We start from the raw sequence: 105,643 nt of genomic DNA, 5'->3' as shown, positions 1-105,643 counted from the left end.
TAGCACTACATTATACCTTATAGTGGCTGAGTAGTTTCATCCATATGAGTGATGAAAGGAAGATTCTGATAAGTTTGTATCTTGTGTTGTATTCTCCCTCCTTACAGACGTCATAGAGAAAGTTAAAGATCAACATAAAGCCCAGCTGAAGGAGAAGACTGAATTTGCGTTTGAAGGTATGTCAGTGGATTAAATGAGATTTACACAGAGCAATACATCACCCCGGGAGAGAGTGAAGGGGTTAATAAAGAACATGAGATTCTGCAAATTGAGGATACATACAGAAGAAAAACATCATCAGACACTTCACTCAACTGCAAAGACATCTTGAAACTCAAACCTGTTCAAAGACAAGAGAATGAGAAACGCACCAGAGCTGTAATGACGAAGGGCATTGCTGGCATCAGAAAAAACAGTATATATTCAGAAGTTCATCCTTGACTGCGTAAAAGGTCAAGCCAATCAGGAAGTTGATTTCATCTTTGTGCTCGCTTTCAGAGAGCTGAATTTGATTAAAGATGACCAGTAGTCTTCATGACTATAACATAATGTTAATCTTTGATGGTCTGGATAAAAGCAGACTTCCTTTACATTTTCATCAGAACAAGAAGTTGAGTGATTTAACTGAGAAATCTTCAGTGGATGTGTTGCTAACAAACCTCCTCAAGGGGAATCCGCTTCCCAAAACTCTCATCTGGATAACCTCACGGCCAGCAGCAGCCAGTCAGAGTTCACTGACAAACACAAAGAAGAATACTTCAGGAAAAGAACCTCCACATCATGTGTCACATGCCAGTCTTATTTATGCCATGGCTCTAGAGCAAATTTTGGACATGAGAGTGGAGAGATTACAACTCTGACTGAGATGTACAATCACCTCCTGCTCATTCAGACAAACCTGAAAAGCAAGAAGTAAATTATCTAGACATAATCATAGAACCAAACAAATAAATAACTGTTAAACTGGCCCAGCTGGTGTTTGATTGGCTGGTCAAGGGCAATATCCTGTTCTATAAGAAAGACCTGGAAGAATGTGGCATGATGTCAGTGATGCTTCAGTGTATTCTGGGTTTTGCACAGAGTAGTATTTAAAGAATACTTTTTGTTTCATCAGAGGAAGGTGTATTGCTATGTTCATCTAAGCTTTCAGGAGCGCATTGCATCTCTGTATGTGTCCCCCTGCTGTGGGAGCAAGAACACTAAAGTGCTTGAGTTTTTCCTGGAAAATGTGTCCATACAGCTCCGTTTGTTCATGAGTTGCTGAAGATGATAGTAGATATAACCTTGAAAAGTGAGTATGGATATCTGGACCTGTTCCTCCGCTTCCTTCTTGGCATCTCACTGGAATCCAACCACAAACGGTTGCAGTGGCGTGTATTATTGAATTCCAAGGGAAGCCAGGCTTCCCCAAAACATTTACCAAGAAAAGAATATGTATCTTTATATCTTTTAGCTCTTTCAGCTCTCTGTGTTATATAATTTTCCAACAATTCACAAGAGGCTGAATGTATATCACGGGAGAAAGCATCAGAGCGAGTGACATAGCACACCTTTGTCTCTGTATGTGTAGGCATTCTATCTGATGCTGTCTGGTCAGAAAGAGTATGACATTGTTTCCGCCCGTAGCATTTTCCGCCAGCGAGCACTTGGCCTCCCTTGATGAAAAATTAATGAATAAAATGTTAGCCAATCATTGTTGAGCTAAACTGTTAATGGTCCTGGAGCACCAAAAAAAGTGTCAAGGGAAGCCAGTTTGGATTTGGCTTCAGACCAATCACATCACATTGAGAGAAATACATCATTGACAGAAACAACTTGAAATGTAGCATTTCATTGTGTTGTTGTCCTCCGGTGGCTCGCTAGCTAGCTAAATTTGGTCCTTTCTAAATTAGCAATGGATAGAGATAGGGATTTGGACTTGTGGTTTTACTGGCCAATTATTGTAACTGTGATTCTGATCCAACCATTAATTCATATATTGTGCCCCTGGACTTAGAGTATGGAAGACCAATATGTAGCTAGATGTAGAAGGCTAAAGTTAACTTGCTAACGTTGCCCATGAAAGGTAGTTAGGCTAGTGAGCAAGCATTTTAGCCAGGTAGCCTAAGACAACAAAAAATCACAAACAAGAAAGGAGCTTTCAGATACACACTGCTCAGCACTGCCCAATGCTGTGGCGATGTCAAAGGGCATGCTGGATGAGTTTGACATGAGAAAATATAACATATCTGGTTGGGGGAGTGAGAGACTGATTCCTGGAGTGAGGAAACATAGAAAGGCAATGTAAGTACAATAATAACAAAATGGCAAACTCACACATACCACATAACTATAAATAATTATACAATTTTAGACCTTGGGGGCTTGGTGTGTTATTTTTTAAATTCACTTTGACACTTCAATACGGTGCAAGACACAACAGCATTGGGGACAAACATATGACACTCTGTGTGAATTATATTTTCTTTGCTTCTATAGATTGTTTAGACATAGTCTTTCAGTTGAGAGCTGTGAATCACTGGCCTTCATACTCCAATCAGCAGACTCACTAAAAAGAGCTGGACCTGAGGAGAGTTATGGTGAGGGCAGACTGTGTTTTCTTAGTGGGACTGAAGCAATCACACAGTAAACTAGGGACATTGAGGTCAGTACTTTTGGAATTTGGAGTGGTCTCGCAATTATGACTCAGTGGCCTTGTGGTTAGAGCATCCGCCCTCAGATTGGAAGGTTGTGAGTTTGATGCCTGGCTGAGTCATACAAAAGACTGTAAAAATGGGACCTGATGTGTCTCTGGCATTAATGAGATAGATTAATGGTAAGGCCCTGCGATAGACTAGTGTCCTGTCCAGGGGGTGTGCTTCTACATAAAGCTGCCTCACGTTATAGAAACAGGAGATAGGCTCTTGCCATATGAGCTGGTCTGGCTCGCATAAGGCTACTTACTTCACATTATGATAGCCTTTAGATCTCTTTATTGCTGGAGAGTTTGTTGGGGTCAAAATGTCTCCTGTTTTGTTCTAATCATTATTTTAATTGGTACTCACACACCTACAGTCACATGCATACAATGAGTGTATAAAGCATTAGGAACACTTGCTCTTTCCATGACATAGACTGACCAGGTGAATCCAGGAAATGTATGATCCCTTATTGATGTTGCTTGTTAAATCCACTTCAATCAGTGTAGATGAAGGGGAGGAGACAGGTTAAAGAAGGAATTTTAACCCTCTATTGTTGCCTGGTCTTATGGACGTCAAGCTGCCCCATGGCAACGACAAACAAGTCCTAGACAAAGAAACTCCTGCAGCATGGAAAGACAGAGAGATTACAAAGTGCCTGGAAATATGTCACACATGCTGGTTAGTTTGACCTTTTCAATTGCCTTACAGAAACATGACTGTTTTGTCAGCCTTCCTAAGAGAGAGAAAGGTTAGGTTATTGTTCAGTCACACTGTTCATATAAAGGGAGATGGACATGTAAGCACAAAAACTTTAAACAGTTTTGAATATTTCATCTCTGAAAATTCTGAAATTATATTATACCGAAATGATGTTCTTTATATAGACTTCAATGTTTACATGGGTGTATAATTTTGGTCTATTTTCAGTATTCATTTCAGTTTCATTAGGAGCAATCTGTAACATGACCAGTAAAATGTGGTGTATCAGGGGAGGAAGAAAATATCCATCTATCTTGTCCTCCAGAGTGGTTATTGGAGTCTTGGTCAGAGCAGGAAGGCTCTTCTACTCATTATGTTATACAGTACATTTGCTCTTAAGGTAGGGCCAGGGTGATACCAGAACATGACTTTATGCTGTGTACTGTAGTATTGTGTTTTGTGTTCCGTTTTAGAGGCTAAGTTAGCCTGATTCACCAGCCTGACCGCTGCGCTGAACTTTCCTTTCTCTTCATGTACGTTTGCGAGGTCAGGATGGCCGCGCGAGGCTAACCCTACTACTGTAAGTAGCCACTAAACATTGTTGTGACACTGTCATATGAATGACTATATACCTGACAGTACATGAAATGACAAGCAATGACACTGAAGTGATTACCTCTGAAGCATCATGGCAGTTTCTTAAGGAACACTAGGAACCCGCTGAATTGCATCCGCAAAGAGGGACCTTTTGACTTGCACTTTAGGAATCCATTAGTACAGCAACCACAGTTGTAGCTATAGCAATGTGCCCTTAACTGACCCTTTAGAGTGGTTGTTTTATTACTGGGATATATATTTAATCCTGGCTATATCACTGATCCTAAAGCATGATAAAAAGATGATCAACACAACATGACCGTGTTAGATTTGAAGGAGAGTGTATTTCCACTGTAAACTCTGAGACTGGTAACTAGATTGAGGGACGTAGAAAGCAATTCTCATTCTAGAGCAGTATGAGCATTAATCATGAGCACTGCGTGTGGTGCTGATCAGGCAGAATCCCTAATCACTTCTCTCGCTACCCTCATTTCCGCTCATCCAGCCCACTCCCCCCTATACATGCGTAAGCAGAGAAAGAGAGGGTGTGGGAGTATGCTGTGGTGATTAAGAGCACTTGGAGGAAATCAATATATTACACAGGACAATACATATAAAACAATTTTAAAAAATTGTAATATTTACTTTTTTTAAATGTTTTACTTTTTTAAACGAACAACAACACAAACATTGACTACATCTCATCTGCCCACACCCCTATCCCTAGTGCTTGCATTATTGTTTGCCACTTGGCCTTAGATTGTACCAACCTGTTTTTCTCAGTCGTTACATATTGTATCAAGCAAGATGTTTATTAAGGTTGTTCAAGTATTCGCAATGACCTGTGTTTAGTTCCAATAGGTTAAGAGGGATTTGTTTTGACCTCACCCTCTGAACCTACCGGAATTAAAATGCTCCACGTTCTGACCTTCATGCCGAACCAGATGAAGCCTCTAGGATCTTTGACAGATGTTTGTCTGCAGCTTTCAGGATGTTACAAAATAACGGACTACTCGAGACTTAAATACCTCTCATCAATTACATTTTAAATGACGCCAGTCTTCCAATCAGATAAAATTGTATTTGTCACATACTTTGTAAAAAACAGTTGTAGACTAACAGTGAAATGCTTACTTGAAGTTTCTTCCCAACAATGCAGAGAGAAAGAAAACAGCTAGGTAATAGAAATGCAATAACACGTAATAGTAAAATTAATAACAAATACACAATGAGTAGATAACTTGTCTATGTACACAAGGTACCATTACGGAGTCGATCTGCAGGGGTAAGTGCATTGGCTATGATGTCATTATGGTACAAAGTCCATGATCAGCTCTTTCATTTGGAAACGAGGCTCGGATTTGGATTACGACATTGGATGATGTTTTATCCCGTTTGCCATTATAGAAGATCCCAATGGCAATATGCAATACCATCTGTTTGCTATTACAGTATTGTTGCACATTAATACTGTGGGTGGATTTAGTATTTCATTTGATTTATTTAGTGGATTTAGTATCTACTGTTGGTTGACACAAGGACAGACGTGGTATATAACAGTTCACTAAAGCCAGATACAGACATAAGAGTAACTCTAAAGAAAATCCACAGTGCCAGAAATCCATGCATATGTTAAAATATTTTTGCTATTTATATACATGGTACACCACAAGTGATAAACAAATAAAACATTTGATATTAAAGTTGTGGCTTGTGAGACTCCCTGAGAATTTTGTATGGTACATGAAATGACTTTAAGCTTGTCCTTTAACTTGATTTGTGACTGAAATGTCCTGCCTTTGTGACTCCCATTTTGGAGGAGAGACAGATGAGAGACGGAAGAGTCACTGACTTACTCTATTCACACAAACAAGATAGCGTGCGTAAGTCAAACATTATTTTAATCAACAATTCTGTATAGGATAGCTTGCTTTGTACGATAGTTTCAAGATCGTTCTCTGTGTGTGTGTGTGTTTTTGTGATGTGTGTGTGTGTGTGTGGTGTGTGTGTGTAAATCACTGTGCTCGGGAAAGAGCTGGACTGAAAAGGAGGGATGTGGGGAGGACACACTGATTCATAGTATAATCGATAAGAACTCCTCTCTCTCTCTCTCTCTCAAACCCCCGCTGCAATTTTCTCCCAAAAAGTTTCAATCTGTGGTCAAGCCCGTCGGGAAGAAACGGTAACCTCAACAAGATGATATGGTGTTTAAAAACACTTTCAAACCCCCTCTCAAAAAGGTTCTCGACAAAGAACAAAAACGTTTGCAGGCTTAGCGGTTGCCATGGCACGGCCTCACAGTGTTTGTTACATCATAGAGGGTGTTACTACATTCCATACATTCTCAAGAGATCAGAGGGATATTTTGGCATGTAATATGGGCTCCACCTCATGAAGCTGATATATGGAACCACTCTCCACAATGCTGGGGATGAGTGCTACATAGTACAGGTCTCAATGGCTTCATTATCTTCCAGAGTCCTTCTCTGCGTGAACGTACTTCAGTGGATGATAATCCCTCTATTCCAGAACACCACTAACAATGAGATGCAGTGTGGGGGATTAGGAAAAGAGACAAGACACTGCAAATGGACTCTGCATGCCTTGGCTTTAAATCGCTGGTTGCCTTTCAAAAGATCCCAAAAATACAATTTCTATTATGTCTGAGAGTTGAATAACAACTACAAAGCAGGGGTGGGAAAAGTACTGTCAAACTGTCATACTTCAGTAAAAGTAAACATACCTTAATAGAAAATGACCCAGTAAAATACTACTTGAGTAAGTCTAAAAGTATTTGGTTTTAAATATGCTTAAAGTATCAAAAGTGTAATTGCGATAATATACTTAAGTATCAAAAGTAAAAGTAGAAATCATTTCTAATTCCTTATATTAAGCAAACTTGACAGCCCAATTTTCTTGTTTTTTTTAAATGTATTTACAGATAGCCAGGGGCACACTCCAACACTCAGATATAATTTACAAACAAAGCATGTGTGTTTAGTGAGTCTGACAGATCAGAGGCAGTAAGGATGACCAGGGTTGTTCTCTTGAGAAGTGCGTGAATTGGACAATTTTTCGGTCCTGCTAAGCATTCAAAATGTATCAAGTACTTTTGGGTGTCAGGGGAAATGTATGGAGTAAAAACTACATTATTTTATTTTGGAATGTAGTGCAGTAAAAGTAAAAGTTATAAAAAACATAAATAGTAAAGTACAGATACCCACAAAAACGATTTACTTAAAAAAAAATGTACTTAAGTATTTTACACCACTGCTACAAAGACAGTGCTCCACCCAAGCAAACTAGATAGTTGATTGAAAACATCTGGCGCTTATTTAATGTAGACATCTTGAGGGAGTGTCAGATATGTGGTTGACCTTAGAGATGTGAAGTAATGCCTCAACATAATGGTTGTGTTTACATCACTTCTCGCATAGTCAAGTCAAGCACACGTTCATGGAATGCTTTCAGTCATGTAATGAAAAAAGTATCAATAGGCTACTGCACAACATTTGCTAGCCAAACACTGTAAACAAAGACTGCTCTTCATGTTCCAAAAGTTCTTAGAACATCCATATTGGAGCCTCAAATGAACACGTTCATTGTGGTATCAGTAACAAAACAAAAGGCTTAACATACAAATGAGAGTTGACTTTAAAGTATAACTTGAGCATGATATCAAAGGTTTGGTGTTATAGGTATGTAGCTACTAGGAAAGAGCCTACAAGAGCATTTTATTTATTTTTACCTTACTAGGCAAGTCCTTTAAGAACAAATTCTTATTTTCAATGACGACTTAGGAACAGTGGGTTTACTGCCTTGTTCAGGGGCAGAACAACATATTTTTACCTTGTCAGCTCGGGGATTCGATCTTGCAACCTTTCGGTTACTAGTCCAACATTTTAACCACTAGGCTACCTGCCACCCCAATGGGGATGTGACTGAATAAACTTAAAGGTCCTGAGTGTGCTCATGCAGTTGGTGAGGTAACGTTGTCGGCTAATTGTATTAGATTACATCAGGCGATACAGATCAATCCATTTAGAGCTCTGTGGAATGATTACAGGGGTTAGACATTAACCTCCAGGAAAAGATGTCTGTAGCCTCAGTAATGTATCACTTTCTGAGGAATGAGAAAACAAAAACACCTTATTTGATTGGAAGAATGATAGGTGGTGATAAAGTATATAGCCCTCCCTAAAGTTTACCAAAATGAGTTGTGTTGTTTTGCTTTGTAAAACGGTTCAAGGCACAGATGCTGATGTTAAGTGGCAGTGTTGATTATTGTTGCAACATTGCCCTCTGCAGGAAATATTTAGGAATGCCTGATATTTAGGAATGCCTGACTAGAAAAATATCATTGTGTCAGGTCGGCATGTTACATTTCTCTGTCCAGATTTCCAAACTAAAAGGAAGTTTCATAATATTTTTAAAGGAATACTGTATTAGCTGTATGATTGTTTCTGTTGATGGTCCAGCTTGGTCTTTTGAAGTGACATTTTAACCAATAAATCAAGCGAAGCCCGTTCAGAAAGGAAACCCGAGTGTGGTGGAACCAAATCAAACTTTGTCACATGCGCCGAATATAACAAGTGTAGACCTTACCGTGAAATGCTTACTTACAAGCCCCTAATCAACAGTGTAGTTCAAGAAGAGTTTGGAAAATATTTACCAAATAAACTAAAGTAAAAAAGAAAAAAGAATAAGAAGTAACACAATAATATAACAATAACGAGGCTATATACAGGGGGTACCGGTACTGAGTCAGTGTGCGGGGGTACAGGTTAGTTGAGGTAATTGGTACGTAGGGGTGAAGTGACTATGCATAGATAATAAACAGCGAGTAGCAGCAGTGTAGAAAACAAATGGTGGCCATTTGATTAATTGCTCAGCAGTTTTATGGCTTGAGGGTAGAAGCTGTTAAGGAGCCTTTTGGTCCTAGACTTGGCGCTCCGGTACCACTTGCCATGCGGTAGCTGAGAAAACAGTCTATGACTTGGGTGACTGGAGTCTCTGACAATTTAATGGGCTTTCCTCTGACACCGCCTATTACAGTTGAAGTCGGAAGTGTACATACACTTAGGTTGGAGTCAGTAAAACTCGTTTTTCAACCACTCCACAAATTTCTTGTTGGCAAGTCGGTTAGGACATCTACTTTGAACATGACGCAAGTAATTTTTCCAACAATTGTTTACAGACAGATTATTTTACTTATAATTCACTGTATCACAATTCCAGTGCGTCAGAAGTTTACATACACTAAGTTGACTGTGCCTTTAAACAGCTTGGAAAATTCCAGAAAACAATGTCATGGCTTTAGAAGCTTCTGATAGGCTAATTGATATCATTTGATTCAATTGGAGGTGTATCTGTGGATGTATTTCAAGGCCTACCTTCAAACTCATTGCCTCATTTGCAACTGCACATGGGGACAAAGATCGTACATTTTGGAGAAATGTCCTCTGGTCTGATGAAACAAATAGAACTGTTTGGCCATAATGACCATTGTTATGTTTGGAGAAAAAAGGGGGAGGCTTGCAAGCTGAAGAACACCATCCCAACCGTGAAGCACGGGGTGGCAGCATTATGTTGTGGGGGTGCTTTGCTGCACTCTGGCAGTGAGCTACCCCGAAGGAGCAGAGCCCAATGCATTGTACTTTTTACAAATATATAATTAAATGGTTAAACGGACACATGGTGTTTCCTTTCTGAATTAGGCCTTACTGACACACATTAAATCAAGTTGACATACAGTATTTGAGAGAAGTGTTCGTCTTATCAAGATTTTTTTTTTTTAACTGTACCAGACCTATTTCAGTATATAGATGGAATATAATCTCTTCCACACAGGCAATGTGGAAGGTGCCCTGGGATACCCATGGGACTTCAGCATTGGTCCCCAGGTAGGAAAGACTGGCCCCATAACATATAAAGATGTATGTGTATTTGTATGCCTGTACAAAGTTTCAAGTTTTGGTCCATCCCCAAAGACAGGCCCATGCGAAGAGACCTGCTGCAGACATCTACTCCAGAAAACCGCATCAGGGAGCAGATAGCAGGATGTATTTTTACATTTGAATATAGGTATAGAGAAGTAGACTAAAACATTCAGACAAGTCAAGCACTGTCATATTATAACAAACTAATGGTTTAGTTTCTATACATTGTTCTTCTGCTTTCAATACCTTAACCGAGTGTGTGTGAAAGACGTGAAAACTAGCGTAAACTGGGGTGGTGTCTGTATACCTACCGGAGACAGTTGATCACCAGTAACAGCACGATCACACCAACCGTGTTTTTGCGCAAAATGGCACGCAGCATCATCTGGATATGTGTGCAACAAAAGTTCAACATTCACCTTCTGCTGCCATTTATGCCAAGCCTTCTACACATACAGTTTGACACATATGTTCGATAAATCCAACTATGCACCACACAGAACGCACTGCAACTGCCTCTGCAACGCAATGCTGCAAGGCAAACGCAGCGTTCCATTGGAAATGAATGTACTTCTGGTGTACTAAAATGCATTTCACTGTCGGTGTGATCGAGGCGTAATATTAGTTCGGGATGTGTCCAATCGGGACTCTGTTAGATGGACAACCCATGCCGATTTGGGGATGTTCAATTGTGGAAAAAGAGTGAGGGTCTACAAAAATGAAACAAAAAAAATCCAAACTCTCCTCTTCTTCACCAGGTGAAAGCCAGCCTAATAATGAGTTTCCACCATATTATTTTTTACCCATTAAGTATTTTCCAATGAACTTCAAATGCCTTTGCAGGTAGGGACAAAATGGCTGCTCGTGCCAGGCGTTCTGTGTCGACTGAGGCCAGTCGAGCCTGACATCTGGCACTCCCTGACTAAGGACGTGGTGGAGGAGAGTATTCCCTGGAGGACACAGGAAAGGATGAGGCCGTCCACAGCCAGGCAACACAGGCATGAATACTCCAGATATGACCCTTGAACACAATCAGTTTGGGAGTAGGAAAGTGTCAAGTCATGTCAAGGTGACTGTGGTGCTGGCTTACTGTGATGATGATGATTAAGATGGTGATGGAGATGATGATAATGATGGAGATGATGATGGTGATGAGGATGGAGGTGATGATGATGATGGAAACGATAGTGATGATGACTGCAGTGCTGTGCCATAGTGCCTCAGGCAGTGTGGGGATCACAGATGTCCAGCTGCAGGGTCTGTTAGTGCGGCTGGGGAACTCCTCCCAGAGAGAGCAGGACATCGGGGGGTTCCGTCTCCAGCAGAACGTAGCAGGACGCCCCATCGCAGAGTTCCTCTTCCCTCCCAGAACACTCCTCCAGCCAGCTAGCTCTGTTACGGTAGGCCTGTGATGAAAACACAGACATTAATCCTTTGGTGAACATTGGTATAGGTTGTCATAGTGTGTCATCTTTTGTTTACAAAAAAAGCCTAATTTAATTTTCAGTTGAACAACTTAATCAATCATTCTAGGAGGTGGCTTATGCTTTGACAGAGGGTTTGTGAAGTCGACTCAGTTTTGAACTGTACTGTAAGGTTTGGTCTGAAGCCTCTGGAAGAAAGACACCGAGCCCAGGGGACTTGGGTTGGGTTGGAGTGCATCATGTTGGGACCAGAGTGCGCCACAGTCCTATGCAAAGACAATGGCCAAGTGACAACACTGAGGGGTGAAAGATGATTGAGAGACTGATAGTATATAATTGATCCAGGACTACATTATTTGCCCTTTATCACATAATTAATCGAAACAATACATTTCCTACAAGTCTCTCTATATGTTAGTACTTGTATGTTAGCATTGAATGTGCTGTATACATAACATATGATGATCTGCATACTCTGGTGGGTGGCTAGGCCATAGCATGGTACACACCTGCACGCTGTACTAGGGTAAAGCCAAACATCATGAAAAGTGGAGAGCTGCAGAGAGGACACTTTGTCCTGTGAAGAGGCAAGCATCCCTGCTACAGAGATCAAATGCCCTGACAAAACACCCTTTCTTCTGATTAAAATGTAATGTGTGTATTCAAATGAAACATTCAAGTCATGCTCTGTTGAGGTACTATTAGAACAAGAATTGATTGAAGCATCACATAAAGTGATACTATTTATTTAATGCTAGTGCTTTGATTTTCCTACAGGAAGAAGCATGTGTTTAGGGTGTGCCACAGTCCATGGACCCAGAACCCTTCATCCATAACCCATCCTTCCTGCACCCCCTATGCTCTGCTAGACTTCCGGGCCCAGCCCCAGAGCAACTCTGCAAGGCCATACACCGTTACAGACCTCCATAGTTAAAGTCAGAACTCTACTCCGTCATTGAATGTAATTCATTTTTACTTCCTGAATCCTTAATTGAATTTAGAATGTGTGACACATTGAACTTGAGAGATAAGTGTATCATAGTATTGTTCTCAAAGTCAAACTGTGTGTGTACCATCACATCCAGCCCATGTCCAGGCCAGAAGACATGCCATCCTACGTTCCCAGCGGACTGGAGCAGGGGGAGGGCCTGTTCAATCAGCAGGGGTATGTAGATATTACACATGCTAAACATTTTTGTAACCGGTAATTTTGTGGATAGAGAAACTATATGATTCAGTAGGGGACAATTCAAAGTCAGTGTTAGTAACATCCCACTGGGCACAGATATAAATTCAATGTTTATTTAACTGAAATGAAGTGGAAACAATGTTTATTTAACCAGTGTGTGCCGAGTGGGATGACCATTACCCAGAGTACAGTAAACATATGGTTTCTGTGTGTGTTGTGTGTCCGCCCTCTGTAGGAGGAATGATGTTCCTTGGCCCTCAGCCCCCCCTGCACCTCCCCCCTCCAGCAGTACCGCACTGCAGCTACACTCCACACCACAACAGGGTTATCACTGCTTAGATGCATGAAAGTCAAGAGGTGCACAGGCACTGCTGCACAGGCACATGACTGTCCAGGGACTACGGACATGAGACTGAAACCACCTTGGGCAAGCAGCAGAAACAGAGCCCCACTCTACTCTTCATCTATCCTCCTACAGTTTTATTAGATCTATTTTACAGAAGACCCACTGTACTGTCAGCTTTGGCATCTATTGGTTGCCTGTTTAAATACATTGTACATGGTTAAATGGTCACAAATGTTAACATTACTCAATTGGATAAAAAAAATATATATATATATATGTTTTAAATAGGCAGGTTGCAAGTTGGGATGTATTTTATTTTCCTCCAGGTCAAAGAGGTTTAAGAAATTAAAATGTATTATTCTCAGTAAAAAGTCTAACTAAATCCTGTCCTTTATCGAAAAGCATTCCATGTCATTTAAAAAGAGAGTCAATTGACAAGATCAAAGTGCTTCTGCATCTGCATTGCTTGCTGTTTGGGGTTTTAGGCTGGGTTTCTGTACAGCACTTTGTGACATCTGCTGATGTAAAAAGGCCTTTATAAATACATTTGATGAATTGATTGAACCAAACCAAGACAAAAACACAGGGGATGGAACATGGGAAGCACTACAACAGTGTAAGTGGATCTAGAGCTGTTCCCCACCACATCAATCACCCACTACAACAGTGTAAGTGGATCTAGAGCTGTTCCCCACCACATCAATCACCCACTACAACAGTGTAAGTGGATCTAGAACTGTTCCCCACCACATCAATCACCCAAATTCCATCTCCTGGTTTTTCTCACGTAACAAAACAACAACTCCCCAATACTAACTCTAACCCCCCCTCTCAGGAACTTAGTTTTGTTCTTTATTTTATCAAGTTAGAAATGATACTACAAACAAAAATGATTTATTTAATTTATTATTGTAATCTTTAAAACAATGGCCCCACCCCTCCCCCATTAGTAAAACTGGAATCAAACATTGTAGATAAAGAGCGGCTTCGCAGCAGGACTCCTAAATGAAGTGTCAACTCCCTTCATCCAGGTCACGATTTTAAGCAAATCAACTTTCTCCAACTTTCCCAAGTGATCGGTCTTATATTTCCTTCCCATTTGTCACTGGGGCCGAGCTCCCTTCCATCCAGGACCTCTATACCAGGCGGTGTCAGAGGAAGGCCCTAAACATTTTTCAAAGACTCCAGCCACCCATGTCATAGACTGTTCTCTCTGCTACCACACAACAAGAGGTACAGGAGTGCCAAGTCTGAGACCAAAGGGCACCTGAACAGCTTCTACCCCGAAGCCATAAGACCGCTGAACAATTTAATCAAATGTCTACCCGGACTATTTTCATTGACCCCCTTGTGCATAGAGCACTGGCTCTATACACTCACTGGCCTCTACCCACACATACTACACTGACACTCCAACACATAGACACACTTTCACACTCTTCGCATACACTGCTGCTACTCTGTTTATTATCCATCCTGATTGCCTAGTCACTTTTACCCTTACCTACATATACATATTACCTCGTACCCCTGCACATTGAGTCAGTACAGGTACTCCTTGTATATAGCCTCGTCATTTTGTGTTACTGTTTCCTTAATTTTTCCCCTATTTTTTCCTACTTTTTAACTCTGCATTGTTGGGAAAGGGCTCGTAAGTAAGCACAGTAAAGCCTACACCTGTTGTATTCGGCGCATTTGAGAAATACAATTTGATTTGAAATACACTTGATTCTATGACGTTCAGTCAACACAGAGCCACAGATGATCCACAACCAGGACCAACCCAAAACCCAGCACAGAGGTCCTCAGTGAATGTGGTCTGGACTCTGTGGAGGAGGGTCATTGTATCCGAGACGCTGTAGAAGGCCAGAGTCCCTGCCCTGCTGTCCAGATACACTCCTACTCTGGTGGAGCAGGGGACAGGGATATCAGTCCTATTCTTATTGTGCCAATAGGAACAACTCGAGTTGCGACACACCAAACTCCAGGACTGATCATTGGAACCAAAGCAACATTCCAATCCGCCCTTCCTGCTGATGCTTCTGTATGTGATGGCTACCTCACACTCCCCCCTCCTATCCACCTCACAGTAGCGGGTTCCAGACAGATCCTCTTTACACAACACCTGGTAGTGGTCTGTGAATCTGTCTGGGTGGTCAGAATAAGATAGAGCCTTGTCACTCCATGACACTTCTCTATTGCACTCAGACAGACGCAGGTGTTGATACGCCGAGTTGGGATCCAACGTGAGATGGCAGTAGTCTAAGAAAGTGAAAAAATTAAATGAAGGTGAAATATGCATTCGTGATAAGGTCTGTGTGTGTGTGCGTGTGTGTGACGGTATTACTTACTCTCCAAGAACTCCACTCTGGTCTTGGGCTCATGATGAAAATGTACTTCAGCAGCAGCCATTACTATATAGAGTAGGGAGATACAGTGAGTAATTAATGTTTAATGAAGAAGCATTCAATACAAATATATACAAAATTAAACAAAGATTAAATATTAACTCATTGTGTGTGTGTGTGTATTACTCACATTCTGGTCTTGGGCTGAGGACATAGACTTCGGAGACAGCCGTTACTATATTGTATATAGGCAGACAAATGGATGTATTCATTTATAATCAAGAAGCATTTAACAGAAAGTTAAAATATGTGGTTATCTTCACTATATCTGTAACACTTACCTTTTCCAGGTATCTGGACCATTTCCTCCTTCAACACATCCTCCAGTCGCTCCATCATTCCAGAGATGGAGCTCTTCACTTCTTCAAAGGAGAAGTGCTGGTTGGCAGTGATATAGGGTAAGAGCTCAGATCCAGGAGCCACACAAAGAGACTGAAAAGTCTACAGCAAGCGAGAGAGAGAGAAAGAGGAAGAATAGACAATAAGAAAATTGCAGAATTCTGGAGCTCAGAGGTTAGATGTTGTGTAGAAGTAAGGAATCCTAGGTCATGTTCAATGGGCACAAACAGGGAACATTTTATCAAACAAAAATAAACATTCCTATTGAACAAGCTCAGGTAGTCGTGCCTAGCTCTGAACACCACCCTGCCACTGTGGATAGAAAGAGTGATGTCACCTTGAGGAAATGAATGTTATCCTCTGTTTGTGCGAGCTGCTCCAGCTCCTTGTCTCTCCTCTTCAGCTCAGCTATCTCCTGCTCCATTCGCAACAGGAGTCCTTCAGCCTGGCTTACTGTCGCCCTCTGGTGGGCGCTGATCAGCTCCTTCACCTCACAGCGCCTTCTCTCAATGGAGCGGATCAGCTCAGCAAAGACCAGCTCACAGTGCTCCACTGCTGCCTGTGCTGAAAGCTGTTAGGAGAGAAGAAGAGAGAAGGAAGGGGGGCCATTTTAACCAGCACATTCACTCTGCACTCACCTAGACCCATAGATAACTCCTCTTTGCATTGTGTCATTATAGCATCTGTGATAGCATGGCCAGCGCAATTGAGGCGGGCTCCATTTTGACTAGTACATTTTCTTCCTCACAATTGGCTGATCCCTCCTGATGATCCGGTTGGACATGACTCCAACAAGGTCACCAGGAGGGATCAGCCAATGAAGTTGGAAGTCCCACCCAGTTGACTAAATTAAAATGGTAGAAGCCCTCTACAGCACTGCCCATGCTAATATGGCCTTTTGGCCACTAGAGGCCTCTATCATTCTCTATGCCTAGACCCCAGACAATCAGTCCCTATAGTGTGTCCCAGTGGTATTAGGCTCCTCCCTGGTTTTAGTTTAGAAATAGTACATAACTTTCTGACAAATAAATGTACATACTCTAAATGGTTAATAAATACTCACTGAAAGGGACATCACCGCCTTTCTTATGTCCTGCATCTCCTTCTCTTTCACACAGATTCTCAGCCCGACCTGCTGCCGTTTCTCCCTCAGCTGCCCCTGAAGAGAATAACATTTTCGAATGATTACCAAAATGGACAACAGTTTTCATAATCGACCAAGTTGTGTTTTTGAGTGGGGAAAATACTGTCATATGGCAAAAACATGATTATGCTAAACAAATCACTTAGACTAAATTAAATGATAAATGAGTGCCTTCAAGACAAAAAGGTTACGATAGTTCAGAGTTCATGCCTCTGCAGTGTATGTAAATGAGTGACCTTTGACTTTTGAAGATTCGGTCTGGATGTTATCTGGCCCATCCTGCTGTTTACGGTAATCTACTCCATCCTTTGTTTGTTTTAAAGTGATTTTGTTGTGACAGCCTATTTTGTCTAACATAATTGGTTTTTGACTATCATCAGTCAATTTGAAAGCAGAATAGAGAATTTACAAATAAGAACCTTAAATTATGTGATACTGAACCCAGAGTGTGTATCACTGGAACAGCTCAACTTTGGAGTTGGCTGGAATTTCCTGCTCTTCCAGTTCCTGGCAAAACAGTCAGCAATAATGAAGCTGATCTCTAAATATAATACATTATAGATGGCAGTATAATGTTCCAGATCCATAGGCCTACCTGTTTCTCAGTCATCTCTGCTGCTGCGGCTGAGTCATCACGATCATACTTCACATCTTCAGGTCCAGAGAAACAAGAAGCAGAGGGAACCGTTTTGAAATCTGTCTTCAATTTCTCTACCAACTCAGCCAGCAGAATGTTTCTGTTCAGAGCAGGTCTTGGGGTGAAGGTCTGTCGGCACTGGGGGCAGCTGTGAATTCCCTTTTGGTCATCAAGACTCCAATATCCCTTGATACAGCCTTTACAGTAGCTGTGTCCACAGGGAATAGTCACTGGATCCTTCAGTAGATCCAGGCAGATCGAACAACTGATCGAGTCCATGGCCTCGAGTATTCTGGTGCACACACCAACCAACTGAGCTAAACAGTATCAGAGTCCCAAGTGGTGAATGCTGAGGATTCGAAGAGAAAGGCTATCACATGCGCTGCTGTTACGTGAGAAGTGTTTACACTTCCTGTTTGGGTTGGGTCGTGGGTAATCTCGGAAATCCCAGACGTGTCCGCTATACCGGAACATTGAGGGGTTCGATTCATCCCGTCCGGGCGCCCGTGTAGGCGTGTTTCGCTTCGGCTGAAAGTTTATTGCATTCGATTTGGAACCGGGCTGCCTCCCGGGCGTGAACCAGGTGCCCCGTTCAAAGGCCAGGGCGAAATCGTCTCAAAACAAAATTGACGTAGGCCTAATTCAGCACGTATAGTAGCTAATAACTAGGATTCTGTGTTTACTCTTGGAAAAAAATATTGCTTTTGATAAAAACGCGTTATGTGCATGCCATGCCAATGAACACCAGTTAGAAAATTCTAACATTTTATGGATAAGATGTTTGTGTTTGTGGACGATGCCTTGTTGCCAAAATGACCGACAGGTGCAGATTACTATTCATTTCAAGAAAGGAGCACCTCCCTCCCCGCTTTCGCCCAATGACGTGACGAGGTTATGCCCGATGCCCCGTGGTTCAGCATAATCGAATCTGCCCATTGGTAACATTGTGGCAGGCAACCCATCTGTCTACAATAGTTCGTTAGTGTCTTTGCCGTTGTCATGTATGTATAGCGCGAAGCCCTGATTTGTCCCTTACATCCTGGAAAACATGATAAGTAGTCAGGCTAAGAGCCAAAAATAGAAATGAGAAGTCATCTATAGGCCTAAATGGATCTGACGTTTGCCGGGGATGACATACAAGCGCAGCCGATCAACGTTCCAGCTAACCAAAGAGATGCAGTTGGGAGGTGGCTGGGTGTGTAAAGTGCTGCGTCTTTGCTGTCAAGACTACCACCACAAAATATTCATTCAACCTTAATGATTAAACCACAATTGTATTTTCTTTTAAGCAAAGTAGTAAAACATTGTAGTAACAAAACGATTAAACACCTACCTAACCATGCAGTTCCCAAGTAATCTCGAGTGCAATGTGTAGGCTAACAAGTATGTATATACAAATATTTACTCAAACTGAAGCACAGCTATCAACTTCAGATTGATAAAATATTTCGTGGCTTTTAGGCATTTTTTTCAGCACTCTGCAACCCTCTAGTTTATAGTGATTATTTACATTATATAGATATCAAACCCGGAGTGCTTTCAGCAGGACGCAACATTGTTACATTCAGAAAGCACATTTCTATGTAGAACAAACTTGCCCTGTGACATGTAGAATAAGAAACCATGTCTTTCTGCGACATTCGTGTGCCACCCCCCCCCCCAAAAAAAAAATCCATGATTGTGGACCTTTTTTATAGACCTTACAGGTAGTAATTTAATATTGTTTACATCCCCAACTATGTTAAGATCAAAACTATATTTTACACCTTCAGTTATGTTATTCATTAGACTAACATACATCATAATGTTATCCTTATATTGTCTCCCACTTCTATGCTGATTCATTTTCTTCCTCAAAATCCTTCCTTCAAATGGAATTTAAGTCATTGCTGATCCTCCATCAGTTTTGTTTTTAATCATTTTTTTCCCCCATTGTAGAGAACTTGGTCTGCTGCCAAGAGCTTGCAGCAATTGTTGTTACTGGAACAGACACACGTAAACTTAACACCTCACACAGTGGAGAAGTCGACACACAAAACAAGTATTTTATAAAGCAGTGAATTGAGTCATTCAAGTCCACACAGAACAGAAACTACACTATTGCCTCAATCAGCACAATGCTTTGTGATCGTCCACTTAGTCCCATATTTAATGTACAGCCTTTGATGTCCTGCTGTTGACGAAGTCTGCTTTTCTATATCCAGCCTAGCAGATGATGAGAGGAAAAGTAACACAGATTAATTCAAAACTATTGTCACCACACAAAATGTTTCTTATCCTTTGGAGGTTATACTGTGTAGGGGCCTCACCTTCCTATAGGCCCTGTGGAGCTCTGAGTGGCTCCACATGCTGTGTAGTAGGATGCAGGCTGCCTGGCCAGCCCTGGTGGGACCAAACCTAAAGGGACACAAGGTTACTGTCATCGGACATAAAAGGAACAGTATAAAGCAAGGGAAGAGGTTTAACAGATTAAAATAAATTCCCTCCAATCCAACTCACAATGTTCAGGAATAATACAGTGCATTTTAAGCCCATCTACAGTCTTTGCATAGCATCAACCAACAGTGCCACATCGACTGTGCAGTCGGGCATCAGATTACTACGTGCAGTATATCATGTGGTTAGTTGACATGTTAAATCCAGGCAATGTAGTCAGCCTGGAACGCAGCCGTGGTCTTCAGAAGCTACCCACTGACCCGTTGTCCTTTGCGCTGATGTTAATGATCTTGGGCAGCGCCCCGTGGTTGACGATGGCCCTGACGTGCTGCGTCTCATCCTGGCTCAGGTTGATGAGGATGTGGCACAGGGACACAGTCACCTCTATAGGCAGGTCTGTGCTCGTGTCCGAGTTGGGTAACATGACCACCAGCTGTGGCAACACCTGTTTGACTACAGAGAGAGTGGAACGCTTTGTGAGAGATTGTTTGATTTTCTACAGTGGTAGGTTTGTATGCTGCTGTGCTTTTAGATACACTTACAAGTCCAAAGACAAATACTTTGTGGGTCTTATGTAGGACTAAAACATTGCGGTTGATGAGTCAATTCACAGCTCACCAATGTGAGCGTGAAGCTCTCTGTAGCGTGAGATGTTACATAGCAGGGACACAGCAGTCTTCTTCACAACCATCCCTCCTTCCTGGAGCATCTTCATGGCCTGGAGTAGACCATTCTCCCGCTGTACTATGGTGTGGGCGATGGCCTGGGATACCTGCCCAAACAGAGCCATGAGCCCAACATCACCAACTGACAGTCAATATAGTAATGCATAATATAGTATTCACATCAATGTAATACTTACTGTACAGTCAAGTCAACATAAGATGGTTGTATTGTAGTTATTCCAATCAAACCCATGGGCAAATCAATTCCACACTCCCAGAAGAGTACATAGCCCATAGATCTGTGATAAAGCCTTACCAGGCCGTTCCCAGCTGTGATGTTCTGCAGGGCTCCGATGGCAGCCTCCTGGGTGTAGGGACAGATGCTGCGGGCCATAATTGACAGGTACATGCGCACAGTGATGGCGCTCCACAGCCACTCTATCCCACAGGGACTACCCTTCTCCTCCAGCAGAGGGCGCTTTGGTTCAAGACGCTATAGGACCAAAACAACCAGAAAACTTTGAATGAAAGGGTCTCCTGTTAACTCCCAGATACCAGGTTTCACATTCATTTTCAATTCATGTGTATAAGGCTTTTTAACAATTACATTTGTCAAAGAAAACCGGGCTTAAAGAGTTAGTTCAAAATGTATGCTTTATCACCTAATTAACAAGGCGGCTTATCTATAACATAGGCATTGCCAATTTAATAACTTATTTAGAACCAGATAAACAGGGCATGTCAAGTACATAAGGGCAACAAAGATGATAACAGCCACAACAGAGGTGATGGGAGCCCACCTGGATGATTTTGGCACTGCGGGAGCCGAAACAGCCGGGGGTCTTGGTCTTTGGAGCCAGGTTGAGTCGAGACTCATGGAGCTCGCTGGCGAACTTCTGTGGAAGCTCCATCTCCATCTGGTAGGAGAGGTTATGTAGGATGCACACACAGTTCTCTGTGGACTGTGAAGGAGAGAAGTGGTTCTGTTCAGGGGACTATGATTTTAAGATCAAACATTCTGCAATGTCTATTGAAAAACAATATTTAAAAAATTGTAAAAAATGTTTAAAAAAAGGAGAACATTTGGTTCATGATGTTCTCAATATTTCAACACTAAATGCGAGATTAAGTTGTTCTAGAGACAAATTGATAAAATATAGGCAAAAACAGTCTTGCTTAATTTCCCTGTGTCAATATTTATTCCACCTACAAATGTTTAGTAACGCTCGTAACGAAAAGAAACAAGTGAACATTTTGCACAAAAGCTTAGTAAATGTTACTTTAGTCCTTCACATGCAGTACCTTGTCATCAGGCTTGTAGTCAGCTATGGTCCCGCGGATGTAGTATACCAGGGAGTCAATAAGGTTCTCACACTGCCGCATGGCTTTTCTCCCTTCTGGACCAGTCGAGCTTATGTTTCTGACAACAACAATGACAGGTTGTCATTATCGCCACTAGGCAACAGCAAAAGCATTCTTTACATTCTAGACATTGTCCAAACTGGCTAAATGTTTGTAGCAGAGAGATATTTGGTGTACTTTGAAAAGCTTTTCTGTTATCTGCAGATAAAACCATTACAATAGGTCACTGTAATATGTCTCTGTGTGTTGAGAGATAGCAACGCGTTTCAAGCACAAAGGAAACGTAAGCAAATGAGTAACATGAGTTAATCTTTCACTTTAATTTCATCCCCTGGTCAATGAGTCAACTGTTCCACTTCCTTTTAGATGAAGTCAAGCAAAAACACATGAGTTGCCTCAATACATGTGACCAAATGGTCATTATTTATTCCTAAACATTCTGCAGCCTTTTTGTTAACGTCAAGTCAAATACAGTAACATTGGTGATGGCCCAAGGTTATGGCTGTGAGTTGGAGTGTTGTGTGTTTTCGTTTTAAAAATCAGGCCAAAGACTGAGGAATTCCTCAGAGTTACACAAGGCAATGGTTGCCAGGGCTTGATAGCACCAGCCAATATGGATTGAGGTTTCAATTCTACTAGAGCCACTAAGAGGAAGAGAGCTCCATTAATAATTTAGTCCCTGCCTGTTTTAAGTTGTATCGGTTGCTAGGCAAAAGCAAAACACTACTTGTTACACCATGTTGTGTTTGTCAGGTGGTATATCTGTGCCAAACCAAATCAATGGCTGTCAGATCAACAGGAACACAAGGTATGCAGGATATTGTTTCCAGTGCATTGCTGCTCCATCGAGGTGATGCTGCCAAGGCAGAAGTCATCATGCCTGTTTTGCCAGGTAGAAAGGAGTAACAGGATGACGATGGCCTTTGAGGAACCTCACAGTTCTCACTCATGGCGAGGAGGCTGTCAGAGATAAATATAATAATCTTGACAAAGCCCTGTGAGATGTAACACTGTGGTGAGAGATGGATTGGACATGAACCGCCTGGGTCACCGTATAATAATCAGTGCCTTCAGAAGTATTCACACCCCTTCACTCTTTACACATTTTGTTGCGTTACAGACCAAATTTAAAATGAATTCAATTGAGATTGTGTCACTGATCTACACACAATACCCAGTAATGTTAAAGTGGAATTATGTTTTTAGCAATGTTAACAAAGGAATTCAAAATGAAAAGCTGAAATGTCACATAATAAAGTCACATAATAAAGTAGCATCGACTCACTGTGTGCAATAATGTTAACATGATTTTTGAATGACACCTTCTCTGTACCCCACACATACAATTATCTGTATGGTCCCGCAGTTGAACAGAGAATTTTAAAGATTGAACAAAAAAAAGACCAGGAAGGTTGTTTTTTGTTGCCAATGCCTCACGAAGAGGCAGATGGGTAAAAAAAAGACATTGAATATCACTTTGAGCATGTTGAAATGATTAATTACACTTTGGATGGTGTGTCAATACACCCAGTCACTACAAAGATAGACACCGTTCCTAACTCAGTTCCCAGAGAGGAAGGAAACCGCTCAGTAAAACTGCAAAAAAACGTGGCAAAGAAATGTACTTTTTGTCCTGAATACAAAGCAAAATCAAACACACAGAGTACCTCTTCATATTTTCAAGCATGGTGGTGGCTGCATCATCTTATGGGTATGATTGTCATTTGCAAGGACTAGGGAGTTTTTTAGGATAAAAACAAACAGAAGAGCTAAGCAAAGGCAAAATCCTAAAGGGAAAACTTGGTTCAGTCAGCTTTCCAACAGACCCAGAGACAAATTCCCCTTTCAGCAGGGCAATTACCTAAAACACAAGGCCACATATACACTGGAGTTGCTAAAAAGACAATATATGTTCTTGAATGGCCTAGTGGCCTAGTTACAGTTTTGACTTAAATCTACGGCGAGACTAGAAAATGCCTGTCTAGTTATCATCAACAACCAATTTGACAGAGCTTGAAGAATTATCTCATTAATAAGTGGGCAAATATTGTACAATCCAGGTGTGCAAAGCTCTTAAGAGACTTACAGAGATACTCACAGCCAAAGGTGATTCTAACATGTATTGACTCAGGGTGTTGAATACTTATCTAGTCAAGATATACAGTTGAAGTCAGAAGTTCACATACACCTCAGCCAAATACATTTATACTCAGTTCAACAATTCCTGACATTTAATCCTAGTAAAAATGTCCTGTCTTAGGTCAGTTAGGATCACCACTTTACTTTAAGAATGTGAAATGTCAGAATAATAGAGAGAATGATTTAATTCAGCTTATTTCTTTCATCACATTCCCAAAGGGGTCAGAAGTTTACATACACCCAATTAGCATTTGGTAACATTGCCATTAAATTGTTTAACTTGGGTCAAACGTTTCGGGTAGCCTTCCGCAAGCTTCCCACAATAAGTTGGGTGAATTTTGGCCCATTCCTCCTGACAGAGCTTGTGTAACTGAGTCAGGTTTGTAGGCCTCCTTGCTCGCACACGCTTTTTCAGGTCTGCCAACAAATTTTGGCAGGTCAGGGCTGTGTGATGGCCACTCCAATACCTTGACTTTGTTGTCCTTAAGCCATTTTGCCACAATTTTGGAAGTATGCTTGGGGTCCAATTGGAAGAACCATTTGCAACCAAGCTTCCTAAGCAACCAAGCTAACTTCCTGACTGATGTCTTGAAATGTTGCTTCAATATATCCACAATTTTCCATCCTCATGATGCCATCTATTTTGTGAAGTGCACCAGTCCCTCCTGCAGCAAAGCACCCCCACAACACGATGCTGCCACGCCCGTGCTTCACGGTTGGGACGGTGCTCTTCGGCTTGCAAGCCTCCCCTTTTTCCTCCATACATAATGATGGTCATTATGGCTAAACGGTTCCATTTTTGTTTCATCAGAACAGAGGACATTTCTCCAAAAAGTATTATCTTTGTCCCCATGTGCAGTTGCAAACCGTAGTCTGGCTTTTTTATGGCAGTTTTGGAGCATTGGCTTCGTCCTTGCTGAGCGGCCTTTCAGGTTATGTCGATATAGGACTTGTTTTACTGTGGATATAGATACTGTTATACCCGTTTCCTCAGCATCTTCACAAGGTCATTTGCTGTTGTTCTGGGATTGATTGCACTTTTCCGCACTAAAGAATGTGTCTTCTTCCTGAGTGGTATGACAGCTGTGTGGTCCCATGGTGTTGATACTTGCATACTATTGTTTGTACAGATGAACGTGGTACCTTCAGGCATTTGGAAATTGCTCCCAAGGATGAACCAGACTTGTGGGTGTCTACAATGTTTTTTCTGAGGTCCTGGCTGATTTATTTTGATTTTCCCATGATGTCAAGCAAAGAGGCAATGAGTTTGAAGGTAGGCCTTGAAATACATCCACAGGTACACCTCTAATTGACTCAGGCTAATTGACATAATTTATCAGAAGCTTCTAAAGCCATGACATCATTTTATGGAATTTTCCAAGCTGTTTAAAGGCCCAGTCAACTTAGTGTATGCAAACTTCTGACCCACTGGAATTGTGATACAGTGAATTATAAGTGAAATAATCTGTCTGTAAACAATTGTTGGAAAAATAACTTGTCATGCACAAAGTAGATGTCCTAACCGACTTGCCAAAACTATAGTTTGTTAACAAGACATTTGTGGAGTGTTTGAAAAACGAGTTAATGACTCCAACTTAAGTGAATGTAAACTTCTGACTTCAAATGTATTAGTGTTTTATAGTGTAATATTATATCTTTCTTTGACAGAATATTTTGTGTAGATTGTTGAATTACATTTTTTTTTTTAAAAGATGTCCATTTTAATCCCACTTTGTAACACAACAAAATGGGGAAAAAGTCAAGAAGTGTGAATACCTTCTGAAAGCACTGTATACCATTTAGCAGAAGCTTTTAACCAATGCGACTTATTCATGGATGCATACATTTTACGTACAGATGGACCTGGGAATCGAACCCACTGTGCTGGCTTTGAAAAACGCCACACTCTACCAACTAAGCTACAGAGGACCATCAATCAATAAATTATTTCATGATCATTCCAAACATAACTACTATACCCCTTTCTGCATCCCACTGCCTAGTGTCTACCCCAGGCTGCCCTAAGATGGATCCCTAAAAATACTTGACCACAGATACTACATAGGTCAGTGTCAAACACACAAATGGCCAATAAATGCCTTTGTCCAGACCAGACGACCTACCGGAGGCAGCCAGTGGCGTTGTAAAAGGTGTCTGGGTCAGCCAGCATGGCGTCTTTGGGGTTCTCCCCCTCAGACAGGCCAGAGCAGGGCACCAGCACAGAAGTGGTCAGGATCTCCAGGGCCTCTTTGGAGAGATGCTCCTTCAGCAGGTCATGGGAGGATAGGTTCCACAACAGCCCTGTGGAACGTTTCATTCTTAGGTTACTGCTGTGTTATTACCATTTTACCATGTAAGTTCATGTAAATCACATATTCACAAAGCTTCTCAGAATAGGAGTGCTGATCTAGGATCAGCCCCCCTCATTCATTATGGTTTAAAAGGATAAACTGATCCTAGATCCACTCTCCTGCTCTGAGGCACTTTGTGAATACGCGCCCTGGTCATTAATAAAGTGCTACGACAATTTCTTTCAGATCTACATGAGCAGGTGTTAAAACTAACCAGTGAGCTGCCGCCGGGTCTCTATGTCGCGACTTCTCCTGAGCAGACACAGTGCAGGGGCCACGCCCTTGTTGTCCTTCACCTCCATCTTGTTCTCGCTGCTCTCGAAGACGACGTTTCGGAGCGCCCCCGCCGCTATGCGCTCCAGCTCCTCGCTGTCGCTCTGCAGCAGTTTGATCAGCCTGGGTATACCGTGGAGGTAGAACACCTGGGGACAGACAGGCATAGATCTTCATCTACCCTTGTTCCTATGAAGAGTGAGCTCAACTTGAATTTTCATGCGAATCGCCCACATAATCTCAATAGAAATTGAAGGGAAAATACCCCTACCAACCCAATTATTGGAAAATGGCACATACACATCAGCTATATTGTAGGCCTACAGCCCGGAAAGCCTTTAACCTTAATTGAGCAGGCAAGTCAACAGTAGTAGAGATGGGCCCCAGCTCACCATCTTCTTAGCATCAGCGCTGTTGAAACATTGGTTTTGAATAAAGCTGGCAGCAGTGATCTGCATCTCCTCATTATCTTGGCCCAGCAGGTTCACTGCCCTCTCCAATGTCAGCTCAGGCACCTTGCTCTCTGGCTTCCTGTGTATGGGAGAGAGCATTGAAGAGGAACTTCCTGTCATTGACAAACACACACACACACACACACACACACTTACTTTATCAATCCAATTTCTCATCCTCACAACACTTTCCATTATATACACCCATTACAAAATCTGGGTAAATCATTGACCTGAAACGACAGATAAGCAACTGAACCACCAATAATTCTCTGGAAGACTCTTTTACAATAGCTTTAGTGCCAGCCGAGATAAGCCACTGAAATCTGGAACCAACAGGATCCTGAACAGCTTCTACCCCAAAGTCATAAAACTGCTAAATAGCTAGTTACAGTTCACCAAATAGCTACCTAGACTGCATTGACCCTTTTTGCTGCTGTTTATTATCTATCCTAGTCACTTTATTCCTAGTTATACAGTATGTACATATCTACCTCAATTAACTTGTACCCTTGCAAATCAATTCGGTACTGGTACCTCGAGCAAGTTACTCATTGTGCATTTATTATTACTTGTTATTACTTTTCTATTATTTCTCTATTTTCTCTCTCTGCATTGTTGGGAAGGGCCCGTAAGTAAGTATTTCACTGTTAGTCTACACCTGTTGTTTACGAAGCATGTGACATAACATTGGATTTGAGATGTTGAGAACTAAATTAATTGCCAGATCTAATCATCTTCAGGTTTGTTTAGAACACATAAGCAGTCTTACACCACAGTGACTTCATTCACGTCTGTCTGCTGGATCTCTGGCTCCGCCGCCAACCTCTTCTGGCCCATGTCTACCTCCATGCTGACCAGTGAGGCTGGGTACGAGGGAGGCCATTTGGCTCCCACATGCCCCTGGCTCTCCTTCCCCACCTGGCCCAGCCAGGACAGGCCCTCTGTTCTCTGGGTAGCATTGAATGACCCGTAGCCTGTTTGTTTCCTCGCCCCCTTTTGAACCTCCATCAGGTAGGGGCTGTTGTCAGTGCGAATCGCAGGGCTGCTGCACAGGAATGAGTGGTCTGCAGAGAGGGGCTGAGGCCCTCGAGTCTGTCTGAGGGACTGGCCCCAGTGGTAGTTGCCGCCGTTAGCTATGGCGTGTGTCCTTGTGCTGCGGGCCATTTCTGAATGGGCATAACGCCGCATCAAGTCTGTCCCATACGACCGCTCCTCTGAAGTCCCCATCATGGGCGGCTGGCTAGGGCCGGGGAGGGTGTAGGTTCCGAAACGGAGTGACCCGTAGGCCAGACGGGAGCGAGGTAACTCGGGGCTGGTGACTGGGGTCAAATCCACCCTCTTAGACGGACTTCTTCTAGTCTCCTTCAAAGACGACAGGCTGCTGAAGTCCCTGCCTCCGACCTGGCCAAAAGATGAGTGTGTCTACATGGAAAGATGAAAAGCAGAAGTTCCCCCATTTCAGAAGGCTCACAAAGAAGGCTCACATAAAGACATTTCTGGTAATAATGCTAAAACATCTGTGTAAAGCTGTTGCATATAATTGGACAGTCTTGATGACTCAAAGCAACACAAAAGGTTTAGGGAAAAAGATCCTACAAAATGCTCTCTCTGATGTCTGAATAACCACTGTTCCGTTTGTATTGTTGCATCATCCTATATTGTGTGTTTTAAAAGCCACACCTTACACGGAACCCAAACCGGCTGCGCGCGTGGCATACATTTATTTTGTACCTCCACACCAAACTTGATCACGACACGCAGTTTAAAATATCAAAACATACTCTGAACCAATTACATTAATTTGGGGACAGGTCAAAAAGCATTAAACATTTATGGCAATTTAGCTAGCTAGCTAATTTGTCCTATTTAGCTAGCTTGCTGTTGCTAGCTAATTTGTCCTGGGATATAAAACATTGAGTTGTTGTTTTACCTGAAATGCACAAGGTCCTCTACTCCGACAATTAATTCACACATAAAACGGTAAACTGAATCGTTTCTAGTCATCCCTCCCCCTTCTAGGCTTTTTCTTCTCTTGAATTTATATTGCGATTGGCAACTTTCATAAATTAGGTGCATTACCGCCACTGACCTCATTCGTCTTTCAGTCACCCACGTGGGTATAACCAATGAGGAGATGGGAAAGGCAGGACTTGCAGCGCGATCTGCGTCAGAAATAGAACTGACTTCTATTTTAGCCCTTGGCAACGCAGACGCTCGTTGGCGCGCGCGAGCAGTGTGGGTGTAATAATTGAATAATATAGATTTCTGAATTTATTTTGCAACACGAGCGGTGTAGTCAGCCTGTAAGGTTTCCTTTAGGAATCTTGAAGATATTATTCAATAAAACTGCAGTTCAATTCAAATAGTCTGAGATGATAGAATTTCAGCGTTTGGTTGAACAGACAAAGGGGCGATAAATATGGCAAGTGTGCCAGGAGGAAAGGCTTTATTTGTCACATTTTTGAGATGGGTATCTAACACTCTGCGCCCTATGGGCTTGGGGCTTATAATAGCTGCACATCCCTGAGACTATCCAATTTGTTTTTATTCAAACCATTTGGGCAGTACATTCAAAACCAATGCAGCCTACAGTTTATTTTAGGGGCAAATAGAAATCTAATTTCCCTGTTGTTTCTTGTGAAGTTTAACACCTCAGTGACACACTAAATATGGAATTCAAGTAAAAAAATAAAAACACTTCACATATCCTCCAGACACATTGCACTTGACTGCCATGCAGGGTGAAGTCCCTTGCTCCGAGTTGAATCACGTAGCTGTTATTTCTAACATTCAGGCTCTCTGATTAACTTTAGGGAGGCTAAAGCACCTGTGACTGTGGATAGTGGGTTGTGTATTATAGGACAGGCCTTACCTTCATGTTAGACCAGGTTCCATCTCTGGAACCAGTGATAATTGATGGCTTTCTGGATAGATGAAGACTACCTGAAAGATATACCACATGTGTTCTGAAGGCCCATGCCATCGCACCAATTCCCTAATTACCATCTGGACACACACCCTCTCCTATTAGAAAGGTAAATGGAGAGGACCACAAATACAGTAGGCTAGAGGAGATTGCAATCATGTTAGAAAACGATTATATTCAAGCATCATGACAAATACAATGTCACTAAGAATTTGACACAAATGACTAGGCCTGCATGTCCATTCGGTTGCATCTGGTTTCGACCCGTCCTGTATTTCCTGGTAGACTATGTCTAAACAGCCCCCCCTCCCCGCACCTTCAAATTCCCTTGTCGATTTCAATAGGTTAATCTTTACAGACCTTGTTTATTCGTGCAGACTCAATGAAAAACACATTGTAAACTACTATTTTACCATTGGACGTTGTCTTTTTGCCCTTACGAGCAAGTGTGAGCTGCACTTGTTGCTGAACACGAAAACTCCGGTCGGTTGAATGAGTCTTTGCATTATCCTCTGGTGGTAATGCCAAACTCGTGTCATCTGCGTCGAGTGTGAATGAGTCTAGCGCAGGTAAAACTGACTTCATAAATGGCGGCGCTTCCATGATTCCGTAGCTCTCCAAAAGTGTAATTCCATAAAATAGCCCGCAGATTCATAAAAAGTGTCACTATCGTCCTTTCTCGATCCGTTCATACACAGTGACTCCGAACAGTGACGTATTCGAGTGAGTCCGTTCCGGTGCAAGCGAGACAGTTGAGTTCATTGCCACTGGGGTGTGGTCTGTATAGTCGACACCTGTAATATCATTTTACAAATAAGGAAGGCGAGGACATGCTGCGAAGAATGCCCAAAATATTATCGTTGATAGGCTACAAGGCCAATTCTCTGGCAAATAGCAACCCTTGTAGATCCGGGATGGGCAACTGGCGCCCTCCACATTATAGCCCCACGGATATGTCTCCCCCAAACCACTTTTTTAAGGAACTGTCAGGGTCTCAATTTACTGTTGATAGTTGGACTAGTATAATTCACAGGTTGCTATTTCGAAATTTGGTTGTGCATCAGCAGTTTTTCTCTTATGTCAGTTACTGACTGTCACTCAGTTAATTAATGTCAGCAAAACTTTTTTAGATTGGTTAGTTAGTCTAGCGCACAGCTATCTAATCATGGTCGAATTATGACACGCCCCAATTGATCATCAGATATCATATAAAGACTTCAAACATGTCTCCTCCACCTTATGGCGAAATGTAAAAACATTGCAGGAAATTGTCTGTAAAACTGTAAATGTTTCTCTCTGCCCAACCTGGTCTCAGAGAATTTTGTATTATTATGTATGTAAATTCGAGACATTCCATTTATTATGAGTTTAGTATGGTATGTATTAACTTGTGGATGTCCATCATCCATTTCGTATATGTTACAAATGACAATTCGTATGAAACTAATTTGCTAAACTTACGGTATGTTACGCATTCCTGGCTGATGGCTCACACTAGCTAGGCTAGGGGTTAGCTAACATGCAAAGTAGTTGAAAAGTTGCTAAAGTTATACGCCCACCCATCCACCCCGACCAACCACCCTCCTTTTGTTCTTATATAATCATACAATACCAAATATAACATATCATACTAATTTGAGTGCCTCAGATATACATTCACAATGTTACATCTAGCCTGAGACCAGGCTGCTCCATTGAAAAAATTAGCAGAATTGCATGAAATTAGTTATACAATTGCAAAATCTTCTCTCTGGCCCAGGGCAAAATGTGTAGAATTGCAGGAAATTAACTCCAACTTTAATTTTCTCTTTGTTGTCAAGGGGCAGGGCTGCTAAAATGTTTTGCTTGGGAGGGGGACAACTTCACTTAAGACCCCCAAAATGCTAGGGCCGGAACTGACTGCACTTGTGGGTTGGCAAACCACTGCGGCGCCAAATTTATTTATTCATTTTTTGGGGGGCCCCCACCAACATTGCCCATCCTTGTTGTAGATAGTTGGTTCCCAACCTTTTTTCGGTTACTGTACCACCAACTGGATTTTGTTGTGCCCATAATACCCTGAAGTACCACCTGGTGCATTTTACCAGCAGGCCTATGGTCTCTGAGTATTCTCAAGTACCCCCTGTGGATAGGACAAGTACCCCCAGAGCTCCTAGTACCCGTGGTTGGGAACCAATTGTGCAGAATTTCTGGATTTTTTATTTTTTTTTGCCATTGTTTCCATGTACTATCCAATCATTTCTGATATACAACACCTGTATCACACCTGTCAATTACTAATACCATTTGAATCTCACAAAGTCACACTTTATGATTTCTATACGACAGTTGGGTAGTTCTGTGTAATAATTGAATGTAATGTTCCCAAGCATGTGATGTGTGTGTTGTGTGTCAAGTTGGGTACTGTGACAAATATCAAGAATATTAGTGCAAATGGATAAAACAAGTATTTTATTAAACTAATATTATTGATGATAACACGTGTTACAGGCAAGACCATTCACCTCACTGTGTAATGGCTCTCTACATTTTAATTAAAGGAGGTGTTCCCATTGCAGTACGGTACTAAGTATGACACAGCACTGCAGATTCTGGTGTGGGAGTTCTTCTCCAGATTGGAGGAGCTGCTGCCGGTGCCCAGCTTTACACAGGTACTGATATGACTGCATCTTCATCCTATCAATTCAAATGTAAAAAATGTTGCGTTTACAGTTATGAATGAATAAACCCCCTTTAATAAACGGACTGAACATCAACATGTTTCCAGTGGGTAGGAGCTAGGGGTTGATTTGGTATTGGACTGCACTCTCCTTTTCCATTTTAACTTTAAGTTTGCCTCTCTCACCCCCAGACAACATCTTGTCTCAGCCTTGCCTTCTCTGACCTGGAGGAGTGTGTTCAGTCTGTCTCTGACCCTGAGCACCTGAAGACACTGCTACAGCATCAAAGACACCTTGGACACCTTAACAGAGGTAGGTAGCCTTCAGGTTATCCATACTGAACAAAAATATAAATGCAACAATTTCAAAGATTTACAGTTCATATCAGGATATCAGTCAATTGAAATAAATTCATTAGGCCCTACATCTATGAATTTCACATGACTGGGAATACAGATATGCATCTGTTGGTCACAGATACCTTCAAAAAAAAGTAGGGCTGTGGATTAGAAAACCAGTCAGTATCTGGTGTGACCACCATTTGCCTCATGCAGTGTGACTCCTTTGCATAGAATTGATCAGGCTGTTGATTGTGGCCTGTGGAACGTTGTCTCACTCCTCTTCAATGGCTGTGCAAAGTTGCTGGGTATTGGCAGAAACTGGAATATGGTGTCATTCATGTTGATCCAGAGCATCCCAAACGTGCTCAATGGCTGACATGTCTGCTGAGTATGCAGGCCATGGAAGAACTGGGCCATTTTCAGCTTCCAGGAATTAAGTACAGTTTATCCCTGCCCATACCCTAATCCAAGGAGGGGCAAAGTACTTCAATCTGGCCCGCGAGACATAAAAACACAACTCAACCAAGCCACACTGGTTTTTGACACAATGCCCGATTAACCTGGAAGCACCAATGTGTCAGAGGAAACACCGTACACCTGGCGACCGTGTCAGCGTGCATGCGCCCGGCCTGCCACAGGAGTCGCTAGAGCGCAATGGGACAAGGACATCTCGGCCTGCCAAACCCTCTCCTAACCCGGACGATGCTGAGCCAATTGTGTGCCGCCTCATGGGTCTCCCAGTCACGGCCAGCTGTGACACAGCCTGGTATCGAACCCGGGTCTGTAGTAACGCCTTAGACCGCTGCGCCACTCAGGAGACCCCCAAGGGGCACATTAAATTCTCTGGCAACAGCTCTGATGGACATTCCTGCAGTCAGCATGCCAATTGCACGCTCCTTCAAAACTTGAGACATCTATGGCATTGTGTTGTGTGACAAAACTGCACATTTTAGAGTGGCTTTTTATTGTCCCCAGCACAAGGTGATGATCATTCTGTTTAATCAGCTTCTTGATATGCCACACCTGTCAGGTGGATGGATTATCTTGGCAAAGGAGAAATGGTCACTAACAGGGATGTTAGCTTTTTGTGCTTATGGAACATTTCTTGGATATTTTTTCGTTTCATGAAACATGGGACCAACCCCTACGTCGTGGCCAAAAGTTTTGAGAATTACACAAATATTGATTTTCACAAAGTTTGCTGCCCCAGTGTCTTTAGATATTTTTGTCAGATGTTACTATGGAATACTGAAGTATAATTACAAGCATTTCATAAGTGTCAAAGGATTTTATTGACAATTACATGAAGTTGATGCAAAGAGTCAATATTTGCAATGTTTACCCTTCTTGGCAAGGTGCTCCATCATGCTGGAAAAGGCATTGTTCGTCACCAAACTGTTCCTGGATGGTTGGGAGAAGTTGCTCTCAAAGGATGTGTTGGTACCATTATTTATTCATGGCTGTGTTCTTAGGCAAAATTGTGAGTGAGCCCACTCCCTTGGCTGAGAAGCAACCCCACACATGAATGGTCTCAGGATGCTTTACTGTTGGCATGACACAGGACTGATGCTAGCGCTCACCTTGTCTTCTCCGGACAAGCTTATTTCCGGATGCTCCAAACAATCGGAAAGGGGATTCATCAGAGAAAATGACTTTACCCAAGTCCTCAGCAGTCCAATCCCTGTACCTTTTGCAGAATATGTCTGTCCCTGATGTTTTTCCTGGAGAGAAGTGTCTTCTTTGCTGCCCTTCTTGACACCAGGCCATCCTCCAAAAGTCTTTGCCTCACTGTGTGTGCAAATGCACTCACACCTGCCTGCTGCCATTCCTGAGCAAGCTCTGTACTGGTGGTGCCCCGATCCCACAGCTGAACCAACTTTAGGAGACGGTCCTGGCGCTTGCTGGACTTTCTTGGGCGCCCTGGAGCCTTCTTCATAACAGTTGAACCGCTCTCCTTGAAGTTCTTGATGATCCGATAAATGGTTGATTTAGGTGCAATCTTGCTGGCAGCAATATCCTTGCCTGTGAAGCCTTTTTTGTGCAAAGCAATGATGACGGTATATGTTTCCTTGCAGGTAACCATGGTTGATAGAGGAAAAACAATGATTCCAAGCACCCCCCTGCTTTTATTCAAACTCAATCAGCATGACAGAGTGATCTCCAGCCTTGTCCTCGCCAAACCTCACACTTGTGTTAACAAGAGAATCACTAACATGATGTCAGCTAGTCTTTTGTGGCAGGGCTGAAATGCAGTGGAAATGTTTTTTGGGGATTCAATTTATTTGCATGGCAAAGAGGGAGTTTGCAATTAATTGCAATTAATCTGATCACTCTTCATAACAGTATATGCAAATTGCCATCATACAAACTGAGGCAGCAGACTTTGTGAAAATTAATATTTTTGTCATTCTCAACTTTTGGCCACGACTGTACATGTTTTGTTTATATTTTTCCTCAGTGTACATGGTAGTTACATGAGCAGACACCTTACTATACAGCACTTTCTGATGTAAAAAGGGCTTTATAAATACTATTTTATTTTTTCAAACTTCATTTTCAGTTCATTGGGCTGCAGCCTATCATTTTTTCAACAACATTAAGAATATTGAAGGGCCAGTATGTCTCATGCACCCCTCCTAAGTGCCCTGGAGCAGTCATCTTGTGTCCGTTTCCATGCAGCATCCTTGTGGACTTCCTGTTCTATGCTGTCTTTTTATTGGAAAACGAACACAAAGTAACACCTGACCCACCCACTAACACCACCCTCACACAAACATGCAACAACAATGTACCAAAAGACTGGAGAAACACTGAGCAAAATGAGTAGATTCAGTACAGACATTACAGACAGGCTGGAGTCAAGTAATTCCCTTTTAATTCATTATTATTCCAAACAGAATAGTCTTCAATCCACTTTATCCAATTTCACTGTTCATATGATCATAAAGGAAATTCTGTTTGCATTGATAAACTAGTGAGTGCTTCAAGACACCCTAGTGAGAGAGTGCCTGAAACAAAGTTGATCAGCACACATTCACAGCAGTCCCCCACCCATTCATTACTGTTTAGTGTCAGTAATAAGGGACAATGGGGGTAATTCATTCAAAATAAAACTACAGCTGCTGTACATTTGCCACTTTTTTCCCACAATAAATTTAAAAAAGGTCCTCGCAATTCAGAACAAATAGCATTAATGTCCTTACTTTCCTTCCTGAATGTAGTGTACCAGTATGCATCAATCCAATCTCCATAAATTGTTATATCCATAAAGAAATACAACTGGTTAAAGGGGATAGTTTCATGAATAACCATGTCTTTTTTTTAATCCTTAGAACATTACCAAATGTACCAAATATGATCATGTATTAGAAATGGATAGAGTAAGTCGATTTTGACTTTATCATTCTGCCTGGCCAATTATATCAAACATTTGTCATTTGGCACAGGATCGATATGTATTTGTCACATAGACACAATGTATGCAACAAACAACACATGTAGTCTGACCAAGTGGCAGACATTATCCAATGACAGGTTTTATAGAAAGACTGGACCAGCCAGATGACTGTCCAATCAGACAGGCCGGTGAAAGCTTTTCATGCAACAGATTTTAAGAAGGGTCCATATCAAACTCACAATAGATCCCACCTTCATCTGTTTAACCCTTTCTTCTGTTATTTACTGGCCCCTAAACACTCCCTCCCAAAAAACTGCTTTGATAAAGCATGAGCTCAAATTAAAACAAGCATTATCCACAATGGCAGACCTTGGTCAAGTACACATGTAAAATACAGTGCACTTGACTTAGCTTACCTAGTCAAATGGAACCAATGGAATAATCCCAAAGGTACAAACTCCACCCACCCTGCAATACCTCAAGTATTTGAAAGTTGACATACTGGTATGTATTTGACCATGTCTGCCTCAGAGGGGTATTCTTGTGATAAAAAATGAATGCTGGGAGTCTGGGTGAGATAGTGGTTGAGTGATAAGATTAAAAAGTGAAACTACTTATGTTTGTGTAATCTCCAGTAAAGCACTACAATTTACAAGTGTGTTCTCAACTATAATATCTCACATCCATGTCCATCGTAAGAACATTTCCATGTTCAGCCTAACCATCAGTGTCGTCCCACCGTGACTCTAACACGGAAAGCACTCATTTCCATCCATTCCCTTTCTCTTTCAGACAACTTCCCTATTCGTTGTTCCATGTCATCTCATCTCTGATCTCAGGTGGAACTGAAAGGAGGACATTTTTTTACCTTCACTACATGATACAGCATTTTTTTTGTTTGTTACATCATTACAAAAACAATCGCAAATATGGAGAAGAAAAGTTCATATGGTTGCATTTCTGTTAACCAGACACACAACTCTACACTTCTCTGCAGCAAAGTATTTACAGGTCCCCTGTGTGGGGGGGTTCAGTCCTCATTCAGCGGTCAGACAAGATGCTCAACTGTGGATTAAGGTACATTATCTCAGCATTGAGGAGACATCATTTGTGGCAACAGATATTATATTAAAGAGGGCCTGCCTTCAACTAGTAAAGAGACTCTTATGGCCAGGTCATATATGGGGCGGGCATAATAATTAAATTAGTATATCAAATTATTGTTATTCATGATCATGCTAGATGGAGAAAAAAAACTGATGCCAATCAAGGCAACACAATTAAAGGCAATTAAATGTGAAATGCTCCCTATAAGAAATACAAAATGTGTTGTTTTTACAACTAAACTTGAAGTAGGGCACCAATCACTGAGGTGAAGGGGGAGGGACAATAGTGAGCCCTTGTCTTCTGCCCACACAGTATGGTACTACTTGAAGTAGGTAAACAGTCATATTTGTGAGCTGTAGTTTGTTTGTACAGGTTAAACACCAGCCAAAGGGAATCTGACACCGTGTTAAGACATCCTTCCAGTGCTCGTCCACCTGAGGTAGCATCTCTTTGTTGTCAACACTGCTCCAGCTCCCGAGGTCCAATGACACTGCCATTTTCCATCCTATTGTCAGCCAATGACCCATTTTCTGTGGCAGCCATGTTGTGTGATTTACTTAATTATGGATGAAAATAATAATACAATTGACCCCAATAGAACATTCTTAAAGACGTTACTGAAAGGCATTCCTTAACTGAATCATCCAGACACAATTCCAAGTATGGCTTTGGTTTGTCCAAGTATACAGTCATTTACATACATGTGGCGTGAGCCGTGACTCTGAGGATTCGTATATTCATGCAAAATGTCAGTTTTCAGTGTATCTGTACAGGTAGAAGATAGTTCATAGGTGTGGGAAGGGGCCAGTCCTATCTGCGCGAGGGGCCCAGAACAGATCCTGTGGTGGGGGGGCCGTAACGGGGGAAGTTGTCATTAGGGGGCTGGCTGGGGAGCAGGGAGTTCCCATTAGTTGGAGAGCAGCTGAGATGAAGCCGCTTCAAGTACTCAGCGTGGTCCGGCTTGTGGTGTTGCAGGACTTTAATGGCTTCGTCCACTGTGAACCACTCCCGTTTACGACCTGCAGGGGGAGACAGAGACCAAGTGTGAATTACTCCTTCTATTGACCACCAGGGGGGGGGCAAGTAGTAGATGTTATACACCAACCATCTGAAGGCGGCATTGTCATTTTGAAATTGAATATTGTTAAGGGTTTCATAAAAATTATTTGAACCAGAGACCTTTTGGTTACTGGCCCAAAGCGCTTAATACTTGCTAGTCGCCAAAGTTCCAATAACCAATCAGCATTCAGAACTACTGGGGTTTTCCACATGAACTTAGTGTGACATTTGCCCTTTGAGGGGTGGGGATCTTCTCACAAAGATAAGGGATCAGGATCAACCCCATGTGTCACTGTCAATAAAATATTCTGGTATCCCCTTACCAATCTGCAAGCACGCCCAACGTTTGTCATCTAAACATTCAAAATGCCCCTATTCATTTCCGCCTACCAAAAGTCTTGTGAAGGGTGCTAATAGACATTTTGAATACATGTTTCCAGAATAGATGTTATCAGAATACATTGATTATCTCTAACAACAGCTACAGTGTTATTGCGTGAAGATGAGGCCATAGACATGAGCTCATCTAAAGGAAAGGTCAATCACAGTGGCATGCTTTCACAACATTCTTTTTGAGGAACAAGTTGTAGCCCATGTTTGGTAATCCTGTGTGTTAACAGGAATGAGGATTATTAGTGCAAAGTAACAAATATTGGCGCGGTTAAGTCTGTAAACAAAAACGAAAGAAAGAATTGAGACTGATATACTGCCTATTGTAAGATCTATAAGGACTGAAAGCTCCAGCCACTCAGGAAAAAGACTGACGAAGTCTAAAGGATGATTCATGGATTTCAGAGGTCAGGTCACATGGTTCGGTGCAGTCAGTGGTGAGTCACGGTCTGTTTGGGAAGGCCTGGGATAGATGACCTGCAAGTTCATATTTTACTCTACCTTTGACCAGCCATTTTAGTCCACCTCTCCAAAGCCAGCAGGCTGGTGTGATTTAGCAGTTAGCAGCATAAGTTTAGTCTTAATCAGCCACTTTGGAATTGATGTGTTATGACTCCAAACTTTAGATTAGGTGAAGCCGGATATTATTGGAAAAATATTGAACTTGTTTGTTGCTTGTTTTCTGCAATCCCAGGCCTTTTAGTCAGTGAGTGGGATTTCATTATTTAGTCTGTGAGGCCTGTTGATACTGGCAACATCCTTCCTGGAAAAACAGATTATTATACTAGACATTGAAGTCCTGATGTCATGTGACCATAAACTCACCTATGTTGACCGAGTCCTCCCATGCTTCCAATGTCTCCGTCACGGTCAATACGTAAACGTACGTTCGGTGCTTTCGGTCTTGATTCTGCTGTAAAGTTCAAAAGAAAACTACATTTCAAAATTCAGGTTGGAAGAATCTCTACCTGTGGCACCTCAAGAAAAAACAGCTGCTTTCAGAGGGTGCCCATGCTTTAGGGTAGTTTATCAACCCTTGACTACGCATCAACCAAATCCACTCATTTTCTATTCTTGAATTTCATTCATGTGACAATTTACACAAGAGAGCAATGACAGTTTTTCAGGGAGTAAAAATGTAACTGTCTTATAATTACTGTCAGCACAGAGTCACACCTTACCTCAAACACACCTAGGAGACGTCCCAACTTGCCTTTCACTCCTGCCTGGTGGGAGAGAGAAGAGAGGCATTAGGGGGATGTGAGATGACCGTATTGGGCCTATGGCAATTTGAAAAACCAAAACACTTGTGTTAGATTAAAAAGGAAAGTAGAGAAATCCCAATTCTTGACAATACTGTGTGGGGGTTTTAGTATGAAAACCTTCGACTGGAGTTAGGAGTGTGTGTTGAGATGTGAGTGAGTGAGTGAGTGTGTGTGTGTGTGTGTGTGTGTGTGTGTGTGTGTGTGTGTGTGTGTGTGTGTGTGTGTGTGTGTGTGTGTGTGTGTGTGTGTGTGTGTGTGTGTGTGTGTGTGTGTGTGTGTGTGTGTGTGAGTGTGTGAGTGTGTGAGTGAGTGAGTGAGTGAGTGAGTGAGTGAGTGAGTGAGTGAGTGAGTGAGTGAGTGAGTGAGTGAGTGAGAGAGAGAGAGAGAGGTGATTGAATATCACAACACAAACCCACCCAGTCCTGCTGTATATTTATAGGTCTAAATCTGAGAGGTTACTGTTTCCAAAAAGACACATAACCAACCCCCCATTCCCCTTCCTTCCCCTTTATCAAGCTTCACAAAGTATCTGCCCATGTCCACTGGACAGGCTTTAGGACCTGTGAATGTGCTGGTTTCCAGCAGGGAGCCAAGTACGTTAGGTTTCCCACCAGCTGGACCTTTGGAATACCACGAGCTCCTCAGTCACTACCCAAACCAAATCCTTCTGACCCCTTTCTATACAAACCCACCTTGGACCCACCAAAATGTACCTCCCAATTCTGTCATGTCATAAGAGAGTTCCCGTCACCCACAATCCTTGCATACATCAAGTCTCTCAGAGCTGAACCCTTTAGCGGTGAAGCCACTTCGGAGAAAACATGATGTGAAGTGCCATTGAGACATCCCAGGAGATCGACAAGATCAGTCTCATGCCACAAGGAAGGCAGTGGTGAATTATAGAGTGTCTCTCTCTCTCTCTCATAGTGTATATGAGAATATTTCGGGCCTACAGACATTCCTGCACGTTGCCTTTAAATGACCAATCAGGGACCAGAGATTGATACTCATATAGATGACATGATCACTACATGACTTGAAGCCAGAGTTTACAACTAACACATTACAATAGTCTCACCCATCACTAAAAGGCATGTTCTTTACAGACAAATCAATGAATGACCATCAGATCAATGTGTGTTTTGTGCGTGCATATAGCTATTAGTTACACACCCACTTGGTGATTCATTTCAATTTCATCATCACTGATGATTATGGTGATGATTGATTGGATTAAAGTAAAGATCCAATCATTCTGAATGTGATATTGTTTTTGTGCATCTCTGAGCGATGCTCTATCGACTCCCAGGTCATTCTTTAATTTTGATGTGTATCTGAAAAGGTTTTGCATCATATGAAAACATGAAATGACCCCGGGAATTGACAGAACATCACTCAGAGATGCACAAAAACAATATAACATTCGGAATGATTGGATATTTCCTTTATATGATGATGATGATGACAGGTGAACTCACCTCTTCAAACACCTCTCTGACCGCTGCGCCACAGGGCTCCTCCTCCGGCTCCATCCCTCCACCTGGGACGATCCACTGGTCCGGATGCCGACTGCTGCTCACCAGCAACACCTGGAAGAGAAAACACAATAGCTCTGTGAGTCCAGCTCCACCACAGGGCCCTCTGCTCCACCTTGGCTGATCGATTGACCCAGATCAGGTCCTTTTTGGGCGCATCGAAGCAGGTGCCTGAGCTTAAATTACACTGCAGTCTGCCATGTACAACGACCCGTACAGATTCAATGAGCATGTATCTGCATTTTCATGATGCAATACACACACACACACACGTGCACTCATGACCTATGGGGCTCATAGTTGCTCAGTTGTCTCTTTCACCATGCTAAGGAAACATCCAACTCAAGTCAGTCGAATATGACATATGACAGTGATGCAGCGTCAGAAGCAGCTTGTGTGGCTTTCACCTTCCATCTTTTCCCCATCCAGACCCCTCTATATAGGACCAGTCTGTCAGCCTGACAACCATGTAATATCAGCTAGCAGCTTGGCTTTGACACTCCTCTGTGCTGCTCTAATGGGATTGTGGGATTGCTGGAGCAGACTTGTTGTGGTCCGAGCCAGGAGCCAGGAGCCACAAGTCAAGTGGTCAAGAGAGGCCACCCAGTGGATACGGCACGTGTCACCCTTCCACTCTGGGTCACCACGTCATGTTCCCGGACCTTAACTGAGCCGACATCTCATCAGGCTCGTCCCGGGCTAAGAGGGGATGGAGGGTGGACAGGGAGTGGGACGGTTAGCTATATTTACGGGCGCCACATACAGATGAGGGGATCCTACTGAAGCAGCGGGGTAGACCAGACTGTCTGCTTAGTACCCTACATTATAAAGCCATAAACCATGGAGATAGAATGAACCTACTAACCTATTTATAACAGACTGCTAGTGCTTCAGAATGTGAGTGTACTTGTGTGTACACAAGTGTGTGTGTGTGTGTGTTGGGGGGGTACTGTCTGTGTTTATATATGGGGGTGGGGCACCGCTGTGGGCCTTTTGCAAATATGTTTTTGGGGGCAAGGCTTTAAGCAGCTCAGGGATGTCACTGTGTTTGACAGTGTCTACCGTGAAGTTTACAATACAAATCTAGCTAGACTACATGCTGCCAGTGTTATTTTTGCTTCACTTTTAAGTCCTATCTTTTCTATTTCTTGCTCAAAATGTGGTTGGATATGAACTGTTACGAATTTAACTAATTCCAGTAAAGACATAAAGCTTGTCAGCACCTCATACAAATTCATGCAATATACAAAACATTGTTCATGTCATTTATGTCAACAGCTTAGGCTAACAAGGTATGTCCCACAGAAAAATCATGGCACTGAGGAACACTCGGGACAGCGAGGAGCAAAACGCCACACCAACATATTAGATAGGTCAAAGGTCAGGTGCAGATGGAGGGGGGCAAAGGGAATAGAGCAGCGTCTCCCAGCGAGATTCCAGTGTGTTTTGTAAGCCTGCTAAACGGGCCAGGAATCTCAGGGAGGAAATAAACACCTACTTTCTCAGAGGAGCAACACACCTGTGGATGTCAAATAAACCAGTCTCCCACATGCCAGCCTACGGAGGTTTGAAGTTTTAGACGGGAGTATTTCAATGCATTAGGAGAGTGGTTAGTCATAACCAAAATAGACGTATGAAGTTAACATACGGAAGTTTGCTGCCCCTTGTTTTACACCAAATACACCTACTTTCAGCCTAGTCGATATAAGAAAACAAAGCTCAACTATATGCCAATTCCAGACCACACACATTCAATACAGCTTTAACTCCTATCTAGCAATGTACAAGTAGGGCAACATCATTTGCCTAGTAATAGGCTACCCTTTAGTCCATCCAGACCAACAATAAACCGTACTTCAACTTTACCAAGTGTCAACAAACCCTTAGTCTTGTAGTGACACAGTGGACTGAAAACACACAATGTACTGTAATACAGTCTCAGGTAGACACCTATTGCTGTATGAAGGCACCCATAACAGACCGCTCCTACCCTCCGGCATGAACGCTCTTCTAGTCTCTACTGTTGTTGGAGGCAAATGACCCACCCACTGGCCCTGAGGGATGTCATGTTCCTGTTTTCCCTTGATGGACTTTAAACCGTGTCACTGAACACCTGACCCAGGGGGGGTCCTCTTTCTCCTTTTCCATTCCTTAAACAAAGTCTCTGACATCACACAGAGTTCCTATTAACCTACTCAGGCCCTCTCAATGGGGGGTCATGTCTAACATGTCGTGTGTGAGTGTGTGTGTGTGTGGGGGGGGGGGGGGGGCGCAGGAGAAGCTACATTTTTGTTCCATCTCCACAAAGGGGACTGAGATTTGATTGCTGAGATCTGACCAAAGCAGGTTGAGACAAGGTCTTCAGATATAGATAGGCCACAATCCTTCAGGGATTCAACAGAATGGGATTGGCACAAAGAGTTGGCATTGGCATAGACAGTATTGGCCACACAGGAGCCACAGAGGCTTTTCTCCTATTCAGGCTTAACGAGTTCATGCAAGTACGACAGAGTAGCTGGACAGTCCCAGAGCAAACTCTGTAAAGATGTTCCTGGGGATGGGCCCTATACATTACAACAGCTCAGTATAACAGTTGAACAGACACAGGCAAAGCATTTCTTGACCTAACAATACCCTTGACCAGAGACACAGGTGGGTGATTGAAGATGGTCTCCATTTGTTCCACCACAGGTATCTTAAATATTAAAACAAGCTAACATATTACACAAAGGTTTACTTGTTTTATAGTATTACATATGAAATGTCAGCAACAAGATTGTATGTGTAGGTAATTACTAATGTTAATAAACATTTCCCAAGTAAAAATCAAAGGGGAGATTGGGATGCAGCATTCAGACTGAGATTGGGCAGTCTCATTAATATAACTCAGTGAGAAAGCCTTCCAGCTGCTCTACCACAATGCAATGTGCCTATGGCACGGACACACCGACACACAGCAAACTGATATATCTCTATTCCTTGTTCCTGAAAGAACCGGCTATACATGAGGGAGAGATCAAGGCTCCCGCAGTTTAAGGGACAACAGTTTCTCCTTCAGGCCATCTCTCTCTCTCTCTCTCTGTGGTACAAATACTTGAGTGCTCTGATAGAGTTCTTAATGACAGACAGATAAAGTCTGCAGCTTATTTATTGCATAACAGTGGTGCAGGGAAGTCAGAGGCTGTAGTGTCTTGAACTGTCTGATACAGATTTGGATTTCTATCAGACAGTACAAATCCAAATGTAGGAGCTGTTCATAAACAAGGCGTGTGGCTCAGTAAGAAATGAAAAGCATCGCCACTTTTACATTAATGACCAACCTTAGGTCTTCTCGACTTTAGTTCATGCACTGAAAAATGACATCATTTGCTTACTAAGTCTCCTATGACAACAAATCAGATCAATTCAATTGTATTTGTCACATGCGCAGAATACAACTGGTATAGACTTTACCGTGAAATTAAATAGTAACACATGACAATGGAAAAGGTCCATAGATTTTGGTTATGATAAAGTGGGCCTATTTAACTTGTTACGGTAGTAGGTCTAAGTCATATCTGTATAAATTGTGGTTTTAAACAATTAAATAGGCCTAGGCAGAAACAATTGGAGCATGCTATATTGACAGAAATGACACATGCACAACAGTATAGCCTATTTCATGGAAATAATTGCTTCCCATTTAATAAAATGTATTAAAAAAAATGTGTGGAACGAGTCCTATATGTTGTTATAATTTCGGGGAAATTGACTTGGGTAGATTGTCCATTTTGCTAAAACAGACTGTGAACGCTTGCATCATGGTGGTGCGTAGGCTATCACGGTGAAGCCCGTTAAAAAACAGAAACTATTACCAGGCATATGTCTAGGACTACAGCAATTTGTTAAAGATGTTCTCTCAAACCAGAAATATAAAACAAAGCATTGATTGAGACTACTTTTCACTAGGCTACCTTTGGTTTCAGCCAGGGATACTGAAACCATGTCTTACAAAATGGCCACTTCATCAATAACGCATTTTCATTTCATTGTTATGAGGCAGCAGAGATTATAAAGTGTAAAATGATAACGGTGATATTGTTACTAGTATTTAAACTCGTATGCATTAGTACAGTGGCATCGTCATACAATGTAGCAATGGCTGGACTGATGTCCCGCCCGTCAAATGAAACATGCAACAGAGCGCCTCGCCCCCCTCGCTTTGCTCTCAAACTAGCCCAAACTGGATAGCCGCGGGCAGTCACACAACACCACTGAGGATGCATTACTAAAGCTAGGGAACGGAGGCCAATAAAAGGCGTATAAATAGACTATAACACTCCTGGTTTTTTTTTGTTTAACATCAAGCCTACATCTCTAATCATTAGGTTTTAAAAACCCGCTGAAGCATTTATTTCAGACACCGCAAGATAGCCCCCCGCACATCGACATTTTCGGATGAATTAAGTGGTAAAACCACAATGAAAACCTATTTAAGTCTATTACAATAGGCAATTATAGATAAAATATTAACAAGTGTAGGATATAGCCGAGAACCGTGGTTTGGTTTAAAGACAGGACAGCATCGGTCCCCTGAACTGTCAATGAGAAATATAACCATCTAACGTTAACGTTATACCTCTTCTTCACTGTCGTTCTTGAAGCACAAGCATGCCGCTCGTTTCTTGAAGCCCTCGCCATCATAAGTTCTGGTCTGGTTCGGCTTGAACTTCATTATGTAGGTTATAACTCTCCTCACCGGGCAGGCAACGAAATCCAGAAAATGAACGAACGAAGAGTGAGTCACCAAACCAAGGTTCTGGATGGCGATGAGAAAACTGGCATATGTGTATCACTGAGGTCCAATAACGCGATATACCGGCAATCTACCCAACGACGGTGTATTTTCCCATTCACTCCAATTGCGTTTAGTGCGGTTTTGTCAGGGAATTCCCTCCGTGATGTTGGGTTAATGGGTGCAGTTCAGTCCCCCATACCCTTGTAACACCCTCCACTTCTATGTGCAATCTCTTATTTAAGTAGAGTAAGTCGATACTGTACCCTCCTCCGAAGTCCTCCCACCTTAGGTAGTAGACTACAAGGTAAGCTTTGCGCAGTCGCTGACTGTCAATAGACAGAAGGCAACCTAGCGGAGCGCTGTTACGCACATCACCATACGTCTGATGAGGATAGGATAAAAAAAATATTAAAAAATCTAGCTGTGATTGAACATCTATGCAGTGCTCACTCCGTCTGACTTTATGCTTTCTTGAAAAGTAGCCTATCCTGTTTGTTCCATAGGCCCACCCATATGGATAGGTAATCTAGAAAAAATAGTACGGTTACAATTTTGAACCCTTAATTAAGCCTATAATTTCATTAGAGTATTTTCTCAATATAAGATGTAATGTGACATATTGCCCTGAAATGTCAGTAGCCAAGGTCTTTAAAAGACTCCTTATAATAGCCTCCACTATAAACGTCTGTCTTGGGATTGGGGGTAGTGGAAAATAGGGTTTCTGACCTTCCACTTTTTCTGTATTCACATCAGAAAAATAAAAAAAAGAATTTCACAAATTAAGCACTGTCAATTTTATAGCCTACCTTAGCTACTCTGTGATGACTATTCATGCTATTGACTGAAAGCAAGTTGGGGATATAGGCCTAGTCTAGGTTTGTTCTGTTTATAGCCTATAAAGGAAGGTGGGCCTACTTGAAGATGTCTAGTTTTGTGTGTTAATGTATAGTTTTTACGCTATATAAGACAGGTCACACCTACCTTCCCCTCATAGAGAAAGATTCTATATACAACCTTTTGGGGGTTCCATAGATGAAGCAAGCGATATAACCCTTCTTTTTTAAGTGTATACACATACCAAAGACATTTTGTATAGGAGTTCCTCTATCTTAGTGACTGCATTTCACTGTTAGTCTACAGCTGTTGTTTACGACGCATGTGACAAGTATTTGCTGAGGGTGTTGTAAAAGTAGAAAACAGTAGTAGAAAATTCTTAAATATATTTCTTCATGGGGAACGTACATTAAAACGTGGCTTGCTGCTTTTGTGTTTCGTTCTCACGTCCTAATTTTGCATATTTCATTCAATTCCATGTAAACATTGAGCCAATGTTTTAGCAACTGCAAATGCAACTTTGTTTTGTTACTTACTGAAACTAGTATTGCATAGCAGTGGAGAAATTGTACAGACTATACATTCAACAACATCTCTACCAGAACCTGAATATTATATTTGTCATTACTGGTACAGGGATCCTTTAGTTGGTATTAAAATACAAAGTCTCCTGTTTTTTCCTCTGCAGAATCTATTATCAATGTTTCGGTAAGAGACCTTTGTCACGACAAAGTGAGATTCACACAAACATCCACATATATGGTATATATACACACCTCTGAGTTCATTCATTGCAACTGTGCTTTGGTGTTGTAACTCTCTGCACCACAAGCGAGAAAAGCATGTAATTGTAAGTGTTAACCCTTCACCTCTAAAGGATTTGCTCTACCAGTAAGGCCATTGTTGTCGTCTGTCAACCTGTGGTCTCATCAAAATTGGAATTCAATGACTGAATCAAAAGAGCTGTTAACTTGATTTACTTGTCTAACTGGATGCCAGCAGGACAAGCATCCTCACACTCTTCATCAAAGAGATTGTCACTCACAGAGTATCAGAGTTTTGGAACTGACAACCAGTGTATCATGATGTGATTGTTTTTAAGAGAGGATAGACTGAACTTAAAGAGAGAAAAATTGATTAGGTCATGGGGTGAGATAGCCTGCTTTTTCTTAACATAATTGATCGTTACAGTTTGAAATGACTAATCAAAATCTTATCAGGGTCTTACGTCAGATAGAGCAATGATTCCGCCTGCACTGAGCGACGAGGGTTGTGTAGGAGTAACGAAAGGCAATGGGGTAGACTTTGATGTGCAAAAATCTCATATGAGCAGAATTGCAAAGATGTCAGACTGTGTTGTGGAATACCAAAATAACATATGCCTCAATGCTATCTTCCCTGTCTCAATGGATATCTACCATCTACCATCTTTCCATAACTTGAATTGGTCTAAAATCCCTTTTGCCAAAATAATAACTTATTTCTACCTCCTTCTCTTACACAAAGTACTGTATATCGCGGTCATTATCTTAGAATAGACAGGGTCTCAAAAGTTAACACTCGCAAAGAATAGACCTGCAGAAACTTCTATACAAAAAGTCAATATCGTCATCTAACCCAAAAGCAGTCATCTACAGCATCATCTTGCCCAAAGTAGAAAGGATATCAACAGCCCATAATATTAGCTGCAGTCCAAGTGAGAGAGAGAAGGGGGATTTGATTTCACATGCTTTAAGGATGACAGAAAGATGTGTATGAAGTCACCAGATTTGAACCTCTGCCCATTCCTGTAATCATTCTAATGATAGAGCTAACACATCTGTTCTCTGCCATCGCCAAGGCAATCTCAAAACACACACAGAACACACACAGCTAGGCTAATCCGACTGTTCTTCATCTATTCTGTCACTTTCCTCGTTTGCTAATGATCCACTCTCTCAGCACAGCCGGCTCGGATTGCCCTTTGTGCCAATTAGAGTTTGAGATGATCAAGTCACTTGCTGTAAGTCCCTTTAAGACAGTATTAAAGGGGAGGTGCTTTGGTCTTTGAATCTCCCAGAATCATGAGGGCATGGCCCATTGCCAGTTAATTCTAAGAGCAGCAAGCTCTTGAGCAGCAATAGCACAGCCCCCACCACGTCCCATAAACCTTTCCCTAAAATGTCACATTAGGATATTTACATATGGCTTGTTGAGCAGCATGGGTGCAATGTATATGTCACTATTACTGCCTGGATGGGTTAAGCGAAAGCTAATGGTCCTGTAAGCATAATTTATCCTATATCACACATCCACACTCTCTCTCACACACGCAGGCATGCGCACACACACACACACACACACACACACACACACACACACACACACACACACACACACACACACACACGTAAGCACAAAAGCACACACACACAACTGCTGCAACCAGACTCTTATTTACTATTGCTAATACTGCTAAATTTAAACACTTGTCCCCCAATGCTCCCTTCTCTGATAAATGTGTAAATGTTGGACTATAAATTGTGCCTTCCTGCATTATATTTATGCTAAAATGTCTATTCTATTCATCTGAGTCATTTACTTTATGTTCCTATTCTTATCTTCTATTATTTATTATTGTTGTTGATTGTCGAGAAGGGAACTTCAAGTAAGCATTTTATTGGACAGTGTATACCATGTGTATCCTCTACATATAACTAATAAAAACGTCAAACTTGAAATTGAAACTACATATCATGCGTACATCTAGATATTTGAAGTGTGTGTAATGTGAAATACTACCACAATTACTATAAAGAATATTACTAGTAATCAAAATATAATTGTTATATCTGTTCTTTAAAATACTTTTACATGTTTTAATGTTGAGACCAATGTGTTTTTTTCTCTCTAGAGAAATCAAATCAAATCCAATTTTATTTGTTACAAGCGCCAAATACAACAGGTCGTAGACCTTACAGTGAAATGCTTACTTACAAGCCCTTAACCAACAATGCAGTTTAAAAACAAATAAGAAATAAAAGTAACAAATAATTAAAGAGCAGTAGTAAAATAGCAATAGCGGGGCTATTTCTGAGCAATAATAGGTATCCATCCACCTAATGCCAGTTTTTCTTGATGTCATACTCTGACAGTGTGTCCTCATTGAGAGACAAATAACAGATGATGAAGTGAACTCTGACCGTCTGCTTCGACGGCCATGATGGCTCTAATGTTGCTGTTGTCACTATTGAATATAGAACTCCCCTCTATCTGTGTGAAACAGAATCCTCTGCCTCCATATCAGTATTTACCAATGAATGATCAGTGACCCAAAAATAGAACCACAAAGAGCAAAATCATGCAGCGTCATTCTAGGTTACGTTATAAGGCTTTTATAAAGCCTTTATAAGCATTACATGAAACATTTGTACACATGTACTCACAGTAATTGTCATAACTGATCATCAGGAAACCTGGTAGATGTTCTATACCCAACCAAACAAATGGCTGTTGGCTTAATTTGATATCTATTTTATTTCTTCCGTGACCCTAAGGTCAATAGTACATTGCCCTCTGACCCTAACCCTATAAATTGAAGGGTCAAACAAGCAAACAAAATGATAGCATTAGGGAATGTCACAAGGTAAAGGAAACAGAGCAACTATTGTGACAGGGAATGAGGCCATAAGTAAACACAGCTTTCACAATTATTATATCATCACAATAACCTGCTCTTAAAGACATAATACGAACAATGGGTGTTTATCACAGCCAGGTCTCTCTCATGGCCTTTCATTAGGATAGGGAAAACATCACTTAGACACAGACCACCTGACATTATAAGCTACGCTATTATAGGGTTGTGTGTGTGTCTCTCTGTGTGGGTATGTGTGTGCATATGTGTGTGTTTGTGTGCCTCACTGCCTCTCTGTGTGTGTGTGTGTGTGTGTGTGTGTGTGTGTGTGTGTGTGTGTGTGTGTGTGTGTGTGTGTGTGTGTGTGTGTGTGTGTGTGTGTGTGTAATGGTATTATATTACCAACTACAGTTACCTATAGACCTGTTTCACCTCCCCCTGAGGAAAACAACCTAGTCCTCTGTTGTGTTGCACTTACAGTGATAGCACTGTCTCCTTGAGCTGGAACAAACATGGACATGCTGTAATCATAGGCAGAACAGTGTGCTGAGACATAAACAAGGCCAGGGAGCGACAGTGTAATTGCTAGATTGTGGGAAAGTTCTCTGAATCAAAATACACAGCATGGATAGGGGATATTGTGGAGAACAGTCTGACCTCCTCCAGGTATTTTGCAAGGAAGACAAAGGCAGTTCACTTCCTTCTTTGAATGGGCATTGGGTTAATATGTGTTTTATTATACTTAGGGCTTCTGAAGTAGAATGAACTGAAAAAGCAACCTTCATGGTGTGGTGCCTTGAGGAGTAGAAACTTAACAGGTAACTTTAGACATGTAGCCTGAAACGCTCATGCTGGGGGAGTCTACTAAGCTATATGGATTTTTTTTAAAGAAGGCTCCTTTATGGCTCCTTGAAGTATAAAACAATATTTGATAAAAAAAATGTTTAGGCCTTACAGCTATTAGCCCATACAAACGCATTGAATAACAGATTCACTACATGGAACAAAAGATAGTCCCCCCCCCCAAAAAAAAAAAAAATCAAAGGAAGTTTGTTCTGAAGTGTCTGTCCTATATCTGAAAGATACCCCTTATTTTTGGCACGAAACATTCTCCATATATACTTCAATATTTTCAACTGGTACCGGGGTCCCTCAGACAAGTCATGTGAGGCATGTGGGTGTCCTACAGCAAAACAACAGACATGTACAGCACGTGTTCGTGAGATCATAATAGTTTGTACGCCAAATCGTTTGGACTCTTCAGAAGATTTTGTGAGAAGACCAATTTTCGGGATGTCTCATGGTTTGACAAACACCACTCTAGCTCTGTCACCTTTGACCACAGATGCAGAAGTGCGAAATTGGCAGATAGAGATGCATCCAATGCAAAAAAAAAACAGATCTCTCTTAAACTAACAGATTTATGGGAATTTTTTATTATGTTAATTATATTTCTGCGGGGGCTCGGACATCGACTCTAGGGTGTTTTAAGGGTGTGGCTCACAGCTCAATCAGCCACCACACCATGGGTTGCGTCCCCATAATCTCTCCTTCCTCCTCAAGTGTTCACTCATTCACTGTTCTCCACAAGTTTAAAAGCATTGGATTGGTGTAGGCATGGGCTAGAGGAGTTTACATTCAACAGTAATTTCCTTTGAAATCCATGAAAGGAAGTGAATAAGTCCACACTTTGGGAGAAAGGAGATGTTATTGGGACACAACCCATTATCAGTGGCTGCCTCCTTCATTTTGAGCAGTGTATACCAACTCCAGTCCTCCAGTACCACCAACAGCACAGATTTCTGTTGTAGCCACAGACAAACTCACCTTTCAACTCATTGAGGGCTTGATGATTAGTTGACAAGTTGATCAGATTTCTGTGTGCTCTGTGTGCTCACAGAAAATGTGAGCTGTTGAGGGTACTAGAGGACAAGTCGAGAAAAACTGATTTACAGGAGAGGACTGAGAGCACGTAGCTCTGTTTGCACGTTTGTGTTGCTGAACATTTACGTTTTATTCATTATTGATTCTTTAGGTTGTAAACTTCGTAGGCAATAAAGCTATTTTGTTTTGAATGTACCCTGTCTCATGAGCCTCTGTAGTGGAAGCCAAGATCTGGTCAGTGGCAGCACTTCTCTCCCCGTGCTGACACAATGGCTTTAACCTTTAAAAAAATTGAACTAAACAGAAATTAGTTTCAATCTATGACAAATTTTACCATGAATAACACTAAGCAGAATGACACATCAAATGTAACTGCAGAGGGGGTTTAGATGGACAGTGGAATCTTGAGCAGTTTATATTAGAGTGCTCTGTGTACACTGTGGGTAAAAGCCTGAGTGAACAGATGATACACCTGAAGGACAGCATCATCCATCTAAGAGTAATATTTTCCACCATTGTGACTCAATTTGACCTCGGAACGGAATGCTCTCAAGGGGACTGTCTGCAGGCCTGCCTGCCTGATCAGCCACAGAACTCGCAAGATGAAGAGATTACAATATAAGAGGCTCCATGACATAATTGTAGCCCTCCCTCTAGTGTTCAGAGTACCTTGCTACTTATGTAATGCCCCATTCATAAATCAACATCAGCCTGCTGGGAAATGAGTTCTGTTCTGTATTTGGAAGTGTAAAAGGGGTCCTTGCTATCTGGAATCCTTGGGACATCCCTACCCTATTGAAATTGATATTTCAAATGGTTAAGGTAAGGGTAAAGGTTAGGATTAGGGTTCGGCAAGGGTTATGATTAAGGTTAGGGGTTATGGTTTAGGATGGGGACTTCCCAAGGATATCGGATAGCACTAACCGTGTTAAAATGGGCAGTCGGAAAACAGGAATTCACCTTAGTTTGTAAATCTGTCTTGCTCCCAACATATCCTAGCATTGGTTGTGTGTTGCTAGCAATTAGCTAAGAGTCATACTCATTTCTCTCCACTTTTAAAGCAGATTATTCCTCCTCTGTTGACATTGTTGGGCGATGTCACCCATATTAGCAACCTAATCTCTGTCCTCTGACACTTGTGGACTGGGTTTGGGTGTTCCTCAAGCACTGATATACAACATATTCAAGTAGTCATAGAGCTATTATCTAATCATTCACAAAGCTCACCAACTGAGTAATATCATATTCCAATTGATGTCACAACACTTTGACCCTAAATGCCCAACCCATGCAATCAGTAAGTCTAGATGAAATAAAGTAATCAATTCTATTTGAATGTAACAGGAAAGGTAACTCATCACTGCCACAGTTGTTATGATGTACAGTTGAAGTCGGAAGTTTACATACACCTCGGCCAAATACATTTAAACTCAGTTTTTCACAATTCCTGACATTTAATCCTAGTAAAAATTCCCTGTCTTAGGTCAGTTAGGATCCCCAATTTATTTTAAGAATGTGAAATATCACATATCACAATCGCCGTCGTCGTGGAAATGACCGGACCAAGGTGTAGCGTTGTGAGCGTACATTTTTCTTCATTATAAATGTTGCCAACAAAACAAAAACGAATGTGAAGCTTACTAGGGCTATACAGGCCACTAACAAAGACAACTACCCACAAATACAACAGGAAAAAAGGGTGCCTAAGTATGATTCCCAATCAGAGACAATGATAGACAGCTGTCCCTGATTGAGAACCCTACCCAGCCAAAACAAAGAAACAAAGAACATAGAGTTTCCCACCCGAGTCACACCCTGACCAAACAAATATAGAGAATAAAAGGATCTCTACGGTCAGGGCGTGACAATAATAGTAGAGAGAATGATTTAATTCAGCTTTTATTTCTTTCATCACATTCCCAGTAGGTCAGAGGTTTACATACACTCAATTAGTATTTGGTAGCATTGCCATTAAATAGTTTAACTTGGGTCAAACATTTTGGGTATACTTCCACAAGCTTCCCACAATACGTTGGGTGAATTTTGGCCCATTCCTCCTGACAGAGCTGGTGTAACTGAGTCAGGTGTGTAGGCCTCCTTGCTCAGACATGTTTTTTCAGTTCTGCCAACAAATTTTCTATGGGATTGAGGCCAGGGCTTTGTGATGGCCACTCCAATACCTTGACTTTGTTGTCCTTAAGCCATTTTGCCACAACTTTGGAAGTATGCCTGGGGTCATTGTCCATTTGGAAGACCTATTTGCAACCAAGCTTTAACTTCCTGACTGATGTCTTGCGATGTTGCTTCAATATATCCACATAATTTTCCATTCTCATGATGCCATCTATTTTGTGAAGTGCACCAGTCCCTCCTGCAGCAAAGCACCCCCACAACATGATGCTGCCACCCCCGTGCTTCATGGTTGGGATGGTATTCTTCGGCTTGCAAGCCTCCCCCTTTTTCCTCCAAACATAACGATGGTCATTATGGCCAAACAGTTCTATTTTTGTTTCATCAGACCAGAGGACATTTCTCCAAAAAGTATGATCTTTGTCCCCATGTGCAGTTGCAAACCGTAGTCTGGCTTTTTTATGGCGGTTTTGGAGCAGTTGCTTCTTCCTTGCTGAGCGGCCTTTCAGGTTATGTCGATATAGGAGAAATTATACTGTGGATATACTGTGTATCTGTTTACTCCAGCATCGTCACAAGGTCCTTTGCTGTTGTTCTGGTATTGATTTGTACTTCTTCCACAAAAGTACGTTCATCTCTAGGAGACAGAACGCATCTCCTTCCTGAGCGGTATGACGGCTGCGTGGTCCCATGGTGTTTATACTTGCGTACTATTGTTTGTACAGATGAACGGGGTACCTTCAGGCATTTGGAAATTGCTCCCAAGGATGAACCAGACTTGTGGAGGTCTACAATTTTTTCTGAGGTCTTGGCTGATTTATTTTGATTTTCCCATGATGTCAAGCAAAGAGGCACCGAGTTTGAAGGTAGGCCTTGAAATACATCCACAGGTACACCTCCAATTGACTCAAATTATATTAATTAGCCTTTCAGAAGCTTCTAAAGCCAAGACATAATTTTCTGGAATTTTCCAAGTGGTTTAAAAGGCACAATCAACTTAGTGTACAGTGCCTTGCGAAAGTAATTTTTCCGTTTTTGATTTGTTAAAAAAGTTTGAAATATCCAATAAATGTCGTTCCACTTCATGATTGTGTCCCACTTGTTGTTGATTCTTCACAAACAAATACAGTTTTATATCTTTATGTTTGAAGCCTAAAATGTGGCAAAAGGTTGCAAAGTTCAAGAGGGCCGAATACTTTCGCAAGGCACTGTATGTAAACTTCTGACCCACTGGAATTGTGATACAGTGAATTATAAGTGAAATAATCTGTCTGTAAACAATTGTTGGAAAAATTACTTGTGTCATGCACAAAGTAGATGTCCGAACCGACTTACCAAAACTATAGTTTGTTAACAAGGAATTTGCGCAGTGGTTGAAAAACTAGTTTTAATGACTCCAACATAAGGTTATGTAAACTTCCGACTTCAACGGTATATAGTGCTATTTCTATTGTTTTAGTTACCATTTTCATTATTTTATTTCACTAGTCCTGCATTTTGGAGCTCAGAGCCTATACTTGTCACACCTGTACATGTACATTAAAAACTCTAGACAGATTTGAATCTAGACATACAGGTATTTGACTTTGTTTTACCACTGAGCTGTGGCTTGTTTTCTTCCTGATAACACATTCAGTATTTCACAACCTAATTTAAAAATCTACATGAATAGAGGATATTAACAATTGGCATCTTATACAAATGTGTATGTACCTCTTCTGTACCTTTGTTTGTGTCTGCTGTACATTCTGATAATATAATGCAGTGAATCGCTGTTCATACTGCATCACACCCATGTCATCCTCGTATCTTGTCACACCAACACCAAAATAAGACATCTTACACCATTATTCCATACAGCACTCTTGGAGGCCATGCACTACCATCCTTTCCCTGCAGTCTTCACCTTGGTGGCTGGTTATATGTAAAGGTCAGCAAAGGAGAAGCCTGGCACAGCAGTCTGTTATCCCACTGCAGATGAAGTATTCACAGGAAGAGATCCCCCCCACCCACCCCTCCCTGTCTTGTGGAGAGTGGATCTCTAGGCAGTGCAGATATTCATAGTCACAAGTGACTCTCATACTGACTGCAGAATGAGAGGAATCCCATTACAACAAACAAATACTTCATAACGATGTCAGATCAAAAACAGTCATTACCATGCAACCACTAAGACTAGAGAATCACACCACAAATAATGTATTCCTACTAGCGAACAAGCAGAAAGTGTTATATTTCCGTGACACATTGATGATGCGAAATCCAAAACATACTGTCTACTGTGAGTGGCCAGACAGTGTCCTACCCTGTGCAGTAAGCACCTGGTGATGAGTAATGTTCACCTGTCAGGTCAATAAATCAATGCCTGTCACAAATGTTCTGGTTATATTTGGACGTTTCTGAGCTGTCAGCAGTAAGTCACCCTGTAACTACAGATAGTAACAACGCCCTGTAACAATGGATAATTGAATAGCCCAACCCCCACGACTTACTCTGAGGAAAAATGTACTTACTTTGACTGGGATGTGGTTGTCCCACCTAGCCGTCTTAAGATGAGTGCACTAACTGTAAGTCGGTGTGGTTAAGAGTGTCTGCTAATGGACTAAAATGTACAAATAAAAAATAAAGTGATGGACTAATTTCACTGACAAATCTTTATTGCTTTGAGATTAGTTCATGTTTAGTGTCTAAAAGATAATTCAAGGAATAATATCCTGCATTTATATTCTGAGGATTAGTTCCTACACTGAGTGACTCACTGTTGCCATATAAACAAAGACAGGACCATAATACAAGGAATCATTTCCTGCATTTAAATTCCGAGGATTAGCACATGGGTCATTCTATGAAAATTGTGGCTTTCCTTTCCCTGCCTTAACCACCAGGGAAAACACTTAAGTGTCAGATAATGACACAAAATGTTTGTTTAAATTGAAGTGCTGTGTTAATAGACAGTATGTAAAGTGCGTTCGGAAAGTGTTCAGACCCCTTGACTTTTTCCACATTTTGTTACGTTACAGCCTTATTCTAAAATGGATTGATTACATTTTTATTGATGAGGGGAAACAAACTATTTAATACATTTTAGAATAAGGCTGTAACGTAACATAATGTGGAAAAAGTCAAGAGGTCTATGGACTTTCCAAATGCTCTGTATTTACTACAACATGCTTAATACCATGAAATTGGGGTCATGAATGAGTCGTGGTTTAGTTACATATTTTGAGTAAAAATATATATTTCTCTCACACTTTAAAATGTTGTAATATAAAAGTATTTAGTGGAATACTTCAACTAAAATATCAACCAAATAGTATAATTTATAGGGAATAGCTGTCCCTCAATTTCATATCACTTGTGTTACCCCATTATAGATGACCACTTTGAAAGAAATTCAACATCTTTGCCAACTTCTTCCGGGGTCAAAGGTTCATTGGAGGCAGGGCTGTTTTGAAAAGAACATGGTGGGTCTGCACTCTTTATGTTAGCAATTTGAAGATTAATTTGGTAATTTCATGCTAACCTTAAAGACATGCTCCGGAACTTTGGCAACTAGTAAAATTATTTTTTTTTGCCTCCCGCTTTGGCCAATGTGTAGTTCATACATGCATAATATAGGAGCAGAATTCTCACCTTGATTAGCCACAAAATCTCTAGTTTGAAAGCGACTTTTTCTGGAAGCTGTACAACAACATTTTCCCCCATGCAATTCGAGTTTCAGACAATGAGCTTCAGCCCCACACCATTTGAGTGACATCTAGGAAGATGCACACAGCAGAGCGAGAGAGCAATGACACATCGGGGACCGCTTTTGGCTAATGAGTGCTACTTCAGAACTACTACAAAATAAGTACCGGAGTGTTACACAGTTTATAGTAAAAGGAAAGGAAAATTGATTACAATAATTTACAAAACACAGCTGTAGCTCGGCCACCTTCCACTGCAGATGTGGAAGGCCGACATAGGTGGACGCCGTAAATTGAGACGCAGCCCATGCAATAAAACAGATATGTCTTAAATTGACAGATTTTGATGGGGATTTTTTTATTATTACTTGATGCACAGGTGTGTCAATAGACACGGTTACGTGATTTTTTTACAATTTAAGTGTGGTTTGAGCTACTGTGACCGACAGCTATGCCATCTTGCCTGCAAATTTGTCACTGGTGTTGTAAAAAAAAGTATATTGTTTAAAGTAAATTACTAATCAAAACATTTTCTTAATATTATCATTAACCTTGTCTTCAATTATATATGCAAATTAAATAGTCAAATTACATGGAAAGCATGAATTGTCATTCAAATATATGTAACACCAGTGACAAAAAGGGAAGAAGGGATATTTTGGGGAATGTAGTAACAAATGAAAATGCATTAAGCTGTCATTTATGGTGATTTACAATGTTAAGGGATGTTAACTATTATCTAAGTTTTGGTTAAAAAACATTTTTTTTTTTTTTTTAAAATTGCTGGTCAAAAAGCCACGATTTACATAGAATGACCCCCACTGAGTGGCTCACTGTTGCCATATAAAGACAGGACAATAAAACCATTGTGAGATACTGGCCCCTAAAGACAAGCATGGCCCTGACATACAGGTACCCATCTACGCAGACAGAGCAAGTGTGTCAATAAACAAAACAAGTGAGTCACGTCCCCGTAGCCAGATACACAACAGCACACAGACACATTCACAGGAGTCTTACTCAACTTATTTTATTTACAGGAGCCACTAATGCAAAGGTTTATTTTCCCATATCATTTCAGACACCGGTAATACACGATTCTCTTTGCCTTTTTCACATGAAGAGTGGATTAACCAGAGACATGGAAGCCATTCTCAATCTAAAGGCCAGACGCTTAGATGACGAATCATCATTGATTTTTCATTCTAAAGATAAATAAATTAGAACATTCTCTGACTTTCTCCCCGCTTTCAGAATGTTGGTTGAACTAAATGCTGGATACACAGTAGAGAATTGTGGAAAAGACAAGGGTGGGGACAGAGTATGGGAAAAGCAATGAAACACCACCTACCAGAATATGTAGGTACAGTGCTAGCAAGAAAGAGATCAAACAAAATGGCATAACAAAAATATTTTTACTACAACATAACATTTACAGAAAATAAGTACAGAAGCAACAAGTCTGTGTGGATCTCAGCAATGAAGTGACAATGATAGTATTTCATGCCTCGTTGTTTCATGTCAGAATTGGGTGTACATTCCCCCCCCCAATCAACACCCCGAAAGTGGTACTTCTCAGTATCAATACGGATCTAATTTGTTAGAACAGTCATGTTCTGAGCTTGGTTAAGTACATGCTTTTAATGAAGTATCATAGGAGAAAAAAATTATATTAAAATAACATTAAAAGAAAATGAAAAGAACGCCTTTCTCCCCAGAAGGAAGTCATAACCGACACACTCACCTCCCTAATCTGAGCTTCTGCCAAGGGCTTGCAAACACAGGACTTCCGAACCCACAACTTCAACTGTCTGAGGGAAACAAAGGTCACTCTAAATTCAACAAGGGGCTAGGCGGCATAACCTCAAGAGGACATTTTCAAATGGGTGTGTATTTGGTGGCTGTGTCACTAACTCCCTCAGTTTATTGACCTTTGACTAAACTGACCCATTGTATGACTGTATGACCGAGACTTATCGTTCACCCCCCCCCCCCGGACAAACAGAAAACTGTGGTTGAGCATCAGCCTCTGTCCATGCATTCGAGCAGTGAGCCGGGACAAAAACAAAACACATTGCTATGTGCCATAAAATCACCAGAGGACTGCAGTAGTTTTGTTTTCTTTTAAATATATTCTTTACAGTTTTTTTGCTTGCTTTTATCTTGTTTTTTTTTGTCTAAGACTGTCCTTTAAATGCAAATAAAGGAGATCATCTTGGTTGTGTTAACATCCAGTGCCCGTCTGTTTTCTTCTATACCTCAATGCTGTTTCCCGCATAAAGCCTGGTCCATGTCCGAGCTGCAATGTGCACAGAGAGGGGGTTCATTAACTAGAGGTATTAGCATTCTTCTTGAAGGAATGTCTTGCTATCTCTGAATTGATTTGACCTGCAGTGACACTTTAGGAGGCTAAAGTGAAGAGCACTACAAGAGCAGTAAGTAATTGGTTCCTTCTCACACACACTGCCTCTGTTTAAAACCAGGCTTTGTTCACATTCAGCGATATAGGTACTCTTGATCAGAGGATGCAAAATAATTTACGTGCCAAGGGGTGAGAATTTAAACTGGGTTCACTTTAAACATGAACATGACACGTGCGTGCGCTGTCTCACCTGTCTCAATGGCTTGGGCTTCATTTGATTTCCACTGCTCTGCAACATCGTTTGCAAGTGGGTCATCAGGGTTAGGAGCGCTTAATAATGCTTGGATTGATAGCAGCACTGTGCGGATCTGCAAAGCTGGGGACCACTTATCTGTGAGAGACAAAGAAAATGGTGGAGGAAGGAGTCATACTTTAAGTCAGGACATGACTGTGACCAATGATAACTGAATCTGGATAACTCACCTTTCAAGATGTCTAGGCATATCCTACCCAGCTTGTCCACATTGGGGTGGTAGATTTTGGTCATGAATCGCACTTTGGGAGCTGCCATGGGATATTCTTCTGGCAGAAACAGTTCAAGTTTAAAGGTGCCTCCTTCGAAAGGGGAGTCCTGGGGCCCTGAAATCACCACATGGAAGTAGCGTGCATTCGCCTCATCAGGCTCTGCCTTTATTCCAGGAACGGGTTCGGCCAGCAAACGCTGAGTCTCCTGAACACGGACAGAGATACAGATCGAGACATGCAAGTAGATAGACAAACACATGCAAACAGAAACGTGTCATGTTCGAAGTGAACCCAGTTTAAATTGTCTCAAGCAGAATGCGCTACAGATGTAGCGAGACAGATAAGCACCAACAACCAGATGTCAGGTCAGGGTCAATAGTGACCAAGGTTTTGGACAACTATGTTTTGGTGCAAGGACAGCCATCCATACATTCAAGATCAGGTTTGACATTCTGTTTCTGAACTTTTTAGGGCCAATGAACAATCACTCTGTCTTGTCTCTTTCAAGAGCACAAAACACTCACGCAGTGTTTTAGATCCTCAGCTAAGAGCTCATAGGATACATTCTATTGCAGTTAAAAGGTTAAACAAACAAAATATATAATAATAATTACATGCCTGGCATGCCTGGAGGTGGACTAGCTGCAAAGTCTTTTTTTGTGCATTATGTCTGAGGCCTAGTGAGAACCAACATGTAACATCTTCATGGTATGACTGTCATTCTGATGGAAATAAATGTATTATCTATAACTTTCAAATATGATAGGCCCGTGTACACCATAACACCACTGTAAATGTTTGTCTTCTCAGTTTTTTTATTCAACAACTAGGCAAGTCAGTAAGTTAGGCCAGTTGAGTAGGCTGATAAATTGAATGTTTCTGTCAAACATTTGTTTTTGCAGCCACCTAGTATATGTATGACAAACTATTGTCCCATGTCTCTTCATTTCTGACACAGAACTCCTGCAAGACCAACAAGATATCCTGATCCTGCTCATTGGGCCTAGACACAGTTTGAGAGAAATACCTGCACTGCCACCGGCTTCTATACTACAGCCAAGTTAGCTTTGCTACCCAAAGCACTTTCATACACAGTAAAACAAGCAAGTAAATGTGAGTTTATAATACATACTCTGGATTCTAGTAGAATAGCAAGTTTCATCAATATCTAACTAGCTAAATTTGCTAGCTGTATGTACGTTGCTAACGTTAGCTAGAAGTGCCAGTCGAGGGTCATTGCTCAGATCGCTAACTTGAGACCATAGCAAGGTTACTTCAATAGATTTACATTAAGAAAATTATTACTTTCAACACATAGGCAATTAAGTAGACTTGGGCCATACTCAGCAGGAAGGTTAATACATTTGACCAAACATTCATCTGACTTGAGCCTGAGACATACGGTACCTAGCTAACGGAAGTAACATTAGCTAGCAAATACATGGCAATGCACGTGCCTAGTCGTATTTTTCTTCGCAACTCAAAGGGGACCGAACTACGGCTTGTGAACTATTTATTGCATGTGGTTTTTGGAATTACCTTTATAATCCTGCGGGGTAGTCCTGCCATCTTGTTTTACTGTATACAGTATTTTTGTATGTTCACTCCTTCGTCGCCGAAAAAAACACGCCTTCCGGTGAATGATGTTGGCCTCTGACGGGATTGTGAATGCTGGGAAATGTATTTTGGTCAACGACAAGCGTGAACATATTTCAATTAAACGAACTTCATGTTCCAGGAATGGGTGCTTTCAAAATCTTAGAGAAAAGACTAGAAATATGAACGTACTCTTTATTGTAATTTATTTGAATCCCCAAAACTTAAAATACATGGACTGAATTGAAATTATCGTAATAATGGTCAGTCACAATCAATGTAATATTGTTCTGCACAGTAGGAGCCAAAGTTTGAGTCCCAGTTGCAGCTTTTTCTTTCGCCCGCTACTGCAGTGTTCTCCTTCTTCCTCCACAATAACATGCAGATACCCCAAAATTTAATGAAATAAAAGGTATTCAGCAAATAGGGAAAATATATATTTCACTGACAGTTTTGGTAATCTGCTTCAAAACATAAGTGCGTAACTACAGATTTGTTCATTTTATTTTATAGCGCAAATAATTGCACACAAAAACAGTTTGGGATTTGGGGGTTGAACCAAGCTAATAATTCTGTAAGGTATAGATGATTCTGAAGGTAAACTCCTTAACAACTATCTGTCTTTTGGGGGATCTCGTTTTCTGCGTCGTGTATGGTACCTAAGAAAAAAAAGGAACAAAAGTTACAATTTTCAATATACAGTGGATTCGGAAAGTATTCAGACCCTTTGACTTGTTCCACATTTTGTTACAGCCTTATTCTGAAATGAATTAAATTGTAATCTCTCAATCTACACACAATACCCCATAATGACAACGCGAAAACAGGTTTTTAGAAATCTTTGCAAATGTAATTAAAAATAAAAACCAGAACAATCACATTTAGTATTCAGACCCTTTACTCAATACTTTGTTGAAGCACCTTTGGCAGCGATTATAGCCTCGAGTCTACTTAGGTATGACGCTACAAGCTTGGCACACGTATTTGGGGAGTTTCTCCCATTCTTCTCTGCAGATCCTCTCAAGCTCTATCAGGTTGGATTGGGAGCTTCGCTACACAGCGATGTTCAGGTCTCTCCAGAGATGTTTGGTCGGGTTCAAGTCCCGGGGTCTGTCTGGGCCACTCAAGAACATTCAGAGACTTGTCCCGATGCCACTCCTGCATGGTCTTGGCGAGGGGCTTAGAGTCGTTGTCCTGTTGGAAGGTGAACCTTCGTCCCCAGTCTGAGGTCCCGAGTGCTCTGGAGCAGGTTTTCATCAAGGATCTCTCTGTACTTTGCTCCGTTCATCTTTCCCTCAAACCTGACTAGTCTCCCAGTCCCTGCCACTGAAAAACATCAACACAGTATGAACCTGCCACCACCATGCTTCACCGTAGGCCATTTAGGCCAAATAGTTCAATCTTGGTTTCATCAGACCAGAGAATCTTGTTTATCATGGCCTGAGAGTCCTTTAAGTGCCTTTTGGCAAATTCCAAGCGGACTGTCATGTGCCTTTTACTGAGGAGTGGCTTCCGTCTGGCCACTACCATAAAGCCCTGATTGGTGGAGTGCTGCAAAGATAGGAGAACCTTCCAGAAGGACAACTTTCTCCACATAGGAACTCTAGAGCTCTGGCAGAGTGACCATTGGGTTCTTGGTCACCTCCCTGACAAAGGCCGCCTCCCCCGATTGCTCAGTTTGGCCGAGCGGCCAGCTCTAGGAAGAGTCTTGGTGGTTCCAAACTTATTCAATTTAAGAATGATGGAGGCCACTGTGTTCTTGGGGACGTTCAATGCTGCAGAAATGTTTAGGTATCCTTAGCCAGATCTGTGCCTTGACACAATCCTGTCTCGAAGCTCTACGGACAAATCCTTCGACCTCATGGCTTTGATTTTGCTCTGACATGCACTGTCAACTGTGGGACCTTATGTAGACAGGTGTGTTCCTTTCCAAATCATGTCCAATCAATTGAATTTACCCCAGGTGGACTCCAATCAATCAGTAGAAACATCTCAAGGATGATCAAGGGAAACAGAATGCACCGGAGCTCAATTTTGAGTGCCATAGGAAAGGGTCTTATTTACATAAGGTTTATGTTTTTTAATTTTAATACAAATGTAAAAACCTGTTTTCACTTTGTCATTATGGGGTATTGTGTGAATATGGATAACATTTATTTATTTCTCAATTTTAGAATAAGGCTGTAATGTAACAAAATGTGGAAAAAGGGAAGGGGTCTGAATACTTTGCGAATGCACTCTATAGGTGATTTTAAAAAGGACTGAGTGAGGATTTTACCCAGCTTCATGCCAGTTTCTCACTCAATCCATTAGCATTACATGAATTTACAAATGAGCAACTTAAGGTACATTTTGGATACTTAAAAGGCCCAATGCAAACGTTATCTCAATATCAAATCATTTCTGGGTAACAATTATGTACCCCACTGGGATTATTTTCAATCAAAATGGTCAAAAACAAACAAAAATAGTTTCTTAGCAAGAGCAATTTCTCAAGCAAGAATTTTGCTAGAACTGTCGGAGTGGGGAGGGGAAATCCGAAGCCTCGTTATTGGCAGAGACGTTTAGAACTCTTTCATATTGGTCTAGTAACTAATTTACTACCTGGTGATGTCACCAAGCAGGCCAAAACAGGCTGAAATTTCAGACAACCTTTTCAAAACAGCTCTCTTACACTAAAAGAGCATTATCATTTTCACAGCATTCTTCCAACATCAGTATGTAAATATATATATATATAAAACACTCAAGAAATTACATTTTTGACTGCACTGGGCCTTTAATACTAAGGATGTGCCATGTGAGTTCAGTACCAATATTTAATATGGAACAGGTGTGGCATCTATCTATTGCCCTGCTTTGAGCAATCATCAACATAATTTTCTCCTTCTGAGTATCTCTTCATAATTTAAATAGTCAGTACTATCACTAAAGTGATTCAATCATAGAAGGTGTACTTACTGTCCCACAGGGTACCAGCGGTGCTTGGTGGTGTGAAACATTTTGCTCAGCTCCTCGATGGTGGGGGCCTGTTTGTTCTGCAGCACCTCCCTGTCGAGGTGGGCCTTCAGCACTTGGTCATGTGTCTCTGCCGGATTGGTCAGGGGGTCTGGCCGTAGAATGGGCTACAGTGTCACAAATACATACGAAAGCCATAACAATCAAAGACGATTTATGCTGTTTTTCAACCTCGCAGGGCTTATTTTGACGTTTAATAGCCAGCATGTTGAGAAAAGGGGCATATTGCTGGCAGGTAAAACTCAGCCTCCCACAGACATCATGATTTCACAGATCAATCTGCAGGGCGTATTGTGTTTGCAAATGCAGTATTTACAGTATTTAAATGTTTCCTTTTCCTCATCATCTCTGTTAACGTCAGTATCGGCAAATCCAAGTTCTAATTTCTTACCTGGGTAAATTCATAAGGAACATCCTCAGAGGGATGGTAGCACACTATGGTCTTCCCATCAGATGTCACACCAATTTCCACCTTACTGCAATGAAGGTGACAAGAAATGAACAAAGTCATCGCAATACACACAGTTACAAAATGATGATTTACTATTAAAAAAAAGGCTACGTAGCAAGCCATCTAACGTTACTTACCAATCATCATCAATGGAAGGTCCACGGATAGTTGACTTGTGAAGGACAGGCACAACGCCTGTTGTGGATATATTGGTTTACATAAATCAAAAGGTACAGTATGATGTGATTAATAGCTGCCAAGCTACAGTCACAAGATTGCTAGCCAGCTGGGTTCTCTGCCTCAGAAATGCTTGCTAATATATGTGCGCTAACATTAACTAGATAGTTAGCTGACAAAATCCTTTCAGCACGAGATTGTGTTCACAAAACGCGTTCCTTAATCTTGCAAGTTTTACAATAGACAGTACTCACCTGTGCAGTGTTTCAGTTTATTAACAGTTGAAAACCGTGTAAATAAAGAACTCAACCTATTTAAATGACCTGTAGTAGCCATGCTCATCAAAAATGTTGTATTTGTGTTACATGGAAATATTTTCGTGTATGTACTATAAGGAAATAATTCCGTGTTCATACGTGAACCATACACGTTTGTTCCGCTGTACAAACCTTTATGAACAAATCCTTTTTCTTTAGTAAAGCCAAAGTAAAAATACAAAAACAAAAGAACTGGGACAATTTAACTGTCAAATGTACTTGGGGAAAAATTATTTTTCACATTTGTATAAATACATTATGACATCATAAATATAATTTTAGAATTGGAATAGAGTAAACTGAGAAATAATGGGATTTGAACATTTTGCTAATTCATTAACATGAAACTCAAGTTACGGCATTGCTCTTAACCTCCATATAATGGCAACTGAACATCGAAAGGGTTACCGATGTGACCTCATACTGGAACCCTCTCAGTACTCCACAGTTCCACCACCAACGGAGGAGGGGAAGGCAAAGGTATCAGTGAAACTTCAGCCAGAGGTTTTTAACCCATTCATCCTGTCTCCTCTGCCAGAACAGACGATCCGTGATGTTCTTGTTGACTGGGTGAGGAACAAACCACTCCTTTCACCCACTGCAGCCAGAGGAATGGTCATCACTGGCATAACCCATGAGGTTGCATACTGTTACAGACTGGAAACATTTACAGAGCACAGGTCTGTGTGCTTAAGATTTGAACCGCAATGCAAAACTTCCAAAGCACCAGTGTCTCCAAAACCAGCAGGGGAAGTACAGGAGCCACAACCCTGGAAGGTGCCTGTGACCCCGGCCAAGATGTTCCACAACCAGGTGTTAAATTACAGGCTGATTCACACAGACCGAGTGACCGGGTGCTCTTACTGCCAGGAGCATAAGTGGGTTATGTGCAAGGCCTGCTGTGCCTCTACTAGAGTGCGCTGCCCTGTGTGCCACGGGCGAGGCAGGGGCACCAAAAAGCCCTGCAGAGAGTGCAAGGGTGAGAAGATGGTGCCCTGCATGTCCTGCATGTCCCTGGGCCGGGTTTGCTGTGAGATGTGCGTGGGAAATGGTCAGCTGTGCTACTTCAAAGAGCTGCGGGTGGACTACCACTGTCATCTCGACAGGTACCTGCTAGGTGTCCCAGGCGGTATCCCAGAGGAGAGGATTTCCCATGCCATAGGGGAGATCCTCCACAATGGCTTGGGCCAAAAGGTGTGTCCCATTAGCACCTTCTCTGTGGAAGAGGTCAACGCAGCCTCACAAAGGATGGTGCGGTCGTCCCACTCCAGCTGGCCCCAGTGCCGCATCATTCAACAGAGACATCTGCTGAGGGCAGTGCCAGTGACTCGAGTCCAGTATCGCTGGAGGGATACTTCTGGGAGTGTGTTTATTTTTGGAGTAGACCACTCCATCTACTGGCCAGACTACCCAGAGAGGAGGATCCGTCTCTGTTGCCCCTGGTTATAGAACTGGTAATGCTCAATTCCCAGATAAAAGCTTCCTCAAACACATGCATATGATAAAGATTGCTGTCCTTTCCTTTTCTTTATTTTTAATATTTTCTACATTGTAGAATAATAGTGAAGACATCAAAATGATTAAATAAAACATATGGAATCATGTAGTAACCAAAAAAAGTGTTAAAAAATCTAAATATGTTTTATATTTTAGATTCTCCAAAGTAGCCACCCTTTGCTTTGACAGCTTTGCACACTCTTGGCATTCTCTCAACCAGCTTCACCTGGTATGCTTTTCAACAATCTTGAAGGAGTTCCCACATATGCTGAGCACTTGTTGGCTGCTTTTCCTTCACTCTGCAGTCCAACTCATCCCAAACCATTTCAACTGGATCGAGGTCAGGTGATTGTGGAGGCCAGGTCATCTGATGCAGCACTTCATCACTCTCCTTCTTGGTCAAATAGCCCTTACACAGCCTGGAGGTGTGTTGAGCCATTGTTGTGTTGAATAACAAATGATAGTCCCACTAAGCGCAAACCAGATGGGATGGTGTATCATTGCAGAATGTTTTGGTAGCCATGCTGGCTAAGTGTGCCTTAAATTCTGAATAAATCACAATGTCACCAGCAAAGCACCCCCACACCACCTCCTCCATGCTTCACGGAAGGAACTACACATGCAGCGATCATCCGTTCACCTACTTTGCGTCTCACAAAGACAAGGCGGTTCGAACCAAAAATCTCAAATTTGGACCAAAGGACAGATTTCCTACCGGTCTAATGTCCATTGCTCGTGTTTCTTGGCCCAAGCAAGTCTCTTGTTCTTATTAGTGTCCTTTAGTAGTGGTTTCTTTGCAGCAATTCAACCATGAAGGCCTGATTCACGCAATCTCCTCTGAACAGTTGATGTTGAGATGTTTGTTACTTGAACTCTGTGAAGCATTTATTTGGGCTGCAATTTCAGAGGCGCAGTTAACTCTAATGAACTTATCCTCTGCAGCAGAGGTAACTCAGGGTCTTACTTTCCTGTGGCGGTCCTCATGAGAGCCAGTTTCATCATAGCGCTTGAAGAATCTTTTAAAGTTCTTGAAAATCTCCACATTACTGACCTTCATGTCTTAAAGGAATGATGGACTATCATTTCTCATTGCTTATTTGAGCTGTTCTTGCCATATGGACTATCTTCTGTATACCACCCCTACCTTGTCACAACACAACTGATTGGCTCAAACACATTAAGGAAATAAATTCCACAAATTAACTTAAGGCACACTTGTTAATTGAAATGCATTCCAGGTGACTACCTCATGAAACTGGTTGAGAATACCAAGAGTGTAAAAAGCTGTCAAGGCAAAGTGTGGCTACCTATTATTCTTCAATGTAGAAAATAGTAAAAACAAAGAGAACACTGGAATGAGTAGGTGTGTGTCCAAACTTTTGACTGGTACTGTATATTTTTCACAAGTTGGTCAAAACCGTATTTCTTTACCATTTTACCTGGATGGGCCTTTCAGTAAATGTTTGAGTAGGTATTTCAGATTTCACACATTTCCAATTTAACCAATGCAGGAATGTCACTGACATAATACATCATTTATTCTGGGGGGGGGGGGCAAGATTAGCAAATTTCAGGCCAAGATTAGCAAAGTCCTGCACAAATAATCATTGATGACACTAAACCAGATACCTGTGCTTTCAAAATCACATTTCAATAGTTATTTGATTGATTGTTAGTCAAAAACAAATATCTATTGAATTATTTTGACAAACATTCAGATAAATATTGACCTTCCTTGTTGCAAAGACATTTTAGCTCCCAAAACAAATATTTATGTGGCGCTTAACTATTAGGAGATCTGTTTTAGAATAAAAGTTTGAAGAGAGAAAGTCCATCCACAGCTCTGGCAATGTTCTTGAAGTGCCTTCTTGGTCCCAGGTTGACAAAGTCTTTGGCTATGTGGATCTCTCTGTGTAAGTCCAAGGTGCCGCTCTATGTTGATTGGAAGTTGGTCCAGAGTGGCTCACTAGGAAAGCTCCATATCTGCTGTGGATGAAGTACTGCTGGATGCCTCAGGCGCTGTGGTTGCCACCAACCGCTCCCGATTGCCAAACACCTCAGCGACTGGAGACAGCACATACATGGATGGCACGCAAAGAAAGTCGGTGAACATACTCGGTCACATACACACAAACACATCATGTTGATAACCATCAGCTACTGATCTAACACCTCAGTGACCAAGCAGACACACAGATATACAAACCCATGACTCGACTACCAAGCAGGAGAGATGATAGCTATATAAACGTAACAGTCAAAGCCCATAATAAATAGATGTTCAATACAGAGGGAGAGCGATACTATCCCTCTGTATAGAACAGATAGTTTTTCGTAGCCACTGTGCTTCTACATCTGCATTGCTTGCTGTTTGAGGTTTTAGGCTGGGTTTCTGTACAGCACTTTGTGACATCTGCTAATGTAAAAAGGGCTGTATAAATACATTTGGTTGATTGATTAAAAAAGTAAAAGCTAGTTGCCATATTCAAAATATATATATTTTTCTGGAACAAACAGAAAATACATGATAGACTCGGCTCCTTGTCAGGCCTAGAGCAGAAGGTAATGACATTGAAACTGTACCTGCTGCCACATCACTTATGTCCCAAACCCGCAGGCCATCCCTCTGTCCTCCAAAGGCATATACAAAGGGCATGTCAGGACAGCACGCTGCACAGAACAGCACCCCCTATCAACAGAAAGGGAGCATTTCACCGCAACAGCCACATATACAGCACACATCCAAACATTCGCTGTTAGACCGAAACGTGACGGATCTTAATGCAATGACATGGCAATGATTACAGCGACAGAAACCATCGTTACCATTTTCATGTCCCGGGTGTGAACTAAATTGGGCTTGTTCCCCAAGATGTCCCAAATCTTGACGTGTTTGTCTGCTGACGAGGTGACCAAGCATCCCCGGATCTGGCTGCTAAGGTCCAAGCCTACAGGGCCAGAGACAACTGACTTCAATTCTGTTTCCCTGACCTTGAATGCCATGTTTGTGTACCAGTACTCATCCAGTATTTTAAAGTCTGAATATGAAGGGGTAGGGGCTAGAGGCAGAAATTGGCCTGTGACCACACCCACCTGACACCTCTCCGTCATGTGCCCTTAGCGTAAACACTGGCTTGTCCGAGCGTGCGTCCAGACAGTAAACAAAGCCGTCCTCTGTGCTCGCCTAAAACACAGCCAAATATCAGTGAGAATGGAAACAGGAAAGTGCACCAAGCATTTTCCATGTGAAAGTTATCCAATATGCTATGTGAGAGGTGGCGAGAGGACAGCTTACCAGGAAGTTGCAGGGCGAGAAGTGGTTCCAGGCGACCCTTTCCACCTGCCCGCTAAACCTCCAAGTGCGATGGCTGCTGTCCGGGCTGCGGCAGTCATACAGGATTGCCGACCTGGCCAGAGGAAGAAGACACAGGTTAAGACTTGTTAGTTTTGTACATTCACAATCCTGACCTCCAATATACAGGAGATGATAATTAATTTGACAATTTCAGAGGATGTAACAGATTCAGATTGGACATACTTATCGTATGATCCTGATATCAGGGTCTGAGCTTCAAAGGGGTGGAACATCAACGTCTGAACCTAAAAAGGGACTTGACTTTAATGTTTGAGATCAACATTACAAGTAAGCAGGCGAGGCTACATCCAAAATCAACTTCACATCGTATTTTTGTTTATTTACAGTAGGTCCATTATGGGAAGTTAAACAGGCCGTGATGACTGGATACACGTACCTTGTCAGTGTGTTTGCGCAGTGTTGTGGCCGGCTTTCCCTGTGCCAGATCCCACAGGATCACGGTTTCGTCAGCTGACCCACTGGCCAAGACGTTGCTGTGGAAAAAAGAAGCAACACACAGAGTAAAGGTGGAGGGTAGGTTTGTGACAACGCTAGTGACTTTGTGATTACAGTGACATAAGTGGAAAGGTCTGGGGTCAGGGGTAACGGGTACAACTCCAATATGACTCACCGGACCAGTTTGTTCCAGGATAAGTCCAGTACAGCATCTGTATGACCTTCCACTGGCTCTGCTGCAGCCTTAAAATTCAAATTGCATGTTAGGATTCAGGCCATAGTGAGGAGACACCAACACCATAAACATAACAGTAGAAACTACCACATCCAAGTCTTGGTGGGAAAATGACCTTTTTGTTTTTCCTTTTCTTCTTGGAGGCCTTCTTGCTCCCCAGAGTGAAGGCAGGCTCTAGGCAGTCCACCACATCCAGGTCCCACACGTCAATCTGCGGTGTCATGTTGCCTACAGCCGCATAATTGCCTGTACAAACAGATGGGATTAATGTAAAGTAAAAAAACAAACATGTTATACACTGAGAAAACACTGAATTGAATGTCCATTCCGCAGAGTCGGGTTGTGATAAACTGCTGTTTGAGCTTAACTCAGTCAAATCTGAGAATCCATTCAACACTATAAAAAGTGAATTCACTCACCAGTGCCTTCTGGACTAGGGTCAAAGTTAAGCCATTCCACACACAGTGGATAGGCTGGTAGGAGTATGTCATGGTGAATATAGAGGGATTCCTCCTCGGAGTTGTATACTGTGCAGAGGCAAATAAATACATTCATTAAAACAACCTTTGTTTTTACACTGGCATGTACACAGAGTATACCAAACGTCAGGAAAATCTTCATAATATTGAGTTGCAACCCTCCCCTTCCCTTCCCTTCCCTCAGAACAGACTCAATTCGTCAGGGCATGGACTCTGCAAGGTTTCAAAAGCGTTCCACAGGGATGCTGGCCCATGTTGTGGGAAATTGGCTGGATGTCCTTTGGGTGATGGACCATTCCTCATACACGCGGGAAACTGTTCATGAAAAACCCAGCATCGTTGTAGTTTTGACACAAACCATTGTGCCTGGCACCTACTACCATACCCCGTACAAAGGCATTTAAATATGTTGTCTTGCCCATTCACCCTCTGAATGGCACACATACACAATCCATGTCCCAAGGTTTAAAAATCCTTCCTCAACCCGTCTCCTCCATCTACACTGATTGAAGTGGATTTGACGTCAGATGAAAGCTATGATCACTTGTTTGCCAGTCTGTCATGGAAAGAGCATGTTTTGCACACTCACTATGTCTACACTGTTACTATTTGATGTTGTGAAGCAAGAGTTTCTGTAAGTCTAAGCTGAGAGTCAAATTGCCAGTTAGAACAACAGTCTCTGCAACTCACCGTGAATCTCCAGGTTGCAGCAGTCCTTCTCTGCTCTGCCTGAAATGATGAGGTTATCATTGGGCTTGATTTGAAAGTCCTCTCGCTCATACTGGTCCTGGAGACACAAAGAAAAGATGCCAACAACTAAGTCTGAATGACACAGAATTACCAGAAATGAAGAGCTGGGACGATAAACAGAAAATTATCGACACCAACCACTTATCGCAGGCATTTTGCTGATATCGTTCATTACGATAAGTAGCCTATACTAGAGAAATGTGAAGTTTGAAATGAAATAAGTTTGTTCAATGGGACAATTGATGGCTACAACAATAAAACTAGTAGTAGTAGTTTAAAGGATAAAAAAAAATAAATATATAAAAATACTGTGGTGCACATTATAAACTTATTGTTTCTATTTATCGGTATCGCATCAATTAGGTCATTTATCACAATATGGATTTTTTAAGTGGCAGGTAGCCTAGCAGTTAGAGGGTTGGGCCAGTAACCGAAAGGTCGCTGGATCGAATACCCGAGCAGACATGGTGAAAAATCAATGGCCCTTAAGCAAGGCACTTGACCCCAATTTGCTTCAGGGGCGCCGTATTACTATGGCTGACCCTGTAAAACAACACATTTCACTGCACCTATACGGTGTGTGACAATAAAATATATTTTATGTGATATTTTTATATATTTAATGTGATATGCTTGGCATGCACCACTAGTTGGTACCAAACCGGACTGGTGAGATGTTTCATCACTCTGAACTGGCAAACAGCTCTGGACTCACTGTGTCTTTGATGGTAATGTAAGGATCCTCCTCATTGGTGCTGAACACTGTGAGGCCGGCAAGGCTGTCACCAAGGTTGGCAGTCACTGTGCCAGAAAAAAGAGATGAACAGTAAGAGAGAGTTATTTATAATAATCTTGGAATATTAACAGACAGAGATAACCCCATGAATTTAAGATCCGACATAATCTGAGAGCAAATGCAGAAACTATATTTACCCGAGTCTTCCTCATCATATCTATCCAAACCATACGTTGCTAGTTCATCTGCTTCCTCCCTTCCTGCTTCATTTTCATCTTGCTCTGGCTCCTGTCCCTGAACAGCTTCTGCCTCGTCACTCTGTTCCTGCCCGCTGGCCATGCCTTCATCCTCCTCCTCCTCCTCCTCCTCTTCACCTACACGTTCACTGAGTAAACGCAAATAAACTCATCAAAAAAAGAAACGTCCCTTTTTCAGGACCCTGTCTTTCAAAGATAATTCGTAAAAATCCAAATAACTTCACAGATCTTCATTGTAAAGGGTTTAAACACCGTTTCCCATGCTTGTTCAATGAACCATAAACAATTAATGAACATGCGCCTGTGGAACGGTCGTTAAGTCACTAACAGCTTACAGACGGGTAGGCAATTAAGGTCATAGTTATGAAAACTTAGGACACAAGAGGCCCTTCTACTGACTGAAAAACACCAAAAGAAAGATGCCCAGGGTCCCTGCTCATCTGCGTGAACGTGCCTAACACGCAACCCAAACTGGCTGCACATGTGCGCCATCGTGCATTAATTTATTTTGTCCCCCCACATTAAATGCGATCACAATACGCAGGTTCAAATATCAAAACAAACTCTGAACCAATTACATTAATTTGGGGACAGGTCAAAAAGCATTAAACATATGGCAATTTAGTTAGCTAGCTTGCACTTGCTAGCTAATTTGTCCTATTAAGCTAGCTTGCTGTTACTCGTTAATTTGTTCTGGGATATAAACATTGAGTTGTTATTTTATCTGAAATGCACAAGGTCCTCTACTCCGACAATTAATCCACACATAATACGGTCAACCAAATCATTTCTAGTCATCTCTCCTCCTTCAAGGATTTTTCTTCTCTTGGCTTCATATTGCGATTGGCAACTTTCATAAATGAGGTGCATTACCACCACTGACCTCATTCGTATTTCAGTCACCCACGTGGGTATAACCAATGGGGAGATGGCATGTGGGTATCTGCTTCTATAAACCAATGAGGAGATGGGAGAGGCAGTACTTGCAGCGCGATCTGCATCACAAATAGAACTGACTTCTATTTTATCCCTTGGCAACGCAGATGCTCGTTGGCACGCGCGAGCAGTGTGTGTGCAATAATTGAATAATATAGATCTCTAAATTTATTTTGCAATGTGAGCGGTGTAGTCAGCCTGTTAGGCATGCTGCAAGGAGGCATGAGGACTGCAGATGTGGCCAGGGCAATAAATTGCAATGTTCGTACTGCGAGACTCCTAAGACAGCGCTACTGAGACAGGACGGACAGCTGATAGTCCTCGCAGTGGCAGACCACGTGTTACAACACCTGCACAGGATTGGTACATCCGAACAACAACTGCCCGAGTTACACCAGAAACACAATCCCTCCATCAGTGCGCAGACTGTCCGCAATAGGCTGAGAGAGGTTGGACTGAGGGCTTGTAGGCCTGTTGTAAGGCAGGTCCTCACCGGCAACAACGTCACCTATGGGCACAAACCCACCGTCGATGGACCAGACAGGACTGGCAAAAAGTGCTCTACACTGACGAGTCACGGTTTTGTCTCACCAGGTGTGATGGTTGGACTTGCGTTTATCGTCAAAGGAATGAGCGTTACACCGAGACCTGTACTCTGGAGCTGGATCGAAATGGAGATCCGGTCCGTCATGGTCTGGGGCGGTGTGTCACAGCATCATCGGACTGAGCTTGTTGTCATTGCAGGCAATCTCAGCGCTGTGCGTTACAGGGAAGACATCCTCCTCCCTCATGTGGTACCCTTCCTGCAGGCTCAAAATGACATGACCCTCCAGCATGACAATGCCACCAGCCGTACTGCTCGTTCTATGCGTGATTTCCTGCAAGACAGGAATGTCAGTGTTCTGCCATGGCCAGCGAAGAGCCCGGATCTCAATCCCATTGAGCACATCTGGGACCTGTTGAATAGGAGGGTGAGGGCTAGGGGCCATTCCCACCAGAAATTTCTGGGAAATTGCAGGTGCCTTGGTGGAAGAGTGGGGTAACATCTCACAGCAAGAACTGGCAAATCTGGTGCAGTCCATGAGGAGGAGATGCACTGCAGTACTTAATGCAGCTGGTGGCCACACCAGATACTGACGGTTACTTTTGATTTTGACCCCCCCTTTGTTCAGGGACACAATATTCCATTTCGTTAGTCACATGTCTGTGGAACTTGTTCAGTTTATGTCACAGTTGTTGAATCTTATGTTCATACAAATATTTACACATTAAGTTTACTGAAAATAAACGCAGTTGGACAGCGAGAGGACGTTTCTTTTTTTGCTGAATTTACATTGACAGAAACATTGACTGAACAAGAGCTCAAAGAAATCACAATTTATAAGGTTTGGGTCAATTTCATTTGATGAAACCCCCACTATTGAGGAAATTATTTCTGAGTCACTTCGCTGGTCCAGAAATAATGAGTATTTCAAACATTTATCTACACATTTCAATTAATCCTATATTGACTGAGTTTGAATAGCAGTTTCAGTCTCATTGTCCCACTCAGGTCAGTGTTCTTTTCTGAAGCCCTCCAAACAAACAAAGTTACGTCAAGTAAGTCATCCAAAAACTCCACCAACCCCAATTGTTCTTTTGCCTCTGCTATTATGTGTTGCAATTCTTCTTTGCTCAACTCCACCTGTAACAAAATGTGGCAACAGGTTAAAACAGACATCACCTAGCTGGTACCATTCATTTTATTTGCATGAATTATGGTGTTTATAAACTATAACTGCTGTATGTACAAAAGAACGTATTAACTAGCTAGGGTGTATTCATTAATCGGATTCCGTTGCAAAACGTTTAGCAACTGAAACCATTTACTTCCGAACAAATTCTGGTAGGTCCCTCCCCGTTTCGTTTGCTTCAGTTAGGTTCCTAGGGTAATTGTTTCCCTTTTGCAACGGAATCCGACTAATGAAAACACCACAGAAGAATTTCTGTCTTGTTGGCAATTTTGCTAGCTACTTACCTTATCTGGTGTTTCCTTCGAAATGCCACGCTTTACCCATCCAACACAAGTGATTTGAGAACTCATTATTGACAACGTTCTAGTAACAACATTCAATGTAACGTACAACTCTAAAGTGTTCAAAAACACTTTATAAAAATCCAAAAGTTACATACAAATTGCACGCATTGACATGTGAGTTGGGTCCACGACTCTCGAGACAGGCAGTGTCGCAGACTGATGACGTTAACGTGGGGGTGTCCCTTGTTCTTCTTCTTTGAGTTTTTATTGGCGGATCGCAAACAAAAAACAGGTGCACACACCGCCACTTACTGTACTGGACTGTGAGACCCGCCACGAACAGTCTATACCACTATATCCGAGTCAAATCAAATGTAATTAGTCACACACAATTGTTTAGAAAATGTTATTGCGGGTGTAGCGAAATGCTTGTGTTTCGAGCTTCGACAGTGCAGTAATATCTAACAAGTAATATCTAACAATTTCACAACATATACCCAATACACACACATCTAGTAAAGGAATGGAATTAAGAATATATAAATATATGGGCGAGTAATGTCAGAGCGACATAGACTTAGATACAGTAGAATAGTTCAGAATATAGTATACAGTCATATTGACTCTGTACCGGTACCTCCTGTACATAGCCTCACTATTGTTATTTTACTGCTGCTCTTTAATTATTTGTTACTTTTATTATTATTTATTTTTTTACTTAACAGGTATTTTTCTTAAAACTGCATTGTTGGTTAAGGGCGTGTACTGTAAGTAAGCATTTCACTGTAAGGTATGGCCTATTGTATTTCATGCATGTGACAAATCAATTTTGATTTGATTAGTGTTCCATTTATTAAAGTGGCCAGTGATTTCAAGCTAGTGAATTCAATATCCTCTTAATAAAGAACCTTGAACAAAACCCCAAAACTGTACTCTTTCAGTCAGATTTAAATGTCTATTCAGATCCTTACACAGGCTCAGGAACCTGGGAGGGGGGAACCTCTTCATTCAGTATTTACTGTAACATTTCTGCTGTAAAGTCCTGGAGATTCAGAAATCTATTTGCCGTCTTCACAATGATGTCTAACTTCTTACATGTTTTATGAGTTTGACTAGTGCAATGTATCACTTGCGCTATGAACGCAACAAAGTTCAACTTCTTCACTGTCGGGATCCTTCTCATGCATGGCGTTCACTGCAGACTGACATCTGCTACCATCTCATGTCTACTCACTCCTTCACACCAGGGTGTTCAATCATTTGCCTGAACAAAAGACTGTGTTGATTACTACCAGAGAGGAAGACGTGAAGCGAGAAGTTTTACTCCGCCCAAAATCTGTCCATGAAAACAATCTAACGACGTGAGGAATTTTTGCATGGAGGTCAATGAGAGTATCGAATTTGCTCAACAAAAAATGGAATTGCTAATTTGCTACGTGAGGCTTATTTGATGGAATACAAGTGTTGTAATGGTTAGGTTGTTATGAATGCAACAATATAAGTGGACAAACGTGGCATTTTCGTCAACTTTGGCAAAAAAAAACTTTATACCAGAGGTTATTTTACATTTTTTATTTAACCTTTATTTAACTAGGCAAGTCAGTTAACAACAAATTCTTATTTACAATAACGGCCTACCCCGGCCAAACCCTAACCCAGACAACACTGGGCCAATTGTGTGCTGCTCTATGGGACTTCCAATCACTGCCTGTTGTAACACAGCCTGAAATCAAACCTGGGTCTGTAGTGACGCCTCTAGCACTGAGATGCAGTGCCTTAGACCGCTGCGCCACTCGGGAGCCCTGTTGTCATAGTGATAGATAGAGGACTCATCATGGATATAACCCGTTTTAGCATGGACATTGCCATCGAGGTCACCATTTTAAAGTAGTCAACTGGTTGGGGATTCCTATGAGTTAGGAGAAATCAGCCAAAGAAGAAGAAAACAAACTACTTTAAAATGCAGTCACAGACGCTATAATGGCACAGACGCAAAGATGAGTCCTCTATCTATTTCTATTGCCTGTTGTTCACAGCATATCTGCCCTCTCATTGGATAGAATGGTCCCACCTGATCTCGCCTCCTCCCATCCGCCTTCCATATTTGAGGACACGTATTTCCATTGTTAAAGCGGTCACTTGACTATCTTGTCAATATGATAGACAATCTTTGTTACTAGATAACGTTTGAGTCCAAAAGCAAACAAACATAAGTCACAAACCAGTCACAAGACCGTCGGGGCAATGGCAGACACAACACAGCATTTCAAGTATGAGAACATGCGCAGTTTATTTGGAAGATGAACTGTATCTGACCTGAACTTTGAAATGACGACAAACATAATCACGGTTCTATATAAAAAACAAAGAATTTTGATTTTATTTGGGATAACATACAAATTACAATACACTTGACAAAATACTTGAAAGACAAATATTGTAAACAGGGGCAGATTGTTAGTTCATATATACCTTTGATTTTAAAAAAAGCACAATATAATACAGCAACATATATTGATTCAAGCGATAGACTTCTATCAAAATGCTTAAAATCGAATACATAGGCCAAAAATGGTACTGTAAATACTTGAGGTGACCATGAGTATGTATGGAAGCTCGTTCCCGCCACCCAAAAATAAAATCTGACTACGAGTTATGAGATAGAAAGACATAATTATATGATAGTAAGTCATTATTATGAGATACGTTCAGGCGATCTGTATCACATAAATCCAATGTGCACTTTGCATCAGGCCTTCCTCAACTAAGGATAACCTTATGCATATCTTATAGTCAATCACACATTGATAAGATAGAGAGATTGTGGTGATATTGTTTAATTCATATGTACTTTTGCCCTCAGAACAGCCTCAATTTGTTGGGTCATGGACTCTACAAGGTGTCGAAAGCGTTCCACAGGGATGCTGGCCCATGTTGACTTCAATGCTTTCCAAAGTTGTGTCAAGTTGGCTGGATGTCCTTTGGGTGGTGGACCATTCCTGATACACACGGGAAACTATTGAGCGTGAAAAACCCAGCAGCGTTGAAGCTCTCGACACTCAAACCAATGCGCCTGGCACCTACTACCATACTCCATTCAAAGGCACTTTAATATTTTGTTTTGCCCTTTCAACCCTCTGAATGGCACACATACACAATCCATGACTCCATGACTCAATAAAAACCCTTCTTTAACCTGTCTCTTCCCCTTCATCTACACTGATTGAAGTGGGTTTTACAAGTAAGATCAATAAGGAATCATAGCTTTTTGAGCATTCCTCAGCTGTGGTGGGAGAAGCTTTGTTATTGTGTGAATCCCAGATTGCCCCTTTAAAAGGGGTCGACCTGCAGGACTATTCAATGTCCATGATCCAGACATTCTATCTCATAATTATAACTTTCTATCTCATAATTATACCTTACTATCTCATAACTCGTAGTCAGATATTTTGTCTTGGTGGCGGGAACGAGCTTCCATACTTGATGGCTTGCCTGGTCAACGCAATTTGAGCTTTTGGAATTATTCCTGACTAAATCAAGCACACCTTGAGTATTAGAAATGTTTGGATAGTCCTAGGCCACAAATTGTATAAAAATCTATATGTTTTGTTTAAAGAAGAAAAGTATTGTTGTCATTCATAGTCTTCCATATTTACCGTACAGTCAAACATATGGCATTGAATCCTAATTTTATCAATACAAGACACATTAAATGTAACAGTGTACATGTAACAATCAGTGACATAAAAGTGCTAAATATGCAATTGATCCAGAGATCTGAGCAACAGAGCTGAGCTTCATGGCTGGTTTGGTTGGTCGTAGTCCCCACCAAGCTATTAAGCTACTAATAATATTAATTCATAGTAATTAAAGTTATTAAAACATGTATTGAATACATATTTAGCTGCTCACAATACTTGTAAATATTGTAGGTCCTGACAAAGGCAGGACTCTCTCTTCTCTGACAAAGTTTCGGAGATTAAAAGTAAAGGTCCATAATCTCCTCCTCCTTGTCCTCATTGTGTTTAAGTATTTTATCAGCGACAGGCTTTAAGCGTTTGGTCACCAGTTTGAGGTTGGTCTCGTGAAGGATGACCTGGCTTAAGTACTTCTCTCGTTTGATCTGTTCCCTCACTGTGTAAGGCACGTCCGGGATCACGTAGGACAGAACGAACTTGGTCAGGTATACAATGTGCTGAGGGGACAAGGGTATAAGGGTCGGAAGGAGGGAAAACATTATTAGGATTTCTTGAAAGGCTAGAAAATGTCCATCTGGCATTAGACTACACTGTAGAAAGAAAAATCAGGTCAAAGCAACGTTTCAGAGAAATTTCTACTCACCTCTACAACTATTATGAAAGCCATCTTGGCAGCTATCACATGCCAGTAGTAGATACTGTATTCATATTGTCTGTGATGTCCTGGTGGATATCTGAAATCTCGATATCTAAAGTATGACAGAGAGACTGCATGAACTATTTCAATGTCTAACACGATTTCTTTGAAACCCCTCTCATATACATTCACATTACCTGCAGGTGGTGCTGTTATTGAACCAGTAAGGTGTTTGCAAGGGCCGGCTCTTGTTGGAAAAGTCCTGGATGTCGAACACAGAGAGGGTGTTGTTGATGTAGCCCTGCATGGTGTGACTGGAATGCTCTCCATAGGGATACACAGAGAAAGACCAGTAGTAAACCAATCGTGGGATCATGTCTGATGTGAAGGCAATGATCATGGCCTGGCAGAGAGACAGGGAAGTGGAGGAGACAGTGCACTTTAAACTGGTGCTCATCATAATAGATGAATTATAATCTACCTAAGAATGCCACTACATCAGCATGGTAACAATCAAATCATATGACTGACATCCAGTGATGGGATTATGCAATGGAGAATAAACCAAGATAAATACGTCATCTTAAAAAATATATGTATGTTTCATAATACTTCATAATCCAATGGAGGAGCCATCACTCACATTTGATGCCACAGCCAAGATGGCGACACCTTGGAGAATGGGTTGCCACGCCCCGATGTCTTGGGCCTTCTCTGGAACCATGCGGCGGAACTGGGTGATGATCTTCCAGGCGTCCACCCGGATCTCGAAGAGGTTATTGACCAGAGCCAGGACAGGAGCCAGGGGGAAGGAGGCCACGAACAGAGTCACAAAACCAAACTGGATCACTGTAGGAAAAAGCCACGCAGACACAAAGCCAAATTTGATCACTGCAGAAAAAAAAGCCTTTCCATCAATAGATCTGTGAACCTGAAACTATGATAGTAGTTGATAGGCTAGCTAGGGGGGAACCTGACACTATGACAGTTAGTACTGATAGGCCAGCTAGGGGGGAACCTGATACTATGATAGTAACTGATAGGCTAGCTAGGGGGGAACCTGATACTATGATAGTAACTGATAGGCCAGCTAGGGGGGAACCTGATACTATGATAGTAACTGATAGGCTAGCTAGGGGGGAACCTGATACTATGATAGTAACTGATAGGTTAGCTAGGGGGGAACCTGATACTATGATAGTAGCTGATAGGCTAGCTAGGGGGAACCTGATACTATGATAGTTAGTAGCTCATAGGCTAGCTAGGGGGGGATCATGATACTATTATAGTTAGAAGCTGATAGCCTAGCTAGGGGGGAACCTGATACAATAATAATAGTTGATAGGCTAGCTAGGGGGGAACCTGACACTATGACAGTTAGTACTGATAGGCCAGCTAGGGGGGAACCTGATACTATGATATTAGCTGATAGGCTAGCTAGGGGGGAACCTGATACTATGATAGTAACTGATAGGCTAGCTAGGGGGGAACCTGATACTATGATAGTAATTGATAGGCTAGCTAGGGGGGAACCTGATACTATGATAGTAACTGATAGGCTAGCTAGGGGGGAACCTGATACTATGATAGTAACTGATAGGTTAGCTAGGGGGGAACCTGATACTATGATAGTAGCTGATAGGCTAGCTAGGGGGAACCTGATACTATGATAGTTAGTAGCTCATTGGCTAGCTAGGGGGGGGGGATCATGATACTATTATAGTTAGAAGCTGATAGCCTAGCTAGGGGGGAACCTGATACCATGATATTAGCTGATAGGCTAGCTAGGGGGGACCTGATACTATGATAGTAGCTAGGGGGGATTTGCACCATATAGTTTATGTCAATCCAACCCTTCTAGATTAAGTAAGTGAAAAACAGCTTCTATCTCAAGGCCATCAGACTGTTAAACAGCTACCACTAACACTGAGTGGCTGCTGCCAACACACTGACACTGACTCAACTCCAGCCACTTTAATAATGGGAATTGATGGGAAATGATGTAAATATATCACTAGTCACTTTAAACAATGCTACCTTATATAATGTTACTTACCCTACATTATTCATCTCATATGCATACGTATATACTGTACTCTATATCATCGACTGTATCCTTATGTAATACATGTATCACTAGCCACTTTAACTATGCCACTTTGTTTACATACTCATCTCATATGTATATACTGTACTCGATACCATCTACTGTATCTTGCCTATGCTGCTCTGTACCATCACTCATTCATATATCCTTATGTACATATTCTTTATCCCCTTACACTGTGTACAAGACAGTAGTTTTGGAATTGTTAGTTAGATTACTTGTTATTACTGCATTGTCGGAACTAGAAGCACAAGCATTTCGCTACACTCGCATTAACATCTGCTAACCATGTGTATGTGACAAATAAAATGTGATTTGATTTGAAGTGCCTTGGGGATAGGGGCTAGAGGTGGTTTCTGGACAGAGCCCAAAGAAATAGCAGGATCAGCTTAAAAAACTTCTGAGCATATAGCTGCCACCATATTGTGTCCACACCTATCCAATCCTCTCAGATCTACAGAGGTGCCAGGGGATAGGGGCTAGGGTGGGAGAGAGGGAGAGAGTTTGCCTCATACTTCATATCTTACCCATCTCCAGGTATTCATAGAAGAGGCCCAGCTTCCCAATGGGCTGCAGCTGATAGTCCTGCTCCCAGCGAGGAATCACCTTTTCAGACCCCACACGTGTGCAGTAGCGGAATATCAAATTCTTCATCCACCTGATGATGAGAAACATGTCAATCGCAGAATCATGATGCTTATAACAAGGTAATAGACCTCGCCAGCTTGTAGTCCTAAAAAACGGAAATGAGTTAGCATTTTCTATGGGGGAAATCCTAAAAAACTGAAATGAGTTAGCATTTCCTATGGGGAAATTAATAGGGAAAGAATGGGGTTTTGGGATAAATGCCGAAAATAAGGTCTGAGGTTGAAATAGGATTAGGATATATTATACGTTTTGTCCTATGAGATAATATCAGTCAGTTAACATGACCTTAATGAATTGTGAAGCCTTTATGTGCTTTATGTTTTTGTTTTGATTACATAAATGCTTTAAAATTCAAAAAAAGTGACGTTAGCTGATGAAAATGATCTCATAGAACAAAACGTATAAGATCTCCTAAGCCTGTGTTTTTGGCATTTATCCAGAAACCCAACAAAAAACATTAATTTCCCCACAGGCTTTGGCCAATTAGCCATGGTGGAGTTAGTCTCCGTTAGTGCCAACAAAAATACACCTTTATGTTTGCTCTCTGAATCAGATAATAATGATGTCTGGATACAGATACACTTGAAGATAAGGGGGAATTCCATTTTGAGTTGAGATGGAATAAACCATTGAACCAACCCTGATCCACTGTAACTGTCTGAAAGCAGGAAACTTTACAGTTGCTGGGCTCCTAGAGAGCTGATGTGGTTGGCGATTTTGTTCTTCCATTGAACCAACCCTGATCCAATGTAACTGGGAAACTTTACAGTTGCTGGGCTCCTAGAGAGCTGATGTGGTTGGCCATTTTGTTCTTCCATTGAACCAACCCTGATCCAATGTAACTGGGAAACTTTACGGTTGCTGGGCTCCTAGAGAGCTGATGTGGTTGGCCATTTTGTTCTTCCATTGAACCAACCCTGATCCAATGTAACTGGGAAACTTTACGGTTACTGGGCTCCTAGAGAGCTGATGTGGTTGGCTATTTTGTTCTTCCATTGAACCAAAAACTTACGGTAGCAACACCTCCTGAATGTTATTCCAGATGGCTTTACCGCCCATGATGACAGTGAGCTGGGTTGTCAACTCAATCAGACATCCTCCTGGATCACACTGGTAAGGATGAGACACAAACAATGCATGAACCAATGTCGGCCATCTTGTAGTATTACATGATAAAGCACCTCCATTCAAACAACTTGTATTTTGTGGAAGATTTCCTCATCTAGCTCTTTCATTTGAAATATGAAGGTCTCTTTGAGTCAAACAAAAATGCCACAGAATGCAACAGCTAATAATTTGGAAACGTAGTTAGAACACAAGCAAAGTGGAAAAGCAAAACACTGTCATACTGTGTTATCACATATTCTGTGCCAAGCACCAAGCTCCAATCAACTGAGCCTTCAATCAACTGATCTTTCAATCAACTGATAGGCATACGTACCTCCTCATTCCTGTACTTGCCCAGCAGGTAAACAGGTTGTCCAGGGTAACCAACCACTTTCCCTTTGGCAAAGGCAATGTAGAAGCAGGAGGAGTAGTAGTTGACAAACTGGAACAGGAACATCTTCAGAGTCAGACTGTTCTCATAATCCGTCTTGGTCCTTGGTAGCTCTTTAAAATGAAGTAAGGCATCTTCTCAGTCTCATCAAAAAAACTTCAGGCTTAAATCAAGCTTTTGCTGTGTCCAGATTCTGCAAATTAATCTGAATAAGGACATTAGCTAAGGGCTATTGTGGTGTGAATTTCCTAGAGTATAAATATGTTGGCATATATTTGGATTACTTCAGACCTATTGGCGTGCAATATTTACTCATACATACATAATTGCAGAATGTTTGGGGCACTGCATCAACCTTGCTAAGGCATGTTTGAGTGAATATTAGCCCTTGTCTGAAAGCAGTTTGAGAAACACCATAGTTCCGTATAGCAAACCACATATTTCCTGTTTGACATTGGGGCGTCTTACCGAAGTCAGTGATCCAGATGGCAACCCTCTCATACAGGATGTTGAGCACCATGATTACTACGAAGCTGATGATAGAAGCAGTGACGGAGGTGGCCATTTGGGCGGTCACATACTCCTTAAACGGTTCGAGCTCCTTTAGGTCAGACTGGAGTCTTGTCGAAAATGAGAAGAACACTGCCAGTCGGTATACGATGATGGCCACCACTGACGCTAGGATCAACACAATCTGAACACAAGCACAAACACAAGAATTGGAGGGCTCAGACTTGAAACAAAGGTTAGGGTTATATAAAACATGTTTTGCTGTTGGAGTGCATATGAATTGGCCTATTCAGAACAAGATAACAGTAGAGAAATCCAAAAGTTTTTACCCAGAATAAGACGGTCCCGATTCCTAAAGACACTCTTATACACCGTCCACAGGCTGTATAAGGTACTTTCTCTTTTACCTAAATGAAGAATAACATGTTTTACAATGAAGTAATGATACAGGTATTACTGTCCTTTCAAAACAAGTATATAACATTACTATCATCGGTTGTGGAGTGTTCCTCTAGCCTCCTGAGTCTGACGCTATGGAATCACCATAGGGACTGTGTGACGAACACATCTTCCTTACCCGTGTGACAGGGTTGATTCTCTCATGGTTACACTTGGCCTCATACTCGGGACGAGGTTGCTCCTCCTGCTCCAGGAACTCCACGGTGTCCCACTCATACTCCAGCTCTGCCTGGTAGCGCTTCCAGAACTCCAGAAACACGGTCACTAGAACCAGGATGGGAACAAGAGTGTAAAGCTTTATTTTACTTGCCTGGTCCTAGACTGTAGCAGGAAAACTCTGCTAAACTCTAATATCATTATCATGCAACATCTAATTGCTAATAAACTTATTTCAACAAAACTACACACTAAAATAATACCGTTTCTGAAAACTCTACATTTGAACATTTGGTAAGTTGAATTAATTAAATGACTCACCCCAAATGGCCATAAAGACAGCAAACACCAGCGTCCCATAGTTATCAAATATGCACAGTTTCTAAGGAAAACAAGATCACATGAAATACTTAGCTTTTCACATCATTTTTTCAGTCCATCCAAGACTCTTTATAAATGTATATGAAAACAAACCCTGTTCAAAAAGGTTTAATATGACTTGTAGCATGTCTCATGGGCCAAGGAGTCTGAGAAAACCGTTTAAGGGACTCACTATCCATATACGTCACTTTCATAATCATAATCACTCTGAATTGACCATGTGAGTGAATGAGAAAAAACCTGTACAGCCATGGACCGGAATTAGTGACCCTAATGTATGCAATACTTACTTTAGAAGATTCACAGGTGCTGTTCAGCCTCCAGTATGTGCACTCCTTATCACACTGCGGACACATCACAATATTTCCTCCAATCAAAGGGTCGCACACCTCTTTGCTGTCCAATAAATGAACAGAACAGATGGGTCAAACTTCACCAAAAACTCAACAGGAAAATGCAACAAAGTTGTTAATCATTGGGTTTTCACACAGTTAGAGTGTCAGGGAACAGCATGGAAGGAACATAAATCAACTTATATTTACTCTACTTAACCTTGTGTGTCCTGTCCTGCACTTACTGATCTTCATTTGATATACACTAGATTTAGCAACTTGTAATATATTTCTATGGTGTTGTGGGTTTTTGAAGTACTTTCTTTGAGCTTTAAACTTACCTCCAGGTGCTTGTTTCTTGAGTCGTGTACCCATAAATGAAACAGCCAAGTCCAACAATGGCAGCGAGGGCCAGCATGGCTGTATAGAAGCCCAGCCAAGCAAAGTAAATGCCAATCTTCTCCCCATAATACTTTCTATAAGAAAACGAAAGAAAATGTTATTATTTCCATCCCTTATTTTCCGTAATTACAATGATTGAGCACATTCTGTTTGGAATAATAATTCTCAACACCTTATTATGCTAAAGCAGCAATGTGCATTTTTGCGAAAGTAGATTAAAGCATGAATTACCTTATGAGATCAAGTGGCTGCATCTTATAGAAACTTTTAGGGTGAGCCCACTCGTTATACAGGAGGTATCTCTCATTGGGGCACTCATCTTCCTTCGACCTGACGTTGAATCTGCACTAAAGTAAGTTCACAGAAAACAAAACTAAAAAGTCCATAAAAACACTGCTCAAGTCTTTTCACAGATCAATTGGTGTTTAATGTACTATGTTGTCAGTTACTAGTGCCACTCCACTTTTTATCCCCACTCACATCATGCAGGGGATAAGCAGCCTTGTACACCCCCCCATCGAGCAGCTTGGTGACACCAAACTTCTTGATGTTCCCTCGCACCTCATAGGGGGCTCGGCTGAGGATGTAGTAGGCCTGATGAGGAAGACCAACCATTCTGTTATCATTGAAGTGTTAAGAAAAGAGTGTTAACACTGTGTTTTAAGCATAGGTACATTGATATTTTCACAGCGCAAGGGCTGAATAACCAATCTCAGTGGTCTACAGACAAAATATCTTCCAACACCATTTAGCAGCATCAGAAACCTGAGATGCTTAAACTACCGAAAGAAAGTCAATGAGGTGACTGATTTTTAGTGATTTATTTTTCATCTCTATCAAAATCTAGTGCGCTGCTGCCTCTTTAACCTCTTATTGGTTGACTTTGAGGTTTATACTCCATGATGAGGTAAAGAAAGCAGTGCACTTGCCATTCTACTCCTCATGGACGGCGTGAAGAAGAGGTCCCGGTCCTTCACGTAGAAGTACTCCAGCCTGTCCTTCTCGAACGGGGCAGTGAAGTACTCCGTCTCCTTGGCTATGAGGTCCTCGCTGGGGTAGAAGTGTTTGGTGATACAGCTGAGGAAGTTGAAGGGTGAGGACGTGGTGGACAGATCATTGGGCTGAATGGGCAGCTTGATGTGGAGGACCTCGGCGTAGGTACATAGCACGTCCCAGGGCATGTGCACCTTGACGAACAACAGCTTCTCATCTACCACCTTGTCGGAATGACGAAGATAAAACAACAAGATAAGGCAGCCCTTTTCATTTCAACTAAATGTATTACATCTTCAGTAATTAAGAAGATTACGAAGACATTGCCATGATCACAAATTACATCCTCCACATAAAACAAGTACTAAAACATCACATAAATCTAATGCAATACTTTATTATCTACAAAATCAGAAGTTGTCTCTGTGTTTATCAATGTTAACTCATTGATCCTATTCCATGAAATACCACAAAAGTTTGCCAATAATTGGGAAACTACTCAAATAATGGGATTGGTGCCATAGTTTCCCACTATAATTCAATCTCAACCCTTTCTGAGGAAATAGTTGGCTGTTTAAAAGGGAAACTTTGTAAAACAACTGTGTCTGCCATCTAAAATGCAGCCAAAAACAAGATCCACAAGGTCACTTAAATAAGCAACATGATAATAAAACTACGTAACAAAAACAAACACTAGGTGTTTCTCTACCATTTCAGACCAAACGAATGTAAGATACTAAATATTGTTTCCATCCAATCGTCCCTGAAGATCTACACACTCAACCCCACTCTGCAAGCTAACAGCAGAGTAAATACATAAAGCCAGTCCTTGTAGAATGCATTATGTGGCCACTCACAGATCTGGCAGCCTCTAGTTCCATCCCCATCTTCATCAAGCTGGCCTCAAAGTACTCTCTCCGTTGCTAGGGAAGAGAATACAGGATGTTAAATCAATGGATCCCTTGTTTGTAACACTGCCCCTTCTGTTTCCCTATTGGATGAGATCCAATCTGTTTCTCTTATTACTCTTGTAATGAAAAGTGCTTTACAAATGTTAAATGTAATATCTAATACATTATTATTATTATCCCATATTAACTGTGGTTGTGTATAACAAATAATGAATTAATAGTTTCATTATATTGACATTACATTGACTTATTTCCCCTCAATGGATAGCAATGCACTGACTGATTTCAACCATGTATGAAACTGAATACATCTATATGTGTACGTTACAAGACTTCTGATAAAACCACGTAAAATAAATAAAAGCTCATTGGTCAATCAAAATACATTGCTACTACATACGTCTGTATGCGCCTGTTTAGTGCATCCACAATACTTGTAAAGAATTGTAAATACAGTATATATAACTGGGTTGGGAATGACTAAAGGGTCAATTTCTAGGGAAGTGGAATTTTGCCTCCTTTTCCCTCTCTGTCTGTGAAAGTGCATTAAAACCACCACAGCAGATCTTCAGTTTAATGGAGTGTCCATATAATGGAGTGTCTAGTCTGGGCATGTCATAATAGCCCCACTGGGACATGACATCAAGAGCTTGGCAACATAAGTGACCACAGCTGCATAGGAGGCGTGTACAGTCCTGCTGCTTTCAATACTCCCTGCTCCCAAAAATCATCCATTCAACATATGGGGGATTGTAGGTGAATCACAAATGTTACCTCTATCAAAGGTGAATTTACTTATTATTTCAGCCATTATGATGCAACAAAATCTGACATTTGGAAAATTATATTTTGACATTTGCAAGGGTAGCGTATAGTGTATATTACATTTCTGTCACCTTGTTGTGATGGATATTGTGAAACAGAGATTTTACTTTCACAAAAGTGTGTACTGCAGTCCACGACATACCTGCATGTGCAACATCCTGTCTAGAGTTTCCTCATGTTTTATTTTGGTATGTTTATTTGGCATATGATGATAAAAATGATTGTACATTTGTAAATGGCCTCATATTAATCATAGGGATACCTTAGATCTGACACACCATGACTGCAGCAAAGAAAAACTCCCTGTACAAATATTAAAAGTCCATATTCTGAGTGTGCAATGAGAAAGCGTTGTGTGAATGCCTTAGGTCCTGGCATAATATAACACAAGCTTCTATGACGGAACATAACACTGATTCCTACAAGTTAACATCTTTGATGGAATGCGGCTTTAGTAACTTGTTTCATAGATAATACAGTACTCCTCTTAAGCTATAAGAAAACACATTTAGATTCACATATTCCTCAAAACTATGCTTACATTGTGAAACTGCATATCATTTCAAACATGCTTTTTCACAGCACAGTAGGAATACTGTTTTTAACTTCTGTCAGACAGAAACCTGCTGACCATGTTGAATGTGAATAAGGACACTTAGACTCACAATCTGCCACCAGAAATGCACTTACTTTACGTTTCTGGAACGTTCTATTCTTGTCGATCTCCTTCATGTCCTCATCTTCATAGACTAAGACAAAGTCGATCCGTCTAACCCCATCATTGAAGAACAGAGAGTCAGATTTGCCGTTGAACTCAGCCTGTGGGCAAAAACAACAGGCGATATCTGGTAGCTCCACAGTGATATCTGGTAGCTCCACAGCCTCAAACTCTTCTTCTTCCATGATATCATACATGTCCTTTAACAAGAGAGGGACTGACAGACAGCCTCACTGAGCTTGTACGAGACCCTACTAGACAACGTCTTTCTCAACTGACACCAGACGTAGATGGGAGAGGAAGGGAAGAGTCTACAACGGCAAAAAGTGACACACCCTTTTTTGTTCCATGAACGATAACAGTCCACATTTGAATTGGCATCAAACTATCTTGTAATTACAGTTATTTGGCACATTGATCCATGCATTTTCTGCATATGAAAATACAAAAACGAATAAATCCACATCCACAAATACATGCAAGAACCAGCCATGTTATACAAATATGGTATTAATTGTGAAGTTATTAATTGGCAGCTCAAACTAATACTACAACTACTATCAAAGCTATGAGCACTAATCATTTTCATAATGCAGAAATGTTATACAATTTAAAGGGTTGAGACTCACCTTCTCCACTTTGGGCACTGATGCCCCCTCAGGTATAGTCTCAAAGGTTGGCAAAAACTCCTGAGAGTAGACTGCCCCCCCCCCCCAACAAAAAAAAACATGTATTAAAGACATGAGAGACATGCATGACAAGATCTTGATGGAGATGTGACTCTTCTTAACCACCATCTTTTGTAAGACTCTGACAAGGCCCAGCAGATTATTATGCATTATCAGATTTACTGAGCATATGCACCAGTGCAAAGTACTCACATCTTTATTTCAGAGGGGAATATAATACCAAAGTAAAGCTCATTCAACAACCCACATTAAATTGTGTTCATTCAGTTACATGTGACATTTTATTGTGCCTGGTACTACATTCATACTTTACACAACAGACGACATTCCATCGGGAAAACTTCTAAATGTCCCATGGTAGAAAGTACTATGGAAACCTAATGTAACTGGAATCAGATGGTGTTTGGAAAACATTACCCTTAGTAACGCCCTGGAAAAGACTGTAAATGTTCAAACTCAGATACTCCATGATGGAACAGTTTGTTTAAGTCTCTTAGGCAAGTACCTCCATTCGACAAGTTGATAGCAACTGTGCTAATAAAACTGTGCTGAAAACATTATTTAAAAATCTTCCAATGTTATTGAATTGAAGCATGCCTGATGTACTTCACTTGACTTGCTTGTATGCAATACTTGTTTGGAATGCAGATTCTTTGACGTTACCAGAAATACTTAAATACTTGCATACTGCATGCCATGTGTCATGCATTTCTCCAAGTTTGACTGTGAACATATGAGACACAATACAATCTTTACTTTCAGCAAAACCATCCACATAGCTATGTGATTTATACAGGCAACCCTTTTCCCCCTGTAGAGTGCTTCCTTAGGAACAGACATGCTACGCTGAGCCTGCTTGTACTGGTGCTAGACCAGGTCAAAGGCTATGTTTACTAGCTCATGGCAGAAAGACAGACTGATGAAGCACCAGCACTTGTTGGAAGCACTTTCAAAGTACTTTGCTAAATGGAGAGAGTATAAAAATAAAACATAAATGGATGTGGATTTTTTTTCAGGCCCTTCCCTCAGTGCATGTATAACCTGAAACTACAACTATTATCAAGTAATTACCTAGTAATGAAAACCTGCCTGATCCCAGAGAATTGATACATTGTAGGAGAGTGGGAGTCTACATTGGGCCAAAAATATTTTAGTTTCTTGTGAATGGGGTAGGGGGTAGGGGCAAGCTGTGCAGTCAGCCATAGGCTATGACTGAAATCTGGCATCTGTGAATGTAATCGGTGCAGTTGTTAGGCCTATGCCTATCTATTGCTATGTCCTCCAGTGTGATCAAGGAATACTTATGTATTCCAGCGACCTCAGTACAACAACTAGCGACGTCAAGTAAGTCGGACCTCTTGGTGTATTGGCTTAGGCCTTAGCCTGACAACCACAGATATCCCAAAATTCGCTGCACTGGTGTCAGAAGTGGGATGGGGCATCCTTCATGGTAAACACTGAGGCCATGGAATGTGTGCCTGTGCATAAAGAGATTTGGAAACATTGGAGCTTACTTTCTGAAGGAAGGATTGACCAGTCAGTGACTGGGTTTGATTCGCAGTTAGGATACCCTCTAATTCACTACAGTATTATAGACACTGTGGTAGATGATAATGAAGTTTATGATAATGTATAGTGTAAGGTAGAGCAGAACCCTCTCATCACAGAAGGCAATGGTGGTGCCAAAAGTCAGTAGTTATTGCATAATTCTTGAACGTTTGAAATAATAAAGGAGAAAATATATAAGGTGCACAACATAATTACATTTGAGAAGAAAAAAAAAGGTGCACAAAAACGATATTTTGAATAGCGTAGCGTAGCATATGGTTCATGGTGGGTGGAAACGAAAGGCTACAAAGGAAGCCTACATTCTTCCGCCCTTTTCTCTTGCGATAAAATATCTTGTGTTGCGAAAGATAATGAAATCCACGTGAACTTACCGACGTCCTCTATCATACCCATCTCGATCTCCGTGTCGCCCTCTAATTCTATTTCGGACACATAATCCATTTTAAAAATGTCGTTGTACCCGTCCTCACTAATTTTAATAAATCTGTCACATATCACAAGTCATTAATGGTTAAAAGTGGAGGGTTGTCTGGAAAATTTTACCGCGGAAATAAGGAATCATGTAGATTACTGCCAATGAGCTGCATGTGTTCCAAAAGTTGACTAACTTTATTTGTCAACATTGTTTCAAAAGAAAAAAACGGTGCATGCTTTTCAGAACAAATTCTAATTTGAAAGAATGTGTGGGGTAGTCCTATACGGACTATGGGTACTTTAGGAGGAGGGCTTTTGAGTAGTCTCTCTAGACAGACCGGTTCCCTCCCACCAGCCTAGTTTTTGAGCGATTTGGCAGTTTTGTTACGCCCACATAAACTGTCTGAATAGCATTCGTTAGGCCCGTAGTGTAGTTGTCGTTTTCCGATTTCCGATATCCATATGCAGTGATTGGATGATTGTCATTGGGAAATGTTATTATTGCATTTGCTGGTTATTATTAACCAGTGGGCCCGTGGGTGTCCTCAAAGAGCTTTGGAGTCCTGAAAAGGTAGGGACAAAGCAAACAAATTGAACATAACAGTATGGTCAACATATCTCACATTTAATTGAAAGATTGTTTGACATCCATATTGTGGAATTTCATATCTTGAGTGTTGACAATAAATATAGAGCACAAATTTTACTCTTAAAATGTGACCCCTTGTTATCTGTTCTGTTCCCAACCAAATTCCCTGTCAGATATTGTTCCCTATACCGTTCCATATTAGATAGACCTATGGGTCCCCACCATACTGTCCCCCATTAGATAAGTTCAGTGGCGACCTATCATTCATTGCCTGTTTTGCATGTTATTTTGGCATTAATACGTGTCACATAACAGTTTGCAAACACTACACTACCATTCAAAAGTTTGGGGTCACTTAGAAATGTCCTTATTTTTGAAAGAAAAGCTAAATAAATTGTCCATTAAAATGACATCAAATTGATCAGAAATACAGTGTAGACATTGTTAATGTTGTAAATGACTATTGTAGCTGGAAACAGCAGATTTGTAATGGAATATCTATGTAGGCGTACAGAGGCACATTCTCAAACTAGACACTCTAATGTACTTGTCCTCTTTCTCAATTGTGCACCGGGGCCTCCCACTCCTCTTTCTATTCTGGTTAGAGACAGTTTGCACTGTTCTGTGAAGGGAGTAGTACACAGCGTTGCACGAGAGCTTCAGTTTATTGCCAATTTCTCGCATGGAATAGCCTTCATTTCTCAGAACAAGAATAGACTGACGAGTTTCAGAAGAAAGTCTTTGTTACTGGCCATTTTGAGCCTGTAATCGATCCCACAAATGCTGTTGCTCCAGATACTCAATTGGTCTAAAGAAGGCCAGTTTTATTGCTTCTTTAATCAACACAACAGTTTTCAGCTATGCTAACATTTTCGGCGGAAGTTTACATACACTTAGGTTGGAGTCATTAAAACTAATTTTTCAACCACTCCACAAATTTCTTGTTAACAAACTATAGTTTTGGCAAGTTGGTTAGGGCATCTACTTTAAACAATTTCCATTAATTGTTTAGAGACAGATTATTTCACTTATAATTCACTGTATCACAATTCCAGCGGGTCAGAAGTTTACGTACACTATGTTGACTGTGCTTTTTAAACAGCTTGGAAAATTCCAGAAAATTATGTCATGGCTTTAGAAGCTTCTGATAGGCTCATTGACATAATTTTAGTCAATTGGAGGTGTACCTGTGGATGTATTTCAAGGCCTACCTTCAAACTCAGTGCCTCTTTGCTTGGCATCATGGGGAAATCAAAAGAAATCAACGAAGACCTCAGAATTTTTTTTCAAACCTCCACCTGAAGGTTCCATGTTCATCTGTACAAACAAGTATCAACACCATGGGACCACGCAGCCATTATACCGCTCAGGAAGGAGACGCGTTCTGTCTACTAGAGATGAACGTACTTTGGTGCGAAAAGTGCAAATCAATTCCAGAACAACAGCAAAGGACCCCGTGAAGATGCTGGAGGAAACAGGTACAAAAGTATCTATATCCACAGTAAAACAAGTCCTATATCGACGTAACCTGAAAGGCCGCTCAGCAAGGAAGAAGCCACTGCTCCAAAACCGCCATAAAAAAAGCCAGAATACGATTAACAACTGCACATGGGGACAAAGATCGCACTTTTTGGAGAAATGTCCTCTGGTCTGATGAAACAAAAATAGAACTGTTTGGCCATAATGACCATCGTTAAGTTTGGGGGAAAAAGGGGGAGGCTTGCAAGCCGAAGAACACAATCCCAACCGTGAAGCACGGGGGTGGCAGCATCATGGTGTGGGGGTGCTTTGCTGCAGGAGGGACTGGGGCACTTCACAAAATAGATGGCATCTTGAGGATGGAAAATTATGTGGATATATTGAATCTCAAGACATAAGTTAGGAAGTTAAAGCTTGATCGCAAATGGGTCTTCCAAATGGACAATGACCCCAAGCATACTTCCAAAGTTGTGACAAAATGGCTTAAGGACAACAAAGTCAAGGTATTGGAGTGGCCATCACAAAGCCCTGACCTCAATCCTATAGAAAATGTGTGGGCAGAACAGAAAAAGCGTGTGCGAGCAAGCAGGCCTACAAACCTGACTCAGCTTCACCAGCTCTGTCAGGAGGAATGGGCCAAAATTATTGTGGGAAGCTTGTGGAAGGCTACCCGAAACGTTTGACCCAAGTGAAACAATTTAAAGGCAATGCTACCAAATACTAATTGAGTGTATGTAAACTTCTGACCCACTGGGAATGTGATGAAAGAAATAAAATCTTAAATAAATAATTCTCTCTACTATTATTCTGACATTTCACATTCTTAAAATAAAATGGTGATCCTAACTGACCTATGACAGGGAATTTTTACTTGGATTAAATATCAGGAATTGTGAAAAACGGAGTTTAAATGTATTTGGCTAAGGTGTATGTAGACTTCCGACTTCAACTGTACTTAAGTATCAAAAGTAAAAGTACAAATAATTTCAAATTCCTTTAATTAAGCAAATCAGATGGCCCCATATTTTTTTGAAAGCCAGGTGCACACTCCAACACTCAGACATGATTTACTAACAAAGCATGTGTGTTTAGTGAGTCCGCCAGATCAGAGGCAGTAGGGATGACCAGGGATGTTCTCTTGATAAGCGCGTGAATTGGACCCTTTTCCTTTCCTGCTAAGCATTCAAAATGTAACGAGTACTTTTGGGTGTCAGGGAAAATGTGTCGTGTCTCTTGCTTGTCATTAAATGTGAAGACTGTTATTTTATCTAATTAATTCTATATGTAATTATTAAACTAATAATGTAAACTTTAATTAACTAGGAAGTCGGGGCACCACAGGAACATTTTTATAGAGTATTTTTCCCGAATCGGCTCTAAAGATATTTTCATATCTTATCGAGTACAGTCTTCTTGTAACGGCAGATTTCCTCCTCTTTGTCTGAAGAGGAGTAAGGATCGGACCAAGATGCGGCGTGGTAAGTGTTCATGACGATTTTAATAAGAAAAGCCTGAACACTATGAAATACAAAACAATAAACCAAACCGAAACAGTCCCGTGTGGCACAAACACTGACACAGGAAACAAACACCCACAAACCAACAGTGAAACCCAGGCTACCTAAATATGGTTCTCAAACCCAAAAGTGCGGACTCCGGCCGCAAAACCTGAACCTATAGGGGAGGGTCTGGGTGGGCGTCTGTCCGCAGTGGCGGTTCTTGGCGCGGGACGTGGACCCCACTTCACCATAGTTCTAGTGCGCCTCTTCGCCTGCCTCCGTAGCCTCTTTAAAGTGGCGACCTTCGCCACCGACCTTGGACTGGGGACCCTAGACATGGGTCCCGAATGGACGGGGGATTCCGGCAGCGCCGAACAGGCGGGAGACTCCGGCAGCGCCGGACAGGCGGCAGACTCCGGCAGCGCTGGAGTGAAGGACGCCTCCGGCAGCTCCGGAGTGAAGGGCGATTCCGGCATCGCCTGGCTGACTGACGGCTCTGGCAGATCCTGGCTGGCTGACGGCTCTGGCAGCTCCTGGCTGGCTGGCGGCTCTGGCAGCTCCTGGCTGGCTGACGGCTCTGGCAGCTCCTGGCTGGCTGACAGCTCAGGACAGACTGGCGGCTCTAGCAGCTCCGGACAGACGGGAGACTCTGGCAGCTCAGGACAGACGGGAGACCCTGGCAGCTCAGGACAAACGGGAGACCCTGGCAGCTCAGGACAAACGGGAGACCCTGGCAGCTCAGGACAGACGGGAGACCCTGGCAGCTCAGGACAGACGGGAGACCCTGGCAGCTCAGGACAGACGGGAGACCCTGGCAGCTCAGGACAGACGGGAGACCCTGGCAGCTCAGGACAGACGGGAGACCCTGGCAGCTCAGGACAGACGGGAGACCCTGGCAGCTCAGGACAGACGGGAGACCCTGGCAGCTCAGGACAGACGGGAGACCCTGGCAGCTCAGGACAGACGGGAGACCCTGGCAGCTCAGGACAGACGGGAGACCCTGGCAGCTCTGGACAGACGGGAGACCCTGGCAGCTCTGGACAGACGGGAGACCCTGGCAGACCCTGGCAGCTCTGGACAGACGGGAGACTCTGGCAGCTCTGGACAGACGGGAGACTCTGGCAGCTCTGGACAGACGGGAGACTCTGGCAGCTCTGGACAGACGGGAGACTCTGGCAGCTCTGGACAGACGGGAGACTCTGGCAGCTCTGGACAGACGGGAGACTCTGGCAGCGCTGGAGAGGAGGAAGGCTCTGGCAGGGCTGGACAGGCGGGAGACCCTGTAGGCAGAAAACGGAGAGACAGCCTGGTGCGGGGGGGGGGGGGGGGGGGGGCTGCCACCGGAGGGCTGGTGCGTGGAGGTGGCACTGGATAGACCGGACCGTGCAGGTGCACTGGAGCTCTTGAGCACCGAGCCTGCCCAACCTTACCTGGTTGAATGCTCCCCGTAGCCCGACCAGTGCGGCAAGGTGGACTGGGCTGTGCTGGCGAACCGGGGACACCATGCGTAAGGCTGGTGCCATGTACGCCGGCCCAAGGAGACGCACTGGAGACCAGATGCGTAGAGCCGGCTTCATGGCACCTGGCTCGATGCCCACTCTAGCCTGGCCGATAGGAGGAGCAGGATTGTACCGCACCGGGATATGCACCCGCACCGGGGACACCGTGCGCTCCACAGCATAACACGGTGCCTGCCCGGTCCCTCTCTCACTCCGGTAAGCACAGGAAGTTGGCACAGGTCTCCTACCTGGCTTAGCCACACTCCCTGTGTACCCCCCCAATAAATGTTTGGGGCTGACTCTCGGGCTACCAAACACGCCGCCGTGCTGCCTCCTCATACCAGCACCTCTCTGCCTTTGCTGCCTCCAGCTCTGTTTTGGGGCGGCGATATTCCCCTGGCTGTGCTGAGGGTCCTCTCCCATCTAGAATTTCCTCTCAAGTCCATGAGTCCTGTGTCTTTGGCCGCTGTTGCTGCTGCCCCTTACCACGCCGCTTGGTCCTCTGTTTGTGGGTGTTTCTGTAACGGCAGGTTTCTTCCTCTTTGTCTGAAGAGGAGTAAGGATCGGAACAAGATGCGGCGTGGTAAGTGTTCATGACGATTTTAATAAGAAAAGCCTGAACACTATGAAATACAAAACAATAAACAATAAACCAAACCGAAACAGTCCCGTGTGGCACAAACACTGACACAGGAAACAAACACCCACAAACCAACAGTGAATCCCAGGCTACCTAAATATGGTTCTCAATCAGGGACAACGATAAACAGCTGCCTCTGATTGAGAACCATATCAGGCCAAACACAGAAATAGAAAAACATAGAAACACAAACATAGACTGCCCACCCCAACTCACGCCCTGACCATACTAAATAAAGACAAAACAAAGGAAATAAAGGTCAGAACGTGACACTTCTATTAATTAATTACTATCTCATCAGTTCTCATTCCAAACAACGTAAAATTCTTGGCTATCTGCACGAACCCAGCCTTTCCTATAAATCATCCATACACCAATAGGCTCAATCATTTATTTTTACTAACTAATTACACAATTACAGAATATACAATTCATGATAACATTATACAGTAAAATACCATCCCTAGTTGACTAAATAACACAAAACAGTGTGGTTATAACACAGTCAATTATTCTCACATAAATACATATGCCACTAACGATCGCTCATTTGGTAAAGCATTGCATTGTATTTATGTGAAGCTGCCTTCGATAGTTGAGCTGGTGATGTGAGGCTCTGGTTTGCCCAGTTGATGTCGCCCTCGTCCTTTGTAGAATCTTCCGGGTCGTCGTGTGAGAGGTTCACATGGTCTGAGAGGTTCATCTCAACGATTTGTCCTCGTTGGTCAGTGTTCTTGACAAGTCCTCCCATTATTTGGAACTTAGGTGACTTTGGGTCATGGGGGCTTTTATAGAAATTTAGAAAAGTTGTTGGTTCATCATTTCCAACCAATGTCCATTAACACTGGGGCGTGGCTACTGACTTAGTTAAACTTTACAGGGGAGACAATGTTCTCATTTTAAAGGTTAACATTACATTATATCATTTCACAAATAGTTTCATCTTTACTCATTAATTTTATACAAGAATTAGATGCAAGCCTCACAACTGAGGAATCTGTATTAACAGAGTTAGGGTATTGTGGCTGTATTGTCTTTCATGAGGTCACAAACATAAAACAAAACTGACAGGGTCGTAGCTGACTTCGCCACCGACCGTTTCCACATTCTCTAAATTATGAATAATGTTTAATTCTCCAATTCTGGGATGTAGTAGAATTGGGCGGGAGAGACTCTTTGTCTTACTGTGAAATTCTCTCTCTCCATACTGCATGGTCAATGAGAGAAGTGTATCTGAAAATAATTGAGGTCGTGGTTGTAAAGTCGCAAAACTGCCTCCCCCTCCCCCTAACAGGAGAGGGGGGGTTGTTCACATCTGCTAGCCAATTCTCTGAAAGGGCTAGAGTCATGACAAATGTATGTAAAAAGTAAAAAGTAAATCATTTTCTTTAGGAATGTAAAAGTAAAAGTTGTCCAAAATATAAATTGTTTAGTAAAGTACAGATTTAAGTAGTATTTTTACTTAAGTACTTTACACCACTGCAATTGACGCATCAATCCGTTTTTTTTTTTTCATTTTAAGCTATTACATGAAATTCTCGCTATAAAAAGAATGCTCTGTATATCGGACATTAAACAGTCAGCCCTGTGCAGACTCTGCCATGTGGAAACAGAATCAAAGAGTATCTCTTTTGGTACTGTCCATCGGTGGCTTGTTTTTGGAGTCAGGTCCAGGAATGAATGTTATGTCATAATATCAGGGCACGGTTGGACCTACAAACTGTATTTTGGGGGGATTTGAAGGACCACAGTCAGTCAATATGAAATAACATTGTGCTGTTGGGTAAAATGTTTATTTTGGGGTCAATTTCAGCAGAAATGTTGCAGACGGGGTTTCAAGTCCCTAGTGAAACACCATGTGAGAATGGAGGGATGTAGCAAGAGGAAATGGTAGAATTATGATTTACGGAGAAAGCTGGGTTGATCTGTGGCTGTCTAAAGGTTGGAATTAATGAGTGAGGGAATAAATACATACACACATGCACAGTATAAAGGTTTGAGGTCCTCCAATCAGGGGTGAGGGTGGGGATGTGATTATTGTATGTTTTTCATTTAGTTATTTATGTTTTGTGTTTTGGTTTCATGCTGTGAGCGGTGTCTGTGCTGGTGGATGCGCTCGCTTCCATGCCCTCCTGGACGTCGGGAGGGGCTCAGTCCTTCCCGCCCTTGGAAAATCCCTAGGGGCGGGGGCAGGGGCTTCGCCCTTCAGGCCTCTTGGGGCAGGTGGGGACGAGTGCACCCACTTTTCAGAGCCCCCACTGATGGGAGCAGCCATTGGTATTGTCATTGTATTGTTGTTCTAATATATATGTAGTGTTTAACATACACATTCAAAATGTATGAATAAAAAAACAATACTATTTTAAACACACATGAAGGTCCCCATAAGAAATAATTTCTGATTATATATAACTTAAATAACCACAAAGTAATGATCTAGTTATTAACAAACTGCCCGAAGATCCCGACGATCGAAGATATTTGATTGTGTGGGAAAGTCGGAGTGTACATTGGGCCAATAATAGTAGGGGCAAGCTGTGCAGCCAGCCATAGGCTATGACTGAAATCTTGCATCTGTGAATCAGTGTGGTTGTTAGCTTATGCTATGTCCACCAGTGTGATAAAGGAATATTTATGTATTCCCAGCGACCTTAGTTCAACAACTAGTGACCTCGTCAATTGAGTCTGACTTATTGGTGTAATGGCTACCGTGTTAGCCTAACAATCACAGATATTTAGGCTCGAGTCCCGGTCACGACACCCAAAATTCGCTGCATTGTGGTATGGAGTGGTATGGAGTGGTATGGAGCATCCTTCATGGTAAACACTGAGAGCATCGAAGGTATGCCTGTGCATGAGTGACCTTGGACTGACAGTTGCTGATACAGTTTCAGTCCAAACTAATTTACAGTTTTATAAACACTGATGATAATGAAGTTTATGATAACGTATAGTGTAGGGTATATTGAGGCAGATAGATAGAGGCCCATACAAAAGATAACTGAGTTGAGCGTTCCTCAGCTAAGCAGAACCCTCTCATTACAGAGGGCAATGGTGGTGCCAAAAGTCAATAATGTTATTTCATACTTTTTAAAGTTTGAAATAACAAAGGAGAAAATATATAAGGGACACAACAGAATAACATTTGAGCAAATAAAATATCATTTTGGTTCAGATAGGTGGAAATGAAAGGTTACAGAGGAAGACTACATTATTCCGCCCTTTTCTCTTGCAATAAATCCTCTCGCGTTGCAAAAGATAATGAAATCTACGTTAACTCACCAACTTCCATTCCCATCTCTATCTCCGTGTCGCCATCCAATTTTGTCTCGGACAAAGAATCCATTTCAAGAATGTTGTCCCCACTCTCATTCATCTCAAATATGTCACATATCACAACAAGTCATCAACGGTTAAACCTGGATAGCAAAATGTTACGGCGGAATTAACGCATCATGTAAGATCACTACCAATGAGCTGCATGTATTTCAAAAGTTTCCACTTTATTTCTCAACATGGTTTCAAATGAAAAAACATTGCATGCTTTTTAGATCAAGTTCAAACTTGAGAGAATGGGTGGGGTAGTCCTATGAGTACTATGGGTACTTTAGGAGGTGTTGTTTTAGTAGTCTCCGACTGGCGGGTTTCCTCCCACAATGTTGTTATCAAACCAATGTAGGTCTGCCATTTCCGAGATCAGTTTTTGAGCAACTTGGCAGGACCGGCAGTTTTGTTACGCCCACATAAGTACGGTCTAATAATTGAACAGCCTTCTTTAGGCCCGTATTGTAATATGCAATTGTTTTCCAGTTTCCATATGCAATGAATGATTCTCATTGGAAAATGGTATTATTGCATTTGCTGGTTATAGGTCTGTGATTCTCAACCAGGTGGCCCCTGGGGGGCATCAAAGAGCTTAGGGGTCCTGAAAAAGCAGTGATGAAATGAACAAAATTAACATATCAGTAGGAAGGCCAAAATACCTCACATTTAATTGAACAATCGTTTGACATCCATTCATATATTGTGCAATTTCGTGTCTTGAGAAACCCGCACACGGCTCTTGGTAGTGTCACTGCTCTTTATTAAGCTTTATTAAGCTTTTTTTGTTTTTTGAAAAAGCTCTGACGAAGGCCTTGAGGCCGATACGTAAAGCTTAATAAAGAGCAGTGATACTAGCAAGAGCAGTGTGCGGGTTTCTTCTTTTTTCTCATCTTATTCAACTGTTACCATGCACCTGCAACAAAGATCGCTCAGATGTGCGAGTGCTTTTTGAATTTTATATCTTGAGTGTTGACAATGAATATCGATCACATCTTGTTATCTGTTCTGTCCCAACCAAATTCCCTGTCAGATACTGTTCCATATTAGATAGACCTACTGTTCCCTGTTCCATATTTGATGTACCTACTGTTCCCCACCATACTGTTTCCCATTAGATAAGTTCCATATCACAGTGTTCGGAGATACTTTTGTTCCCCATCTTTGCTTCCTATCAGGTACTGATACCCCATCAGATAGGTTTGGGTCAACTGTTCCTTATACTGTTCCCTATCAAATGGATACTGTTCCCCATCATAATTGTGCCCTGACAAATACTGTTCCAACCTTTCTTATCATAATACAGAGTATAGCCATGATGACAAATACTGTTCCAACCTTTCTTATCATAATACAGAGTATAGCCATGATGACAAATACTGTTCCAACCTTTCTTATCATAATACAGAGTATAGCCATGATGACAAATACTGTTCCAACCTTTCTTATCATAATACAGAGTATAGCCATGATGACAAATACTGTTTCAACCTTTCTTATCATAATACAGAGTATAGGCATGATGACAAATACTGTTCCAACCTTTCTTATCGTATACAGAGTATAGCCATGATGACAAATACTGCTCCAACCTTTCTTATCATAATACAGAGTATAGCCATGATGACAAATACTGTTTCAACCTTTCTTATCATAATACAGAGTATAGCCATGATGACAAATACTGTTCCAACCTTTCTTATCATAATACAGAGTATAGCCATGATGACAAATACTGTTCCAACCTTTCTTATCATAATACAGAGTATAGCCATGATGACAAATTGAAATGAAAGCAAATACATGATTTGTCT

General features: G+C 41.7%; 8 protein-coding genes across 9 annotated transcripts; 1 reads left to right on the top strand and 7 right to left on the bottom strand.

Moving 5' to 3' along the window:
- Window positions 1–13,718: 13,718 nt before the first annotated feature.
- On the bottom strand, window positions 13,719–17,831 carry LOC139378479 (tripartite motif-containing protein 16-like protein). Its single transcript, XM_071120680.1, has 7 exons — window positions 17,362–17,831; window positions 16,686–16,781; window positions 15,960–16,193; window positions 15,565–15,724; window positions 15,414–15,458; window positions 15,227–15,289; window positions 13,719–15,137 (listed from the first exon to the last, which is right to left on the bottom strand). The coding sequence occupies exons 1-7, from the start codon at window positions 17,680–17,682 to the stop codon at window positions 14,620–14,622; spliced, it is 1,437 nt and encodes a 478-aa protein (XP_070976781.1). The 5' UTR covers window positions 17,683–17,831; the 3' UTR covers window positions 13,719–14,619.
- A 1,259-nt stretch (window positions 17,832–19,090) lies between these two features.
- LOC139378472 (plakophilin-2-like) lies at window positions 19,091–30,755 on the bottom strand. The gene is made up of 13 exons (XM_071120668.1): window positions 30,424–30,755; window positions 29,957–30,027; window positions 27,854–28,506; window positions 27,022–27,160; window positions 26,571–26,778; window positions 26,129–26,306; window positions 21,807–21,924; window positions 21,305–21,466; window positions 20,821–20,997; window positions 20,458–20,611; window positions 20,100–20,292; window positions 19,713–19,800; window positions 19,091–19,608 (listed from the first exon to the last, which is right to left on the bottom strand). The coding sequence occupies exons 1-13, from the start codon at window positions 30,611–30,613 to the stop codon at window positions 19,552–19,554; spliced, it is 2,388 nt and encodes a 795-aa protein (XP_070976769.1). The 5' UTR covers window positions 30,614–30,755; the 3' UTR covers window positions 19,091–19,551.
- Window positions 30,756–35,869: 5,114 nt separating this feature from the next.
- On the bottom strand, window positions 35,870–46,847 carry LOC139378481 (diphosphoinositol polyphosphate phosphohydrolase 3-beta-like). Of its 2 annotated transcripts, none has more exons than XM_071120683.1 (5): window positions 46,383–46,847; window positions 41,708–41,818; window positions 40,146–40,190; window positions 39,790–39,877; window positions 35,870–38,534 (listed from the first exon to the last, which is right to left on the bottom strand). In XM_071120683.1, the coding sequence occupies exons 1-5, from the start codon at window positions 46,476–46,478 to the stop codon at window positions 38,326–38,328; spliced, it is 549 nt and encodes a 182-aa protein (XP_070976784.1). In that variant the 5' UTR covers window positions 46,479–46,847; the 3' UTR covers window positions 35,870–38,325. The 2 variants fall into 2 exon arrangements, with proteins under 2 accessions (XP_070976784.1, XP_070976785.1); XM_071120684.1 differs by having other exon boundaries at window positions 39,790–39,874; window positions 46,383–46,766.
- A 12,852-nt stretch (window positions 46,848–59,699) lies between these two features.
- Window positions 59,700–63,224, bottom strand: LOC139378482 (ubiquitin-conjugating enzyme E2 N-like). Its single transcript, XM_071120685.1, has 4 exons — window positions 63,118–63,224; window positions 61,537–61,783; window positions 61,304–61,444; window positions 59,700–60,990 (listed from the first exon to the last, which is right to left on the bottom strand). The coding sequence occupies exons 1-4, from the start codon at window positions 63,145–63,147 to the stop codon at window positions 60,944–60,946; spliced, it is 465 nt and encodes a 154-aa protein (XP_070976786.1). The 5' UTR covers window positions 63,148–63,224; the 3' UTR covers window positions 59,700–60,943.
- A 139-nt stretch (window positions 63,225–63,363) lies between these two features.
- LOC139378483 (large ribosomal subunit protein mL42-like) lies at window positions 63,364–67,199 on the bottom strand. Its single transcript, XM_071120686.1, has 5 exons — window positions 67,075–67,199; window positions 66,781–66,838; window positions 66,584–66,668; window positions 66,136–66,299; window positions 63,364–63,833 (listed from the first exon to the last, which is right to left on the bottom strand). The coding sequence occupies exons 1-5, from the start codon at window positions 67,160–67,162 to the stop codon at window positions 63,788–63,790; spliced, it is 441 nt and encodes a 146-aa protein (XP_070976787.1). The 5' UTR covers window positions 67,163–67,199; the 3' UTR covers window positions 63,364–63,787.
- A 319-nt stretch (window positions 67,200–67,518) lies between these two features.
- LOC139379594 (protein SSUH2 homolog) lies at window positions 67,519–68,586 on the top strand. Its single transcript, XM_071122394.1, has one exon. It carries the CDS (start codon window positions 67,519–67,521, stop codon window positions 68,584–68,586), a length of 1,068 nt encoding a protein of 355 aa, XP_070978495.1.
- A 1,568-nt stretch (window positions 68,587–70,154) lies between these two features.
- Window positions 70,155–78,068, bottom strand: LOC139378478 (periodic tryptophan protein 1 homolog). Its single transcript, XM_071120679.1, has 15 exons — window positions 77,856–78,068; window positions 77,464–77,522; window positions 74,843–75,030; window positions 74,625–74,710; window positions 73,850–73,946; window positions 73,100–73,207; window positions 72,796–72,926; window positions 72,621–72,688; window positions 72,387–72,483; window positions 72,173–72,234; window positions 71,930–72,041; window positions 71,728–71,818; window positions 71,461–71,582; window positions 71,218–71,323; window positions 70,155–70,698 (listed from the first exon to the last, which is right to left on the bottom strand). The coding sequence occupies exons 1-15, from the start codon at window positions 77,919–77,921 to the stop codon at window positions 70,601–70,603; spliced, it is 1,491 nt and encodes a 496-aa protein (XP_070976780.1). The 5' UTR covers window positions 77,922–78,068; the 3' UTR covers window positions 70,155–70,600.
- A 2,051-nt stretch (window positions 78,069–80,119) lies between these two features.
- On the bottom strand, window positions 80,120–95,069 carry LOC139378470 (anoctamin-6-like). Its single transcript, XM_071120663.1, has 21 exons — window positions 94,760–95,069; window positions 92,760–92,830; window positions 92,103–92,231; window positions 90,534–90,599; window positions 89,613–89,900; window positions 89,164–89,277; window positions 88,915–89,030; window positions 88,623–88,757; window positions 88,240–88,345; window positions 87,890–87,950; window positions 87,531–87,676; window positions 87,283–87,360; window positions 86,912–87,137; window positions 86,387–86,556; window positions 85,958–86,055; window positions 84,825–84,955; window positions 82,834–83,039; window positions 82,388–82,593; window positions 82,197–82,302; window positions 81,348–82,050; window positions 80,120–80,470 (listed from the first exon to the last, which is right to left on the bottom strand). The coding sequence occupies exons 1-20, from the start codon at window positions 94,827–94,829 to the stop codon at window positions 81,835–81,837; spliced, it is 2,739 nt and encodes a 912-aa protein (XP_070976764.1). The 5' UTR covers window positions 94,830–95,069; the 3' UTR covers window positions 80,120–80,470; window positions 81,348–81,834.
- Window positions 95,070–105,643: the final 10,574 nt, after the last annotated feature.

Source organism: Oncorhynchus clarkii, chromosome 21 (assembly GCF_045791955.1).
Source record: "Oncorhynchus clarkii lewisi isolate Uvic-CL-2024 chromosome 21, UVic_Ocla_1.0, whole genome shotgun sequence".
Lineage (NCBI taxonomy): Eukaryota > Metazoa > Chordata > Actinopteri > Salmoniformes > Salmonidae > Oncorhynchus > Oncorhynchus clarkii.
This window is presented reverse-complemented; position numbering and strand designations above follow the sequence as displayed.

Coding starts and splice junctions, on each gene's coding strand:
- LOC139378479 (XM_071120680.1), bottom strand. CDS start 17,682: ATGGACTCGATCAGTTGTTCGATCTGCCTGGATCTACTGAAGGATCCA. Junction 16,782..17,361: donor CAGAGATGACTGAGAAACAG/GTAGGCCTATGG, acceptor TATTCTCTTCAG/GGGCAGCTGAGGGAGAAACG. Junction 16,194..16,685: donor AGGCGGTGATGTCCCTTTCA/GTGAGTATTTAT, acceptor CTCTCCTAACAG/CTTTCAGCACAGGCAGCAGT.
- LOC139378472 (XM_071120668.1), bottom strand. CDS start 30,613: ATGGAAGCGCCGCCATTTATGAAGTCAGTTTTACCTGCGCTAGACTCA. Junction 20,998..21,304: donor GCAGTGCCAAAATCATCCAG/GTGGGCTCCCAT, acceptor TTGGTCCTATAG/CGTCTTGAACCAAAGCGCCC. Junction 19,801..20,099: donor ATCAGCGCAAAGGACAACGG/GTCAGTGGGTAG, acceptor GTGTCCCTTTAG/GTTTGGTCCCACCAGGGCTG.
- LOC139378481 (XM_071120683.1), bottom strand. CDS start 46,478: ATGAAGTTCAAGCCGAACCAGACCAGAACTTATGATGGCGAGGGCTTC. Junction 41,819..46,382: donor AGAACGACAGTGAAGAAGAG/GTATAACGTTAA, acceptor TTTCTCTTCCAG/GTGTTGCTGGTGAGCAGCAG. Junction 40,191..41,707: donor TCAGAGAGGTGTTTGAAGAG/GTGAGTTCACCT, acceptor CTCTCCCACCAG/GCAGGAGTGAAAGGCAAGTT.
- LOC139378482 (XM_071120685.1), bottom strand. CDS start 63,147: ATGGCAGGACTACCCCGCAGGATTATAAAG. Junction 61,445..61,536: donor ATGCCTAGACATCTTGAAAG/GTGAGTTATCCA, acceptor TGTCTCTCACAG/ATAAGTGGTCCCCAGCTTTG. Junction 60,991..61,303: donor AGCCCAAGCCATTGAGACAG/GTGAGACAGCGC, acceptor TGCACATTGCAG/CTCGGACATGGACCAGGCTT.
- LOC139378483 (XM_071120686.1), bottom strand. CDS start 67,162: ATGAGCATGGCTACTACAGGTCATTTAAATAGGTTGAGTTCTTTATTT. Junction 66,839..67,074: donor TAAACTGAAACACTGCACAG/GTGAGTACTGTC, acceptor TATCCACAACAG/GCGTTGTGCCTGTCCTTCAC. Junction 66,669..66,780: donor CCTTCCATTGATGATGATTG/GTAAGTAACGTT, acceptor CCTTCATTGCAG/TAAGGTGGAAATTGGTGTGA.
- LOC139379594 (XM_071122394.1), top strand. CDS start 67,519: ATGGCAACTGAACATCGAAAGGGTTACCGATGTGACCTCATACTGGAA.
- LOC139378478 (XM_071120679.1), bottom strand. CDS start 77,921: ATGAGTTCTCAAATCACTTGTGTTGGATGGGTAAAGCGTGGCATTTCG. Junction 77,523..77,855: donor CGAAGGAAACACCAGATAAG/GTAAGTAGCTAG, acceptor ATTTTGTTACAG/GTGGAGTTGAGCAAAGAAGA. Junction 72,235..72,386: donor TGCGCAAACACACTGACAAG/GTACGTGTATCC, acceptor GTCCCTTTTTAG/GTTCAGACGTTGATGTTCCA.
- LOC139378470 (XM_071120663.1), bottom strand. CDS start 94,829: ATGGATTATGTGTCCGAAATAGAATTAGAGGGCGACACGGAGATCGAG. Junction 88,758..88,914: donor CAGCCACTTGATCTCATAAG/GTAATTCATGCT, acceptor GTTTTCTTATAG/AAAGTATTATGGGGAGAAGA. Junction 87,677..87,889: donor TGTCTTTATGGCCATTTGGG/GTGAGTCATTTA, acceptor TCCTGGTTCTAG/TGACCGTGTTTCTGGAGTTC.